General features: G+C 32.4%; 2 protein-coding genes, 2 long non-coding RNA genes and 2 pseudogenes across 8 annotated transcripts; 3 read left to right on the top strand and 3 right to left on the bottom strand.

The window, feature by feature from the left end:
* Positions 1–6168: 6168 nt before the first annotated feature.
* On the bottom strand, positions 6169–6844 carry LOC107941423 (uncharacterized). Its single transcript, XR_001695623.2, has 2 exons — positions 6482–6844; positions 6169–6389 (listed from the first exon to the last, which is right to left on the bottom strand). It is a non-coding gene; the product is annotated as an uncharacterized lncRNA (long non-coding RNA).
* A 1397-nt stretch (positions 6845–8241) lies between these two features.
* LOC107886030 (probable disease resistance protein At1g58602) lies at positions 8242–16107 on the top strand (annotated as a pseudogene).
* Positions 16108–75929: 59822 nt separating this feature from the next.
* LOC121209413 (uncharacterized) lies at positions 75930–77325 on the top strand. The gene is made up of 2 exons (XR_005904545.1): positions 75930–76565; positions 76864–77325. It is a non-coding gene; the product is annotated as an uncharacterized lncRNA (long non-coding RNA).
* An 11761-nt stretch (positions 77326–89086) lies between these two features.
* Positions 89087–97555, top strand: LOC121209412 (putative disease resistance protein At1g50180; annotated as a pseudogene).
* A 1372-nt stretch (positions 97556–98927) lies between these two features.
* On the bottom strand, positions 98928–114211 carry LOC107886037 (uncharacterized). 4 transcript variants are annotated; one of them, XM_041080039.1, is made up of 6 exons: positions 112551–112869; positions 111821–112333; positions 111436–111559; positions 111249–111328; positions 111085–111139; positions 98928–99116 (listed from the first exon to the last, which is right to left on the bottom strand). In XM_041080039.1, the coding sequence occupies exons 3-6, from the start codon at positions 111503–111505 to the stop codon at positions 99037–99039; spliced, it is 285 nt and encodes a 94-aa protein (XP_040935973.1). In that variant the 5' UTR covers positions 111506–111559; positions 111821–112333; positions 112551–112869; the 3' UTR covers positions 98928–99036. The 4 variants fall into 4 exon arrangements, 1 of the variants encoding a protein (XP_040935973.1); XR_005904542.1 differs by lacking the exons at positions 98928–99116; positions 111085–111139; positions 111249–111328; positions 111436–111559 and having other exon boundaries at positions 112248–112333; positions 112551–112657; positions 112776–114211; XR_005904543.1 differs by lacking the exon at positions 98928–99116 and having other exon boundaries at positions 111022–112333; positions 112551–114211.
* Positions 114212–114678: 467 nt separating this feature from the next.
* On the bottom strand, positions 114679–131866 carry LOC107885999 (putative callose synthase 8). Of its 2 annotated transcripts, XM_016809789.2 has the most exons (41): positions 131329–131866; positions 130886–130986; positions 129903–130024; positions 129703–129784; positions 129487–129594; positions 129125–129244; positions 128895–128987; positions 128717–128808; positions 128323–128449; positions 127310–127447; positions 127163–127239; positions 126890–127046; positions 126127–126252; positions 125936–126053; positions 125219–125547; positions 124466–124518; positions 124319–124379; positions 123425–123506; positions 123280–123329; positions 122820–122906; positions 122639–122758; positions 122458–122549; positions 122295–122376; positions 122055–122215; positions 121747–121870; positions 121549–121643; positions 121314–121461; positions 120939–121090; positions 120111–120217; positions 119711–119833; positions 119538–119606; positions 119232–119400; positions 119026–119137; positions 118018–118137; positions 117826–117941; positions 117289–117372; positions 116774–116886; positions 116452–116681; positions 115496–116344; positions 115198–115383; positions 114679–115031 (listed from the first exon to the last, which is right to left on the bottom strand). In XM_016809789.2, the coding sequence occupies exons 1-41, from the start codon at positions 131594–131596 to the stop codon at positions 114801–114803; spliced, it is 5874 nt and encodes a 1957-aa protein (XP_016665278.2). In that variant the 5' UTR covers positions 131597–131866; the 3' UTR covers positions 114679–114800. The 2 variants fall into 2 exon arrangements, with proteins under 2 accessions (XP_016665278.2, XP_040935972.1); XM_041080038.1 differs by lacking the exons at positions 129703–129784; positions 129903–130024; positions 130886–130986; positions 131329–131866 and having other exon boundaries at positions 129519–129580.
* Between the last annotated feature and the right edge of the window lie 12313 nt (positions 131867–144179).

Below are 144179 nucleotides of genomic sequence, written 5' to 3'. Positions count from 1 at the left end.
CACCATCTTGTCAGCAGCTTCTAGTGTCCCTCTACCAGATTTGCAAAGACGTCTGGATGAATTTGCTGATGTTTCTCAGGAACCAAGTGGCTTACCCCCTCCTCGCTTACAGGACAATAAGATTCCTCTAAAAGATGAGGGTCAGGTGGTGAAAATTAAACCTTATAGGTACCCTGCTGTTCAAAAAAAATGAAATGGAAAAGTTGATCTAAGAGAAGTTGCAAGCAGGGATCATCAGAGACAGTAATATCTCGTTTGCTTCACCTATATGGTTAAGAAAAAGGATGGGTTGTGTTGATTATAAACAACTTAACCAACTCACCATTAAAAACAAATTTCTCATTCCTGTTATAGATGAGTTGTTGGATAAACTTGGTCAGGCTGTTTTAGACTTAAGATCTAACTATCACCAAATTCGAATATGGAGATCCGGTATTTATAAAAAAAACCTTCACATGAAGTCCATTATGAATTCTTAATTATGCCCTTTGGTCTTACGAATGCTCCTTCAAGTTTTCAAGCATTGATGAATGTTGTGTTTAAACCACTATAGGGGAAGTCAGTCGTTGTTTGCTTTAGTGATATCTTGGTCTGACCATTTATCACTTCTTCGAGAGGTTTTGAAGTTGTAGAGGATTGCCAAGAAAAGTAAGTGTAGCTTTGGCACTTCAGGGATTAAGTACCTAGGCCATGCCATTTCTAAAGGGGCAATGGCTATAGATTGTTCTAAGGTAGAGTGTGTGGCTCAATGGCCTGTTCCCAAGTTAGTAAAAAAATTGAGAGGCCTTTTGAGGCTTTCAGAGTACCATCGAAGATTTGTCAAGAATTATGGCACCTTGGCAAAACCCTTGGTTGACTTACTTAAGAAGAATGAGTGGGGACGAAATGATCAAGTTGGTGAGGCCTTCAAACATCTGAAACAGGCAATATGCAATGCTCCTGTTCTTTCTCTCCCTGAATTTAGAATTTTATATTGATATTGATGCTTGTGGTTATCGGATAAGTGTTGTTTCGCATCAAGGTGGTAGGCCTATTGCCTTTTTCAGTAAGGCTCTTGGGGTTAAACTCTAAGCACTATCTATATATGACAAGGAAATGTTGGTTGTGCTTCTTGTAGTTAAGAAATGGAGCCCCTACCTACTTGGTAGGCACTTCAAAATCCGCACTGATCACTAAAGCCTGAGAATCTTGTCAAATAAACAAGTCATCACTCCTTTTCAACAGAAGTGGGTGGCCAAAAAGTTAGGCTATGACTATGAAGTTCACAATGTAATCGTTGATTCTCTTTCAAGGAAATCAATAAGTCAGTCAGGCCAGCTACTTTAGCTTCCTGGTTGTTCCATGATGTCTGACTTTTTGAAACAAGTTCAAGACTCTTGGCAAACTGATCCTAAGCTCAGCAAGATATGTTCTGAGGTGCAACAACAGGCTTCCTTGCATTCCAAGTATTAGTGGTCACCTATGAAGAACGAAATACCCTAAAACACCCTATTATGAAAAATAATTTTAAAAGACACCGATTATATTAATATTTAACTTTTTTTATAATATTCAAATAAAAAAACCATGTAACTTGATCATACTCTTTCATTTTTTTCCACATCAGATTTATCTTTTCCTCTTAGTTTTCTCCTCTTCTCTCTTCAGCCAATTTTTGGCTTCTTTTAGTATCTATTTTGACCCATTTTTCTTGACCAAAATGCCTTTGAGTGTCTTTTTTGTTGATGTTTCGATGGGACAAAGATTACCCCTGATGTCATTTTTTGTCCCCTTACAACATTGATATCGTAATAACTTGGGTTGGATATTGTGATATCATCGACACCCAACTGCTAAGGAAAACCCAATTTGAGATTGTCGATGATATCACAATATCCAACCCAAGATATTGCGATATCATCGACAATCTCAAATGGGGTCTTCCTTAGCAGTTGGGTGTCGTGATACCCAAGGAGGATATCATGATACAACTGTAGGTGATCTTCATTTTAGGCCTGTGGGAGGTATCGAGATGCCCATGTTGTGGTGTCATGATACCCCTTTCCTTTATGATGTTTTTGCACAATTTTGGGTCACCGTCGAGTTCTTACCGCACTTAATCAATCGTTAGGGTCCAAACGACACATTTAACCAATTTGGGTCTCAAAATGAGTACAAAACACATTAAATACTTATTAAATCAAATAATCTAAAAATTACTCTAAACTACAGAAAATACACTAATTTTCTTGAAAACAAGCTCCTTAAGTATAACAAGGAAGCGTAATTTGACATATCAAATTACGACAAATCATTTGTCCTTATGATTTGAACGCACGACCTAAGTTGTTGAGGTGATCATCCAATGTCAGTAGGCCAAGAGTTGGGGTTCTATGTGCTAATTTGAAATTGAGTCATATTGTTAACAATATTTCAATTTGACATGTTTAATTTTCTTAATTTAACTTGAATAAATTTATTTAACTCAATTTAAATTCCATTTCACTCAACTTGATTCAGGAAAATTTCAAATCAAGTTAAAGATGATAAAATAAGACTCATTAACTCGAAATTTTTTCACTAGATTTGATCAAATCCACAACTTTGGGATTTGTTTTGTAAAATCATTTTTTTATAAACCATTCCTCGTAATATAAAAAATAATAAGTTAAACTATGCCATTAGTCATTGTACTTTACAAAAGTTGTGGACTTGACCTCTATACTTTAATTTGGTCATTTTTAATACATGTACTTTTCAAATTTGAAAATTTTAATTGTTACCAAACGATAATTGTTTTTGTTTTGTTATTTCCAAAATATAACATGTCAAATATATTATTATATGTGTAATGTCATGTCAGCTTGTTATTTTCACATATTAGTCACCAAAATTCCACTTAATGGATTAACAACTTCCATTTATATCGAGGCTGAAATTTCAAAATTCGAAAAGTATAAAGATTAAAATTGATTAAATTAAAATACAAAACTTATCCTTAAATTTAACTATAATAATGTAGGCTGTTTATTAAAATGAGCGTGAAGAGATTTATAATTTTGTTATAAAATTTATTTGTAATCCTCACTTTAAAAAAGAATTCCAAATACGCTTCCTCACCTTATCATTTTTGTTAATCTTTCTTTTCCATTAATTAAAGGTTGATGACCTATATTATATATCTTCATATATAGATATTTTTTTAAAAAAAATGAATGTAATGCTGGCCTTAAATTCGTGCAATATGGTTCAATAATGGTGAATTAGTAGTTGATGAAGTATCATATACATTGTTGGGATGCTCCATTCAATGAATTTATTTCAGCTCCATATGCTTAAAACACTTCCCATTTCAACATATTTCCTCATTTTGGGTAAGTCGATTGATATTCAACGTAAATTTTTTTGGTCGTTCAATATCTTAATCCTTAATTCAGTAATCTTTGTTATGATATTGTGTTCAATAGTCGCATTTCATCTTGACACTTCCAAAGAAAAAACAGAAAATCAAATTTCATTTAACACATATAATCCACAATATCTTTATCTCGAAGATTAAATACAATAAACTAAATCACAGAAAAAATAAACAAGTGAACATAATCTAGAAATTCCAAATTACATTATCTAACAAAAGTTCAGTAAGAAATAAATGGTTGCATTCCATTCTTTAGGGACTTGCTTTTATATCTACCAACAATATCTTGATGATAATAAGCTGAAAAAGAAAAGGAGTCCAAGGGAATTGAAGATTCTAAATTCAGTTAGCTTAGTTGATTGAATATTTCAAATACACTTAACTAATACAAATGATATTTATCAATAATTCTAAAATTGGAATCCCTCATTTGCAAAACTTCGAGAACGAAATCAAATTATCTTATTTCAATTGTCTCGAAATTTTAGTTTACAACTTCTATTTTTGGGTTTCAATTTGTTTCAAATTTTAAAAAGAAAACATTGATTCAAGAAATAATTATGTTATTTGATTTATTTTATTTTCTAATTTTATGTTATTTAAATTTGATGAAAAGATTGAACATAGTATGTGTGCAAGTCAAGGTGTCCAAGTCCTGAAATGTAAGGCCGAAATGAGAGAAATATCTTAAAATATGGTGTTAAAAGATTTATAAAATTCAATATGATCATGTTGTTCTCATTATAAAACTCGACGTTAAAATGTCTATGATTTGAGTTATGGTAAGAGAGAACTAGCTAACTATTTGAAGTTCAAGGTGTGAGAAAATCTCAATAGCTAAGATTTGAATGTTGTAAAATACCACACAAACACAGCGACATTTGTTAGCATGACTATTTTGGATGGAAAGTTCTAGTCCAGGTTATATACACACAGAGATACACATGAAGTGGATTAATGGTGTGTTATTTAAGTAAAGAAAAAGGGTTCTAACTAAAAGAAAGAGTTGAAATCTTGAAACTCTAAACATTGAGTAACCATTGGTGTTAAAAAGTGCATAAAGGTCCGCGCTTATCTATAAGAAATAATGGAGGAATCACGTACGTTGTTTATATTCACTTTTCTTGCAACACTAGCAAGCCAAAACCATAAACAAAGGCATACCTTTTTCTCCCTTTTTAAATGGTTTTCTTGATTCTTTGTTGTTTTTAAAATTCTTCATTAAATTCAAGTTAAAGAAACCATACTAAATATATATGTTTATATTCGTTTTTTTTGCTACACAAGCAAGCTGAAACCATAAACAAAGGCATAAAATTTTCTCCTTTTTTAAATGGTTTTCTTATTTCTTTGTTAGTTTTTAGATCTTCATTTAATTCAAGTTCAAGAAACCATACTACATATATGTATTTATATTCACTTTTCTTGTTACACAAGCAAGCCAAAACCATAAATAAATACATACATTTTCTCATTTTCTACGGTTGCTTCTTTTTAAATTCTTCATTCAATTCAAGTTCAAGAAACCATACTCTCTCTATATATATTTATATTCACTTTTGTTGCTACAAAAGTCAACTGAAACCATAAACAAGGGCATAACTTTTTTCGTTTTTTTTAAATAATTTACTTGTTTCTTTACTTGTTTTTTAATTTTTTTATTCAATTTTAGTTTAAAAAACCCAACTATATATATATATATATTAAGAGAGAGACCTCATGATCCTCAAGGAGTAAGTGGTCAAGCATGAACTTGATGGGAAGGCCAAAAGTCGGTGGTGGTATCATGAGTTAATTATGAGCAGTATAATGTTATGGAAAAATATTGTTATTTAAAATTAGTTAGTTGACCGCCACATTTTGAGGATGAGAGTTTAACGAAACGATACGTTTTGATGTTTAATGAAAACAGTGCGTATTGAAAGTTTGATACAACTACTCGAGTAACAAGCCTGTAATAAACTTTGTAACTACCAATTCTGAAGCCTTACAGAACTGCCAACTTGTAATTTTATTTGTACTCCTCGCTTTAAAAAAAATATTCCAAATATGCTCCATCACCTTATCATTTTTGTTCTTTTTCAAGTGCCCTTACCATTATATATTTTTAATGGGTAAAAATGGTCACCAAATTATTGCTTTCATTCTATTTTAATCACTAAATTATTAATTTTTTCGATTTAGTTACTAAATTTTTCGAAATTAAATATTTTGATCACTCTCCCATTAGTTATTGTTAGTTGAGTGATAGGAAGTTGATGTGGCTTTTTTTATTGGTCTAATAAAAAATTTAATTATCCAATGTTTACACATTCTATTAATTTAATTTTAAATATAAAATGTTCAACATATTTAATTCTAAATGTTTACAAAATTTATCATTTTAGTTCGAATTTTAAAAATTTAAATAAATTTAGTTATCAAAATTTGTAATTTTAATTTTAATTCTAAAAATTTTAGAAGAAGGAAAGATATATTTATGTTACATAAAAGAAAATCTAGCTTCATCTAACATTTTAAATTCTTTTCTTTTCTCTTCACATTTTGATGACAATGAAAAAACCCAAGGCGGACCCATTAAGAGACGCAGGTTCCATCATGCCCTCTAAAATGCAGATTTTTAATTTAAGCTCTTTTATAATTTATAAAATTTTAAATTAGTAATAATAAAATTATATTTTGGCTCAATAATAAAATTTTAATTTAATATTTTAAAAATTATAAAAATATAATCTATTAAAATGATGAAATTATATTTTTGCTATCGTAAAAACATAAATTTAATTTCGATTGCTCAAAAAAGAATTTTTTAACTCCACCACCATACAGTATAAATTAAACAAATTACATCAAATCAAACAAATCGAGCAAAGAAATTAATTAAAAAGAAATTCTTCAAATGCATCAAGGAGATAAAACTGACTCATATAACTAATACATTAATGATTTTTCACAAAGGATCTCGTTTCATTTTCTCGCACTTTCTCAGGAACTGAACAATCCACTCCAAGAAACAAATTAGAAACAAAATTTACGATTGCAGTAAAAAAAAAAAAGGTTCAACTCAATAAAGGAGGAACTTACTCTGGTGGTGTCAAGGGGATTGATAGAAACAGCTCAGGCTCGAACAATAACTTCATTGGGCTTAAGATCAGGAACAGACACATCGGATCAAAGCTGCAACACCTCAGGTCCACCGAATGAGGCAGCAATACCGCACTGCAACTGTTGACATAGCACCGAATTGAACCCACTGTCAATGATAACTCCATAAAGGGTTTGGGTTTTAAGCTTTGAAGTTTCCCTTTTTCTACTCAAATTTTCTGAATTTCAGCTCCTTTCTTTTGTTAAATGAAGGAAAAACAAAGGGGAGACACGGAAGTGTTTTAATCCACATAGAAAAAAGTGATTATGTGACTTGTGAGTGGGGGCCTAGGGGGCTTGGAAGAAGAAGATGAACATTGCATAATCAATTTTTAATTGCTTATTACGTTCATAAATAAATAAATAAAAATTTCTAACCTTATCTATTAAATCAAGTTAGAATGTTTGATTTTTGTTTGTTATAAGATCCAATTTTATAAAAATTAATTATATTTTGATAATAATATTAAATTAATTATATTTTAATAATTATGTAATATTGATTGAGTTATTATTTTTAATTATATCATCTGATATCAAATTGAAGGCTAAATTTAGAATTAAAATTAAATTGATAAATTTCAAAAATTTTGAGGCTTAGATTTATTTTTATTTTTAAGAATATTTGAACTAAAATGAGAAATTTTGTAAATATTGAGGATTAAATTTATTAGAAATTTTATATTTAGAATCAAATTGATAGAATGTCTAGACATTAGGGGACTAAATTTGTTATTAAACCAATAAAAAAAAGCTCATATCAATTTCTTGTCACTCATCTAATTGCAACTAATAAGGAAGTGATGAAAATATTTAATTTCTAAAAACTTAATGACTAAATTAAAAAATTAATAATAATTTAATGACCATTTTTATACTGTACCCTATCTTAATCCATCTCACAACGAAATTGCTCTGTCTTTGCCTAATTTTTCTGTTAAATAAGACCAGTGATGATAGGTGAAAGTATCTATTCTTGGGGCCTTTTTAAATTAATTTTTCTCCTGTTAAACGTATCAGTTTAATCTTTATATTATTGAGAATTAAATAATTTAGTTAACATTTATTATTTAAAAAATATTTTTAATCGTTTAATATATTTTTAATAAATAAATATTAATTCTGTTAAGGGTCAGTTTATTTACATATAAAATATTAAAAATAAAAATATCGAGTTATATAATATAAATTTATTGAACCGATTCAATCATAAATTTTATTATTATTGGTTTATATAATGGTTTGATTTTGAAAATATTTGGTTTAACATTTAGTCATCCCTTCTCCATTCTTTGATCAATTTTAAATTTTAGAAATAATTTTGATTTTTGTTTACATTTAAATGTACAAGTTTCTAATGCATATGTGTTACATGCATTTAATTCTTAATTACTTTTTAAAATAATAGTTTTTTTTAGTTTTTAAATAATATACAAATTTAGAATTATATATAAGAAAGTAAACTACGATATTAATTTGAAAAAAATTACGTAAAACAACATGCAATAATTTTCATTCGATTATGAATATACCTTTCTTGTGAGTATTCTCATTCTATTTCGAACATACCTTTCTTGCTTGTATTCTCATTCTATTATGACTATACCTTTCTTGCTTTTATTCTTATTCTATTGATGATTAATGTTGCTTTATAAATTATTTTTAAAATTTAATTTAACTATTACTACTAAAGGCATAAAAGGGCAATGATTTGCAGTTGTTCTTATAATTAAGAACTGCTTCTTGCAATTGTTTTCCTAGCAGGATTGCGGCACTCACATCTTGTAATCCAAATTCAAGATTTTAAAGAATTTTCTGAGCTCGCTCACTATTATGGCTTTCTCTGCTGTGACATCTGCAGTGACAACAATTGGCGAGCTGCTAACTGAGGAAGCCATATACCTATGGGGCGTGGAGGAGCAAGTTGATCGTCTGCAAACGGAGCTCAAATGGATGCAAAGCTCCTTAATGGTGGCAGAGACAAAACAATCAACGGATGAGAGGATTCGTCTTTGGGTTGCTGAAATCAGAGAGCTTGCTTATGATGCTGAGGATATTGTTGAGGAATTTGCTCTCAAGATTGGATCCAAAAACAAAGGTGGCCTTCCGAGTCGTATTAAAAGATCAGCCTGCTGTTTGAAAGAGGGATGGGTGCTCCATGAAACCAGGTCAAAGATCGAGAAAATCATAGAAAGAATCAACGACTTAGTCCGACGATGATGAAGTTGGTTCAGCATGCAGCAAACTCGACAGCATGCAGGCCATGAAGACCAAGTCATGCAGGAGCTGCTGATGCAAGCTTATTTTGTTTATTTTGTAATTCCTAGTCAATGAAATGTAATCATAGTTCATTTCTAACTAAGTTAGGTTGTTGACTGATGTAATTAGCTTATGTATGAGCTGTAAACACAACTTTGTATAAGTTTACAAGCCAAAATTTCAAGTTTCCATGTCATTAGTGGAGGTAGGTGATGTTTAGGTAATTATTTGCTGTTTTTGACAAGCTTAGTGCTTGGTTTATGTATTGGCATTGTGCCATTATGCAATTTATGAATGAATTTCAGTTTGTTCATCAAATTTTCTCTTCATTTTTCTTAGCTTTTCTTTCTTTCTCTTGCTCGAATTCTCTTGTTTGCTCAGCAAGTCTCGAGACTTGCTTGACAAGTTTGCACTGAATCTGTTAGTTTCAGTTACAGCACCAACAGACGACTACAGGCCTACGGCGTAAAGGAATTAAAGGACAGAGGAGAAGAATCAAGTTCTTCAACTGAAAGACGAGAATCAAGGCGGCCTTATCCACATATTATGGATGATAATATTGTTGGACTAGTTGATGATACCGAGGGATTGGTCAAAGTTCTTACGAACGAAAGTGGATGCAAGGTTGTTATAGTATGGGGCATGGGTGGTCTGGGAAAGACCACTCTCGCCAAGAAAATATATCACCATCGTCAGGTTATTGATTATTTCGATCACTTGGCTTTTGTATATGTTTCTCAACAATTTTTGAAAAGAAAAGTTTGGGAAGACATTCTATCTGGTTTCAAAACTTTAAATGACGAGGATAGGAGGAAAATGATGAAAAATTGGCAAAGAAGTTGTGTAACATTTTGAAGGATAAAAGATGCCTGGTGATACTTGATGATATTTGGACCAGTCAAGCTTGGGATAGTCTAAAACCTGCCTTTCCAGCTACAAGGGACAGCCATAGTAAGATATTGCTCACCTCTCGAAACAAGGGGATAGTTTCATATGCTGAAGTAAGAGGTAAAATTTTCTTAATTAGGTAAAATTTAATACTTTTATTCCTTTTATAGCAAATAATTATGTATATTATTTCAGAGTTGCGGTGTCTAAACAAACAAGAAAGTTGGGAATTGTTTGAAAAGATTGTATTTCCTCAAACAGGTAAATATACATATAGCAAAATTCTTGTCAGATGCTAAATTTATTTTTCATTTTTGAATTTTTTTGACAATAATTAAAATTAAAAAATATATAAAATCTATTTTATTTAAAAATTTCAAAACCTTAATATGAAATAAATAAAAGAAATCAAGGCTTTGTAGTTTATCGGTACACGCACGTAAATATAATTAATAGGTAAATTCATTATCTTTTATATTATGATTTTTTAATAACTTCATTTGGGAATAAATTATATTAGGATCATTTTAAAAAAATATAATTTTTAGACACCAATAAAATAGTGTCACATCGTTAATATTTTAAGATAGCATTATTATACCTTCATTTATATCTAATGTTTTCTTCAACTTAATTTAATTTTAATTAAATTATTTAAAATAATTAATTTGTAAAATTATAAACAAACATTTTTTCTTATTTTACAAATTTTAATCATTTTGTTTTTTTCATAAATTAATATTTTTTATTTTTGTGCAACCAATTTTTAAAAAAATAATTTTTGTGCAATATTTTTCATGTTATTGACACATAATTTTGATAATTATTTTATCTTGAACTCAAAACCCCGAACCTTGAATCTAAACCTTGAACCCCGAATCTAGCAGTTTAAGGTTTGAATTTGAAATTTAAAGTTCAAGGATTCGGGGTTATGAATTTGGGGTTTTATGTTTTGGATCCAGGATTCAGGGTAAAAAAATTATCAAATTTATGTGTTAATGACATGGAAAAAATCGTTGAAATATTATTAAATAATTGAAAATAAACCATGAATAACGTGGTAAAAATGGTCATCCATGATGTGACAATTTTATTAATACCTAAACATTTTAGTTTTTAAGATGATCCTAATATAAATTATTATCTTACCTTAATTATTGTACTATATATTCTGTTTAGTTTCTTAAGCACTTTCATAATATTCTTTTATATGTTTTTTTCTTAAGAAATATATTAAATAAATTTTATAATTTTCATACTATTCTTTTATATGTTTTTTCTTAAGAAATATATTAAATAAATTTTATAATTTAAATTCAGTAGTCAAACATCACTTAATTAAAATAATAGTTAATCAATTCTCGGTTTTTTTTTTTTTTGCCACAAAAACATTCATTCCAGAAAGAATAAACTAACATAGGAAGTCTAAAACACAAAACCAGATAAACTAACATGAAAAAAGCACAGAATTCTCTAAGCTTATCCTGGATCCTTGCATCAGAAAGCTGGAGGCGCAGGTAAACCATTCTTATCAAGAGTAAAGCCCAAGAAAGATGGTGGTTGATTCGAACAACCAGCACATCTCCTTACGACCCTATTTAGCAAACCAATCCGCTAACCTATTCGCTTCTCGTCTAACAACATTGACTTTCAAAGAAGAAAGTTGCATGACCAGCTTATCAAAAACCTGAAGGACTAGCCTTAATCTCCATCTTCGATCTTGACTCTTCTTCTTAATATTCGAAGCAATAGTCTGGGAGTCAGTCTTGATTGTCACATTGGTCCATTTGTTCTTCATAGCTAATTCAATCCATCCAATCATAGCTTTAGCCTCGACAACCTCACATGAATCTACTTAAATCCTTTTACCAATCCCATCCAGCATCTTCCCACTTAAATTTCTGCCTATTACTCTAATACCAGCACAAGCTATTAAGGTGTCAAATGCCCCATCACAATTAACTTTAACCCGACCTTCTGGTGGTTTCTCCCAAACATCAGCACAAGTTTTTGACTTCCTAGTTCGATCAGAGTTATTGTTCGAACAGAGGATCCATTGAGCAATAAGAAATCATTCATGGAGCAATTAATCCTTCGAATAATTCTCTCCAAACCAAGTTTCGCACCTTCAATTGTAACCTCACACCTAGCTTTCCAGATGCGCTAGCAAGTGAAAACAATTCTAACTTTGAAATCCTCTCTCATACAAGGCATTTGTAACAACTTTGAGAACCATCTGTCAAATGATTGAATTTGATCATTTAGCCCTTGAAGACCAAAACAAGCCTCATACTATATTCCCCTAACCCAATTACAACTAAGAATAATATGTGCAAAGTCTCATCTTCAATACCACATAAACAACAAATTGGGTTCGAAACACACTTTCTTTTCCACGGATTAAAACGAGATGGAATAGCATTATGACACAATTTCCATAAGAAAATTTTAACTTTGTTCGGTACCTGTAAGCTCCAAATAGCTTTCCAAGTGCTCCTATCAATTAAGTGAGAGCTGGAAGGTTGTAAAGAAGACTCATTTCCATAGAACTTTCTCAACTCCTTATACCCTGACTTCATCGAATATTGACCAACAGCTGTAAACGGCCACACCAATTTATCTAGTTCTTCTAAACAAATTATCTCAGCAACTCTTGTTGGTGAGGATCCGTCAATATTTCCAGGATACTTTAATTTCCTATCTTTAACTCCCAGCAACCATTTATCTTCCCAATTGTGGATGCTTTCGCCATTTAGCACTTGCTAAATCAAAGTCTGCTTTTAAAAACTCTTTCCCTTCAAGAATGCTACTCCACACCCATGATGACCTAGCTCCCGTTTTAGCTTCAAGGAAATTAGAATTCGGGAAATAAAGTCCTTTTAAAATCCTAGCCCAAAGAGCATCAGGATCCTGGACTAACTGTCAAGATTGTTTTGCAAGTAGAGCAAGTCCTCCAAGCTTTTCAATGAATACATCTCTCATTTTCCTTCTGCTGAATTCATTTCCACGCATAATTTTTTAGGAAATTCGAAAAGATATCGTATACATTGAAGCGCATGCTACTGCTTTAATAAGAACCTCCCTTCCCCTTCAAGATAACGTTTGCTGCTTCCAGCCCTTAAGTTTGGTAAGGACCTTATCTTTTTTTCTTTTTTTTTTTTTGGTGAAAGTAAGGACCTTATCTTTGATATGCCTCAAAGTTAATGTTTTCGAAAGCCCCCACAAGGAAGGGACACCCAAGTAGGCGGCCGAATTATTTGCCACCTCTATGTTAGTCTCTTCTTGAATCAACCTTTCGTTGACCCTTCGGGAGTATTCACACTAAAAACGTTGCTTGATTTATCATAGTTGACCCTTCGTCCAGAAGCTGCACAATATTCTTGAATCAAGTTAACCATTCTCCTACAATTTAACGAACTAGCTTCCAAAAAGAAAAGAAACCGTTCGTGAATAACAAATGTGACAGTAGTGGATAATGACTACTAAGGCTAATCCCAGAAATAAAACTAGACTCGACTCTATTAATAATCACTATGATCTTCGATATGATTTAATACTTAAAATTACAAAGATTAATTGACCTAAATTATGTCATTAATTCAAGACATTTAGTCTTCAGAATTAAAATTATCTCAATCTCATTTAAACCCATCGGAAATTTTCCTTCCCTAGAAAAAACTCTTAATAGCTTCCAAAACATCCTTTTTAATAACTTCCCAATAATTATGATAAAAAAATCCCCTTAAAATCATCCACGAAAAAAGAGATTAATTGAATTGTTTTGTATGCTTAACTTGTACAATATAAGTAAATTTTTATAATTTAATCTCCCAATTCTCTCAACACAAATTTCTGACCCGTATTTATAATCTCATTTGTATCTAATAGGATATCCAATTTAAAATTAAATAGTCTTTTTTATATAATTCTTTAAACATTAAAAGTAAGTTCCTCTATTAATTTTTTTTTTGTTGGAGTATTAAATATTACTCTCAAAACCATAAGGCATGAACTATTCCAAACAACCCTTAAAAAGATATGTAAATTTTGTTTTTGTATCATTTTTACTTTTTTAATTTCAAATTGGATAGTGAATTATATATTTATTTATTTGAAACTCCTCTTAAATTAACGAGAGTGAAGTTTCTTATTTAGTATTAAAGTATTCAAAGTTTTCAAATGGATTTATTTTTTAAGTGTAGTTAATAACTGCAATAAAAACTAAATTTTATAAGTGATGAATTTATATTAAAAATTATTTAATAAATTAAAATATATAATTTTGGGTTAATCTACTTTTACATCTCTTTTACCTATTTAAATTATTTCTTAATTTTCCTTATTTTTTAAAAAATTATTCTTAATTTGTTATACAGGAAAAATAATCGGTGTGGAAATGAAAGAGTTAGGAGAAAACATGGTTAAACATTGTGCAGGGCTTCCATTAGCCATTGTTGTATTGGGAGGAATTTTGGCTACAAAGAATAATTCATTAAACGAATGGCAAAAGATATCTGACAATGTAAAATCATACTTAAAGAAAGGCAAAAATCAAAGACCAGTGGATGTATTAGCATTAAGTTATGATGATTTGCCTCCCTATCTAAGACCATGTTTCCTCTATCTAAGTCATTTTCCAGAGGATTATATGATAGATGTGGATAGATTGATTCAATTATGGGGTGCTGAAGGTATTGTGTCATCAAAGCAAGAAGAAAGAGAGGGTGGGGAAATTGTGGAAGATGTGGCAGAATCTTATTTAATGGAGCTTGTGGAAAGGTGCATGATTCAAGTACGAGAAAGAGATGTGGCAACCTCAAAGGTCAAAACAATTCAGATGCATGATCTGATGAGAGATCTTTGCTTATCAAAGGCAAAACAAGAAAATTTTATCTTCATTGTTGATCGATCAAATTCATCTTCATTATCTATGATTCAGAAGGTTCGTAGGGTTTCTGTGCATGAGTTTTTTTTCATACAATGCATTAAAAGTCCAAATACTCGGTCACTTTTGTTCTTCAATGAATTCTTTCTGAAGGAGGCATTAGAAAAATATTTGCCCTTGGAAGTGTTGAATTACGTTGAAGAACATGCTAAAGTTTGGAATCCACTATTTTTGATTCTTATGATTTCAATAGCTGGTACGGCCCTTCTTAAATCTCAGGGAATTTGGAGATACATGTTTAACAACTTCAAATTGCTAAGAGTCCTAAACTATGAAGAAAGAACAGGTGATAATCTTGCAGCGTTTAAGTTACCCAGTGACATAGGTAATCTCATCCATTTAAGATTCTTGAGTCTAAAGGATCTTGAGTTCCTATGGAAAACGTTGCCATCATCTCTAGACAACTTAAGGTGCTTGCAAACCTTGGATTTAAGAGTTGCTAATTACAAAATTCATGTACCTAATGTGATATGGAGGATGGAGCAACTAAGACATTTATATCTCCCCGACATATGTAAAAAGAAAACAAAGTTGAAGTTGGGTACTTTGAGAAAACTCCTAACACTTGTGAACTTCAACACCAAGAATTGTTATCTGAAGGATCTTATCAACATGACAAATCTTAGAGAGTTGGTGATAAATGGGCCCTTCAATATTGAAAATTTCAATGAGAAGACGTTGGGCGAGAATCCATCCATAATCGGAAGTAAATATCTTCATTCCTTGTTTATTTTATTCAGTTCAATAAATCCAAGACATTTGGTCCACCTCATTTCAAGTTCTCTAAGTATTTGCAAGTTGAGTATAACAACTGCACGGATAAGTAAGTTACCAGAGTATCACTACTTCTCTTCACATCTCGCTTACATACGATTGGAAAATTGCCAGCTTGAAGAAGATCCAATGCCAACACTAGAGAAGCTGCCTAACTTAAGGATTCTTGAATTCGAAGAAACGTTCAGAGTAAATGAAATGTTTTGCTCTGCACAGGGTTTTTCTAGACTTGAGTCTCTAAGTCTTGAGAGGCTCCACAATTTGGAGGAGTGGAAGGTGGATGAATGAGCCATGCCTTCTCTTCAGCGATTGGAGATTAGGCGTTGCCCCAGCTTGAAGATGCTTCCAAAGGGATTGAGGTTCATTACAACCCTCAAAGAACTGAAGATTGAATCAATGCCAAAGGCATTCAAAGATAAATTGGTGAAAGGAGGAGAAGATTTCTACAAAGTCAAACATGTTCCTTCCATCATATTCCAAGACTGTGACTATTTAGATAAAATAATGATAATTGAGAGGTAATTTCATAACCTCTAGTTTAGGAAATGATTCCTACTTTGTTTGTTTCTTATATATCTTTCGTTTTTGACAATGTCTCACATTCTCACTCAATTTGTCAACACACCAATTGATAATACTCTAGAACGTCATATTTTTATATGCTAATTACATATTTATTTTGAGTATGATTCCACTAATTTGGGCTATTTATAGTCTTTTATCTTTTAGGGACTAAATTGAAGGCAAAAGTAAATTTAAGGGCGAAAAGCATGAAATTAAAGTGAATTGGGCCAACATACAACATAGGGAAAAAGGTGGTGCCGAAAATGCAAACATGGAAGACCCAAGGACAAAAATGCAAAAGAAGAGATTTTATAGCATAAGACTCTATTTTAATTTCAATTATATTAGGATAATTATTAAGGATTTTTATTTGATTTAATTTTAAGATTTATTTTCATTTATCTTTAATTATCTTTATTTATTTATATTTATCTTTTAGAATTTAATTAGGAATAGCTAGGTTTTCTAGTACTATAAATAGGGGATGAAGTGGCACATATTTGACATCTCTCTTTTTTCTGCAAACACTCCCTCTCCAAAAAACTCTGCCTTTTGTTCTCTCCATATTTTCTTCAATAAAAATCTCATTTATATTATACTTATTTCTTTGTCAAAAATCATGAGCCACTAAACCAATCTAGCCGAAGGTTGTCAAAATTCCCCCCAAAAAAGGTTCATGAGGCTTAGAATCCACTCTTAGCCTTCTCAATAGGGTATTCATCGCTTCTCCACATTACGGGGCTCCGCATTACGGGGCTGACACTTTTGTCCATGTCCCTTAATAGGTGATCTTTTCAACTTGTGCAATGAACGGCTGCTTTGTATGTTTTGGGAAGGTTTCACAGTCGGTTTGTTGGCTTTCTGCGTCAGAGGTTGGCGAATCCAAGAGATAAAATGTCGTGGTGTTCACCGTTGGGAAGTGATGATCTAGCAGAAGATAGTCCCACAAAAGCGATTATTGGCTAGAGTCAGGCTCCACCAAATTTTAAGTCTAAATCCTTGAAGCTAGTGGCCGCAGGTATCCTCTGCCACTATAACTGGCTTATCCTACTCGAGAAGGGTTACTTAAAACCAAGGATTGAACCCAAGGTGGAACGAGACAACCAGAGGCTGAAATCTCGCCATATAAGAAACTTTCTCTTCCCCAAACTCTATTTATTTTTATAGTCCTCATTTTAATTTTTGCCATTTATTTAATTTCACAATTTCAATTTACTTTAAATTCTATTTTTATTTTTCCAAATTGAAATTCTTAGTTCTGTTTTTTTATTTTTCAAGAGCGCAAGTTTCTTGGCCAAGAAATTGTCTAAGATTTCAAGAAATGAGCATTCGTACAATCTGGTCCCTGGGATTTGACCCTACTTCCCCTTTACTATTATTTTTATTATTTTACAGGGAATAGGATATTTTTGGTGCTCTCAACGATGCATCAAATTTTGGCGCTGTTGCCGGGGATCAGTAACGTACTAATCTTGTTTTTTATTTCTTATGACCAGATCTGCTCTAGGAACTCTTGTGTTTGATTCAGAGATTGAAAAGACTACGAGAGCTAATCGCAAGGAAATAAAGCTAAGAAAAAAGCAGTCAACTGTTGGGACTCAAAGTAATCCACCGCCAGAAATCAGAATCGACGACAAAGCAGAGTCTAGGGTTAACGAAAACCCTATTCAAACTTTTGAAGGCAAAAAAGTAGAAGTCGATTCCCCAGAAGAAGTGTTTAACGCTAGGGTTGACGGAAACCCTAATTTAGCACCTCAACCTATGGCTCAGACAATTCGACAACTGGCCGAAGCGCCGGTAGAACAATCGTCACTCTGCATCATGTATCCTACTATGGATACTAATTTTGAATTAAAGTCAAGCTTGATCCAGCTACTGCCAACTTTTCGGGGGTTATAGAACGAAAATCCCCACAAGCATTTGAAAAAATTCCATATGGTTTACCTTAGTATGAAACCTCAAGGGGTAACTGAGGATCAAATTAAATTGCATGCTTTCCCTTTTTCCTTAGCAGATTCTACTAGGGAATGGTTATTTTATTTACCCCATGGATCCGTAACGACTTGGGCTAATTTGTCTCGTTTGTTTCTCAACAGGTTTTTTCTAGCGTCGTGTGCAGCCGAGTTAAGAAGAGAAATCGTGGGTATAAGGCAAAAAGACGCAGAGCCTTTGTATGACTATTGGAAGCGATTTAAAAAGTTATGTGCAAGTTTCCCACAACACGGTATAACGGAACAGTCTTTGCTTCAGTATTTTTATAAAGGCCTGAAATCCATGAAGACCGCTAGTGGAAGAGCGTTGGTCAACATGACTCTACAACAAGCAAGAGACTTAATCTTCAGGATGGTTGTAAATTCTCAGCAATTTCGAGCCAATCCTGAACCCCCTAAAAGGGTTCACCAGCTAAGTAATTCAACCTTAGAAGATAAAATTGATAGACTTACTAATATTATGAGCTCTCTTGTTGCAGAAAAAGCCAAACCAGCCCGAGTATTTGGAATATGTGCTACAACTGAACATACAACTGATGCATGTCCCAGTTTGTATGATGATGCTATGGCTCATTTAGATGCTGCGGGAAATTTCCCTGGGCCACCACAAAGGCGATACGACTCTTACGTTACCTACAACCCAGGATGGAGAGACCACCCTAACTTGAGTTATGGGGCCAATCCACGATATAACCAGCCATACCAAAATCGAGTTTCACAATAGCCACAAGATTTAGGTAATTCTCTAGAAACTTTGGTTAATAAATTAATAGGTAATATGCTTGATTTTCAATAGAAAATCGAGGCATCTATAAGAGAATTGACCATATCAATTGAGGAATTGAACTCTCAAGGGAAGCTGCCATCACAAACAGAACCTAATCCAAGACAACACAACACGCAAATGCAGTGACGTTGCAAAGTGGAAAGGTACTGGAACCAATTCCTGACAGAAATCTTGGCCAAGAAAACGCCTAGAAAAATCTCAAAAATGACGAACAGGTCCGAGCGAAACCTCTATTGTCGAAAATCCATCCTCTATTTCCAGGACTATTAAATGAATGATTACATTTATTAAAAGTCAAAGGAAGTCAGATATTGATATTTTTAATTTTGCTTTTCAGGTAAAGACGCCATTTTTTCACCTGCTACTGCTATTCCCGGGACCAAATCTATATTTAAAACTCCTATTATAAGTAGCGTGTGAAAGTGTGGTATATGGTGAGATTTGGAATTATCTTCTCTCTTGTATATATCTATGGTTGTTGAAATCAGACAGGTTAAGTGTTTGTTGTTTTCTTCAAATTACAAAAAAACGGTTGCAGGATATGCAATTGGAAAAAAGGGAGGTGTGTGGATTAGCAAGGTACGAAACCCCTCCTCCATTTCAATTTCCTTCAATCTAATTTAATTACACATTAATTTTTTGTCTTTTAAAACATAAAATTGAAGATAAGGAGACGTCACTGACCTTTGTTCCGACATAGCTTTGGTTTGCGGTGACCATTCCTATATTTATTTGTTAGCTTTGCTTTATCTTTCTTTTTTTTCCCTACTTAAGTCTGCTTGAGTCTTTCTCTTTTTTCTTTTCTATTTTTTTTATATGTACTTAATGTAATATTAGAAGCCAAGGCAGGACCATGCTTTTCTATTGTAAAATTATCACTTCGTTGTCTATGGTCATTTCTACTCTTCGGTTTACTTAAATATAGTTGGGGATTTTTGAAGCAGAGGAAGAAATATAGGACAGAACAAAACAATATTTTTACTTGCTCACAAATGTGCAGCAAGGGAGTTATGGCTTCAGCTCATTTAGCTCATCTTTTCAATAAGAAAAACAAAACATTTATAGTCAACTACATCACCTAAACATCCACCTAACACCACTAAGTTACATTGGAATTTATGAAAACATTACTTACACATATAGGTAAGCTGATTTATCAATCTATCAGCACCTAATTACCTTAAAAACTATACCAACTCAGTTCATTTTGGACTAAAAAACTAAACTAGTTGCTTGAAGTAACAAAATTAACAGCAACTTGAACTTTAGCCAACATAAGTATGGCTTTGCAACTTGTTTTGCTTCTTGGCTGCTTCATGTGCTGCATGCATGCCAACTTCAACACTCTTCCTTGGCTTGCATGCTGCATACTCCTAGCTTAGATCGCAAATCAGTGAACCTTGCTGTTACAACAAGCATACGTGCTGCAGCATGTTTAGAAGCTGCATGCACTTAACCAAAAATATAACAGCAGCATGGTTGGCCATTTTCAACACTATTGGTCTGCTTTTGAACTTGACAATCTCTCATACTTCATCCAGCAAAAATACATTGTCTTTAAACACATCTTGCCTTGTTTCTTTGTTCATTACAATCCTGTTTCTTCTTGCATATACAGCTTGCAAGGATAGTTTGCTTGCCTTCAGTCTGCCATTTTTGCTTGCAATCTGACAAGTTTGCACTTTGCTGCTTGCACTAGGCTAAGATTGCACCTTTGACAGGCTCGCATTTTTTTTATTACTGTCTCTTAAGGTGTCTTCAACAGGCTAGCAACTATACAGGGCTCACACCTTTTGATGAGCTCATAGCTCTCACTTCTCACCAAGCTTGCAGCTTTGACATTTTGCTAAGCTTGCAACTTGCAAATTTTGCTGAACTTGCAGCTTGCACATTGGAAAGCTCACATTCTTTCCTCGAAACTCCTCCTTAAGCTATTCAAGCTTATTTGGGAGTCTCTTAAGATTGAGCTGATGTTGTCTTCTCTTCAAGCAGTCCTTGATGACATGCTTTGACAACTTCTTTCTTTTAACAAGTAGCGGAAGCAAAAATCAATGGCCCTTAAGACTAAGGCTCATGATACCTATAAGGATTTCGACACGTTAAGCAACGAACAAGAAAATAGTGAAATAAATTAAGAAATTGAACACACAAATTTAACGTGAAAAAACTCCTCTAAAGAGGATAAAAAACCATGGGCAAAGATAATTTTACTATAATGGCAAAAGAACGAAGAGTACAAAAGATGGAGATAAAAACTAAACCCCGAAATCCTGAAAATAAAGAATCCACAAAACGTAGACACAAAATTCTCTAAATGTGTTATGAGTTCTAATCTCTAATGGGTGTATTTTCTAAGGTTGTAAAAGAGCCTATTTATAGGCTAAATTCATAGATCAAATAATAATAAAATAATCTAAACTAATCAGTGTTTGATTGAAACAAGTAAACAGAGTTTAACTGAAAGATTATTTTTCAAATTTGACTGAAAATAGGAGTCATATTTAACAAATCTCCACCTTAACTCATATTTCCACAACACCATCTTTGCCAAAGCTCGCCACGAGCCTATCTTGAACTATGCAGGGAATTAACTGAGTCGAATTTGTGCTTAGAAACTGGAAGACTTCTAGCCTTCGACTTGTACACTGCCAAATCAAAACTAACCCAGGTCTGATTTTCACGAATACATTGCCCTAACTTTTCAAAACCTGCATCCAAAAGAGAATCTCTCTTCAACGAAACAGTCATACCTTTTTCCCTCCTATGACCAAGTTGCCTTCGCTCCAAACAAGTTGACTTCAACTCCGTAACGGACGAGGGACGTCCGATTTCACCGGTCACTGTATAACCTTCCAGAATATAAAAACTGTCTGTTCTTTTACCTTTTAACAAAAGGAGAGCTCCACGAGATACTTTAATATCGCTCGACTCGATGTTGATTTTGCATCATTTCAAGTCTAAAATACTTAAGGAGATGATATTCTTTTGTAAATCAGGTACATACCTGACATCTGAGAGTGTCCTAATCGTCCCATCGTGCATCTTAATTTTAACAGTACCAATACCAATTACCTTACTAAATGAATTGTTTTTCATGCGTACAACTCCACCTTCAATCGAACTGTATGTGGAGAACCATTCTCTATTGGGACACATGTGGAAAGAACATCCTGAATCTAGGATCCACTTGGACGTGAGCTTGGTGTTATCGTTTGTTGACACCAACAAGAAATCATCACCATTTTCATCGACCAAATTAGCACCAGCTACATCTTCCTCGTTACTCTCAGCAGCTTTTTTATTTCGCAGTTTATAACAATCTGCTTTGACGTGACCTAACTTTTTACAATAGCGACACCTTTTATCTCATTTCTTTGATGCTACCAAAACGGAAGCTTGCCTATCTGTCTTGCTAGCCAAATGAAGCTCATTGTCGAGTTTGTCTCTACTCAACAAATGACCCTTTACATCTTCGAACTAAAGTTTGTCTCTTCCATAAATTAAGGTCTCCCTAAAAGACTTGTATGAAGGGGGTAAAGAGCACGATAATAGCATAGCCTGATCTTCATCATCAATATGAACCTCAACATTCTTTAAGTCATTTAAAAGAGTAATAAATTGACTGATGTGATCTCTAAGAAGCTCACCTTCGTTCATGCGAAACATAAATAGACGTTGTTTCAATACTAAACGATTAGCCAGAGACTTAGTGGCATAAATAGTTTCTAACCTTTTCCACAAGACGGATGAGGTCTTCTCCATCAATACCTCCTGCAATACCGTATTCGTGAGGCACAACTGGACTGTAGACAAAGCCTTTTCATCAAGCTCTTCCCATTCTGTTTTATTTAGATTCTTAGGCTTTTTCCCAGTAACAACCTTTTTCAAACCGGATTGAACTAGAATTGCCATCATCCGAACTTGCCACAGATTGAAATTTGTCTCACCATCGAACTTCTCAATTTCAAATCTTGTTGCTGCCATCTCTGAACGGGCTGATCTATAAAAATTGAACTAGCTCTGATACCACTTGTTAGGATTTCGACCCGTTAAGCAACGAAAAAGAAAATAGCGAAATAAATTAAGAAATTGAACACACAAATTTAATGTGGAAAAACCCCTCCAAAGAGGATAAAAAACCACGGGTAAAGATAATTTTACTATAATGGAAAAAGAACGAAGAGTACAAAAGATGGAGATAAAAACTAAATCCCGAAAATTCGAAAACAAAGAACCCACAAAACGTAAACACAAAATTCTCTAAATGTGTTATGAGTTCTAATCTATAATGGGTGTAGTTTCTAAGGTTGCAAAAGAGCCTATTTATAGGTTAAATTCATAGATGAAATAATAATAACATAATCTAAACTAATCAGTGTTTGATTGAAACAAGTAAATAGAGTTTAACTGAAAGATTATTTTTCAAATTTGACTGAAAATAGGAGTCATATTTAATAATACCAATTGTTGGGGATTTTTGAAGTAGAGGAAGAAATACAAGACAGAACAAGGCAGTATTTTTACTTGCTCACAAATATCCAGCAAGGGAGTTATGGCTTCAGCTCATTTAGCTCATCTTTTCAATAAGAAAAACAAAACATTTATAGTCAACTACATCACCTAAACATCTACCTAACACCACTAAGTTACATTGGAATTTATCAAAACATTACTTGCACACATAGGTAAGTTGATTTACCAATCTATTAGTACCTAATTACATTAAAAACTATGTCAACTTAGTTCATTTTGAACTAAAAAACTAAACTAGTGCTTAAAGTAACAAAATGAATAGCAGCTTGAACTTTAGCCAGCAAAAGTATGGCTTTGCAGCTTCTTCTACTTCTTGGCTGCTTTATGTGCTGCATGTGCTGCATGCATGCCAACTTCAACAATATATTTGAATATGGATATATGATAAGAGAATATAATCTTTTTAATATATACATATTTTAAAAAAAATTGAATATATGTACGTTGGACACATTTCCCGTTTCAACATATTTCCTCATTTTATGCAAATCGATTGGTATTCAATATAATCTTTTCTGTCACCCTTAATTCAATAATCTCTGTTACGATATCATATCAGGTTCAATGGTTGCACTTCATCCCCACACTTCCAAAGAAAAAAATAGGAAAAATTAAATCTTACCACCTAATAACACTTCCAAATTACATTGTCTTACAAAAAAAAAGAAGAAGATACAAATTGAATTTTTTATCAACATTTGATGGTTTAGCAAGCTATGCTTTAAAAAAGGCAAAGGAATCTAAGGGAATCAAAGATTCCAAAATCGATATTTAGATTCAAGATTTTGTATCCCCATGCTTTGCTTCTTGTATCTACCAACAATATCTTGATGATAATAAACAAAAAATACAATACAAAATCACAGCAACATTTGTTAGTATGACTATTTGGGGTGATCAAAGGAAAAAAAATGTTAGCTATTGAGCAAACAAGGTGAACAAATTAGATATTCCAATTATGTTCAAGCACTTGACAAATCCTTTCTGTAATGGCTTCAACACGCATTCTATGACTTTCATCTGCAAAAAACGACCATTTCTAACAACTAAACTAATATCACACATATGATAATATATGTATATAACATATATAGAAGATGATTATGTGGATTAAAAGCTATGTTAGTTTGACTCAATACATGACCATGGGACATGCACGATTCTTCAATAACAATATGAAAATACTTGGAAGAAAAATTAAATACATCAATATCTAACATTTACATCTGAGTTCGAGTAAAATAAAACATGTCCTTCTATCCAAACATGCAAAATATCCAAAACTCTTGATGAATGTTAGATACAAATATGTAGAATGTACCCAAAATACCCATCTCGAACTCACTAAAGAAATATCTAACATTCAAAAGGCACTATCTTCAACCAAGAACAAGGAAGTTTCTTCAAAGGCTTGATATACTTTCTTCACAACCATATATATGTGTGCACATACCCATATTAAGGATGATTTTTTTTTGGCAAAGAGGATGAGAAGATAGAAAGAAAACCTTTAATCCAACGAAAATATTTGATTATAATAACATGACACATATAATTGTTATTAAAATTGCGGTCACAAACATGTTTGCAATCACATCATGTTAACGAATACTATCGCAATCAATTGTAATAAATATCCACAACAAGAAGAGCCAGAATCCTAAAACAACAAAGATAATACCATTGTTATAACCCCAATTTTCCCGGCCCAATAATTAAATGAATAAGACCAAATAATAAAAACCCAAAGCAGCCCAAACACCTAAACCCAAAGCCCAAAACAACAACCCACATGACTAAACCCAATATTAACCCAAGCCCAAACTATCCCTAACAGCCCAAATAAAAAAAAGGAACAAACCCTAGCCCCTAAATTTGGCGCTGCACCTAGGTCTTTTGACCTCTGCCACCACCTACCGCCACTCCTCTGTCAGCCACCTACTCCACCGTCGTCAACTACCCTGCGAAGATGAAGCAAACACGCAACAAACAGTAGAATAGATTAAAAAAGTTTGTAAAATGGCTATAAAAAGCCATTACATTTCAAATAAAAGGGGGGATTTTTTGAAAATAAAATAAAAACAACAGAGAAAATTGATTTAAGGTTATCATCTAATTTTTATTTTTTTTTTATTTTTATTTCTTCTTCGAAACTGCATACATATACACCTATATTTTTTATATTCTCTTTTTTTTTTTAAAACTATTTTATATATATATCAGATATATATATAAAAGAAAAAAACTTACCTTGTCAGAGCTTCGACCGCCGTGCACGGTGGTCGCCGGCGACGGACAGGCGGTGGTCCGGGAATTGGAATCCCCACTGAATTCAAAGCTGAGAGAGGGGAGGGATAGCATCTTTTTTTTTTTGAAATGGGCTGAAAAGTGATTTTTTTTCTAAAAAATTTGTCATAAATAGGCCTTCAAAGCGACGTCGTTTTGGCCTAATATCCCCTGGCATAAAACGATGTCGTTTTGCCCAAGATCCACGTGTTGACCCAACCCACAAGGGAGGATCCGTGTTTTTTTTATTAATGGGCAATTTACGCGTTTGGCCCTTCCGCATTTTTCACCTTTTAAAATTCAATTTTTTTATTCTTTAATTTGCCCCTGTAATTTTCTCTCTATTTCGTTTTAGCCCCGCATAAAGCGCTGTGTTTTGGAGGGAGGGGATATTTTCCCATTTGGTCCCTCCATGTTATTCGTGTGTTCAGATAAGTCTTCCCCTTTCCATTTTATTTTAGATTTGCCCCAAAGTTCTATTTTTTGTTCAATTTTAGTTCTTTTTTGGTTATTTTGGCTACTTTATTATTAAATTAATTATTTTTAATATTATTATTACTATTTTTATTATTAAAATTATTATTATTATTAACATATTATTATTTTTACTATTATTATTATTAACATATTATTATTCTTTTTAATATATTATTATTTCCTTTTTTATATTATTATTTTTATTATTAACATGTATTATTCTTATTAATGTATTGTTATTCTCTATTATTATTGTTACCATATCATTATTATTAAGGTGTTATTTTCATTATTCTCTATTTTATTATTATTCTTATTATCATTTTTTATTTGTTTGTTTTATTTAATGTTTTTCAGTATTCTCTCATTTATTTGCTTATTTTTTTATTTATTATTCTAGCCCTTTTTTATCAAATAATTTTGTTTATTTACTTATTGTTTTTATTAACTTTTTATTTATTTTATTGATTATTTTGCACTTGTTATCATTATTTATGTTATTGCGTTTATTATGTTTTTGTTGTACATGTTAGCACTATAATTTGTTTTCTCATTTTACCATAAAATCATAATTACATTAGTCTTTTACTCGACACATACAATTGCATTTTCTAAAATAAACATTATTCTGTGTTTGGAGATTGTAAAGATCGTGCCCTAATGTGATGGGTTTCGATTTTCTTCATTTGACCCAAATAACCGAATAACCTTTTAAAATTAAAATGCATGAGTTTTGAAAATCAAAAGGCAAGCTTATTCTCGAGGTTTTAAAATGTTGTGTCCTAACGTGCTGGATGTGACATTTTATTACTTCGGGACAAGAAGGTCTTTAGCATCCGCTCCGATTTATTCAAGCATTTTTGTAAAATTAACATTAATAAAAAGGAGGATCATATTTTTAAATTCTTACAGATTTTCAACTTTCGACATTAAACATTAATTAATTGATTAGGTACCAATTTTGGGCATGACGAGGGTGTTAATCCTTCCTCGCACGTAACCGACTCCCGAACTCGTTTTCTCAATTTTCGTAGACCGAAATCATTTGTTTTAATAAATCGAAATATTTTATTAAAACGACCAAATTTCTAGGTGATCCGATCACACCTAAATAAAAAAAAGGATTGATGGCGACTCCCATATTCGTTTTCATTTTCAAAATCAAATTCAACCTCATTTTTTCAAAAAAAATGGTGTCAGCAGCTTGGCGTCTCCACTGGGGACCCAAATAAGAGAGTCAAGCCACAAGTTGATTAACTTTTGTGTTTTTGTCGAAAATTGAAAATTTGGCTTCGATATACGATCCTTTCATTGCATTTCATCCATTTTGTGCTACGATCTTCATCATTTTATTCATATTTTCTTTATTTGCTTCGAGCTTTTTTGTATTTACACCCTTTTAAGTGGGAGTGAGAAACTATTCCCTAGTGAGGTCTTCACCTTCATGTAAGATAGTGAATCGCTTTCGGGATACATCCGTACCTATGTCTTCGTGAGATTTTCATCTCCGTGCAGCCATAGAGAAATGTATTCCCCTAAACTGAACTCGATCCACATGAGCCTATAATGGGTGAAGATCGAGGAATCTGCCGGTTTGGGTACCTCTACTTTAGAACTAAGCCTCATGTAGTAAGCCCTAAGAGCCCACCCTAGGTAGAACTACGCTAAATCCTAGTGTTCACCTGGATAGGTGCTCTATTTTGTTTATTTATTCTGTGCTGATGCGTTTGATTTTGCTTCGATCACATTGCATTCTCATCGTAAGAGATCCTTTCGTTGCATTTTTATTTGTCCTTGTTACGGTCCTTATCATTACAGTTTATAATTGTTGTGTTGGTTTGAGTTTAGGCATCTTTCTGCATATTGCATTACATGATAGGTTGATCTTACCCTTTTAAGTGAGAGTGAGAAACTAGTCCTTCGTGAGGTTTTCACCTCCGCATAGGCTAGTAGACTACTTCCGAGATACATCCATACCTATGTCTTCGTGAGATTTTCATCTCCATATAGCCATAGGGAAATGTATTCCCCTGAACCGAACTAGGTCTATATGAACCTATAATTGGTGAGGATCGAGGAATCAGCTGGTTCAAGTATACTTTCCTTAGAACCGAACCACATATAGAGAGACCTAGGAGCCCCCTTAGGTAGAGCCACGCCAAACTCTAGTGGTCACCTAGATAGGTGTTTTATTTTATTGTTTATTTCTTCTACACTGACGTATTTTGTTTTGTTTTGCATTGCATTACATCATCATGGAAAGAAGGTGTTGATTCATATTCGATTGCTAAATAGAAGAGCTTGTCATAGGAAAAGGAATTTCTTAATAAAGTAGATTATAATACGATTGTCTGAATATGGTCCAAGTAGACACAACGAAAGAAGGCTGATAGTCTGCAGAGTGATACAAAACTTTGTTTTATTGCCTGAGGATTCAAGCCGACAAAGATTATTCGAGAACCGTCATGTTTTAACTTTCTTAAAGAAGCTAACGAGTATCGAGGGATAAGTGAGCAATGAGTCGCGGCCCGGATCAAGCAAAAAGGAGATAGAGGAGCCACCCCTTTTGAAAAGTTCGCGAGATTTGATCTTGACATTCGGATATGATGAAAAGGATCGGTGTCTTCGTTTGGAATATAAGAGTAAGGCCACATATGTAATCCGTTTTATGTAAAGGAATTTGTTTTCTAGAAAAGTTGTTCTAAGGGAATTGAATTCAGAATCAACGCCTCTCTTTCTTTTTGCATTCATCCCACGCATTTCATTACATGCATTAGATTTTCACAAAAGGACCCTAATTAGGTAAAATTATTTCAGAACTGATAAAGGATATGGACCAAAGATTGGAGAGAATAGAGCAAATGCAAATACAGATGCAAGAGCAATTGACTAAGATTCAACAAGATATGCGAGAACAAATGCTAGAATTCTAAAGAAATATGATGGACTAGTTAACCCAGTTACTAGCCGGAGAACTTGAGATCAGAAATGGCCCAGTGGTCAACAGTGGGTATGATAATGAAGACCTCATCTATTTCCCAGGTTTACCCCAATAAGCGTCCTGATCCAACCAGACGCGCATCCGCAAGGGGTACCCGTCATTATCAAACCCCAATATCAGACTGATACCTCGGCACTATTAAACTTATCGATGGTTTCAAGTTTTAACCCGGAGGATGATCGAGCCAAACCAGTTGTTCTTGTAGAAACAAAGGAAATGGGATAGTGGACTTTAAAAGCCCCGAAGAAGAAAGAAAAGGAAGTGAATAGTACGAGTAGGTATAACAAGGGCCATTCGGAGCCAGTTACAGTAAGCCAGCCAAAGACGACAACTACCAGCCATAAAGTCTCCCCAAGGCAAGAACTAGATCCAAGATCAAACTCAGAAAAACCTCAGTTTGCACCGATCCAGATCACGTATAGGGAGTTGTACCAAATTTTGTTTGACGCACATGTTGTATCCCCCTTTTATGTAGAACCAATACAGCCTTCATGCCCTAAATGGTACGATGCAAGCGGCCAATGTGAATACCATGCGGGAATCATGGGCCATTCCATCGAGAACTATATCGCTTTTAAAAATTTAATCGAAAGACTTATCAAATTGGGTATAGTGAAGTTCGACGATCCCTCTGGTGTAGAAAATTCGTTACCTAACTTTTCTGTTAAAGGGGTAAACATTATAAGTTCCATGATAGATAGGGGCATGAGATCTAAGGGTACATCGAGCTCAGGACTCTAATGCAAAACCTGATATTGGGGAATCTGAATATTAACAATGTATCAAAAGAGGGAACTCAGGAATAAAAAATTTTGAGCATCTGCCCTTACATACTTGGGAGTGTTTTGAACCATGAGACTGTGGAAGAGACTCTTGTATTTTTAGAGCTAATCTAGAGTAACATTCAAAACATGCTTGTTGCTTTAAGCCTAAAAGAAATAAGAATCTTTTTGTGAAATAGGCTTATGTCTAAAATCCTTATTTCAATAAAATGCATGCTTGTTATCATTTTGAGTAAATATTTTTTTATTCTTTCCATTTCATACCGTACAAATAATTATTCTTAGATTCTTTTATTTTTTGGACATTCTTTCGAATATTTTTCATTCATGATCATACCATACAAATAATCATCCTTGGAATCATTTATTCTTTGGAATCTGCCTTCATACCTACAACAGGTCTCCAGATATCAATGACGTTAGCGACGCTGTCACTGACTCCGAGTCTCTTTTTGAGCTAAATATGAAGGGATCTCAGTACTTTGAAGATGAAAGAGATGGTAACATATCTCATGATTTGTTAAGGATGGTAGAACAAGATGAAAAACATATCCTACCTTACAAAGAGTCAGTAAACAGTAGCCCTAAGAGAAGAGAAAAAGGCAAGGGTCAAAGCCTGCATCACCATAAAGACAAAGTGAAGCGTCCATATCAAGATATAACTGGGCTACTAAAACCTGTGGATGCTGTAAAAGAGGACCCCGAGTGTGTCAGGAGGACATATGCTAATGGGTTTACGATGGCCAGGCTAATCATGAGATTCAGATTCTGCTGGTCTACCATGAAAAGGGGTTGTATCAGTTATGCCATAAACGCTGAATTGATGAAGACAAGACTCATGTGCCCTTCAATTCTTCGTAGACTTTCTCTATGTGGGGCATGGAGGTTATGGGTTGATCTCGTTGAAAGCTTCTAGTAGGCATCAATTACTTCACCAAGAGGGTAAAAGTCACTTCATGTGCCAATATTACAAAGTCAACAGTTATCAGAATTCCAAAAGAAAAAAAAAGAGGGGAGGAAGATCATGTGCCGATAAGAAATGCCAAAAAAAAGAAGAAGATCTTATCTAACTGTACAATGTCAAAAGTTCGCAGTCTATTTGAAGAACAGATGCCACATCACCTCAAAAATAAACAATACAGTGGAGGTAGCCAAAATGTATAAGAATAGAAATAACTAAACAAGGATCATACTAAAAATGATCGAGGCTTGTAAAGATTGGCTTCAAGTAGTTACCATTTACCCTGCCAGGACTTTCACCAGGGCAACACATTGTTCGTTTGTTTTATGGGATAGAAACGATTTTGAAGACGAGATTTCTTTTCTCCGAGTCTTGTCAAAGCTGAAGTTGGATAAGGCAGAATAGATCAAATCTCGATATGATCAGAAAAGAGGTTGAGAGCTATCTGTCGTGGTCTAATGCACCAGAAATGAATAATGTGAGCTTACGATAAAAAGGTTCGCCTCAAAAGGGAAACCTAGTATTGAAAAAGGTCTTTCCCATACGAAAAGGACTTCAAAGGAAAGTATATGCCAAACTGGGAAGGACCTTGTAGCGACGTAAAAAAAAATTTTAGCTTAGCTTGGTCGCTAATTGTGGCGATTTATTGAAAAAAAGTTTGAAATTTGACGTTTGATTTTTGAAATCAACAGGGAGTCGCCACCGATCCTTTTTCCTAGGTGTGATCGGACACCTATTAGATCTCTTATTAAAACAAATAAAAGGCTAAGTTTAGGTCTACGTTAAAATCTAGAGAAAATTTAGGGTTCGGGAGTCGGTTACGCGCGAGGAAGGTATTAGCACCCTCGCGACGCCCAAAATTGGTATCTTATTAAACACATGTTGTCTTGATTTTCAAAAATAAAAATTCAATTTGACATTTAAGTGTGATCCGATTGAAGGAAATGAGAAGTTGCAAGTTTTTTTGTTTTTTAGAAGGACATCCCGTTTTTAACACGAGCCGATTAATTTCACCCAATATAGCAATGAAATCGATGACTTAATGTTAAAATCGGTACATTGCCTTATTCTTAAAATTAAAATGTAAAAAGTTTTTAAAATGATAGTAAAAAAATCCAAGAATATTAATGTCAAAAAATGCGAATAATGATGTGAATAATAAAATATATAAAATATAAAATATTAAAATATCAAAATATTAGAATAATAATAATTAATATTGACAAATAAAAAATAAAATAGAAATAAAAAATGTACATAATATATATATTAGAAATAATAATGATGTTTAAAAATCAATACTATTAATAATACTACATCAATATGTACATATATAAAAAAATAAATACGTGATAATATTAAAAATATGTACATAATATAGTGTTAAAAATACATACATAATATAGTTAAGATATATACATAAGATAACATGTAAAAATATATATATATATATAAATAATATAATATTAAAGATATATACATAAAATAGTATAAAATATATATATACATAATATAGAATTTAAAATATACCTAATATATTAAAAGAATATATATAATATAATATTAAGAAATATAATAATAACAAAAAAAGGAGAGAGAGGGAGAGGGTGGATGATTTTCAGCCACAAGGTCGGCCATCGTCCGGTCGCCGGACCGCCGCCGGCGCCACCGTACACGGAGCTGGACCTCAAAAAAACTTTTTGGTAAAAATGGGTAAGCTTCCTCCTTTTATTTTTTTTTTTACTTTCGTATAAAAGAAACAAAATAAGATTGAAAGGAAAACAATAAGTAAACAAAGAACTTAAAATGAGAATAGACAAAGAAACCTCTTTTGCTTTGATCTTTGATTAATCTTAAAAAAAAACTAGCTTCTCCAAAAACTAGCCTTCACAATAACTCTTCTCCTTGATTACTTTAAAAAGAAACCTCTCCAAAAATCCTTTACAATAACTTTCTCTCCCAAAAACTCTCTAAAAAAAATCCCCCCATATACAAAATATGAGAAGGCTTATATAGCCATTTACAAAATATTTTTTTTATTGTTTATGTCTTCATTTGTAGGTACAAGTGGTGGTGGAGCAAGTGTGGTTAGTGGAGTAGGTAATGGAGCAAGTGTGGTTAGTGGAGTAGGTAATGGAGCAAGTGTGGCTAGTGGATTTGGTGGTGGAGAAGGTGTGGCTAGTGGAGTTGGTGGTGGAAAAGGAGTGGCTAGTGGAGTTGGTGGTGGAAAAGGTGTGGCTAGTGGAGTTGGTGGTGGAAAAGGTGTGGCTAGTGGAGTTGGTGGTGGAAAAGGTGTGGCTAGTTGAGAAAAGTTTAAGTTGTGGGCTAGGTTTTTTTATTTTGATTTGGGCTTAGGGTTTGGGCTATTGGGGTTTTGATGTAAATTGGGCTTTGGGTAGTTAAGATTTTGGGTTTTGGGTTTAATTTTGGTGGGTTAGGTAAGGCTAAATTGGGTTTTGATGTAAATGGGCTAAAATTGGCCTACAACAGCTGCCCCTCTTTGCTTATTATCGTGTAACGAGAATAGAGCAAAGATATAAAGAAAAGGCCAATTTTGCCCGGTCTTGCTAAGTATGGACTTCTTTGGTGCTCTTCTCATCCAGGTAGTCTCTTTCCAGTCCATCGCATCTTGTAGCTTTGGTTCAATCCACTGCAAATTCGGAGATATGCCTTATAGCTTCAATCTGTTCCAATGTAATTCAATATGCTCTTCTATCGCTTCAGTGAGATAAGGTTTTGGGTCTTCTCTTCTGCCACTTTAGAAAGGCAAGATCTGATATCCTTGATCAACTCCACTGCAACTTTAGGGAGACAAAATCTGGTGTCTTCAATCAGCTCTAATATTGATTCTTTACTCGGCATGTGATCCTGAGCTGAACTCATTTCTCGCAATATGAATTGACTCTGTAAAACTAGACATTAAAAACAGAAATTGAAAATAGCTCAGCACGTGAGCCAAGGCTCAAATCACCTCTCGCAAAAGTAGATTTTGAAAATACCTCGACATGTAAACCCAAGGCTCAACTCACATCTCGCAATATGAGTTGATTTTTGAAAAGCAGAAATTGAAAACGCCTCAGCGTGTGACCCGAGGCTCAACTCACCTCTCACAATATGAGTTGATTTTTTTGAAAAGCAGAAATTGAAAATAGCTCAGCACGTGAGCAAAGGCTCAACTCACCTCTCACAATATGAGTTGATTCTTTTGAAAAGCAGAAATTGAAAATAGCTCAGCACGTGAGCAAAGGCTCAACTCACTTCTCGCAATATGAGTTGATTTTTGAAAAACAGAAATTAAAAGGCTCAACTCACCTCTCTCAATATGAGTTGATTTTTGAAAAGTAAAAATTAAAAACAGAGTTTGAAAGACAGAATTTGAAAATACCTCGGCATGTGACTCGAGGCTCAACTCACCTCTCGCAATATAAGTTGATATTTTGAAAAGCAGAAATTGGAAAAAAACAGAAATTGAAAATACCTCAGCGTGTCCTGAGGCTCAATTCACCTCTCACAATATGAGTTGATTTATTTTTTTGAAATTAAAACACAAAAATCGACAATTCCTCAGCGTGCCCCGAGGCTCAACTCACTTCTTGCAATATGAGTTGATTTTTGAAAAACAGAAATTGAAATTACCTCAGCATGTCCTGAGGCTCAACTCACCTCTCGCAATATGAGTTGATTTTGACAAACAGAAACAGAAATTTAAAATACCTCAGCACGTGAGCCGAGGCTCAACTCACTTCTTGCAATATGAATTGATTTTTTTGACAATAGAAATTGCAATTACCTCAACATGTCCTGAGGCTCAACTCACCTCTCGCAATATGAGTTGATTTTTGAAAAACATAAATTGAAACACAAAAATTGACAATACCTCAGCATGCCCCGAGGCTCAACTCACCTCTCGCAATATGAGTTCATTTTTGAAAAACAGAAATTTAAAAATACCTCAGCGTGTCCTGAGGCTTAACTCACCTCTCGCAATATGAGTTGATTTTTTTTTTACGAACAGAAATTGAAAAACAGAAATTGAAAAGACCTCAGCATGTGAGTCGAGGCTCAACTCACTTCTCGCAATATGAGTTGATTTTGACAAACAGAAATTGAAATTACCTCAGCGTGTCCCGAGGCTCAACTCACCTCTCGCAATATGAGTTGATTTTTTGAAAAATAGAAATTTAAAAATACCTCAACGTGTCCTGAGGCTCAACTCACCTCTCGCAATATGAGTTGATTTTTTTTTTACGAATAGAAATTGAAGAACAGAAATTGAAAAGACCTCAGCATGTGAGCCGAGGCTCAACTCACCTCTCGCAATATGAGTTGATTTTTGACAAACAAAAATTGAAATTACCTCAGCGTGTCCCGAGGCTCAACTCACCTCTCGCAATATGAGTTGATTTTTGAAAAACAGAAATTTAAAAATACCTCAGCGTGTCCTGAGGCTCAACTCACCTCTCGCAATATGAGTTGATTTTTTTTTACTAACAGAAATTGAAGAACAGAAATTGAAAAGACCTCAGCATGTGAGCCGAGACTCAACTCACCTCTCGCAATATGAGTTAATTTTTGACAAACAGAAATTGAAATTACCTCAGCGTGTCCCGAGGCTCAACTCACCTTTCGCAATATGAGTTGATTTTTGAAAAATAGAAATTTAAAAATACCTCAGCGTGTCCTGAGGCTCAACTCACCTCTCTCAATATGAGTTGATTTTTTTTACGAACAGAAATTGAAAAACAGAAATTGAAAAGACCTCAGCATGTGAGCCGAGGCTCAACTCACCTCTCGCAATATGAGTTAATTTTTGACAAACAGAAATTGAAATTACCTCAGCGTGTCCCGAGGCTCAACTTACCTCTCGCAATATGAGTTGATTTTTGACAAACAGAAATTGAAATTACCTCAGCGTGTCCTGAGGCTCAACTCACCTCTAGCAATATGAGTTGATTTTGAAAAACAAAAATTAAAAGTACCTCAACGTGTCTTGAGGCTCAACTCATCTCTCGCAATATGAGTTGATTTTCCTTGAAAAGCATGAATTAAAAACATCAAAATACCCAAAACCTGTCCTTTGGTAGAACTCGGGTGTCTTTTCCTTTGATTCAGTGCGACTCTCATTCAAGATTTCTTGCTCTGCTGGAGTACCTGTATATGCTATGTATGATGTTATCATGATATGCACATGTTTGTCTTAAATGCTTTTATGCCTACATGATTATGCAGTGCTCCTTAAGCATGTTTGTCGTATGTCCATTTAGCCACGATTGTTGAGGATCTGTGTTCATTGCTTTGATTCTCGACTTTCTCTTCAGGCCTTATACCTGCCTTCAAGCTTTACGAGTAATCGACGTTCCTCAGATATCACTCTTCTGCCCCCGATTGAACTTTGTTCTTACTTTGAGACTCTTGTGCTTATCAAATTTTCATCCAGGTAATGCTTAACATTTCTCTTGTTTAGAGTATGTCATTTCTCCATTTATCATGTAAATAAACACATAATGAGATGCATGAAAAAGGTCAGGTAGGGAAAAAATGATATTTCATATTCATCTATTTCAAATGTGGCAAACAAAGCAAGTTAACCAATGAGAGTAAAAAATGTCAAAAAGAAAGAAAGGATCGTATTCAACGGATACAAATACTTTAGATATTCGACACATGAACTCTTCCACGTTCCTCAATCAAGAATTTTTTCGAGTCAGGCTCTTTGCGTAGAAGATTTCGAGCTTTCAGAAATGCTTCAAATACTGTAGTCTCACTGTTTGACCCGCTGTTAAAACGCCACGCTCTTTAAGCCAGGTTTACCTCATTAGGACGCCCTCTAGGGTTTTCATCCTAATCTTTTGTGCTAATCAAGACGCCCTTTGCGGGTTTTTGCCTTGATCCCTCTTTTTTTTTTGGATGCCTTTTTCGGGTTTTCATCTCAAGCATAATATTTCTTCACAGCATCTGAGTTCACTGGATTCGGTAACTTCTTTCCATCCATCTTGGTAAGGATCAAAGCTCCTCCTGAAAATGCCTTCTTTACGACGTATGGTCCTTCCCAATTTGGTGCCCATTTTCCTCGCAGGTCCTTTTGTATTGGGAGAATCTTCCTCAGTACGAGTTCCCCTTCGTGGAATTCTCTTGGCCATACTTTCTTGTCATGGGCCGCGATCATTCTCTTCTGGTACATCTGCCCGTGACAAATTGCTCTTAGACGTTTTTCTTCGATGAGGTTCAACTGATCATATCGATCTTGAACCCATTCTGCTTCTTCTAACTTTAATTCCATTAAGACTCGCAGGGAGGGGATCTCAACCTCAATAGGTAGCACAGCTTCCATTCCGTAAGCCAGAGAGAAAGGAGTTGCTCCCGTAGATGTTCGCACAGATGTGCGATATGCAAACAAAGCAAATGGAAGCTTCTCGTGCCAATCTTTATATGTTTCAGTCATTTTCCCAATGATCCTCTTAATATTTTTATTGGCTGCTTCAACAGCCCCGTTCATCTTTGGACGATAGGGCGAGGAGTTATGATGCTTTATTTGGAACTGCTCGCACACTTCTTTCATCATCTTATTGTTCAGATTCGTGGCATTATCTGAAATGATTCTTTCAGGCAAACCATACCGGCAAATGATTTCCTTTTTCAAAAACCTGCAAACTGTAGTCCTCGTCACATTGGCAAACGAAGCGGCTTCTATCCATTTTGTGAAGTAATCGATGACCACAAAAACGAATCGATGTCCATTTGATGCTTTTGGAGAAATTGGCCCTATGACATCCATGCCCCACATAGAAAAAGGCCACGGAGAAGTCATGACATGAAGGGGTGAAGGGGCTACATGAATTTTATCGCTGTAGATTTGACATTTGTGGCATTTTCTGGCAAAATTGATGCAGTCATTTTCCATTGTCAGCTAATAATAACCGAGTCTCATGATCTTTCTGGCCATATTGAAACCATTGGCATGCATTCCGTAAATTCCCTCATAGACCTCTTCAAGTATTTTTCTGGCTTCAACATCATCCACACATCTCAAAAGCATCTGATCCTTTCCTCTTTTATACAGGATATCCCCATCAATAACAAATCCCGCTGCCATTCTTCTAATTGTTCTTTTATCGTTCTCATTCGCTTGTTCGGGATACCTTTGATTCTTGATATATTCTAAGATATCATGGAACCAAGGTCGTCCGTCTACTTCTTTATCAATGCTACAACAGTGTGCAGGGACCTCGTATATGCTCATTTTGAGGGGCATTATTTCTGCTTCTCTACTTGCTTTGAACATTGAAGCCAAAGTGGCCAGGGCATCAGCCAGTTGGTTCTCTTCTCGTGGGAAGTAATGAAAAGTTATTTCTTTGAATTCCTTGATCAATCCAGCCACTAAATTGCTGTACTTAATCAATTTTGAGTCCCTCACTTCCCACTCTCCACGGATTTGGTAAATCACTAGGGCTGAGTCCCCGTACACCTCCAAGATCTTGATGTTTCGTTCGATAGCTGCACGAAGCCCCATGATACAGGTCTCATATTCTGCGATATTATTGGTACAGAAGAAGTTCAGTCTTGCGGTGAACGGATAATGATTCCCGTCTGGTGATACCAGGATTGCTCATATTCCATGCCCTAAAGCATTTGACGCACCATCAAAGCACATCTTCCATGACTTCTCTTTTGATGACTCGGATTCTATTTCTGTGATGCACTTTAAGTCTTCATCTGGGAAATCGAATCTTAAAGGCTCATATTCCTCTGTCGTTCGAGTTGCTAAGAAGTCAGCTATTGCGCTCCCTTTTATCGACTTCTGACTTACATAGGCAATGTCATATTCCGAAAGGAGGATCTGCCATCGTGCCATTCTTCCTGATAGTACCGGCGATTCCATCATGTATTTTATTGGGTCCAGCTTTGAAATTAGCCATGTCGTGTGATACAACATATATTGTCTGAGTCTCCGAGCTACCCAAACCAGAGCGCAACAATATTTCTCAATGGACGAATATTTTGCCTCATATTCAGAGAACTTTTTGCTGAGGTAGTAGATCGCTTTTTCTTTCTTTCCTGACTCGTCGTGTTGCCCCAGTACGCAACCCATTGAACTTTCAAACACAGTCAAATACAATATCAATGGTCTTCCAGGAGTTGGCGGTACTAGCATTGGAGGACTGGACAAATATTGTTTTATCTTATCAAAGGCCACCTGGCATTCCTCGTTCCATTCTACCGGGTTATGTTTTCGAAGAAGCCGAAAGATTGGGTCGCATTGGTTGGTAAGTTGAGCGATAAATCGGGCGATGTAGTTTAATCTCCCTAAAAATCCTCTAACTTCCTTTTGCATGCGCGGAGGTGGTAATTCTTGGATGGCTTTTATTTTATCTGGATCAACTTCGATACCTCTTTCACTGACAATGAAGCCTAGCAACTTTCCCGAGGTAGCCCCAAATGTACATTTGGCTGGATTAAGCTTTAGCTGAAACTTTCTCAGCCTTTCGAACAACTTCTTGAGGTTCACTACATGCTCTTCTTCCCCTCGCGATTTAGCAATCATGTCGTCGACGTAGACCTCTATTTCTTTATGCATCATGTCATGGAATAACGTTACCATAGCCCTCTGATATGTTGCCCCAGCATTCTTTAACCCGAATGGCATCACCTTGTAGCAGAACGTTCCCCACATTGTTATGAAGGTAGTTTTCTTCATATCTTCAGGGGCCATCTTGATCTGATTATACCCCGAGAATCTATCCATGAAAGAAAACAATGAATGTTTTGCTGTGTTGTCCACCAACGTGTCAATATGTGGCAAGGGAAAATTATCTTTTGGGCTTGCTCGATTCAGGTCACGGTAATCCACGCACATTCGTATTTTGCCATCTTTCTTTGGTACCGGGACTATGTTAGCCACCCATTCTAGATATTTGGAGGCTTGTAGGAAGCCAGCATCAAATTGCTTCTTAACTTCCTCTTTTATTTTCAACAGCATTTTGGGTCTCATCCGTCTTAATTTTTGCTGGATGGGCTTGCATTCTGGCTTTAATGGGAGCTTATGGACCACTAAATCTTCATCTAGCCCTGGCATGTCCTGGTATGACCATGCGAAAACATCTTTGTATTCGCGGAGTAAAATGATCAAACTATGTCTAGTACTCTCTGAAATAGAAGTCCCAATCTTCACTTCTTGTTTCCTGTCTTTAATGCCCAAATTTATTGTTTCCACAGATTCTTCATGAGGCAAAATCTGTTTATCCTCTTGTTCCACCATTCTTAACAATTCAGGAGACGAGACATAATCTTCAGCATTTTCTTCGGCTTCAAATTCTCCTAAGCAAACAGCCTTCTCAAAATCAATTTCAAGATTCGTAACGGGCTTATTCATGTCGTCAATATCTGAGCACCTGAAAGTTGAATGGAAAAGGAAGCTATAGAGGGGCATCCAAGTATTGGAATCAACAAAGAAATGTCATGTCATGGCAATGAGGCAAATGTGAGTATAGCCTATGAAATGAGAAAATGATTATGAAATTAGCGATAATGCGAAAAAAAATCGTGACAAAATGCATCTTTATTGATATTCATTTAAATGATAAAGAGCGAATGCAAACTCTTACAAAAGAATTCTATTATATCTAAGGACATAACAGAATGTTAATGTTTAAGCATTACTCTGAAGACTTATAAACTACAAGAAGATCCTCGGCAGTCCAATTGTTCAACATGAAACCCGGGGGACAAGGGCGTATCTTTGAGACGTCTTTACTCGCGTCAGCTCCTTTATCAATGACATTTATACTGATATTCTAAAACCCTTTTCAATTAACCATAGCGTGTTTCATGGACCATCTTGTTCAGGGTACATCATTCCCGCAGATGTAAATGTTTTTGACAAAGGAGGGTACTCTATTGGTTCCATTCTGGTTCTTCGCCCAAAGTTCTTGCAATCCTTCTTTCCTGATCTTTTTTCCACTGTCTTCTTCTTTGACGCATGTCAGGCTGGAACCCCAAATCATATCAGGCCCTGTGGTGCACTGGCTTTAAAGCCCTGACTATTCCTTGCAGATATCTCTCTAAACCTCTTCTCGCTCGAGCTCCCCTTCCTACGGTTAATTTGACACCCATTCTAATATTTCTCGACAGTTTTGGCACCGGAATTCTATTTCCCTCAACAACAAAAGTGGCATTAACGAATTCAAGGGATCGGAAGGAACATTCCAATGCATCTTTGTTCACTTCCAAGTACGGTGCATCGGCAGAGACAGATGCGACAATGTCTTCTTCTCCCTCGACAGTGACCAAACAACCGTCCATGATAAATTTCACCTTTTGATGGAGGGATGATGGGACTGCTCCAGCAGAATGGATCCAGGTTCTTCCCAAAAGGCAGTTATAAGAGGGTGTAATGTCCATGACTTGGAACTCGACATCATAAATGTAAGGGCCCACTTCCAAAGGGATTTCGATCTTTCCCATGACTTCGCGCCTTGTTCCGTCGAATGCCCTTACCGTGGAATGACAGGGCCTTAAGTAGGACAAATCCATCGGTATTCTGGAAAGCGTGGCCAATGGCATAACATTTAATGCTGACCCATTATCGATGAGTACGTTCAGTATTATGTAACCCTTGCAGCGAGTCGTGATATGTAGCGCTTTCACCGAGCCCTTACCATTTGGCTGTATCTCATCATCACTAAAAGAGATGAAATTGTCCGCATTTAGATTATTTACCCACCCATCAAGCTTCTCAACGGATATGTTGTTGGCCACATAAGCTTGATTTAACACCTTCAATAAAGTATTCCAGTGTGACTCTGAATTTAACAGTAGAGATAAAACTGAGATTCGTGCTGGCTGCTTACTCAATTTTTCCACCACACTATACTCGCTATGCTTGATAAATTTCAAGAATTCCTGAGCTTCTTCCTCATTCACAGGCTTTTTGGTTTCTTGCACGGGTGGAATTTCTTGCTCGACTTCGACTTCGTGCATCACTGCTTTCCCTTTTTGCTTCCAATCGCTATTCTTTTTTACTGGTTCGACTTCTTTCGAATAACAACGCCCACTGCGGGTAAAATGACCTACTTCCCCAATGTCTTCAGTTGTGGCTTCGGGCTTTTCTCCTTCAGGTGCGATGATATTGACATTGTACTTCCACGGTACTGCTTTATTGTCCTTATAAGGGAAAAGAGATGGTACTTCGATTATCATTTTTGGTTTCACCGGCTCCTTCTTCGCGTCATAATAAATTATTAACGGTCGGTCGGTGCTATATAGGAAACCTGATTATTGATTGTCAGAAGCGCATATTTCTCCTCTATCGGCCTCCTCGCTTTTATAAAAGATCCCAATCTCTTTGTTATCCATCATACTTTGCAGTAATCCTCTGAACTCGTCGCAGGACTAAATGCCGTGCCCTTCAACGCCATAGAACTCACAAAAACTGTGACCTTTTGCATCTTTTCCTTCGAATACTCCGTCAAGATGATAGAGCAACTCTTTTTCAACTAGTACCTCCCAGATTTTCTGCAGAGGTGTTCTTATTTCAGAAACCCATCTTCTACTTTGCCGTTCATTTTCCTCTCCTACTGTGCTCACATTCCCTTCGGTGTGGTTTGGGAATGGATTCCCGGTCGTACTGCCAGTACCATCAAATCGCAAAATGCCCGCATCGATGAGCCCTTGAACTCTCCTTTTGAAAGCAAGACAATTCTCAGTAGAATACCCCTGGTTCCCCGCATGGTATGTACAACTAGCGTTTGGATCGTACCATTTCGGGTATGGAGGTTTAAGGGGTGCCATGTAATGGGGAGAAATTAGCTGTTTTTCCAACAGTTTTGGGTACAATTCCCCATACGACACAAGGATAGGAGTAAATTGTGGCCTCTCGGGGTTGGGCCTTGTTGGTCTTGGTTCATTTCTGGGTTGGCTTTGAGCGGGTATCGTGTTTTGTGGGAATGAGGTGATGGGTCTTTGGTTGTTCGTGGCGTAAACGGGATAGGAAGGAGGTGGTGCTTGGTAGTAAGGGTTTTGAGGGGGATAATAAAAATTTAGAGGTGGATAATTTTGAGGTCGGGGTTGGTCGGATATGGATTAGAGGCATAACGGCTTCCCATTCCCACCATGTGGGCTTCTGGTTCTTTCTTCTTCATAGGTGCTGCCCTTTTTGAACCTTCTGAGCCTTCCATTCTACCGCTCTTGACGGCATTCTCTATGAGCTCACCAGATATTACAATATCCGCAAACTCTTTCGTGGCACTTCCCACTAATTTGTCATAAAACGGCGCCTTTAAGGTGTTGATAAAGAGAACGGTTATCTCCGTTTTTGTTAGTGGGGGTTCCACTTGGGCCGAGACGTCTCTCCATCTCTGCGCATACTGTCTGAAGGTTTCTGATGGCTTTTTCTCCATCATTTGCAAGGTCATCCGATCTGGCACCATATCTGACACATGCTTGTACTGCTCGCAGAATGCTGACGCCAAGTCCTTCCAGGATCGAATCTTTTCTCTACTGAGTTGGTTGTACCACCAAGAGCTGACCCTGTTAGACTATCTTGAAAGCAATGTATGAGTAGTTTATCCTCGTTCACATAACTGATCATTTTTCGACAGAACATAATGAGATGTGCTTTTGGGCACCTTGTCCCATCATACTTCTCAAAATCAGGCACTTTGAACTTCGAAGGCAAAATTAGATCAGGTACCAAACTGAGTTCCTTGGCACCTAGTGCGGAGAAGACTTCAGTGCCTTCTATTGCTTTGAGTCTTTCCTCTAGACTCCTATATTTTGCGTCATGGTTATCCAATTTTAACTTGGCTACCTCTGCTGGGTCATCCAGATCTGGAACTAGTGGATCAGCAGGACTAGCCCCTGGGTTCGACTCGAATATTCCTTGCCCCAAATTAGTGGGTGAAGCAGGTGGCATAGGTCGATGTTCCAAGCCTGTGGGTTCCCCTTGAGTATACCCTCTTTGTGTTGTATATGCAGGTGGTGGAGTGAATCCTAGTGGATAGAGTGGATCCTGATCGTGGTGAATTCTTGACCGAGGTTCCATAACATCGGGGTTCTGCATGGGTCCTTTTCCTTTGACCAAAGTTGTCATCATCTCCATCATTTTAGCCATCTGATCTCTTTGCTCGAGTGATTCCTCTCGAGATCTTACCATTAGGTCTCTCGTCTCTTGTTACGATTTGGCCAGTTGCTCTTGTAATTCCTTTTGAGCCCTTTCCATCTTTTCAATTCTCTTATTGAATTCAGCTTCCATTACTCTAGCTTGTCGGCGCGTTTTATAGGAATGGCGTGGTTCCAGATTTGTGGTATTACAACTGCGAATTGTATATTTTATCTTCAGTGACCGAGTATGGGATATGCAATGTATGAATGAATGCATGAATGAATGCATGAATGTCAAATGAATGTCAGTCATGAATGAATATGCAAAAATTTGGTGTTAATTTCAAGATAGCCCCTATTTAGGCATTTCCTTAATCAAAGGAGTCTATTACACAACGTTTCGGTCACTCGTATAATTGACTCCTCCATTAGAAACCCGTTTTTGGCAACCAATCTCTAATCAACACCTTCCTAACAAGATGCTTTCGATGCATGATGAAAAATAGAAATATAGACAAACGACCTTAGTTAGCACAACACATATAAACAGAGAAAAACTGTGGAAAATCTAACAAATTAAGCTACTTGGTCCAGTGGACTCGATTCCCTTGCTTAGAAAGCACAAATGTAAAAGAAATAGAAGGTAAGATGTGCTTTTCCCGTGTACTTATTTCAGTGACTACTAAACGAGCGGAGGTTCGGCATGGCTCTAGTTGGATGGCTCGTATGGTTCACTATATGCGGTTTTGGTTCTAGATGGGTACTCGAGTCGTCTGCACTGTCATCTACTAAGATTAGTACAGAGCCTCGGTCATGGCCCATCATAGGCTTACGAGATCAATTCGAGAGATTACATTTACTTATGCCTATACGGAGGGACAAGTTAACTCACGAAAGCATAAGTCATATGTAACCCGAAAGCATTCACTAGCCTGTGCGGAGGGACGAGTTAACTCACGAAGGCGTAGCGTTTACTTTCACTTAAACGGACAGAGCCCGGGTATAGAGCTCATGTTATGTAAAGATGTATGTGCACGGTGTGTGGGGAGAAACTCATAAACCTTTACGTTTTATTTAAAAACTAAACCAAAACTAAAATCACAAAAATTTAAAGCTGAAAAACAACTGAATAAAACAAGTTAGAATATATACAACACGATGCAAATGCATGATTTTTTGAAAACAAAAAATTTGAGGATCACTACTAAATGTTAATTTGAACAAGGCACTTTGAAAAATTTGACAACGCGCGTTTAATTCAACTCGACTCTCAAAAATGGTCCCCAGCGGAGTCGCCAGCTGTAGCGACGTAAAAAAAAATTTAGCTTAGCTTGGTCGCTAATTGTGGCGATTTATTGAAAAAAAGTTTGAAATTTGACTTTTGATTTTTGAAATAAACAGGGAGTCGCCACCGATCCTTTTTCCTAGGTGTGATCGGACACCTATTAGATCTCTTATTAAAACAAATAAAAGGCTAAGTTTAGGTCTACGTTAAAATCCAGAGAAAATTTAGGGTTCGGGAGTCGGTTACGCGCGAGGAAGGTATTAGCACCCTCGCGACGCCCAAAATTGGTATCTTATTAAACACATGTTGTCTTGATTTTCAAAAATACGAATTCAGTTTGACATTTAAGTGTGATCCGATTGAAGGAAATGAGAAGTTGTAAGTTTTTTTGTTTTTTAGAAGGACGTCCCGTTTTTAACACGAGCCGATTAATTTCACCCAACATAGCGATGAAATCGATGGCTTAATGTTAAAATCGGTACATTGCCTTATTCTTAAAATTAAAATGTAAAAAGTTTTTAAAATGATAGTAAAAAAATCCAAGAATATTATTGTCAAAAAATGCGAATAATGATGTGAATAATAAAATATATAAATATAAAATATTAAAATATCAAAATATTAGAATAATAATAATTAATATTGACAAATAAAAATAAAATAGAAATAAAAAAATGTACATAATATATATATTAGAAATAATAATGATGTTTAAAAATCAATACTATTAATAATACTACATCAATATTTACATATATAAAAAATAAATATGTGATAATATTAAAAATATGTACATAATATAGTGTTAAAAATACATACATAATATAGTTAAGATATATACATAAGGTAACATGTAAAAATATATATAAATAATATAATATTAAAGATATATACATAAAATAGTATAATATATATACGTAATATAGAATTTAAAATATACCTAATATATTAAAAGAATATATATAATATAATATTAAGAAATATAATAATAACAAAAAAGGAGAGAGAGGGAGAGGGTGGATGATTTTCGGCCACAAGGTCGGCCATCGTCCGGTCGCCGGACTGCCGCCGGCGCCACCGTACACGGCAGCCGAACCTCAAAAAAACTTTTTGGTAAAAATGGGTAAGCTTCCTCCTTTTATTTTTTTTTTTACTTTCGTATAAAAGAAACAAAATAAGATTGAAAGGAAAACAATAAGTAAACAAAGAACTTAAAATGAGAATAGACAAAGAAACCTCTTTTGCTTTGATCTTTGATTAATCTTAAAAAAAACTAGCTTCTCCAAAAACTAGCCTTCACAATAACTCTTCTCCTTGATTACTGTAGAAAGAAACCTCTCCAAAAATCCTTTACAATAACTTTCTCTCCCAAAAACTCTCTAAAAAAATCCCCCCATATACAAAATATGAGAAGGCTTATATAGCCATTTACAAAATATTTTTTATTGTTTATGTCTTCATTTGTAGGTACAAGTGGTGGTGGAGCAAGTGTGGTTAGTGGAGCAGGTAATGGAGCAAGTGTGGCTAGTGGATTTGGTGGTGGAGAAGGTGTGGCTAGTGGAGTTGGTGGTGGAAAAGGAGTGGCTAGTGGAGTTGGTGGTGGAAAAGGTGTGGCTAGTGGAGTTGGTGGTGGAAAAGGTGTGGCTAGTTGAGAAAAGTTTAAGTTGTGGGCTAGGTTTTTTTATTTTGATTTGGGCTTATGGTTTGGGCCATTGGGGTTTTGATGTAAATTGGGCTTTGGGTAGTTAAGATTTTGGGTTTTGGGTTTAATTTTGATGAGTTAGGTAAGGCTAAATTGGATTTTGATGTAAATGGGCTAAAATTGGCCTACAACAGACCTTATGTGGTAAAGAAGGTCTCCTCTGGAAGAGCTTCGATACTGACCAAGGTGATGGCAAGAACCTGCCTAATCTTATAAATTCGGATTCAATCAAAAATACTTCACCAAAAAAAAATTATGAAGCCAATGTGAAAACCTGCAAATGGCGCTTTAAGACCAAAGGAGTTTTTGAATTGAAAACCTGTAAAGGGCAATTCAAATAAAAGTGGGCATATAGTAGTCTTGCTATGCCTGAATTAACAATGAGGAAATATGCTACATCTTAGGGCATGGACAAAGTACTCAGAATCCCCCAAACACATATTGAGCTCAAAATGGTCCTCAAGAAATTGGTACAGAGAAGCTCAACCTGCGATATTTGGGGCACCTAGTTTTCTATTTTACCCATTTTGAATTTGCTATCTTTGATTACCTTATTCTTTTCAAGATGATTACCTTATTCTTTTCAAGATATGTCCCAATAAATTTCCTTTTTAATTACATTTGCGATCCTTGATTAACTTACTTGCTTCAAGCTATGCTCCTAATTAATTTCCTTCTGGTCTATTGTTGTGATCTTTTCAAGCATTTTGTATTAAAATAATGATTAGTGGACTAATAACAATTTCATAAAAGGAGTTTTGAATATTACTTTGGAAGCTTCTAAATGATATGAGAACCTGAAACAGGACTACTGTTTAGAACATACCAAGCCTAAGGGTTGGAAATATTGGAGAAAGATGATTATCTCTTTGGGCTTTTTAGTGGTTGAACAAAAATACAAGACATTTCGTCAGTGAAACAACCTCGACAAATAACGAGTGATGTCAACCCAAGTATAAAAGGGGATCATTCTCGAAAAAAAAAGAAAAATGATACTCTGCATTTATGCAAATATCAGGCATATACATCTGGTCATTACACCCAGGGAATGGTGTAACAGATCAAATTGATTGAAGATGACACAAATCCTATACCTCTGAGTTGCAGCAAGATGGATGGAAGAAACCAAATGTTATTCCCCTGAAGTTGCAGTAGGAGGTACAAACTTTATGTCCCAGAAGGTACAGTGGAAGGGACTCTAAAATTACAGCGGGGCAAGCTTGCTGAGCTGAATATGATTGTTTCTTTAGGTTTTCTGTCATGAATACCAATCGAACAAGATGACAGTATAATATGTCAGTGATAATGCCTTAAGGAACAACGAGCGATGATACGTTAAGCATTTAAAAAAGGATCATTCTCATTTCTGCATTCATATATCATTCATAACACATCTAGTTAAGAGTATTTGATTCATTTCGATCATAACATCCTAGTCATTTGACATAAGCATAGATACATGAAACCGATTCTACAAATCATGTCTCTAGAGGATGGTGTAGCAACATTGGTGAATTCATAGCCTTATCTTTCTGAGGTAGCAAGAGAGCAGGTTGAAGATTGTAATCTTATCTTCCTGAGGTAGCAAGGAAGCAGACTAAGGATTAAAGATCTTATCTCCCTAAGCAATAGTGGAGCAGATCGAAGATGGTGAATCTCATCTTCCTGAGGTAGGAGGGGAGAAGATTTTAGCCACCAACCTTATCTCTCTTAGGTAGCAAGTGAGTAGGTTGAAGATTGAAATCTTATCTTTCTAAGGTAGCAAGGAAGCAAACTGAGGATTGAAGATCTTATCTCCCTAAGCAGTAGTGGAGCAGATCGAAGATGGCGAATCTTATCTTCCCGAGGTAGCAGGGGAGTAGATTTTAGCCACCAGCCTTATCTCTCTGAGGTAGAAAGAGAGCAGGTTAAAGATTGAAGTCTTATCTTCCTGAGGTAGCAAGGAAGCAGATTGAAGATAGATCTTGTCTCCCTAAGTAGTAGTGGAGCAGATCGAAGATGGCGAATCTTGTCTCCCTAAGCAGTAGTGGAGCAGATTTAAGCCACCATCCTATCTCCCTAAGAAATAGTGGAGTAGGCTGAAGATTACAGATCTTATCTCCCTAAGCAGTAGTGAAGCAGATCAAAGATGGCAAATCTTATCTTCCCGAGGTAGAAGGGGAGCAGATTTTAGCCACCAACCTTATCTCTTTGAGGTAACAAGAGAGCAGGTTGAAGATCGAAGTCCTATCTTTCTGAGGTAGCAAGGAAGCAGACTGAAAATTACAGATCTTGTCTCCCTAAGCAGTAGTGGAGCAGATCGAAGACGGTGAGCCTTAACCCCCTAAGCAGTAGGGTAACAGGCTAAAAATTATAGATCTTATCTCCCTAAGTAGTAGCGCAGCAAATCGAAGACGGTGAGCCTTAACCCCCCTAAGTAGTAGGGTAACGGGCTGGAAATTACAGATCTTATCTCCCTAAGCAGTAGCAGAGCAGATCGAAGACGGTGAGCCTTAACTCCCTAAGCAGTAGGGTAACAGGCTAAAAATTATAGATCTTGTCTCCCTAAGCAGTAGTGGAGCAGATCAAAGATGATAAGTCTTAACCCCATAAGTAGTAGGGAAACAGGCTAGAAATTACAGACCTTATCTCCCTAAGCAGTACTGGAGCAGGCTAAAAATTACGAGTCTTATCTCATTGAAGTTGCAGTGGAGCAGACTAAAGATAGCAAATCTTTTCTCTCTGAAGTTGCAGTAGAGCAGATTAAAGCTATAGATCATATACCTCTGAAGTTGCAGTAGGTCGGATCAAACCTACCAACAGTGAATCTTATCTCCCTAAAGTTGTAGTGGAGTAGATTGAAGCCACAAATCTTATCCCCTAAAGTTGCAGTGGAGCAGGTTGAAGTTACCAGTCTTATCTCCCTGAAGTTGTAGCGGAGCAGACTGAAGACAGCAAATCTCATACCTCTAAAATTGCAAAGGAACGGATTACCACAAATCTTATCTCCTTGAAGATGCAGTGGAGTAGATTGAAGTTACAAACCTTATCTCCCTGAAGTTGCAGTGGAGCAATGGATCGGATTAAAGCAACAAGATGTGGTGGGCTGAACGAGGCGACCTGAAGAAGAAAAGCACCGAAGAAGTCAAGACTCGGCGAGATTGGGCAAATTTGGCCCTTTTATAGTCTTTGCTCTATTCTCGTTACACGACAATGAGTAAAGAGGGGCAGCTGTTATAACCCCAATTTGCTTGGCCCAATAATTAAATGACCAAATAATAAAAACCCAAAGCAGCCCAAACACCTAAACCCAAAGCCCAAAACAACAACCCACATGACTAAACCCAATATTAACCCAAGCCCAAACTAACCCTAACAGCCCAAATCAAAAAAAAAAGAACAAACCCTAGCTCCTAAATTTGGCACCGCACCTAGGTCTTTTGACCTCTGCCACCACCTACCGCCACTCCTCTGTCAGCCACTTGCTCCACCGTCGTCAACTACCCTGGAAAGATGAAGCAAACACGCAACAAACAGTAAAGTAGATTTAAAAAGTTTGTAAAATGGCTATAAAAGCCATTACATTTCGAATAAAAGAGGGGATTTTTTGAAAAAAAATAAAAACAACAGAGGAAATTGATTCAAGGTTATCATCTTTTTATTTTTTTATTTTTATTTCTTCTTCGAAATTACATATATATACACCTATATTTTTTATATTCTTTTTAAAAAAAACTATTTTATATATATCAGATATATTAAAAAAATGTAAAAAAAACTTACCTTGTAGGAGTTCCGACCGCCGTGCACGGTGGTCGCCGACGACGGACAGGCAGTGGTCCGGCAACCGGAATCCCAACTAAATTCGGAGCTGAGAGAGGGGAGGGATAGCATCTTTTTTTTTTTTTTTTGAAATGGGCTGAAAAGTGATTTTTTTTTCTAAAAAAATTACCATAAATAGGCCTTCAAAACAACGTCGTTTTTGGCCTAATACCCCCAGGCATAAAACGATCGTTTTGCCCAAGATCCACGTGTTGACCTGACCTGCATAGGAGGATCCGCGTTTTTTTATTAATGGGCAATTTGCGCGTTTGGCCCTTTCGCATTTTTCACCTTTTAAAATTCAGTTTTTTTATTCTTTAGTTCGCCCCTATAATTTTCTCTCTATTTCATTTTAGCCTCGTATAAAGCGTTGCGTTTTGGAGGGAGGGGATATTTTCCCATTTGGTCCCTCCATGTTATTCGCGTGTTCGGATAAGTCCTCCCCTTTCCATTTTATTTTAGATTTGCCCCAAATTTTTGTTTTTAGTTCAATTTTAGTCTTTTTTTTGGTTATTTTGGCTACTTTATTATTAAATTAATTATTATTATTATATTATTATTATTATTTCCTATTTTTTATATTATTATTATTGTTATTAACATGTATTATTATTAATGTATTGTTGTTCTCTATTATTATTATTGTTACCATATAATTATTATTAAGGTATTATTTTCATTATTTTCTATTTTATTATTATTATTCTTATTATCATTTTTTATTTGTTTGTTTTATTTAATATTTTTCATTATTCTCTCATTTATTTGCTTAGTTTTTTTATTTATTATTCGAGCCCTTTTTTATCAAATAATTTTGTTTATTTACTTATTGTTTTTATTAAATTTTTATTTATTTTATTGATTATTTTGCACTTGTTATTGTTATTTATGTTATTGCGTTTATTATGTTTTTGTTGTACATGTTAGCACTATAATTTGTTTTCTCATTTTACCATAAAATCGTAATTACATTAGTCTTTTATTCGACACATACAATTGCGTTTTCTAAAATAAACATTATTCCGTGTTTGTAGATTCTAAAGATCATGCCTAACGTGCTGGGTTTCAATTTTCTTCGTTTGACCCAAATAACCGAATAACCTTTTAAAATTAAAATGCATGAGTTTTGAAAATCAAAAGGCAAGCTTATTCTCGAGGTTTTAAAATGTTGTGTCCTAACGTGCTGGATGTGACATTTTATTGCTTCGGGACAAGAAGGTCTTTAGCATCCGCTTCGATTTATTCAAGCATTTTTGTAAAATTAACATTAATAAAATGGAGGATCGTATTTTTAAATTCTTACAGATTTTCAACTTTCAACATTAAGATATTAATTAATTGATTAGGTACCAATTTTGAGCGTGACGAGGGTGTTAATCCTTCCTCGCACGTAACCGACTCCCGAACTCGTTTTCTCAATTTTCATAAACCGAAATCATTTGTTTTAATAAATCGAAATATTTTATTAAAACGACCAAATTTCTAGGTGATCCGATCACACCTAAATAAAAAAATGATTGGTGGCGACTCCCATATTCGATTTCATGTTCAAAATCAAAATCGACCTCGTTTTTTTAAAAAAAATGGTTTTGACAACCACATTACAGCTGTTAAGGAATTTTCAATAACGTATATACCTGCAAGATTTTCAGTGATGACACAACAAAGTTCACGACCAGACAACTTCGCGATCTAATGAAATTTTCAAACATATCATGTCATAAGTTTCAAGATCAACTGAAACAGGCGGATATCAAGTATGATAAGAAATTAAATTAAGGATTTTCTACTGCAAACCTACCACGAAAACATAATTTTTATTAGGATCAAAGGCATAGCCCATCATGGCAGCATTATTGAGTCCATTTTCAGAGGAAAATCCTGAAACATGTTACAGGCAAATATTAAGAAAAACAATGCACAAGCATAAGTACGAAAATATAGCATGCAAGAAATCAATACTTGAAAGTATTAAAATCACCGCAAACCTAAGACATTGAATCTAGCATCACTAGGAAACATCCGAAATGATCCTTGTCTTTCAATGTTGAGATACATAGGCCCAAGTCTGCCATGTTGCACCAAACGGGAATTCATCAACCTTTTGAGAACCTAAAGGATGAAAAGTTCCAGTCCAAGTTATATATATACAGACACACACACAGATAGACATGAAGAAAGTGGGCTAATGGTGTATTATTTAAGTAAAGAAAAAGTTGAAATCTTGAACCTCTTAAATATTGGGTAACAGCTAGTGTTAAAAGTGCATAAAGTTCTGCTATTATCTACAAGAAACAATGGAGGAATCACATACATTGTTTATATTCACTTTTCTTGCTACACAAGCAAGCTGAGTCCATAAACAAAGGCATACCTTTTCCTCCGTTTTTAAATGGTTTTCTTGTTTTTTGGCTGCTTTTTATATTAAGAGAGAGAGATTGTGAGACCTCATCATCCTCAAGGAGTAAGTGGTCAAGCATGAAGATGACGGGAAGACCACGAGTTGATGGTGGTCGATCCATGAGTTGATTATGAGTAGCTTCATGTTATGAAATAAAAATGCTAGCTAAAGTTAGTTGACGCTGTGTTTTAGGGCTGAGGGTTTAATGAAACTTTAAGTTTTGATGTTGAATGAAAACGGTGCGTATTGACCGTTCGTTACAACTGCTCGAGGAACAGCCCTATAACAGACTTTGTAACTGCCAGTTCTCAGCCATAATAGAAACTGGCATGGGAAATGAGCAGATATGCCATTTTGTGAAGGGAATCAATTATTTCTTCTTCCTCGATTCTCTTTCTCTTCTCTCTTTTTCTTGCTTCCTCTATTCTGTTGAAATTATGCATCACTTCACCAGCATTCATCATTGTGGACGAATCTGATCTTCAGTCTCTGGTTTACTGCCCATGTAAAGTTATGGAAAGAAATGCAAATTTAAAAGGTTTTCTTGCTATAGTCTATGCAATTTCATGTGTGCGTTAAAGGAGATGAAGATTAATAGAGTAATAATGATATACCAACAATTCATTAATTGAAGTACTATCAACATTATCAACAAGTAACAGAATTAAGTGAGTATACTAATATAGTCTAGAAAAACAATTTAATTAATAATACCATAGGGATGGCAACAGGGTGAGGTTGCTATTGCTATCTATATCTCTGCTGCTAGCTTTTGACGACTTCACCAAGTAAACCGCAATCACAAGTGTTGTTCTTATTACCTGCAAAAACACAGCCAACAATCTGAATCCATATCCCCATTTTAGGAACAAATGCATGGTGTACCATTTGTTTCGAAGCCAAATCAATTTTCTTAATTTTTCTTGAAGTAAAACCGTATCCGACACTTATATTCAACACATATTCATGTATTGGTATGAAGATATGACATTCTTATCCTATACTCATATCCGTGCTCAAGTAACATAGGCTGAACCCGCAAGATAACTGATTTAACATCGCATTGCTGCTAGCTATTGATGATTTCACCAAGTAAACTGCAATCACAAGTGTTGTTCTTATTCCTTGCAAAAACACAGTCAACAATCTTAAATCATCGATTCATGATATAATAGGTTTAACTATCGGGTCGGCAGTAATAAAAGTTTTCATCTCAATTTTTATTTTTTACCCGTTCACAATAATTTGCATTATTTTCAGTTATACATCATCAGTTAACTGGTTAGACCATCTAATTTTAATTTAGTTGGTTAATCTAAATTCCGCAACACATCCCATCAAGGTATATATTGTCTTAAACATGGGAAAGAATTGGGAGAGAGAGATTAAATTGGACAAAACATTTTAAAATTTAGATAATAAAATTAAATAATAAAAAATATTTTTTAAAATATAATTATAAAATATATTAATATTACTATATTTGGCAATATTTTATCATTATTGGTGAAGTTTAAACATGAAATTGTTTTAGAAATTAATCCCAATTTGATGTATAATTACACTTATTTTTTTATGGGTTACAATGAACACTTCTGTCTAAAGTATAACCATTTAAGAATAAATATCTAAGTTGTTTTCACCTATGAATATTCCTAACCTTTCCATGTCATGAAATATTTTAAGAAATAAATATCTAAGTTGTTTTCACCTATGAATATTTCCAAACTTTCCATGTCAAAGATAAATTTGCTTTGAAAGGCACAAACTTTCTATTTTTCTACTACAATTTTCATCTTTTAAAAAAGAATTTACTTATTTTGGTAAAAATAATGAAAAACACCAATTTGTAAAAAATTTCAAAATATGATTTGAGTAACTCAAAATTTTTATTCTACCCCCATCTAATATGAAATTTTTTTTTCTTTCAAAAAACCTAATTTCATTTTAGTACACATTATCCTACTAAAAAAAACCTTAAATTTCAAATTTACTTATATCCATATTCCATATTTTTATTATTTAATTTTAATATCATTAGTCTTTTTTGTAATAATTTTTTAACTCATTAAATTTCGAGATTTTTCTATAAAACTATATTTACCCAAACAAAGTAATTACAAATACTAAAATTTTGAAATACTTATGCTAACATTTTAAAACCGATTCAAAAGAATTAATTAGTTCTTAAAATTTAAAATAGATTTGTCAGTACATTGGCAAATCAATTTTAATTTTAAAATTAGGGTAATTGACACCAACAATCATTCAACTTTGAGGTAGCTGACAAAACAGTCACTCTGGTTTCAATTCAGTCACTCAACTTTTGGAAAATATCAAAACAGTCTTTTTAACCATTTTCCGTTATAGTCGTAACGGAAAAGTGACATGGTAGTTAACCGACCACCACGTTATTTCCAACCCAAAAATATATAAGGGTAAATGACAAAACAGTCACTCAACTTTCAAAAAATAACAAATCGATCCTACTAAATTTAAAAAATCAGACACCCAAAAAGAAGAACAAATAAAACCCTTGAATGAATTCTTCCTGTTCAGGAAGAAAGCAGAGAACCATGGCTTCCTCATTGTCATTAACCCAAAATATCATTTTCAATATCCTTTCTAGATTACCCTTTAGGTTCATGACTTGATTCAAATTCCTTTCCAATGACCGCGCTTACCTCACCTCAACCCCAACTTTCGTTGCCAACCATCTCCGCCGCTCTTCTTCTGATCCATCTCTCATCCTCCTTTGCTACAATACCTAGTCCGATTTTGACTTTGGGATCTTGCTAATCACTAACCCGACCCAGAATTTCACTTGTCGACATTTGGTTGTCCCTTTGGAGGAACTGCTTCCTTTGTTCCCAAAAATCATGGGTTCAATTGATTGTTTGGTTTGTCTGGATGTTCCCCTTGTTTTGTTTTTGATTTTGTTTTATGCAACTTGATAATGTTGGCAATGGAGTTAGTGTTGTTTAGCTTAATCAATGACCCTTTTGTTTATATCATCATATCCCATGAAGATCTCGACAAATCCGAGTCATTTTGGTTCTTGAATCGCTTGAATGTTGCTTTAAAGGATTTTCTCCTCACCGGTTTGGTTGTGGGTACTAATAGTTTGACCCAAATTTATCTTCAACCCCATTTCGATCTAGTTTTTTCAGAGTTAATGGCTTTGGGCAATAGAAAAAGACAGTCGGATTCCAACCGTGTGGCTCCTCTATTGAGGGGTTGAAAAAGAAAAAAGATAGGGTAGTGGTTTGGAGGTCAACGATGGTGATGCTAAAGATGGTTGTGGTGGAGATAGTAACGACAAGATTATTGGAATGTAGAAGAAGAAGTATAAACATATTGGGTTAGTTACACAAAAAGTAAAAATATTGGACCATTTATGAAAAAAAAAAGAAAAAGGAAGGACAAAAAAATAGTCACTCAACTTTGCCTAGTTTAACGTGGCAAGTTAATTAACCACATTAGCTAATTATTACTTACCACGTCACCTGTCTCGTTAGGCTTGTAACAAAAAATGTTAATGGGTGACTTATTTGTCACTTTTTGATAACGTTAGTGACTGATTTATTATTTTTTTAAAGTTGAGTGATTGAATTGAAACTTTACCTCGTCCAACGTGGCAAGTTAACTGGCCACGTCAGCTAATTAACTGGCCACGTCACCTATCTCGTTAGGCCTATAATAGAAAATGTGAATAGGCGACTGATTTGTCGCTTTTTGATAACGTTAGTGACTGTTTTGTTATTTTTCAAAAGTTGAGTGACTGAATTGAAACTAGAGTGACTATTTTATCAGCTACCTCAAAATTGAGTGATTGTTAATGTATTTTCCCTTAAAATTACTGCACACCTTAAAAAGTAGTTTAGGCATGAAAAGGAGTATTCTTTTCGCTCCTAGACGTGTATGGGGATTTTAGCAAATTGCAAACAGCTTGACTTAGAGTTGACCTTGGTCTTTAATAAAAGTCTGTGTTCTCCCTTCTAAATTTGAATCATGCCCTAATAAACTAATAAAAAATTCAATTTAAATATAAATTCATGAATAATTATAAATTTATTTAAACAATGTGAAATAATATTATTTTAATAGGCGTGTAATATATACGTGGAAAAAAAAGAATTTATCACATAATAAACTTTTTTTAAAAATATTTATAATAATTATCAACTTGAATATAATTTATAAGACTTAGAATTTAACCTTTGATGATAATTTGTTGGGCACTTTTGGTAGATTAAATAAATGTTTTTTTCCCTAAAAAGACAATTTTAGAAGACTACAAAAAATTAGCTGTCTTGCTAGTGACGTGTGAGCACAAAACCAATGGGTTTCCCCACGGCACTTCCTACTTAATTGGCGCATGATTTGCATATATTGCTACGATTATATTTTTGTACTCAAAAGATTTATTGTCTAGGGCATCTTCAAATTATCATCTCATATTTAAATAATAATAATGATAATAAAGTGATAAAATTATATGATTGATAATTCAACTTTTGACATTAAAAAATTAATTTAGGGGTGAATTGGTGAAATTAATGTTATACTTATGTTCGAGTGAGAAAGGATTATATAAAACTGTGATTCCGCGTCATCTATATTCCTTTCCAATAGGAGAATGACAAATCATATTTTTCCTTCTGTATTTTATAATTTTCAATTGGATTTGAATTTTTTCAGGAGGAAAAAGCTAAAAATCAAGAGGAAAAATCTGATTTGTCATTCTCCTGTTGGAAAGAGATGTGGATAACATGAAATCATAGTTTCATATAATCTCTTCTCATGTCCGAGTTATGTCCAAAATAAATGTTAGAATACAAATAATTTTGAAAACAAAAAAAAGGGAGAGAGAAATTTGGATTAGCAAGATAAACTCGACAAAAATATCTAAATAAGAACTGTAGACACTCAATTTTGCCTGGCCCATTTCAGTATTTAAAATAATAAACCCCAAAAAAAACGAAGTCCAAGTTCAGTCCAGAATTACAAATATAATTTGGCCCGATCGGAATGGCCCATTACTTGAAAAGATTTAAGGTCCATCTACAAGCTTGACTCATATGGAAATATAATCTTCAATGATATGTAATCTTAGATATGATACAATCTTAAATATGATTGCAATCTTAGATATGATACAATCTTAGATATGATTGCAATCTTAAATATGATACAATCATAGATATGATTGCAATCTTAGATATGATATACAATCTTAGAAGATATGATTTTGTAATCTTGGAGATTTAATTTGTAGATATCCTTTGATCTTAACCGTTGATGTAATTGATCTGTACCGTTGGATTTGGGGAGGCTCAACTATAAATAGAGGCCTCTCCCTTCATTGTAAAACACTTGAGTTTTGGGAAGCAATAAGAATTCTTGAAGAGCATTCACTCAAATTTCTCTCCATCTTGCGTTCTTACTCTCTGTGGTTTGTTCTTATTTTATTCTTCGTCTATCTTAATTTTTCAACTCTTTTTATTTTTAATTTCTTCAATTTTCAAATATGTATATTTTTTCCTATCTTTTATACATTTGATTATGTATTTTATATATCATAATATTGAACCTTTTTATATAGTTTATTTTCAAATATATATTTTCTATGCATGTATATATATTATATAATCATTTCATTATAAATATAAATTATTTTACATATTTAATATTTTATACATTATTTTTCTAAACCAATATATTTTATATTTTTTATATAATTATTATTCTTATAAATATATTTTTTATTATATATTATATTTTAAATTTATTATTAAATATCACATTTTTTTATATGCTCATTCTATTTATCAATTGTTTATATTATACATATATTTTTAAAACTTATTTTTTTTATTATACAATATTTGTTTTTACTTTAGCATTAATGTATTATTGTTATGTTATGTATTTCATATGTTATGTAATATCTTAGACTTTTATAATTTACTTTCAAATGCATATTTCTATATATGTACATTGATATATTGTATTATATGCATCATTTTATTTATTAATCCATTCATGTGTACATTAAATTATTGGATTTTATATTTTATGTAGATTCTATTTATCCATTTCCTATGCATGTCATCTATTTTTACTCATACATATTTTACACATTAATATTTACCATGTTTTTTATATTATTTAATGTTTTATTTATGATATATTGTATATAATTAGTGCATTTATTATGTTTTCTTTTTGGTATATTCCTATTTGCTTAGCATGATTATTTTTATTATTCTATTTTACCCTCTATATAGTGATTGCATTTATATAAAGTGTTATAATACTTTATAATAAACGCTATTTGAATATCTATGTTTCATAATATAGAATTGTCACTCTAAAAGGTCATTTAAAACAATATTTAAAAGTTTTATAAAAATAAAAAAGGCAATGCTTAGTATTTGAAAGCTTCGAGAAAAGTAGTGCCCTAACTTATTGGGTTGCAACTTTTCTCGTTGAGTTCGAATAGTCAAGTACCCTTCTAAGTTTTTTAAGATTTTCAAAATACGAGCAACTGTCTTGGAATTTCAAAGCGTTGTGTCCTAACTTATTGGATGTGGCGATTTGTCGTTTCGAGATAGGGATTTCCAAAAGGTTAACTTAGTGACAATGTTTTGATACGAGTGAACCCAAATTTTCAAAATCAAAGTATTTTAAAGAGGATTATATCTTAAATTTTTTTAAATTTCCGACATTAAAGACATTTGATAATCAATTAGGTACCAATTTTTGGGCGTTACGAGGGTGCTAATCCTTCCTCGTACGTAACCGACTCCCGAACCCATTCTTTTATTTCGTGGACCAAAACTAATGATTTTAAAACAAAATGTTTTAAAGGTGATCCAATCACACCTAAAAAGATTGGTGGCGACTCCCGTTTGCGTTTTTTAAAATCGATTCCCATTTTCCAAAACTCGATTTGAAAATGGTTTCGACAAGAACGATACCATCCAATAAAGTACAAGAATTGAAATATTTTTCTTTTCTTTCCATATGAAAAAGGCATTATGTTTTCTTTTTACTTTCCGGTTTTACAAAAAAAAATTCATTTTAGTCCACCATTTAATTTTTCTCTTCTTTTAGTCATTGAAGTTACATTTTTTGTCAAATCACCCTAAAATTGATGAAAATGTTAACTTTTGTTAACTTCGTTGATGTAGCATACACGTAGACTGTCACGTGGATGACCTGTCAACATTTAACTAATTTTTTAAAATTTAAAAATATGTTTTTTAAAATAGTTTTTATACTTCTTTTAATAATTTGAATGATTTTTAATTTTTAAAAATATTTTTTATAATTTTTAACATTTTTGGTTTTATTTTATAAATAATAATTTATTTATTATATGTTATGCCCTTTTCCTTAGTCCTTGCCAAATCTGCGGAGTCCTGGGCATTGCTTTTGCCCACAACCACTGACACAAAACCCTTACTTTGAACTCCTCGATTTCCACATCCTTAGTCATCATGCCATCAAGTTAGGAATTGATTGTGGAGCTACCGGCATGGCCTTCCACCTACTAAGTCACTGAGACATCACCCTCACCTATATCCCTAATCATGCTCACCCTCAAGCACAACCTCAAACTTGACAAATTCATTTTGGGCAACAACCTAAAGACATCGATTTTTACCATTTTCGACCTTAGGCTATAGTTTTTAACCTAGCATGAAATGGTTGTTGTTAATATTGAAAAAAAGAAAAAGAGGGAAAAGTTGAATTTGTTTAAATCTTCTTCATGGTTTTTCCCCTTAAATTGTTTTATAATTATAAATATCTTATAATTTTGTATTTGTAAAAAAACCTTAACATATTTTCATCGAAAATAAATTTTTAAAATTTTTATTTTCTAAAAATTTTTAAATTTGATTTTTTTAAGAGTCAAGACTAAATTGACATAATTGTAAAGTTGAAGGTTAAATTTGTTAAAATTTTCAGAATTGGTACAAAATTGATAGAATCTGTAAATATTAGAAGGCTAAATTTGTTATTTTTCCAATAAAAAAGGTCACCCCAACATCCTGTTAGTGATTTAACAGAAGAGCGGTCAAAATATTAAATTTCAATAATGTTAGTTACTAAAATAGAAATTTTTTAAACTTAAGTGATCAAAACAAAAAAAAACACTAATAATTGAGTGTCTGTTTATATAGTTTACCCATAAAATAATTATTTAAAAAAATACTGAAAATACCGTATCAAGATTTGAACATTGACCCTCAAGGCATCAACAAAAAAGCCTCAACCAATGCTCAAAAGAAAAACTAAGCTTTATAATTTTAAAGATAAATATATCTTTGTTTTTAAATATTTTTTACTCACATAATGAATATCACAAAAGGACTCAAATATTACAAAATTTTGGGATGTTGATACTAGATTTTATAAGAAGTTGGAAATTTGAAATATTCTTTGTTTTCGCTATTTTCTTACTTTCAAATTAATTAAGTGATCTTCTAACAAGTTATCTCTTCAATGGGATGAAATAGAGTACTAGGAGATATACACACTTCCATGAATACAAATTAAATGTCAATATTTGGGTGTGGAACATGATTTCAGGGAAACCATTTTCACATTGATATTAATTAGTACTCAAGTAACTAGCTATATTCCTGATTACTTTATTATCTTTAATTCATGCTTAATCATAGTGCATATGCTTATCAAGCTATACTCATTTAGAAAAAATCAGAGATTAAAGAATTGTAAGAACCTTAATTTGTCCAGGCCCAAAATAAGCAGACCTAAACCAACTAAGCCTAAACAACAAAGATCTAGCCCACCTAGCCCAAAAAAAAAATAAAACAACAAAACAAGAAAACCCTAGCCGCCGCTCCTCGCCTTTGCCACCACCAACTTCACTAGCCACGCCTGCAGCACTCCACCGCCCTTGTCACTGTCCAACTTGTACCTGCAAACACATAGAAGACATCAAATAATATAAAAATCATGTAAATGGCTATAAAAAGCCAAATCTAAAACCATTATGGAGGATTTTTTTTTCGGCAATTTTTTTTTAAAAATACGAAGCATTCGATTTTAATACAAGTGAAATAGTGACTTTAGCAACACCAAAACAAGGGGATAGTCTCAAATCAGAAAAAAAAAATACTGAAAATCAAACCAAAAACCTAAGGTGATTTTATTTTTTTATTTATTTTTTTTTATTTTCGAATTTATTCATTTGCATGAATACATATATTACAAATACATAAAAAATATAATACAAAAAAATAAAAATAAAAACAAAAACGTACCTTTTGGGATTCCGGCCACCGCGTGCGGTGGCTGACGGCGACAACTAGTCGAACTTCCCACCGGAGCGTTGGCCTTTGCAGAGAACAGAGAGGAAGAAGGAAATTTTTTTTTTTTTGAAACAGAGAAGAAATGAATTTTTTTTAAAAAATTGGGTTTATATAGGCCACTAAAACGACGTCGTTTTACCCCTTGGTCCAACCCGATTCGACCCGACCCACCTCAGGATCCGCGTCTTTTTTTAAAAGGGGCTAATTTCACTTTTAGCCCCTCCGATTTTTATCCTTTTAAAATCAAATTTTTCATTATTTTTAATTTGGCCCCAAAATTTGTTATGCTCTGCAATTTGGTCCCCCGTGTTGCGCTGCATTTTGAGGGGAAGGAATAATATCCGTTTTGGTCCTTGCAGGTTGCGTGCGTGTTCATTTTGGTTCTTTTCCCTTTATTTCTTTTTAAATTTACCCCAAAACTCTGTTTTAATTCAATTTTAGTCCTTTTTTTGTTTATTTTCGTTTTTTATTAAATATTATTATTATCATTTCTAATATTATTAATATTATTATTTATATTTGTTATTGTTACTATTATTAATATTCTTGTTATTAACATTGTTTTTATTCCTTTTATTATTATTATTTTATTAATATAGTATTATTATTGTAATTATATTTTATTTTTGTTTATTTACTTACTGTTTTGTTATTAATTCATTAATTCATTATTATTAACATATTATTATTCTTAATGTATTATTATTACTAGTTATTATTATTTCTAGTATTATTATTGTGTATGTTTTATTATATATGTATATATATATTTATATATAGTATTATTTTTACTTACTTTATTTTAATATTATGGTTATGTTATATTTACTTTTTTTTGCATTTTAATATTATTACTATTATTGCTATCATTATTAATATTAGTGAATGTTTTTATCATATATGTATATATATATTTATATTTATATAGTATTATTTTTTTATTACTTTATTTTAATATTTTTATTGTATTTGCTTTTTTTTGTATTTCAATATTATTATTATTATTATTATATATTTTTTATTATATATGTATATGTATATATATATATTTATATATAGTATTATTTTTTTATTACTTTATTTTAATACTTTTATTATATTATATTTGCTTTTTGTATTTCAATATTATTATCATCATTATTATTAATATTAGTGTATATTTTTATTATATATGTATGTATATGTATATTTATTTATATATAGTATTATTTTTAATTACTTTATTTTAATATTATTATATTATATTTACTTTTTTGTATTTCATTATTATTGTTAATATTATTATCATTATTAATATTAGTGTATGTTTTTATTATATGTGTATATATATATCTTTATATATAGTATTATTTTTAATTACTTTATTTTAATATTATTATATTATATGTCTTCCTTTTTGTGTTTATTTATTTATTGTTTTATTATTAACTAATTTAGCATTATTAATTATTATTTATTATTGTCCTTGTTAACATGTCATTAGTGTATTAATCTATGATTGTTACTATTGATAATATTTTATTATTTTCTACTTTGACTTGTCGTGTCATTATTATTATTTCTGTTATTATTCATGTATATATTAATATTATTGTTATTTTTCTATTCTAATATTGTATTTTAATATTTTTCATTAATTGTATCATCGTGTGCATAATTTACAAATTCCTGTTGCGAATAATATTATTTTTTATGCTTTTAATTAATTTTAATAAATAAGGCAACGTACCGTTTTCAACACTAAGTCACTGATTTCATCGCTATGTTGGGTGAATATTATTGGCTCGTTTTAAAAACGAGACGTCCTTCTAAAAAACGAAAATTTCAAATTCTCGTGGTTCAATCGGATCACGATTAAATATTAAATTAAACTTGTATTTTTGAGAATTAAGACAACGCGTGTTTAACAAGATACCAATTTTGGGTGTCGCGAGGGTGCTAATACCTTTCTTGCGCGTAACCGACTCCCGAACCCTATTTTTCTCTGGATTTTCGCATAGACCCAAATTCGGCCTTCATTTTTGTTCAAGAATAAAATTTTTTTCTGAAAAGAAGATTTATTAGGTGTCTCATCACACCTAGAAAAAAGATCGGTGGCGACTCCTTTTCTTTTTAAAATCGAAATCCCATTTTTAAATATTCAAATAATCACCTCAACTAGCGATCAAAGCGAAATAAATACGTCGCTACAAGAAAGAGATTAACAACTTAAAATATTTCGGTTCAAACGTGTCCTATTTTCTACCTATAATAAGAGTACGCTTTCTAACTTGACTTTTTCTATAGTTTCGTAGGATGAAATCATAGTAAAAGATTATGCACGATTTCCTAGAATTTTTTTCTAAAAAAGAAAATTCTATAATTTATTAATGGAAAAATTAGGCATATATGTCAATTTTAATAAATATATATTTAGGATTTTAGGTTATTTTATTTGAAATTTAGGGAAATAAATCAATTTTGGGATAGGAGGCAAAAACGCTTCCTGCAGGAAGGGTTTTCGAGTGACGTGGCGAGGGGAGAGGATGAAAACGAGCCCGGTAGGACGCGCTTTCAGTGAAAATGCGCCCGACATGGCACGCTTTCACCCTCTCTCCTTGCCACATCACCCAACACTTTATGCAAAAAATAATAAAAAAATTAATGGCTAGATTGAATTCTGAATAGCTAAGAATCTCGGGATAAAATTTCTAAAAACCTAAGAATCCTAAGATAAAATTTATGTCCCATCCTTTCTACGGCAAAACAGAATTATTATCTTCAAAAACTTTAAAAAAATGTTTCTTGTTAGAAGCCTTTTTTTAACTTGTCATGTCTGATCTTTTACAACATTTTGAATTATGTTTTATATTCAGTGGTAGAGTTTCCTACAAATGAATATTGATATGAAGAAGTTTTCATACTTAAATTTTGAGTAGAAGATTTGCATGTTAAGGAGAAGATTGTTTATGTGAAAAATCTGAAGTTCAAAAATGGACCCATCAAAGTAAATTAGTTCAAGTGTCATTGCTTGAATTTGGTTAATAAGTATTTATTTTTCTATATAATGTTTTTATTTTAATTTTATATTCAACATGTGAAGCAGGTTTTTTTTTGCCGAAAATGAGTAGAAAAATTAGCATTGCTATTTATTATGACAGTCAAATTTGTGACATTGAAATTGGGGTCGTTTTAGTATCAGCCTAATCTACAGAATTGGCTTTCAACCAGAGCATCAAATTGAACAAGCTTTTGTCAAGAATTAGAAGGAAAGTCTTAGCTTCAAGCCAAAGGAGAATTTTTTGCTTGAAATATAGATATCTAATGTCAATTAATCCTGTTAGATATGATACATTTGAGCTCAATTGCGACATGGATGTTGAGTTAATGCTCGATACACATTTCTCTACTAAAAATGTTGAGCTCAATTTGCCAATTTCAAGGAAGGTCTTTTAAGTTTGACAACAATTCTAGTTAATTTGTTTTGGGAACAGGAAGCAGAAAGACCAACCACACAGTTGTGTGGTGGTTTCCCAACGTTGTTACAAAACTCGTATCAAGGAATGTTAGAATCATCAATGAGAAGGCATTCCTCGATTTTAGCCCTCATTTTCAACTTTACTATACAATTAAGGTTAGTTGGTAACTCAAATGTGGAGACCCTGTCATGGAATTCTATGAGTGCTTTTGATTTCAACTTCAAAATGTTGATGTTCTATGCTAGAAACACTTATGAGGGTATGTCGTCAAGTTACAGCAATTTGTAAGTAATATTAGTTTTAACATATGGTTGATGAGAAAAGATGATGTCTTCCCTACAACGTGGACCGACGAAGGGACATCCAACCCTGGACATGAAACCACAGTTGGGGTTGATAACGAAGAGAAAGTTGAGAACAAAGAGGAAGTTGAAACCAATGATGATCCAATCCGTGAGTCTGGGCCGGATGGTTCAGAAATTGCATTATTTTTTGAATAAGAGGTCATTCCTACTGAACTAGAAGGGAGTGATTTTGACAGTGAAGGTCCAAACAGTGCTAGAGGAACCCAACCAGATTTTATGGCATGTGAACCTCCACCCCACATTTTTAATGTCGACATTAGAAGAGTTGTCAAGCTAATTGTTATCTTTCAACCACACTAGAAGAATTTCCAAGATGTGAGAAATTATCTTCTAACCATTTCATATCCATTTGGTTAACACTAAACTTGTCCGGCACCTTGCCAAATAGTTGGTAGCAAATTGTGCTCTAATCACCAATGCACACTACCCCCATAACTACTAACCCATCAATTGATAAATTGAGTTGTAATGTCATATCCTCGAGTGTAATTGTACACTCCTCGCACAGAAGATAGAATGTGTGTGTCTCAGGTCTCAATCTTTCCAACAAAATACTAATAAGTGTGGGCTCCAATTTAGTCCTACCAAGCATACAGGACACGTGCAAGAATCCCGCCTCTTCCAAGTGTTGTTAATAACACGTAATGCTCTCGCACTTAAATTGTGAATATATGTTTCGATAATCCGATCTTTGTCCTGATTATATAAACATAAAAATTTAAAAAATATATTAACAACTTAATTATGATATTAATTAAAAAAAATTTTACCATTTGTGATTAGACGCCAAAAATGTGTTTGAGATCTAAAAAATTACAGGCATTGACATTTTAAATTTTTTTTTTAAAATGATGAAAATCAAATAAAATCTAAGAAATTATAAACGGTTAGGATAGAAAATTGAGAGAAAATAATTTGAGAGATTAGGATAGAAAATGAAAGTGTAGAGGGTATATATGGAAAAAAATTACCATTGGGATTTAACCGCTGGGTTCTTATTTTTATTTTAAATAGTCAGTGGTCCCTACGGTTAGAAAATCAACAATTGACCTTGATTTTCTATCCATTGGCGACTCAACTGTTAATATATATTTTTAAATAAACCAATTGTAGGGTGTTGGGTGCCATGTGAAAAAAGCGCACCCTGCTGGACACCCCGACTCCCAAAACTAACTTATTTATCTAAATTTGAAAAAAAATGGCCTAAATCCCTAAATATATTTAAAAAACTAACATATTTCCCTAATAACCCCTATTTAAACGATAAATTATACCTAAAAATTTACAATATTTAGAAGGACTAAATAAACAAGGTTCTTTGGTTTGTTATACTCAAATGACATGTCCCCCTTTAAAAAAGACGAAAAGATAAATTAAATAAACCCTACAGTGCTCCACTAAGATATTAAGGTCTGTTAAAAAATATTATATGTTTTAGGTGAAATTTCATCAATTATTGAGAATTTTACTTCTCTTGATAATAACGTATAATATCATCTTTATTCTCCTTTTAACAATCATTTAGACTGTTTTTACATATGTTTACAATTGATTTGGTGTCACGTATAGATCCAAACAGCACAACTTCTAATGCGTTAAATATGAATCTCACAAGCAACGTACCATCTCAAGTGGAAATCTTCTTCCCTTGCCAAGCTCAGCATTTGTAACAATAGATTCCATATTTGTTTACCCATTGAGTAAATTAATTTGCATGGATTAGAATATTCCAACTTTGGTAACAATAGCTTCTAAAATCTAAAAAGCTTGTATTTGTATGGTAACAACTTTACTAGTAGTTTGTCAAAACTAGAAATGTTGATCTTGAATAGTTGGAAATTTTCCAAATTTTATTTGAATATATTTAGATAATAAATCTCTTTCAGTTTCATACATTTTTTAATATTAAATATATTTCATTGGAAAAAAATTGGTTTTACAACTAACAATATTACTATTGCAGGCCATCTACCATCTGGATTATTCGATAACCTATCTAAATTGCAACTGTTAAACTTGGAAGACAATAAGATTTCGGTTGAAATTCCAAATAGTTTAATCGCTGATATATGTATCATTCTATAACAACCTACCCGCACTGATAACACCAGCCACTTCCATTGCCTCTTTATCTTCTTCATACAACTCCCATAGCCTGACAAAATACAACCCTGAATCAGCTTTGATTTTTGAAGCCACGGGCCATCAACTTTTCTTATGCATTTCTCCATTGCAAATAACGACTTCTCGAATAACTCTAATGACATGTCCCACTTTAAAAAAAAAAACACGAAAAGATAAATAAAATAAACCCTATAGTGCTCCACAAAGATATTAAGGTCTGTTAGAAAATATATATATAGTAAATTTTGACAAATTTGATTATGTGTTTTAGGTGAAATTTTATTGGTTATTAGAAATCTGACTTCTCTGGTGGGTATGGATCTTAGTAATAACAACTTAACAGGTATAATATCTTTTTTTTTCTCCTTTTTACCATTATAGTTATGCAATTCCTTTTTACTGTGTCTTATGTTTAAATATCATTATATTATTTTTTAATAAAAATATAAAAAAATAGAAACATCCTCAAATAAATATTTGTTACTTTATATAAATTAAAACTTAATCCGTAAATTAGTACTTAAATTATATCATTTTTTAATGTTGGTACCTAATTTTTTTTAATAGTGATACTTAAACTATACTCCATGACACAAATATCTCAAAATATTAGATCGGTTATTTTTTTTTGTCAATTATAACCTATCACACCATATAAACTTAAAAATTACATTTTAAATTCTTTCATTTTTATTTTTATTTGTCTTTTTCATTTTTCTTTTACGCCATTTTTTTTAATCCTTTTTCATTAGTTACATATAGATATTTTAACTACTATGATTTGATTTTTCACCTTAAATTTATAAACTTAACAAATTATTATTCTCAACTTTTGCAGCATTCCCAACTCAACCAAATTATTTTTGATAGTTTAATTTAAGTAATTTGTAAGTCAAATTATTGATTATTTTCTTATATTAATATTTCCTACAATTTTTCTAATGTCAAAGTATTTAAAGTATCAAATGTGTAACCAATTCTTTCTTAAGCTTGAAGTAATATGTTAAGAAACTAAAAAAATTGTAGAGCTAATTAATAATATGTAACAACACCTAAAGGAATTACATAAATATAACAACTAAGAGTTAATTACATATTATTTATTATATACTGCAATACTTCGATTTGTTTTACTTGTACCAATATTTCTTACAATTTCTAACGTCAATTTAGTTGAAGTATTAATAACATTAGAAAATAATTTATTTATCAAATATGTTCTAAAACAGTTAGATATAAAATAAAAAAAATAGTACAAATTTAAACATATAATTAGAAAAATAAGTAAAATTATTGTAAAATATAATATCTCTTCAAAATAAGTGAAAAGCTTTTCTTCTCTTTACCTCAAACAAGTCATGTGAGTGACTAAAAATTGCTAGCTCGGATTAGTTTATAGCTAACAAATTACTAAAACATGTGGAAAAATAATATTCCAACCATACGTAGTGTCAACCTAAATTATTATTTTTCTAATCTAAAAGGATTATTTTAGAAAACTAAAAGATTGTAAAGCTACTTAAAAATAGGGAGGGATCCATTTACGTCGATATTCAACTAAAGTAATTTTACACCCTTTCATATAATTTTCTACTATTAATAATTTAATAATTTAATAATTATATTTCATATTCCATTCATATAGTTAATACATGTCAAATTTAACTTAAATTAAACTTTTGTAACTATTTTTATGTAAAAAAAATCTTTCAATCGTTTAATAAATATTAGTATATACAGTATTTTAGATTAATACGATAATAATATCGAATCGATTAAAAAATTTACATGCTTGACAAGTACAATTATATTGACAAATTTAACGATTTAATTGTTAAAATATATATTAATTGTACAAAAATATACAAAAAGATACCACTGTAAGTAAATCCCTCTCTATTAATTATATATAACAAAACTCTAATGCAACTAATAAGAATCACATAAATTTAACAAAAAAAAGAAACAAAGATAATATTATACCTGTAAAGTTATTATTACAAAAAATTGATGTAATTGAAAGAAGTACCTGTGAAGTTTCACCTAAAATAATAATCAAATCTGTCTATTTTATTTATCATTTCCATTTTTAACATATGACTTCAATACAGCTCCAAATAATTTTAATTATTACAAAGGAACTCAAATTTATACCACAAATGATAAATCTAATTAGTTGAAGTAGTGTTGATAAGTAAAGTTTTAATTACTTGTTACGAAATTGTTACTTTAAAACTGAAATTTAAGATTTAAAATTTAAAATTGTCAACACACATTTAGTTATATGTGTATAAATATAACTTTATAATTAATAGCATGAATGAAGTTTATAAAAATCATAAATTTACTAAATTTTTAAAGGTTTTGAGTTTTTGGGTTTATCAAAATCTCAAAATTATATATAAATTTATCAACATTTAGTTATATGTGTTTAAATATAATTATATTTATACTTAATTATATGTGTTTGAGGATAAAATTGATAGAATTTGTAAATATGGAGGGTTAAATTTATTGAATTATGTAAAATTAGGATCAAATTGACAGAATGTGTAAGTATTGAGGATTAAATGTGTTATTATATCAGTTTAAAAAAGACAACATCATCGCTTTGGTTAACTATTTAACAAAAAGTAACCAAAATAGAAACAATTTAAAACGTGAGTGACCAAAATAGAATGATCTAAAACGTTAGTGACTAAATTAAAATTTTTTATAGTTGGGTGGCCAAAACAGAAACAAGCTAGTTGGGTGACTAATTCTAGAGTTTACCAAAGATAGTAGAAGAACTTAGGATTAATTCTACCAAACATCTCAAACTATTACTTAGATTTTAAATTAGACCCTAATCTTGTACACATTCTAATTGAATCTTCAAAGTATCAATTTTTTATCAACCAGGTCCTTCTATCAAATTAGCTATCAATTAGAACATTAAATTTTAGTTTGGATATGATGTATAATATATCTAAAGCACGTGGATTAAATTGTAAATATGTGTGTAACTATCGCGTGGATAACTTGGATATCACATATTAAAAAACAATGCCAATAAAATTTAGAAAATTTGTTCCTTTCTTTAATATATTTTAACACATTAGATTCAAGTAGTTTATGTAATAGATGCAGATATATTTACAATTTGATCTACATCTATTCTTTTAAATATGCTATATGTAAGATTTAGAGGTTTCCATGGGTTAAACTTGGACTTAAGTTTTTAACTTAAGATCGGCCCGATCCATTTATTATTTAAAAAATAAAAATATATAAAAATAAATTTATACTTTTATAATTTCATAAATAAATTTAAATACTTTCATTATTTTTTTAAATATTGGATCATATCTTTCCCTTGCATTTATTTTTATATTTCTCTTTTGATTAATAACACATTTTGAAAAAAAAAATATTTGATGTGTGATTGATACACGATGCATGAATAATAATATGACTAGGGGTGTGCAAAATTCGGGTAAAATCAAAAAAGTTCAGTTAACCGACCGAATTCGGTTAATCGGTTGGTTAATCGAATTAATTCGGTCGGGAGTCGGTTAATAATTTTTTGAGTTTTCGGTTAACGGTTAATTCGGTTCGAAACCGGTCGGTTAACCGAATATTTTCGGTTAGCTAAAAATATTAATAAATAAATTTATAATATATAAATAATCTACTATTTATTCAAACCCAATTCAACATAAACCCAAATACCCAATCTAATATATATTAACCCAAGTTCCCAACCCAACCTAATCATAAAAATTACAAATAATTTAATAAATAAAAATAAAAATCTAAAAATAAAAAAATATAATTTTATACAAATAATTTGGTTAATTTGGTTAATTTGGGTAATTCGTTTAATTTGGTTAATTCGATTAATTCGGTTAATTTTATACTTATTTTAACCAAAAATTTAAAATATATATTTTTCGGTTAATTCGGTTAACTGACCGAATTAACCGAAAAAATTTCGGTTCGGTTAATTTTTTTGAAAAAATTTTGGTTCGGTTAACGGTTAAAAATTTTGAAAGGTCGGTTAATTCGGTTAATGTTATTTCGGGTCGGTTAACCGATTGAACACCCTTAAATATGACTATAATCATATCTATAATTTCACAAAAATAATTACATTAATCTAAACCAAGTCATATTTTTTTTGTAGATTCAATTCCAAATCTCATCGGTAATAAATCGAACTCACAAAATATATAGCTGACAAATAAATTCAATTCAAAAGTAATGAAAATATAATTTTGCATTATTTTACCTCCCTTGATTCTTCACAAACTCTTTGGATTAATTAACCATTCTTGAAGTATCTACTCATTGTAATTTTTGGGTTTTCTTTTTAAAAAGATAGGGGCCGATAAAGACAGTCTTTACAAACCAGTGCACCTACCGAAAACACATCAGGAACATTGCCATGAGAAAGGACCAAAGAAAATATAATACAAACTGCATAACATACAATAAAGCACCCACACAAAATATATATATTAAACAGCTACAGAAAAAGGGTTGCATACCACCAAGCAATGAAGTTTTCTATTATGTTTACAACTTGTTGAACTCACCGAAGAGTTGACTTCTCTACCTTTTTGCAAATCTTTGTCGATCTAGCTCGACGATCCTAATCAACCACCATGGTTTTCCAGTCGTGAATACAGTGTATGCCATGCTCATTCCCAGCACCAACCCACATCCATACCCCATCAATATTGAAAATTTCCAATTCAATTCATCACCACCATCATCATCATCTCTATCAAATTTGGCTGGAGTTTCCTCATCAGTATCGTAGCTTTTTGATAATGGCAAACCACATAAATCCAGAATTCCCATGTAGGAATCATTAGTGAAAGTATCAACTTGTTTGCCTTGAGGAATGGGTCCCTTGAGATTATTTTGAGAAAGGTTTAACACCTTTAAGAATCCAAGATTTTTTAACTCAGTTGGAATTCTTCCTTCGAGCTTGTTTGATGAGAGATCTAATTATTCAAGCTCTGACAAATCACCTAAAGATGACGGGATAGGACCTCTTTAACAATAATGGGAGAGGTTTAGGACAATAAGTAAATGAAGCTCACCAAGTATTTTTGGAATTTCTCCCAAGAATTTATTACTAGAAAGGTCAATAACCATCCAAATGGATAAGAGTAATTGAAACTCTGTTCCCAACCCTTTTGCTGTAAAAGATAAAAAGAAAGCATAATTCACTATAACTGTACCAATTGCATCTTCCATGTACTCTGGTTCAACTTTCTTTTCATACCCTTCTCTAATGGCATGCAAATGTTCAAAAAAGAGAGTAGGTAAATAGCCACCGAAGTTATTGTGAGAAAGATCAATGACACGTAAATGAGTAAAGGAAACTGAAACATCAAAGCTATCCACTTTACCGTAAAATCCATTCGACCTCAAGATAAGAACTTCCCGCTGATCCAGATTTCCTAACCAATTTGGGAAAGTGTCATTCAAATTATTGTTTCCAACATCTAGAAGGTTTAAATCTTTGCAATTACCCAATAATGGTGGTAGTGACCCTTCTAATTTATTGTTGTTGGTGTGAAAACTTTTTAACATGCAACGTTTTGCAAAATTTTTTGGTATTTGACTGTGAAAATTATTATTCTGTAGACCAATATCTAAGAGAGAACAACTCAAGTTTCTAATGCACTCTGGAATTGTTTCATTCAAATTATTCTTATATAGACTGAGACCCATAATAGAAGTCAAATTGCATATTGAGAAAGGGATTTCTCTAATTAAGTTATTGTTCGAAACTCCTTACCATTGCAATGAAGGTCGCAGTGATAGAATTCGCCCTTGAAGATAAAATTGGAATAGAGTTAGATTTAGGGGTTTGCGTATTCATTGAAATAGAAAACGTAAAAATAACTATATTTTTTATGTAATATATGAATGATGTGTATAGCCAACAAAAACAAATTATTAATTTATTACACTATTTCTAACCATTTTTAGATGCATGAGAACAACTTTTAAGTTGTAATCTGTTAGTAGATAACTTACTCGAAGAAATCCTTGATGCATCTAGAAATGGTTAGAATTTTCAATAATTAAATTATAAATATCGAAACCATTTTTAAAGTTTTGGAAAAAATAAGGATCGACTTTAAAAAATGAATTATGGAGTCGCCACCGACCTTTTTTTGAGGTGTAATCGGATCACCTTAAGGTTAATCATTTTAATAAAACATTTGATTTATTAAAATAATAATTTTAAGTCTACGAAAATTGAGAAAAAGGGTTCAAGAATCGGTTACGCACGAGAAAGGGTTAGCACCCTCGTAACGCCCAAAATTGGTACCAATTGATTATTAAATGTCCTATCCTTGAAAATTTAGAAAAAAATTTAAAATACGATTCCTTTAAAAATGTATGAACAATTCGAATTGGATTTTAAGGTTCACTTGCTCCAAAGAAATAAAATACCACATCTAGCACGTTAGGACACGATACCTTAAGCTTCTAAAGACTAAGATCACCTCATAATTTCCAAAACACGCAACGAACTCTTAAAAATGTACTTCGTTATTTGGCAAAACGGAAAAACGAAACCCAACACGTTAGGGCACGATTTCTCAAATTTTCAAACACGAAACATTGCCTTATTTTGAAGAGTTTGCGAATAAATAATTGTGAAACCGGCTCAAAATATATTCGCTTGGTTTACTTGAAGGTATAAATAATTGATATTGGGAGATAAGTTAAAATTTTAAATCATGATGCCATAACAAGAAATAAAGAAAACATAATTATAAACATGAAACGGTAATATGTGAATAAGAATTAAAAACCAAAAAAACACGTGATACACAAAACAACATGAAAACTAGGAACCAATATAACGCAAAACAATTTAAAAACCATATGAAAAATATATAAAGGAATAACATATATTAGAATTCAAAATAGCTCATACGTATTAAAATACAAATAATATATAAGTGATTATTGAAGTATGTATTGAAATGAATAATATGTAACACAATTTAAAATGAACAAATGACACACGAATTTATATGAAAATAATAAATGAAAATAATATATATACAAAGATACCAAAGTAACTAAAATAAATAATATAAAATAGGATCCATAAAAGAACCAAATTATACAAATAATTTTAAAGAATATATATATAAAAATAAATTAGAAGAAAATATTTACATAACAAATTTGGAAAGAAAAATATACATTAAAGATTTTAAAGAAACTATACAAATAAAATACCATAGAATTAAAAATATAAAACATTTGAAATAAACACAAACACATCATAAAATAACCTTAAGTGACATTGATAATATATAGATTTAAAAGGAAACATGCAATCATAAACAGATTCAAAAGAAAAAACATAAAATAATAATAATAAAAATAATATATACAAAAACATAATATACAACAATTCAAAACTAATGATAAAAAAAATTTACATATATATTAGTGTAAAAAAACAAAACAATATAGATAATATACCAAACCATATATATATACGCATAGATAAATAATATTGTAAAATACAAATAACTTAATAAAAATAATATATGCATAAAGGAAGGAGATTAAGCAAAAATAATAATAATAATTGAAATGAACAGTATATAGAAAGATTTGAAATAAACAATAATAAAACAGAAAAGTAATAAAGAAATCAAAGCAGGGACAAATTTGAGATTAAAGTAAAATCTGAGATCTAAAAACTAAACATCACATTAACAAGGGGAACCAAATTGAATGTGCATGAGCAAGAGAGGGACCAACTGAGAAGTTATCCCCAAGCCCTCAAGCGTGTCACCTTAATACGGGCTCAAAAGAATCTCAGGTCAAACCGTGTGGTGAAATTGAAACAAAAAATAAATGAATTTGAAAGAATAAGGAAGGAAGAAGGACCAAACGCGCCAATAAACCATTTTAAAAAAAGTTATGCGTATAGACCAGGTCAAAAGTTGTCTGTCCCTTCCCCCAATGCTATCTTTTCCATTACTTCAATTTAAAACCTGTTTCAACAATTTTACTTTCTAAAAAACCATTTTTTATTCTTGTTTGTGTAAAAGCTAAAAGCTTTTGAAAACTCTCTCAACCCACACCTTCCCCTTTCGCCGGTCGCCACCTCTGTCAAAGACCCAAGCGTTATGGCCGCCGGCGACGCGAGCACAACCCCGGTAAGGTCCTTCCTCTTCCTTTTATTCCTCGTATTTGCGTTGAATTCGAATAAAAATAAAACAAAAGGGAGAAAGAGAATGGAAACAGCAATGAACCTTTGGAATGCACTCTTCTACTTTTTGATTCTTGTATATTCTTGTTAAATATATATTCTCTGGTAATTTTTGAATCTGTGTTCTATTGCTCTTCTATTTGTCTCTGGAAAAAAAAACAAACCCTCCCTTTACAATGAAAAATTGAAGGCTTTTATAGCCAAAAACCATACATTTTCTTCCTATTTCTTTGCTCTAATTGCAGGTGTTGTGATGTCCTGGAGGAGTGCACGATCGTGGGACATGGATGCGCGAGATAGGGGTCGTGTGTGGGCATGCCGACGTGCGTGGGAAGCTGATCATGGGGGCTACAGCGCCAACTGCTTTCAGAACTCTTAGTGTTGCTGGAATTTTATGTTATTGGCTTAGGCCATTTGGGCCAGTTAGGGAGTTGGGCCACTATAATTTGGGCTTTGGGATTAGTTTCTTTTTAATTTTAATTATTTTTGCTTTTATGTGTGTATGGGCTATAATTGATAATTGTGTATTTGGGCCGGGCAAAAATTGGGTTTTATAATAAATATTCAAGGATCCTAACTTGACTACTAAATTTAAATGAATCGACCTCGAAACTGGAAATATTGAAGCGATCTAAAACCCAACTTTGACTCGTGCTGCACAATCTGGAAATATATTGATTAAGGTGAAGCTGTGGTTTTATTTATTACTTTATGGCTTTTGAAATTTGGAAATTTTAGAGACTGGGAAAGTTGTGATTAGATTTGTTTCTGTCTGGTAAGTGCTGTAGCTATTTGTATAGAGGTAGCCAATGTAAATTTGTTGTTTATGCTAAAGGTTGAACATTGCAAAGTTTTTGAATCAACAACAACCAAGTAGAAGGGCCACCGCCACAATCTTTATATATATTTTTTATTTTGAGATGGAATAGATTTTATGGTCAAGTGGATATCTTTGAAGTTTTCTTCACTCATTTGAGTGTTATTGATCTTTCTCACAATAACTTTAGTGCTTACTGATATAATTCTGAGCTTTTTTCCCTCAAATATTTACAAATAACATACATTAATCTCACAATGTTCATATCTCATGTAATTTCCTATAAGGCCAAAACCGAGGGTCGGTAAGGCCCAAGTACTCCAAGTTTCCAACATCCAAATGCAAATCCGAAAAGAATGGTGGAAAGAAATTAAGATAAAAATAAAAGAATGAGAAAGATAATAGTAAGTTTAAACTAAAGTGGAGAATGCATGGGCCAAATCACAAAATATACATTTGACTTCATAACCCGAATACATGGTTTTGATTGGCATACTTCAATGTCCTGCAAGCCTCTCTAAACTTGTTTTTACATTCTTGTCAAAAGATTTAATCAATTAAATCAAAATTAGATGTCTACATTTATTAAATTCAAAGTTAATTTGAGTGGGAAAAGAGAACATTTTCAAGTACCCCACAACGCTTACGTCAAAACCTTGTTTAATTGACACATAAACAAGCAAGATATTAAAGAGCAATAAATACTTTTTTTCATGTAAATTACAAAGACCTTGATTTCAAAAACAACCAACAAAGAGAGGATTGGAAAAAGAAATTTTTAAATTTTTATAATTTATTTGCTTTTCGGGGCCTTAGAATTTTATCAGTAGCTGATGTTGTAATTAACGACAATGGTGATAGAATGACAGGTGACGTAAGGGAGAAAAATTAAAAATATTTTTTATCTTTTTAAAAACATTATTAAAATTTATTAAAATATTAAATAAAGCTCAAAAAATTTAAAATTAATAAAAAAATAATTAAAAAGTTGAGTCTAGAATGAATTTAGACAAATGGTTATCCATATTTATATTTAATCTGGTAACCATATCTCTAAATTCATTCAAGATGATTTTTTTCAAAATTATATAAAGTTTTGAAATATTAAAAATTAATTTTCTTTAAAAAAGTTGATGTGTTTATCAATATTTTAATTCTATTGGTACCTTTGGGTGTATAAAAAATATATATTTTATAAAAATAATAATAACAATAATAATTTTAATTTTATTAACAGTATGTGTAAAGTTTTTTTTGTAATGTATGAATATCTCCGATTAGAAAAGGGTATCAATTCTTTTATTACATGTGTGGCCTAAAAGGTCTATCAATTATTTTGAAGCCTAAAAGGTTTAAATAATTGGATATATTCATACATTAAAAAAAAAACTTTATACATACTATTAATAAAATTAAAATTACTTATATTTATTTTACAAAAAAATATTTTATATACATCGTTCCAATAGAATTAAAACATTGATACACATATCAATTTTTTAAATAAAATAAAATTATAACATTTTTAAACTTCATATAATTTTGAAAAATTCATAATTGCTTGAATATTCATATTAATTTATTATATTTTAAACAATATTTTAAATATTATAGGTTATTTATTAATTTAATTCATTGTTAGAATTTTGGCTTATTGGTAAAATAATGCCTCTAGTTTTTTTTAAAAAAATCAATTAAGCTCCTCCAAATTTTACACACCCAATTGAGTCCCTAAACTAACAAAACTAGCCAAATAGGCCCTTTAACTAATGTTGTTAGTTTGTATTTAACGATAATGTTAATGTGGCCATTAACAAATGCCACGTCAGAAAAAAAATTCAAAACATAATAATTATTTAAAAAATATTTTATATTTAAGTACAAAATGAATCTGGACAAATTATTGTCCTGGTTTATTTAAATATGGACCTCCATTTGTCAAGATTTATTTTACAATCATAAAAAATTATAAAATTATATTAATGAATAGAATTTAATTAAAAGCCATAAAATTGAAAAATGAGAAGCAATAATATAACAAATAAATTGTTAATCTTGATTTTATGATATAGGTTGTTTATGCTTGTTTTCTTATTTTAAATATAAAAATAATAAATTATTTTTTATAAATTTTATAAAATTTTATGAATTTTAATTAATTTCTATTACTTTTTATAAATTTTTAAAACAAATCTAATTTTTACAATTTTTTTATGTTTTTATAATTTTGGAATGTATCTAGACAAATGGTTGTCCAGAGTCAAATGAACTTGGACAGCCATTTATTCAGATTTATTGTGTATTTATTTTAAAATAATGATTTAATAAATGGAAGATGAATTATTGTCCAGATATGAAAAGGTTTTGCACTTCAATCTAAGCTTTACCAACACTAAATTACAAATTACTGCAACATTTTTCTGCTAAATCCCAACCTTGAAAACAATCATCTGCGTTTTTTCATGATGTTTTGTTTTTGCTTAAATACCAATAACAATGAAAAGTAAAACAAAATCCGAAAGAAGAAACCCGAAGCCACTGTAATCAACAACCAATTCCATTTGCTTAAATCTGTAATCCCTTCCTGCTTCTGAATATCCAATCCCCTTCCCATACACGTTGCACTTTCATGGCTCCAAGTGGTGAATTATCAATTATTTTAATCCCTCTCACGAACCACTTTGTTGGGTTTTCAATTTAATATAAAATTACAAATAACATAATATTTATGTTTATTTTTTTCCAAAGAGATCATTTTATAAAATTTCAAATTAATATACCAATTTGCTTGTTAAATTGAGAATTTTTGTTTCCAAATAGATAATTTTATAAGACAACAAACATTTTCATCCCTTCGTTACAATTGTTCCATTAAAAGTTTATTTTAACATTCTATATATAAGGTACAATAAAAAAAACTACAATATTTAAAATTTAAATTTTTATTCAATTTAGTCCTAACTACCAGGAGTGGAAAAGGATTTAACCCATCACTTAAAGGAAAATGAGAGAAAGAGATAAAAAGAGAGAGTCGAAGATTCCTTGTTGATATTTAATTCATGCATTAATAGAAAATTACAAAGACCTTGACTTACATCATTAATTATTGGACACTCATTTAACTTAACATTTAAGTTTAACAAAGGTAATGTAATACTAATTTGCTTATAAAATTTAAGACTTCGTTAAATTGAGAATTTTCTTTTTCTAAAGAGATAATTTTGTAAGACAACAAATATATCATTATCTTGCTATGCACGTATCAAATAGTTAGTGTTGAAAAATGGGGTCTGTGATAGAATAGGCCAAAATACTACAGTAGTTCATGTACTATACCTTTAGTTACATTTTTGTCTTTTTATTAAAAATATAATAAATTATGTATTAGATAAAAGTGTAAAATAATCCATAAGAAGAATACTCTTATCTGTTCAAATTTTTTCTAACTCATACCTTTATATCTACTCAACAATTGAATTGGAAATTTAAGATGAAAACGATAGAGGTGAAAGTTGCTCTAACCAGTGGAGAGCTGCAAAATCATCTCATCTTTAGTTGAATCCTGCATATTGGTCCACACATGCAGTCTTAAAAGAAGTCTTATCTTGTGGAAAGTTAAACTTGATTTGTCTCGATGTGACGAAATTTCAAATTAGATATTGGAAAAAGTGGTGATTCTTTGAATTCATGTTCCCAATGTGTGTTACTAGAAAGAAATTGGGAGCAACCGCGAAGAAAATAAATTGAGGATCTCAATCAAACACGTTTCACATTACTTGTCTTTTCATTTCATGTTTTTCTAGTGCATGCAATGACTTTTGAGTTGGACTTTCAGTGCCAGTTCCAACAGCAACTTCATTTATTTCTTTACTTATAAAAACATTTTTATTGAGAGACATATAGCTGAAAATTTATATATTGGGTTCTCAATATATTAAATAAAATTACGTTACACATAAAATGATATTTAAGAAAAGGAATATGCAATGAATGTATTGTTTGGTTTTGAATATTGGGATAATAAATGTAAAAAGTTAATAAAGATGTGGTTGTGTAATGGTAGATTACAGATAGCATCAGCTCATGTGTAGGCTGGAAATTAAACAGAGAAGCAAAATGGTGTGCAGATGGTTGGGCTTAACAAGGATAATAATATCTGAAATTTATAAAAGAAGAATTCGGGAAATCCATAATAATCAGGGCAAAACAGGGAAAATATTCTAATATTTAATTTCAATCACGAATGGTCCACAAAACTTGATTTGTCTAAATATGACAAAATTTCTATTACTTGTCTTTTCAATTGATGTTTTCAATGTAGATCCATCCAACCAATAGCGACTCAGCCATGCATAATAAGAGATGAGAACCAAAGACACATAATAAAAAAACTAGAGATTAAAATTATATAGCTAAGGAAAAGAAAAAAAAATTAAGTCAGACATTACAAAATTGTTTCAATCAAAGTTGACGATCACAATCAAACATGTTGTAATCATAATACTTGTCCTTTTTTGATGTCTTGTAATTGATATATGGACTTTTAAATTAAAGAGAGAGTTTTCCCTTTCGTTAATTTCGCCTTTATTATATTTAAAAATGAAAAAAAAAAAAACATAAACATAGTATCTATTTTCCAACTGGCAATTGGAATTTGTGATAATCTTGCACTTGGATTGCAACAAAAACTGTAAATAATAAACAGCACTTGGATTGCAAAATAAACTGTAAATAATAAACAGCACTTGGAATTTGTGACAAAATTTGTTAACAAAAACCAACAGGAATATGAGGTGATTTTTTTTTGTGTGTGTGTGTGCTTTAATATAACGTAGATTAAAAAATTAATTTAATATTTTCTGTTTAAAATTCTTTCTCTCTTCTCCATCGTGTTATCTTCCCCACTCTTTTCTGTCTCTTTTTTCCCCCACAAAGCTGTAAAGCTCCATCGTTTCATACCAACTAAACCCAAAGCTCCATCAATATATTTTACAAAACCCATTGATTAATTTCACAAAGCTTTTAAAACCCATCAATTTTGTTCATTGCTTTCGGTTTTGGTGATAACGGTTCGGTTCATATTGATTTGAAAAAAAACTACTACTAAAGGAAAGGTTTTCTTTAAGAGCTAATATAAATTTTAGTCTTTAAATTTGACAAATTAAATCTACTTTGATAATCAGAATTTTTTTGTCTACTTTTATATTTAAACTTGACAATTATATTTATTTTAGTCACTCTAATACTATGATATTGTATTATGTCATCATCACTTAAAAGATCTATTTTCGGGTGATGATATAACACAATTTTAGGTAAAAGTACCATCGAGGCCTTTATAATAAGAGTTAGATTGCATTTTGTCCATTTTACTCATAAAGGAAAAATTAATCCTTTTTATTAAATCAAAGAGAAAAATGATTTTTTTGTTAAAATTTTAATTCATTTTTATTGTTAAAAATTGATTCATGTATGTCAACATGATGTACACATGGCATGACATGTATCACTGTCTGGTTATTACGTTAACTATGCAGTTTTTTAATAATATAAATGGATATAAAATTTCATAGAAAAGAACACTATGCTCTTTGAACTAACAAATAGTGACTAATTTACCCATTTTTTATGCAGATGAGACAAAATGCAATTTGAGTACTAGCACAAGGGCCTCCATTGATACTTTTACCCATAATTTTAAAGTATTACATTACCAAACTTTTATATTTTATCAAGTGTAATGATCAAAATAGACTTAATTATCAAGTTCAATTACCAAAGTGAACCAAAAAGATAATAAAAGGGGCCTAATTGTGAAGTTAGTATATTATAATAATATAACAACAATTATGAGTATATATGTAAATTGATATAATAATTAATTAAATAATAATAAAACTTAATTAAATTAATTAATTAAAGTTAATTATCATATAATCTAAAAATAGTATTCTATTTTTAACAATTAAAAATGTTGAACTATATTTTTAAAAAAATATTTTTTATATTAAAATTATTACAATAAATTCTTGTAATTTATAAAATGAAACTTACAAATTACTATAAACTTACAAAATAATTTTAATTTAAAATTTGAGTTGAGATATTTTGTATTAATTAAAAATAATAAAAATTAAAAATTAAACTCCCTAATTATTCGATTATCATGCAATACTGGAAAATAAAATAGGATCACATTATTTGAATCCATCTCACATGAGTTCCTTTCTCAAACCAACAAATGAACTCTCTAAAGTCGTAACAATTATAAGGGAATTAGCCTTCTGGATTTCTCTACTGTCATCGTAGAACCACCAATTATGGATGCTGAATTTCTTACAGAAAATTTCAGGGCAGGAAGTAGGCTACTATATATAACATGTAATTGTTGCCATTGTTGTTTTTAATGCAATGCTAAAGCGAGATTGTGTTGTTGGATTTTATAAAAATATTATTATTGATGAGTTAGGTTTCTTGCTAAATCTTAAGGTCTGTCCAAAATTTAAGAAGGTTTGAACAAAATATTAGACTCAAAAATGGGCTTAGACAAAAAAAACTTAAACTCGTTTAAAATATAGGCTGAACTTGGGCTTAAGCATTTTAAAGGCTCGAGCCTAGCCCGATCCAACCCATTTTTAAGTTTGTATTGCTTTTATATTATGTTGTGTTTATATATTATGTAATTTATAAAATAAAAATTAAATCTATAGTATAATATAATACTACTATAAAATAAACATTACAAAATTTAAGATGAATATATATAAAAATATAATAAATAAAATTTATGTAAAATTATTAAACATTAAATTGAAATAAATATAAATATATTTTTTAAATTTAACAAAAATATAATATGGACGAACCTGAAATAAGATTGGGTTAACCATTTACAAATATGGATGGACTTGGGCAAAATTATTTATATGTTATTTATATATTGCTAAATTAATTTAGTTAATTGTTAAAATTTTGGTTTATTGATAAAATAATGCCTCGAACATTTTCAAAAAATCATTTGAGCCCCTCCAAATTTTTTGCACTTAATTGAGTCCTTGAACTAACAAAACTAGTCAAATATACCCTTTTACTAATGTTGTCCATTTGTATTTAACAACAATGCTGATGTAGCCATTAACAGATGCCATGTCAGCAAAAAATAAAAAAATAAAAATTATTTTAAAAATATTTTAGATTTAAGTACACATTGAATTTGGACAAATAATTGTGTCCAAGTTCATTTGATGGACACTCACTTGTCTAGATTCATTCTACAATTATAAAAACATTAAAAATATAATAATGATTAGAAATTAATTAAAGGCCATAAAATGAAAAAATGAGAAGCGATAATATAATAAATAAATTGTTAATCTTAATTTTATGATATAAGTTATTAATGCTTGTTTTCTTATTTAAAATATAAAAATAATAATTATTTGTAAATGGATATATTTGGTTACCTACATTTTTCAGCTAAATCCCAACCTTAAAAACAATCATCTGGGTGTTTTCATGATCTTTTGTTTTTGCTTAAATCCTAATAACAATGAGAAGTAAAACAAAATCCAAAAGAAGAAACCCGAAGCCACTGTAATCAACAACCAATTCTATTTGCTTAAATCTGTAATCCCTTCTTGCTTATGAATATCCAATCCCTCTCACGAACCACTTTGCTGGGTTTTCAATTTAATATAAAATTACAAATAACATACTATTTAAGTTTTTTTTTCCAAAGAGACCATTTTATAAAATTTCAAATTAATATACCAATTTGCTTATAAAATTTAAGATTGTTAAATTGAGAATTATATTTCCAAATAGATAATTTTATAAGACAACAAACATTTTAATCCCTTCCTTACAATTGTTCCATTAAAAGTTTATTTTGACATTCTATATATAAGGTAAAATAAAAAAAAATTACAACATTTAAATTTTAAATTTTTATTCAATTTAGTCCTAACTATCATGAGAGGAAAAGGATTTAACCCATCACCTTAAAGGAAAATCAGAGAAAGAGATAAAAGGAGAGGGCCGAAGATTCCTTGTTGATATTTAATTCATGCATTAATACAAATTACAAAGACCTTGACTTACATTATTTATCATTGGACACTCATTTAACTTAACATTTAAGTTTAACCAAGGTAATGTAATACTAATTTGCTTATAAAATTTAAGACTTTGTTAAATTGAGAATTTTCTTTTTTCTAAAGAGATAATTTTATAAGAAAACAAATATATCATTATCTTGCTATCCACGCATCAAATAGTAGTGTTGAAAAATAAGGTCTGTGGTAGAATAGGTCAAAGTACTATAGTAGTTCATGTACTATACCTTTGGTTACATTTTTATCTTTTTATTAAAAATAAATAAATTATGTATTAGATAAAAGTGTAAAATAATTCATATGAAAAATATTCTTATCGGTTCAATTTTTTTCTAAACTCATACCTTTATATACAGTGTATGTAAAGTCCTTATACAAGAGATCATCAAAGTATAAAGATTAGTATGTATCAGATAAATGGAAGTGAGTTGATTAAGGTTTTGTTTAGTATTGCTTAAAAAAACACGCTTGGCTTGAAAAATAATTTTGGAATAAAAATTATGTTGAACAAATTGTTTTGGGTTGAAATTTTTACCAAAATTACTTTTGGTGTTTAATTACTTTTTCACATCTCCAACAACATGGTACTTTCATTTTCTTTTCTTGGTGCTTAATTACAAATGTGTTAAAATTATTAATTAAAAATAAAAAAGTATTTTTTAAAATAATAAAAATGTATTACAATCTAATTACAAATATTTAATGGTTATATTTAATTATTTAAAATATAGTTTATATATTCTAATTAAAATTTATAAATTTATAAATTTTTAATATTTATTGCTTAAAAATATTTAAAATCTATATTTCATATATTAAAATATTAACAATAAGTTATAATAAATTATTTTTTATAGTCTTACTAAAATATAATAATATTAACTAATTTAAACGTTGTTTAAATACATATTTGTTACTTGATAATATCATGTCTAAAATAAACATTTTCTCTCCAAAAAATATTTATCAAAAATACTTTTCTACTGCACTCTTCAAAAGCAATATACTTTTTTTAAAAACACTTATTTTCCAAGTCTTTCTTTTTCCAAATAAATAAGATAGGCTACATACTTTTAAATAAATAAATAAAAAGGTTTAACCTCAAACTTTTTCAAAAAAAAAACAATTAAGCTCCTTCTTCTTTTTTTGTACTCAATTGAGTACTTGAGTTTTCAAAATTCATCAAAAAGACCCTCAAACAAAAAAAAAGGCAATTAAACAATTACTTTTTTTTTCCACTTAATTGGGTACTTGAATTTTTAAAATGCATTAAAAAGACCCTAAAAATTTTTCAAATAAGCAATTAAGCCCATGCTCTTATTAAAAATTATAAAAATAATAAATAATAAATTTTAGAAAATTTATTAAATTTTAATAAAAATATAAAAATATAAAATTTATTAAAAATTAGAATTTTTTATAAAAATAGTAAAAAATAAAAAAAAATTGTAATATTTTTATAAAAATCATAAAAAATTTATAAAATGCATCAAAAAGTCCTTTTAACAATTAAATTTAACCGTTAGTTGTTAAAGTTAACGACCCCTAGTTTTTTTCAATTAAAGTCATCATATATCGCAGCACAACGTGACATGTGCTGAAAAATGATAAAATAATAAAAATCAATAAAAGTTACAAAAAAATTATAAAATATTTCTTTTGGTACGATAATTTTAATAATTATTTTTTGCAAAATTTATATTTCTTTACATTTTGTATAATTTTCTTAAGACTTTATAAAATTATATAATTTTTTTGTATTTCTATATGTTTTATACTTTTTTATGATTTTTATAATTTTTTCTGATTTTTAATAAAATTTAAAATTTTTATATTTTTTCTAAAATTTAATAATTTTTATAGCTTTTACTTATTTTAATTGTTTATATTTATTTCTAATTTTTAATAAAATATGGGACTTAATTGCTATTTTTGAAAAAGTTTGAGGATATTTTTTTATGTATTTTTAAAATTCAAATACCCAAATAAGTAAAAAAAAAATTGAAAGCTTTTTGCATCCTTAAGCCTAAATTTTTTTAAAAATTCTTTTGTACGACCCAGCTTTATTGTTTGTATTCTCATTCTATTAATGATTCAAACCCCCGACATGGGTTGTTATAAGCCAATAGTTGAGGTTGTATGTGGTTTTAACCGTAATATTATCAACAAGATTTCAATTTAAAATATTTAATTTTCTTTATTTAATTTAAATAAATTTATTTGACTTGATTTAAATTTCATTTCACTCAACTAAATTCAAAAAAAAAATCAAGTTAAGATGATAAAGTAAGACTCATTAACTTAACTAACTTAAAATTTTTTCACTAGATTTGATCAAACTCTCAACTCATTAGGTAAGATGATGTTTAGGACTTGTTTTTTTAAAATCTTTATTTCTCAATCATTCTTAGAAAATAACATGTTAAATTATTTCATTAGTCCTTGTACTTCACAAAAGTTGTGGATTTGATCTCTGTACTTTAATTTGGTCATTTTTAATACATGTACTTTTTTAATTTGAAAAATTCAATCATCACCAAATGATAGCTGTTAAATTCATTAAGTTAAGTTTTGTTATTTTCGAAATCTAATATGACAAACATATTATTATATGTGTAATGCTATGCTAGTTTTTTATTTTTGTATAATACTCACCGAAAATCCATTAAATGGATCAACGACTTCCATTTGCTTCAAGATAGAAATTTCAAAATTCAAAAAGTATAGGGATTTAGAATGATTTAATTAGAGAATATAGACTAAATTTACTGTACGTATAATATAGAACTAGTAATTGAATTTAACCTAACAAATTTAACTGTTACAGTTTAAGTGAAGACTAAAATTTTAAAATTAAAAAAGAAAAAAAATATAAATATTAAATTTGACCAATTCAAAAAATATAAAACTAAAATTGATTAAATTAAAGTATTGAGACTAACCTCAAATTAAATGAAAACGGATAAGGTTCCGATTAAAGTTACTTTTAAAAAGTAAATATATTTTAAATTCAAATTTATAATTTTATTATATATCTTAACAGGTAAATAAAAAAATTTCACTAAATTATTATCTTTGTTCTATTTTAGTCATTCAACTATTTATTTTTTGATTTAATTATTAAATTTTTTGAAATCAATTATTTTGATCACTTTCCCATTATCATTAAATGAGTAAGAAAAAGCTGATATAAGTTTATTTTATTTTTCAAATTAATCCTTAATATCAAATCAAAGTTCAATTTAGTCCTTGAATTAAACTAAAAATTCAAATAAACTTATAATATCACAACTTTTTTTATTATAATATATTTCTTTTTTCCAAATAATAAATTTAAATTTATTATGATTATCAAAACTTTTATTATAATATAACTATTATCATTTTTTTTACTTTTTAAAATTGATTATAATTATTTTTTAAATATCAATTTAGTAATACGATGAAAAATAAATAGTGTTTTTGTTAGTTCAATTTTTTTTAATTCATGCTTTTATAGATATTATAGATAGATTATAGATATTATACAAGGGATCATCAAAGTATAAAGATTAGTTATGAAGTGAAAGTGAGTTGATAAAATCGTCCACTCATTTTACTTTTAAAGAAAAAAACTTTATTTTTGTTCTACCTACCTTTCTTGTTTGTATTCTCATTCTATTGATGATTCGTCTTTGGGTTGCTGAAATCAGAGAACTTGCTTATGATGCTGAGGATGTTGTCGAGGAATTTGCTCTCAAGATTGGGTTCAAAAGCAAAGGTGGTCTTCCGGGTTGTATTAAAAAATCCACCTGCATTGTGAAGAAGGGATGTGCGCTTCACGAAACCAAGTCAAAGATCGAGAAAATTATAGCAAGAATCATCGACTTGGTCCGACGACTACAAGCCTACGGCGTGAGGGAATTAAAAGATGGAAGAGAAGGATCAAGTTCTTCAATTGAAATGCGAGAATCAAGGCGGCCTTATCCTCATATTATGGATGATAATATTGTTGGATTGGTTGATGATACCAAGGAATTGGTCTCAGTTCTTACGTAAGAGACAAATGAATGCAGTAGGGTTATTTCAATATGTGGCATGGGTGGTCTGGGAAAGACCACTCTCGCCAAGAAAATATTTCACCATGGTCAGGTTATTGATTATTTCGATCACTTGGCTTTTGTATATGTTTCTCAACAATTTCTGAAAAGAAAAGTTTGGGAAGACATTCTATCTGGTCTTAAACCTTTAAATGATAAGGATAGGAAGAAAAGTGATAAAGAATTAGCAGAGGATAGGAAGAAACGTGATGAAGAATTAGCAGAGGATAGGAAGAAAAGTGATGAAGAAATAGCAAAGAAGTTGTGTAACATTTTGAAGGATAAAAAATGTCTGGTGATACTTGATGATATTTGGAACAGTGAGGCTTGGATTCGTCTAAAACCTGCCTTTCCAGCTGCAAGTGATAGTCATAGCAAGATATTGCTCACCTCTCGAAACAAGGAGATAGTTTCAGATGCTGACATAAGAGGTAAAATTTTCTTAATTAGGTAAATTTTAATACTCTTATTCCTTTTATAGAAAATAATTATGTATATTATTTCAGAGTTGCGGTGCCTAAACAATGAACAAAGTTGGGAATTATTTCAAAAGATTGCATTTCCTCCAACTGAGTTTACAGGTAACAATATTTAAATTGTAGAATTATTTTCCATGCTAAATGTGCATATAGTAAATTTCTTGTTTATATTCTAAATTTACTTTTCATTTTTAATTTTTTTATAATAACTAAAATTAAAAATATATAAAAATATATTTTATTTAACAATTTCAAAGCCTTCATTATGAATAAATAAAAGAAATCAAAGCTTTGTAATTTCTCAATTAATAGTGCGTGCACGTAAATATATTTAAGCTGTGTAGTTTCTTTAAGCACTTTCGTGCTATTCTTTTATATATATATATATATATATACTAGATTTTATAATTTAATTTTTTTATAATTAATTTCTCAATTTATCAAACATCATTTCAGTAAAATAATAATTAATCAATCTTTTTATTTCGCAAAAATTTTTATTCTAAAAAGAACAAATAAACATATAAAATCTAAAAAAACACCAAACAAATAACACTAACATGATAAAACCACAATATCTCCTACATCCTTCCATCAGAAAGATAAATGTGCAAATAAACCATCCTTATCAAGAATAAAGACTAAGGAAGATGATAGTTGATTCGAACAACCAAAAATGCCCATCTCATTACGGCAGATTTAGCAAACCAATCCGTTGTCATATTTGCTTCTCGTCTAATAACATTAACTTTCACAGAAGAAAGTTGCATGACCAGCTTATCAATCCCAAATGAATCCACTATCATCCTTTTACCAATCCCATCCAGCATCTTGCCACTTGAATTCTTGCCTGTTACTCCAATACCAGCACAAGCTGTTGCGGTGTCAAGTGCCCCATCACAATTAACTTCAACCCAACTTTCTAGTGGTTTCTCCCAAACATCAGCACAAGTTGTCGACTTCTCAGTTGGATCAAAGTTATTGTTTGAACAAAGGATCCCTTAGAAGATAAGAATTCATTCACCTAGCAATGAATCCTTCAAATAATTTTCTCCAAATCAAGTAAAACAACTCTGAGAACCATCTGTCAAATGATTGAATTCGATCTCTAACCCTTAAAAAGATATGTAAATTTTGTTTTTTGTATCATTTTTACCTTTTTATATTTCAAATTGGACAGTGAATTATATATTTATTTATTTGAAACTCCTCTTAAATTAATTAGAGTGGAGTTTCTTATTTAGTATTGACTGTTCCATAAAGTATTCAAAGTTTTCAAACAGATTTATTTTTTTAAGTGTAGTTAATAACCGCAATAAAAACTAAACTTTATAAATGATGAATTTATATTAAAAATTATTTGATAAATTAATAAAATATAAGTTCGGGTTCATCTACTTTTACATTTCTTTTACCTATTTAAATTATTTCTTAATTTTCCTTATTTTTTAAAAATTTATTTTTAATTTTTTATACAGGAAATATAATCGATGTGGAATGAAAGAGTTAGGAGAGAACATGGTTAAACATTGTGCAGGCCTTCCATTAGCCATTGTTGTATTGGGAGGAATTTTGGCTACAAAGAATAATTCATTAATTGAATGGCGAAAGATATCTAACAATGTAAAATTATACTTGAAGAAAGGCAAAAATCAAGAACTTGAGGATGTGTTAGCATTAAGTTATGATGATTTGCCTCCCTATCTAAGACCATGTTTCCTCTATCTAAGCCATTTTCCGGAGGATTATACGATAGAGGTGGATAGATTGATTCAATTATGGGTTGCTGAAGGTATTGTGTCATTAAAGCAAGAAGAAAGAGTCGGTGGGGAAATTGCGGAAGATGTGGCGGAATCTTATTTAATGGAGCTTGTGGAAAGGTGCATGATTCAAGTTCGAGAAAGAGATGTGGTAACCTTAAAGGTCAAAACGATTCAGCTGCATGATCTGATGAGAGATCTTTGCTTATCAAAGGCGAAACAAGAAAATTTTGTCTTCATTGTTGATCGATCAAATGCATCTTCATTATCTATGATTCGGAAGGTTCGTAGGGTTTCTGTGCATGAGTTTTTTTCATACAATGCATTAAAAGTCCAAATATTCGGTCACTTTTATTCTTCAATTACTTCTTTCCGTGTGAGGCATTACAAAATTCTACACCCTTGGGAGTGTGGAATTACATTGAAGAACATGGAGATGAAGTTTGGAATCCACTGTACTGGATTCTTGCGACTCCGGTAGGTTGTAGCAGACTTCTTAAAGCTTGGGGAATCTGGAGATACCTGTTCAACAACTTCAAATTGCTAAGAGTCCTAAACTATGAGGTAGGAATAAGATATGATGATTTTGCAGGGTGGAAGTTATGTTGAAGTTAGTTCCCATGTAAGACATGCAGCTCATGCAGATTAATGCACATACTTTACCCGGGTAAAGTATGTGCAAAAATTCATACACATAAGTTACCCGGGTAAAATACATCCAACAGGAGATGTTAATACCACTGTTTGTTCTCTGTTACATTTTGTTACTTTCTAACTATGTTTTTTTTTAATTAGTTCATTTTGAATTATGTTTAAATGACAAGTTGATGTAACTTGATAGTTAAAGAGCTAGTTACCAGCTTTGTTCAAGTGTACAAGTTTAGTTTTGTAAGTTCCAATGTAATAAGTGGAGTTAGGTAATGTTTAGGTAAAGGATTTGTTAATCTTTTGACCAGCCAAATAACTGGTATATGTAATGGCTTTAAGCCAATGTTTCAAATGAATGAAATCATCAGATTTTCTTCCATATGCTCCATTCTTCCTTTGCCTTCTAAAAACTTCTAAGTTCTGTTCTTCATTCTTGACAGTAGCTAAAAGCTTGGACTTCAAGCATTTTTCCTTCATATTTTATCCGGGTATAATACGTTGTTGCTGGTGCTCTGTTTGAAATTCTTACTTTACCCGGTTAAAGTGTGTTGAAACTCCAACAATTAGTATCTAGAGCTGCATTCTTAAGGGACCTGTTCTAGCAAACTTTCAAAACGATGGCTTCATCAGGCTTCTCACCAGCTACACCTTCAGTTTTCAATGGAGAAAGATATCACATTTGGGTAGTCAAGATGAGAACCTACCTCCAGGCATTTGATCTATGGGAGGTAGTTAACTCAGATGTTGAACCAGAACCATTGAGAGCAAATCCAACAGTGGCTCAAATGAAGCAGTACTCTGAAGAAAAAAGCAAAAAGCACAAGGCCATGTCATGCATTCAGAACTGTGTTTCTGATGTTATTTTCACCAGAATCATGGCTTGTGAAACACCAAAACAAGCCTGGGACAAACTCAAGGAGGAGTTCCAAGGTACTGAGAGGACAAGACAACAGCAGTTGTTGAACCTGAGAAGGGAGTTCGAGAACTTAAAGATGAAGGAAGAGGAAACTGTCAAGAAGTATTCAGACAGAATTATGGCTGTAGTAAACAGCATAAGGATCTTTGGTGAGCATTTTAGTGAAGCAAGGATTGTGGAGAAAGTGCTCTCTACCTTACCAGAAAGGTATGAGGCAAAAATATCCTCTTTAGAGGACTTAAGAGACTTAACCAGCATCTCTTTAATAGAGCTGATCAATGCTCTGTATGCTCAGGAACAAATAAGAGCCAGTAGATCGGAGGAGCACCAGGAGGGTGCTTTCCAAGCTAAGGCCAAAGCAGCCTCGAGCACCTCAGCCTATAAAGGCAAAAAGAACTTGAGAAACAGGCCTAAGCTTGATGCTGCAAGAGGAGAAGATCGACTCTGCAGATTTTGTATAAAACTTGGTCATTTAGAGGCCAGATGCTGGTTCAGGCCAGATGCTGTGTGCCAACACTGCAAGAAGAAGGGCCATGTTGAAAAAGTTTGCAAAGAGAAAGGAAGACCAAGGCAGAATCAACAGCAGCCAAGGGCTGAAGCTCAGATAGCTGAAGATGGCAGTGACAATGAAGAGCAGGTCTTTGCAGTCTCCTGCTCAGCTGCTCAGAAGAAAGTCTCAAATGGTTGGCTCCTTGACAGTGGCTGCACCAATCATATGTCACCAGATGCAGCTATTTTCAAGTCATTAGACAGAAGCTGCAAAACAAAAGTTAAAGTCGGCAATGGCCACTTTATCAAGGCAGAAGGAAAGGGAGATGTGGTTATTCGCATTCCAATAGGTAACAAAATCATTTCAAATGTTTTCTTAGTTCCTGAAATTGACAGAGACCTATTAAGTATAGCTCAGTTAGTTGAAAAAGGCTATACAGTGGTGTTCAAAGGAAATGAATGTCAGATTAGTGATCCAAGTGGATCCATGCTCATGTCAGTAGCCATGACAGAAAGGAGCTTTGTTGTGGACTGGAATAAAGGCTTTGATAATGCCTATGTTGTTTCTTCTGAAGACTCCAAGCTTTGGCACCAAAGGCTTGGGCATGCCAACTTCAGATCGACGACTCAGATGATCAGTGAAGACTTGGTTGAAAACTTCACCAACTCTGTTGAAGAAGAAGAGGTATGTGAAGTCTGTCAATTGGGAAAACAAGCAAGATTGTCATTTCCTACAAATCAAGCATGGAGAGCCTCTGAGAAGCTGCAGCTTGTACACACAGATGTGTGTGGTCCTATGAAGACTGAATCTTTAAATGGAAGCAGATACTTTATTTTATTTATTGATGATTACTCCAGGTATTGTTGGGCATACTTTCACCGGAGTAAGTATGAAGTACTCTCAATATTCCAGAAATTTAAAGCTGCAGTAGAAACTGAAACAGGCTGTAAACTCAAGACCCTTAGGTCTGATAATAGAACAGAGTATACTTCATCCAGGTTTAATATCTTCTGTGATGAAGCTGGCATTAGACACCAGCTCACCAACACTTATACACCTCAACAAAATGGTGTAAGTGAAAGGAAGAACAGGAGCTTGATGAATATGGCCAGATGCTTATTGTTTGAGAAAAATTTGCCTAAGACCATGTGGGCTGAAGCTGTCAACACTGCTGTCTACATTCAGAATAGGCTTCCAACCAAAGCACTTGCTCACAAGACACCTTTTGAAGCCTGGTTCGGGTTCAAGCAATCATTGGTTCATATGAAAGTCTTTGGTTGCCTATGTTACAGCCAAATACCAACTGTAAAGAGGGATAAGTTGTCCAAAAGAGCTATTCCTGGTATTTTAGCCGGGTATAGTATGGTTAAGAAGGGCTACAGGATTTTGGACCCTTTAACAAACAAAATTCATGTAAGCAGAGATGTGATCTTCGATGAAAAAGGATGCTGGAATTGGGAAAAGAATGAGCCAGAGGTTGTTTCTGAAGAGCTGATGGCTGATCATGCTAAATCTAATCAAGTTAGTCCTGAAATGGACATTACTGACATGCCAGTCAGAGGCACTAGACCTTTGGCTGAAATTTATGAAAGAGCACAAGTTGCCATAGTGGAGCCATGCAGTTTTGAAGAAGCTGAAGCTGATAAAGGCTGGAAACAGGCAATGGTTGATGAAATTGCCATGATTGAGAAGAACCAGACATGGGAATTGGTTCCTAGACCAGCCAAGAGAAAGGTTATTGGAGTAAAATGGGTCTATCGAGCCAAGCAAAATGCTGATGGAAGCTTAAACAAACTGAAGGCCAGGCTTGTAGTCAAAGGATTCAGCCAAAAATATGGCCTGGACTATCTGGAAACATTTGCACCAGTGGCCAGGCTAGACACCATAAGGTTGCTGACATTTTCACAAAGGCCCTTGGTGTGTCAAGGTTTATAAAACTGAGAAAGCAGCTAGGTGTTACAAGCATGGAAACTAAGGAGGAGTGTTGAAGTTAGTTTCCATGCAAGACATGCAGCTCATGCAGATTAATGCACATACTTTACCCGGGTAAAGTATGTGCAAAAATTCATACACATAAGTTACCCGGGTAAAATACATGCAACAGGAGATGTTAATACCACTGTTTGTTCTCTGTTACATTTTGTTACTTTCTAACTATGTTTTTTTTAATTAGTTCATTTTGAATTATGTTTAAATGACAAGTTGATGTAACTTGATAGTTAAAGAGCTGGTTACCAGCTTTGTTCAAGTGTACAAGTTTAGTTTTGTAAGTTCCAATGTAATAAGTGGAGTTAGGTAGTGTTTAAGTAAAGGATTTGTTAATCTTTTGACCAGCCAAATGACTGGTATATGTAATGGCTTTAAGCTAATGTTTCAAATGAATGAAATCATCAGATTTTCTTCCATATGCTCCATTCTTCCTTTGCCTTCTAAAAACTTCTAAGTTCTGTTCTTCATTCTTGACAGAAGCTAAAAGCTTGAACTTCAAGCATTTTTCCTTCATATTTTATCCGGGTATAATACGTTGTTGCTGGTGCTCTGTTTGAAATTCTTACTTTACCCGGTTAAAGTGTGTCAAAAACCCAACAAGTTACCTAGTGATATAGGTAATCTCATCCATTTAAGATTCTTGAGTCTAAGGAATTTTGACTTCAAATGGTCAAAGTCGCCATCATCTCTAGGCAAGTTAAGGTGCTTGCAAACCTTAGATTTAAGAGTTGATATTTACAAAATTCATGTACCTAATGTGTTATGGAGGATGGAGCAACTAAGACATTTATATCTCCCCGACACATGTAAAAAGAAAACAAAGTTGAAGTTAGGTACTTTGAGAAAACTCCTAACACTTGTGAACTTCAACACCAAGACTTGTTATCTGAAGGATCTTATCAACATGACAAATCTTAGAGAGTTGGTGATAAATTTGACCTTCAATATTGAAAATTTCAATGAGAAGGAGTTCGGCGAGAATCCACCCATAATCGGAAGTAAATATCTTCATTTCTTGTCTATTGTTAGCAATTGGGAATACAGTTCAAAAATAGATCCAAGACTTTTGGCCCACCTCCTTTCAAGTTGTACAAGTGTTTGCAAGTTGAGTATAATAACTGCAGAGATAAGTAAGTTACCAGAGTATCACTTCTACTCTTCACATCTCGCTTACATACGGTTGGAACAGTGCGAGTTTGAGGAAGGTCCAGTGCTAACACTAGAGAAGCTACCTAACTTAAGGATTCTTGAATTCGAAGAAACTTCCATAGGAAAGGAAATGTTTTGCTCTGCACAGAGTTTTCCTCGACTTGAGTCTCTAAGTCTTGGGAGGCTATACGAATTGGAGGAGTGGAAGGTGGATGAAGGAGCCATGCCTTCTCTTCAGCGGTTGGAGATTTGGAGATGCCACAACTTGAAGATGCTTCCAGAGGGATTGAGGTTCATTACAACCCTCAAAGAAGTGAAGATTGAATCAATGGCAAAGGCATTCAAAGATAAATTGGAAGAAGGAGGAGAAGATTTCTACAACGTCAAACATGTTCCTTCTATCATATTCCAAAACTGTGACTTGGAGATTGAATGATAATTGAGAGGTAATTTCATAACCTCTAGTTTAGGAAATGATTCCTACTTTGTTTGCTTCTTATATATATTTCTTTCGTTTTTGACAATGTCTCACATTCTCACTCAATTTGTCAACACACCAATGAATAATTACATTTATTAAAAGTCAAAGGAAGTCAGACATTGATATTTTTAGTTTAATTGCTTTTCAGGTAAAGACGCCATTTTTTCTCTTGCTACGTACTGCTATTCAAGGAATCAAATCTATATCTAAAACTCCTATTATAAGTAGCGTGTGAAAGTGTGTTTAATGGTGAGAGATTTGGAATAATCTTCTCTCTTGTATATATCTATGGTTGTTGAAATCAGACTGGTTGACTGTTTGTTGTTTTCTTCAGATTACAATAAAACGGTTGCAAGATATGGAATTGGAAGGATGGGAGGTGTCTGGATTACTCATTCATTTTTGTCTTTTAAAACATAAAATTGCAGATAAGGAGACGTCACTGACCTTTGTTCCCACATAGCTTTGGTTTGCGGTGACCATTCCTATATTTATTTGTTAGCTTTGCTTTCTCTTTCTTTTTTCCCCCTACTTAAGTCTGCTTGAATCTTTCTCTTTTTTCTTTTTTCTTTTTTTTTTTATATGTACTTAATGTAATATTAGAAGCTAAGGCAGGACCATGATTTTCTATTGTAAAATTCATCACTTCGTTGACTGTGTTCATTTCTACTCTTCAGTTTACTTAAAATATAATCTTTTTAATATGTACATATTTTAGAAAAGATTGAATATATGTATGTTGGACACATTTCTCGTTTCAACATATTTCCTTATTTTATGCAAGTCAAGTGGTATTCAACATAATTTTTTCCATCATCCTTAACTCAATAATCGTTGTTAACGATATCAAGTTCAATGATTGCACTTCATCCCCACACTTTATAAAAGGCAAAGGAATCTAAGGGAATCAAAGATTCCAAAATCGATATTTAGATTCAAGATTTAGTATCCCCATGCTTTGCTTCTTATACCTACCAACAATATTTTGATGATAATAAACTAAATATATATATTCAAGGGAATCAAAGATTCCAAATCCAACTTAATCGATTGAAAATTTCAAATCCACTTAATTAATTCAAATGATATTTGTTCAATAAGTTTAAATTAAAAACTGCAAGAATCTTCATTTATCTTTTATTCGAAATGTTCGGATTCAATGAAAATATTGAACATATAATGTGTGCACATAGAAATGTCCAAATCTTTAAATATAGGGTCGTCAGGGGAGAAATCTCCTAATACCCAACGTTAGATTTATAAAATTCAATATATGATCCTATTATTTTCGTTATAAAACTCAATATCTTATTCGGATTAGGATACGAGCGAATAACAGCTATCTATTTGTAGTTCAAGGGGTGATAAAATCTTAGTAGCTAAGATATGAATGTTGCAAAATACAATACAAAATCACAGCCACATTTTGTTAGTATGACTATTTTGGGTAATCAAAGGAAAAAAATGTTAGCTGTTGAGCAAACAAGGTGAACAAATTAGATATTCCAATTACGTTCAAGCACTTGACAAATCCTTACTGCAATGGCTTCAGCACGCATCCTAGGACCTTCATCATCTGCTAAAACCGACCATTTCTAACAACTAAGATAACATCACACATGATAATATATGTTACAGGCCATTTTGCCCGAGGCCCAATTAAACACAAAATAAAAGTCCAAATTACAGTCCATAAAGTCCAAAACAACAAGCTCAGAACCAGGACCCAATTACCATTAACCTCAGCTACCCAACTACCCAATTACAACACCCAAAGCCCAACAAATACAAGCCCAACTACCAACACACTAACCCAATTAGCCAAAATCAGAAACAAAACAATAAACCTAACCCTATGTGCGCCGCACCTAGGGTCGGCCACTTGACCTGCCGCCACCACCGCACGTCCCATCGGCGCCTGCACCGTTCAGCCACCTGCTCCACCTGCAAAAGAAAAGAAACACGCAACAGCCAAGACAAAATAATAAAAAAAAATGCAAATGAAAAATAGAAAGGGAGAATCGGCTATATAAGCCGAATATGAACTGTAACAAAGGCGGGTTTTTTTTCTGAATCTTTTTTTCTTTTCGACCTTTGTAACGCATATTAGCAGAGAAATATAGCAACAAAAAATTTGAAGGTGAATCCTTTTATTTTTCTTTCTTTTCTTTTCGTTTTATTTCGATTTTCATCTTCTTCTTTTTTTTGTTTTACATACATAAATAAAAATAAAGGGAAACTAAAAAGAAAAAGAAGAAGAAAACCTTACCTGTGCCACGCCGGAGGAGGAGGAGACGGACGGATACTCCTCGTTTGGCGGGGTTGGGCTCACCTTTCACAAGATTCGACCTTGGATCCGTGTTTAAGAGGCCTTTGGCTTCAAAAAGGAATCGGAGAGGTTCCATTTTGAACCTCCGGCCGCCACATGCGGTGGCGCCTCGGCGGAGGTTCGCCGGAGCCCTAGACCGGCCCCTGGGCCGGAGAGAATGAGGGAGAGAGAGCTTCTTTCTGTTTTTTTTTTAAGAAAAATGGTTTCTAAACTTTGTTTTTAGGTTTTTTAGTATTTATATTAATTTCAAAACGGCGTCGTTTTGGGTAAGGGGATCCGCGCGTCGACCCGATCCGACCCGAAGGATCCGCGTGTTTTTAATCTTTGGGCTATTTACGCGCGCAGTCCCTCCGATTTGTGGCGTGCTTCAATTTGGTCCTATTTTGCTATTTCCTTTTATTTTTAATTTGGTCACAAAATTTTATTTTTGCTTCAATTTAGTCTATTGCTACGCTACGTTTTGATGGCTTCGGTTTATTTATTATTTTGGTCCCCCCTCTTTCAGTGCACATCACAATTTGGTCCTTTTAGTTTTTTATTTTTGCAATTTCGCCCAGTATTTTGTTTTCATTTCGACTTAGTCCTTTTTATTATTATTATTATTTAGTTCATTGTTTTATTGCTATTATTATTAATGTTATTATTATTATTGTTTCTATATTTCCTATTATATTATCATTATTATTATATAGGTGCATATATATCTTATATAATTTATTTAATACATATAAATACTCATATTTTATCTATTTTATAATTGATAAAAGTATCTATATATCTATATATACACTAATTTTATATACATATACGTGCATATGTGTACTTACATAAAATTTTTTATTAGATAATTCAAAATATATATATGTATATACATACATATTCATACGTACCTTTTAACATATATATATACTTACATATATTTTCATGTACATAGATTTTTGATATTTTCATGATTTTATACTTTACAATTCTAACATATGTATATATATTATATTTTTATTCATTACCATTGTTTTATTTTGTATTTACTATTTATTTATTTCATTTTTATTATTATTCTAATTGAATATATTAATTTTATTCGTTTTTATATTTTATTGTTTGTATGTTGTAAGGTCAACTTTTATTTATTTTATGTTGATATCGCATTTCATATCATTTTTATACTTTCATATTCATCATGGTTTTACCATGCATAAAAATGTAATTTGCTTTCACTATGATTTTGTGTTTAATTTTACTTGATATAATAACATCTTTTTTTTAAAGTGGCATTTCGTGTTTGGATTCGAGAAAATCGTGCCCTAACTTACTGGGTTTCGATTTTCTCGATAAATCTAAATACACGAATCTTTTCAAAATCAAGCTTTGAATGATCTCGAAATTAAAAGAGGGTCGCATCCTAACTTACTGGTTGTGATCTCATTTTTAAATTCGAGATGGCTAAAATGTCTTAAATAAACTTTTTCATTCGCGTATCGGGAATTCGAGATATTGTATTCTAACTTACTGAATATGATTCTTTTTCTCGAATAGCGTGAAATATGCCCCTTTTCCTGAAAATTTTCAACGTTTTAATACAAGGATCGTATTTTTAAAAATTCTTCAAAGTCCTCAAGTTTCGACATTAAGACATTAAGTAGTCAACTAGGTACCAATTTTGGGCGTATCGAGGGTGCTAATCCTTCCTCGTGCGTAACCGACTCCCGAACCCGTTTTTCTGAATTTCGTGGACCAAACTTGTTGTTTTAATAAAATCAAACCGTTTATTAAAAACGACCAATTTTAAAGTGATCCAATCACACCTCATAAAAAAGATTGGTGGCGACTCCCGTTTCTTTTTTTCAAAACCCAAGTCGACCCCGTTTTCCATCAAAAATGGTGTCAACAGCTTGGCGACTCCACTGGGGACGATTTTTCCAAAATAAGAGAGTCGAGCCATGTGTTGATTACTTTGTCTTTTTGTCAAAGATTGAAAACTTGACACGATCCTTGTGTTGCATTTCATTCGTCTTTATTTCAGTCTTTATCATTTTGTTTATAATTACTGCATTTAGATGTATATTTTTGCACATTGCATTGCATGACCGTTGGTCACACCCTTTTTAAGTGGGAGTGAGAAGCTACGCCTTCGTGAGGTTTTCACCTCCGCATGGGATAGTGAATCGCTTTCGGGATACATCCGTACCTATGTCTTCGTGAGATTTTCATCTCCGCATGGCCATAGGGAAATGTATTCCCCTGAACTGAACTCAGTCCGTATGAGCCTATAATGGGTGAGGATCGAGGAATCTGCTGGTTCGGGTACCCTTACTTTAGAACCAACCCTCATATAGTAGACTTAGGGACTTAACCTAGGTAGAGCCACTCCAAACCCCTAGTATCTACCCGATTAGGTACTTTTTGTTTTCCTTGTTTGCTTATGTTTTGTACTAACCCTTATTGTTGTGTTTTGATTATGATTGCATTACATTGCATTTGCATCTTAGGAAAGAGATATGGATTCAAATCCAATTACTAAATTAGAAAGCTTGTCATGGAATACGAATTCCTTGATAAAGTGGAAAACAATACGACTTCCCAAACATATTCTGAGAAACACAAGAATGGCGATGGAAGAGTTCGTGACCTTGCTTAGTGGCCTGGGGATTCGAGACGATTGTCCAAAAGCCTTCAACAAGCTGACGAGCCTTATGAAGATGGGCAGATGATGGATCACGACCAAGAAAATGAGCTAGCAATGGCATCTATTGGTGAGATTACCTCAAACATGCGGATGAAGAAAAAAATCGATGTTGTTTCTTGGAATATGAGGGTGAGGTCGTACATGTATCCGTTTTATGTAAGGGAATTTGCTTTCTAGAAAAGTTTCCTAAATGTAATTGAATCAGAATCAACGTCTCTTTAGGCATTCATTTCATGCATTTGCATTACATTGCATCATATGCATTAGATTTTCACGAAGTGACCCTAATTATGTAAAATTATTTCAGCTAATCTGGAAAACCAATCAACCAAACATCCTTATGGTACTCGTCGCAAAGCCAAAGAAATGGATCAAAGATTAGAGAAACTGGAGCAAACGCAAAAAGAGATGCAAGACCAGTTACAGGTGCAAATGAAAGAACATATGGAAAAGATCCAGAAAGACATGGCACAAAAGATGAAGGAGTCTCAGGATGAACTAATGACTAAATTGACGCAATTAATAACCAAGGGAGTGGATAAAAGGAAAAATCCTGTGGTTTGCGATGAAGAAGGAAACAATGATGAGCCACTTTTTCTCTAGGATACACGCCTCAGCAAGCGCAAATTCAGATTGAACCACATCCACGAAGATCTTCTGTTTCGATTAGGCCTCAGCACTTTCAAGGTGACGCTTCAATACCGAAGAACCTTCAAGGCAGATCTGGTTCTAGTCCTGACGATAATCTGGTTGTCCCGGACTTCGATGAAGTAGCGGAGAAAGACAAGATGAAGGAGGAGTTACCAAAGCAGTTTGAGGAGAAATGGAAATGGGTTGAAGAGAAGTTTAGGGCGATAGAAAGTATCGACGGCTATCGTGGAATAGATGCGAAAGATCTGAGTTTAGTTCCGGATTTGGTACTTCCTTACAAATTTAAGATGCCGGAATTCGAGAAATATAATGGGACCAGCTGCCCAGAAGCTCATATTACTATGTTCTGTAGGCGTATGGCCGGATACGTCAACAACGACCAACTGCTCATACACTGCTTTCAAGATAGCCTCACAGGGGCAGCGTCTAAGTGGTACAATCAATTGACGCGTATCCAGATTAGCTCTTGGAGGGATTTAGCACAAGCCTTTATGAAACAATACAGTCATGTAGCTGATATGGTCCCTGACAGAATAACCCTGCAAAATATGGAGAAAAAACCTAATGAAAGTTTTAGGCAATACGCACAAAGGTGGAGGGAGGTCGCTATCCAAGTTCAGCCGCCACTCCTAGAGAAAGAAATGACGACGCTCTTCATCAACATGTTGAAGGCCCCGTTCATCACCCACATGTTAGGAAGTGCTTCGAAGAGTTTTTCAGACATAGTCATGAGCGGTGAAATGATTGAAAGTGCCGTGAGAAGTGGAAAGATTGATGCTGGGGAGAATAATAGAAGGTCAGACTTAAAGAAGAAGGAAAATGATGTGAGCAATGTAAACACCTACAACAAATCGATTACACAGCCAAGAAAGGTGATTACTAGTCAGCAAGGTTCATCTAGACAAGAATCGTATGTGAAGCAAGGCACTGAGAACCTTCAATTCACGCCAATTCCGATGGCATATAAGGAGTTGTATCAAAGCTTATTCAACGCACGTATTGTCGCCCCTCTCTACACGAAACCTCCACAGCCACCGTACCCCAAATGGCACGATGCGAATGCACATTGCGAATATCATGCGGGAAATACGGGGCATTCCATAGAGAACTGTATAGCCTTCAAGAAACTGGTTGAAAAGCTCATCAACATGGGTGTCGTCAAGTTTGGTGACTCATCCAGTGCAGAAAATTTGCCACCCAATCATGATTAACAAATGGGGTGAACGCAATATATGAGAAAGTGTTGGGAAGTTTTCACATCCATACCATATATGAAGGCATAATTGAAAAGGGATCTTATTAGGTGTTCGCCCTTATAAACCTGGGAGTGTTCTAAAGAAACCTTTGTAGTATTTAGAGCTTACTCAGAGTAATATTCAAAACACACTTGTTGCTTTCAGCCTAGAGCAACAAGAAGTCTTTTGTGAAAAAGGCTTATGTCTGAACGTCATTATTTTAATGGAATGCATCTTTGCGATCTTTTGAACTAATATTTTTTATCGATCATTCTTTTATTCTTCCATCCAAATCATTCTTTCGTTCATTCATAATCATACTGTGCAGATAATTATTCTTAAATTCACACATTCTTTATATATTATTTTGTACCTACAATAGGTCCCTGGATATCAACAACATGAATAACACTGCTACAGACTTAGAATCTCCTTTTGAGCGAGACATGTGTTTAGAGGGATCTCACGACTTTGAAGATGACACAGATCGTAGCTTATCTCCAAACTTATTGAGGATGGTAGAACAAAAGGATAAACAGATCCTACCTCTCAGTGAATCATTAGAAATTGTGAGCTTGATGAAGACTAGAATTGACCTGCCTACAGAGACGAAAAATTCAAAGATGTCTTTGTATGATCATACCAGGGTATGCCTCGATTCTTATAATAAAACCTGCACAACAGCACGATGTCAGAAATTTACAGTGCGAATGATGCAATTCTTTACCGGGGCAATACCGTTCTCGTCAATTCAGCATAGCTTTGCCCGTTTGAAGTCGAGTTTCTATTCCTTCAAGATGTTGCTGGATTTTATCCCGATGGAAGAAGAAGATCAAAAGTTTCCAGTTGTAGTTTTGCCCTAAAAGGCTCTATAAAGGAAATTCGATATCAGAGAAGATCCTTTGAAGGGGATAACAAGGACTTGCCTAATCCCAAGAGTTTAGATCCGATTCAAAAAACAAGGGAAAAGGAAAAGAAAAAAACAAAATCAAAATCAAAATAAAAAATAAAAAGAAAAAGAGAAATCAATCAAAGTCAAAATAAAAATATGAAAAGCAAAGAAAAGAAAAGAAGAGGCCAAGGCGAAAAACCAAAAAGGGCGCTTTGTGACCAAAAGTGGTTTTGAGTTGAAAACCCAAAAAGGGTGACCCAAATTTTGAGCAAAATGGGGCATGGACATCACCATGGGCATTGCTTCACTATTGAGATCATTAATTACTTCATCAAATGGATAAAGGCTACAGCATGCGTCAATGTCATCATATGCCAATATAGAATTCCAGAGACGATGGTATGGGAAAATGTATTGAACTGGAATGGCAACATGATAGTTGAGGGCTGTAATCGGTTCAAAATCAGACATCACAGTTTGTCACTGTATTGTAAGACAATGAAGTTCAAAAAAAGGAAAAAGATGAAGAATGAAAATGGAAAATGAAAAGAGTAAAAATGGAGAGGCTAAGGGGAAAACCCGCAAAGGGCGCCTTAGGCCAAAGGGGATCTGAGCTGAAAACCCGAAAAGGGCGGCTCAAATACTGATCAAAATGGGGCATGAGGTGATATAAGCTGCTCAAGTTTTGTTCATATTGAGGCATGTGTTGATCTTGCCATGCCTGAATCAACAGGAAAGGATAGGCGACATCTTGGGGGCATCGACAGAGCATTGTAGATCTCCTAAACACATGTCCAACTCAAAAGGGTCTTCAGAAAGTTTGTATAGAGAAGTTCAAGCTGTGATATCTGGGGCACCCAATTCTCATGTTATTTGTTGTTCTTGGAATACTTTTTCTTTCTTTCCAAGATATACATTCCCAATTAATTCTTTTGTTGTCCTTCTTCACTATTTTCGATAATTTGTTCTTTCGAGCTATGCTCAGAACCAACTTTATTCTTATCCATTGTTATGACCTTTTTTGCAAGAATTGGAATAATGATTAATGGACTAATAAAACTTTCACGAAGGAAGTTTTGCATATTACTCTGAAAAGTTTCTAAATAATACAGGAACCTGAAACAGGACTATTGTTTAGAACATGCCAAATTTGAAGGTTGGAAATTTGAGAAGGAAGAGTCTAAGTTTGGACTTTCTCTTTGGATTTTGTTGACAAATGCATTGATTGAACAAAATGACAAGATGTCGTGTCAATGAAAAAGCTTAAATGAACAAACAAGCAATGATCACCAAATGATAAGAAAAGGTTTTCTCGGAGAGGAAAATTTTGCAATTGTGCATGAGCATTTGGTATGACACCTTGGGAATGAGGTAAAGGACCAAAGAGCTTCACATTCTGTATCCTTGAATTGCGATAGGAGAAGATTGAAAAAGCCATATCTTTCTACCCTTGGATTGTAGTGGGAGAATGATGGTACAAATTTTGTGCCCTAATAGATTAAACTTTAAGGTTTACAGTGGGGGGCAACCAGATTAAGTGTTTCTTTGGATATACCAGACGAGCAAAAAGGCGTTGTAGTACGTCAGTGATAAAACCTTAATAAGTTTTTACGTGATGTTAACCTAAGCATTAAGGAATCATCTTCATGACATTTTGCATTCATTCAAATGTCATTCATACATATCTAGTTAGGAGCATTTGATTCATGCTGATTATGTCATCCTAATCGCTAGGCACAATTAGGTTCATAAAATAGAACATACAGGTCATGTTCCCCAAGGGACAGATCAATGAAGTTACAGATCTTGCCTTCCTGCATTGATAGTGAAGCAGGTCGAAGACACAAACCTTGCCTCTTTCGGTTGTGGTGGAGCTGGTTGAAGACAACAGATCTTGCCTTCCTGTATTGACAGCGAAACAGGTCGAAGACACAAACCTTGCCTCTCTCGGTTGTGGTGGAGCTAGTTGAAGACAACAGATCTTGCCTTCCTGTATTGACAGCGAAGCAGGTCGAAGACACAAACCTTGCCTCTCTCGGTTGTAGTGGAGCTAGTTGAAGATAGTGGATCTTGCCTTCCTGTACTGACGGTGAAGCAGATCGAAGAAACCAGATCTTATCTCCCTAAGCAGTAGTGGAGCAGATTGAAGCCAGAGGTCTTATCTCCCTAAGATTACAGCGGAGCAGGTCGAAGACACAGCGGAGCGGATCAAAGACACTATCCTATCTCCCTGAAGTTACAGTGGAGCGGATTAAAATAAAGGATCTTATCTCTCTGAGGTTACAGCAGAGTAGATCGCATCAGGTCTTATCTCCCTGATATTACAGTGGAGTAGACTTAAACCTAAAACCTTGTCCTTCTGAAGTTGTGGCAGAGTAGATTGAAGCTACAAGTCGGACATCCCTGAAGTGCAATGGATTGAAGCGACAAGACAGTGGATTGGAATAAAGCTATTTGAAGAAAAGAAGCACTAGAAGAAGTCAAGATTCGGCAAGACCGGGCAAAATTGGCCTTTCTTGGTCTTTGCTCTGTTCTCGTTACACGACAACGAGCAAAGAGGGGCAGCTGTTACAGGCCATTTTGCCCGAGGCCCAATTAAACACAAAATAAAAGTCCAAATTACAGTCCATAAAGTCCAAAACAACAAGCTCAGAACCAGGACCCAATTACCATTAACCTCAGCTACCCAACTACCCAATTACAACACCCAAAGCCCAACAAATACAAGCCCAACTACCAACACACTAACCCAATTAGCCAAAATCAGAAACAAAACAATAAACCTAACCCTATGTGCGCCGCACCTAGGGTCGGCCACTTGACCTGCCGCCACCACCGCACGTCCCATCGGCGCCTGCACCGTTCAGCCACCTGCTCCACCTGCAAAAGAAAAGAAACACGCAACAGCCAAGACAAAATAATAATAAAAAATGCAAATGAAAAATAGAAAGGGAGAATCGGCTATATAAGCCGAATATGAACTGTAACAAAGGCGGGTTTTTTTTTCTGAATCTTTTTTTCTTTTCGACCTTTGTAACGCATATTAGCAGAGAAATATAGCAACAAAAAATTTGAAGGTGAATCCTTTTATTTTTCTTTCTTTTCTTTTCGTTTTATTTCGATTTTCATCTTCTTCTTTTTTTTGTTTTACATACATAAATAAAAATAAAGGGAAACTAAAAAGAAAAAGAAGAAGAAAACCTTACCTGTGCCGCGCCGGAGGAGGAGGAGACGGACGGATACTCCTCGTTTGGCGGGGTTGGGCTCACCTTTCACAAGATTCGACCTTGGATCCGTGTTTAAGAGGCCTTTGGCTTCAAAAAGGAATCGGAGAGGTTCCATTTTGAACCTCCGGCCGCCACATGCGGTGGCGCCTCGGCGGAGGTTCGCCGGAGCCCTAGACCGGCCCCTGGGCCGGAGAGAATGAGGGAGAGAGAGCTTCTTTCTGTTTTTTTTTTAAGAAAAATGGTTTCTAAACTTTGTTTTTAGGTTTTTTAGTATTTATATTAATTTCAAAACGGCGTCGTTTTGGGTAAGGGGATCCGCGCGTCGACCCGATCCGACCCGAAGGATCCGCGTGTTTTTAATCTTTGGGCTATTTACGCGCGCAGTCCCTCCGATTTGTGGCGTGCTTCAATTTGGTCCTATTTTGCTATTTCCTTTTATTTTTAATTTGGTCACAAAATTTTATTTTTGCTTCAATTTAGTCTATTGCTACGCTACGTTTTGATGGCTTCGGTTTATTTATTATTTTGGTCCCCCCTCTTTCAGTGCACGTCACAATTTGGTCCTTTTAGTTTTTTATTTTTGCAATTTCGCCCAGTATTTTGTTTTCATTTCGACTTAGTCCTTTTTATTATTATTATTTAGTTCATTGTTTTATTGCTATTATTATTAATGTTATTATTATTATTGTTTCTATATTTCCTATTATATTATCATTATTATTATATAGGTGCATATATATCTTATATAATTTATTTAATACATATAAATACTCATATTTTATCTATTTTATAATTGATAAAAGTATCTATATATCTATATATACACTAATTTTATATACATATACGTGCATATGTGTACTTACATAAAATTTTTTATTAGATAATTCAAAATATATATATGTATATACATACATATTCATACGTACCTTTTAACATATATATATATATACTTACATATATTTTCATGTACATAGATTTTTGATATTTTCATGATTTTATACTTTACAATTCTAACATATGTATATATATATTATATTTTTATTCATTACCATTGTTTTATTTTGTATTTACTATTTATTTATTTCATTTTTATTATTATTCTAATTGAATATATTAATTTTATTCGTTTTTATATTTTATTGTTTGTATGTTGTAAGGTCAACTTTTATTTATTTTATGTTGATATCGCATTTCATATCATTTTTATACTTTCATATTCATCATGGTTTTACCATGCATAAAAATGTAATTTGCTTTCACTATGATTTTGTGTTTAATTTTACTTGATATAATAACATCTTTTTTTTAAAGTGGCATTTCGTGTTTGGATTCGAGAAAATCGTGCCCTAACTTACTGGGTTTCGATTTTCTCGATAAATCTAAATACACGAATCTTTTCAAAATCAAGCTTTGAATGATCTCGAAATTAAAAGAGGGTCGCATCCTAACTTACTGGTTGTGATCTCATTTTTAAATTCGAGATGGCTAAAATGTCTTAAATAAACTTTTTCATTCGCGTATCGGGAATTCGAGATATTGTATTCTAACTTACTGAATATGATTCTTTTTCTCGAATAGCGTGAAATATGCCCCTTTTCCTGAAAATTTTCAACGTTTTAATACAAGGATCGTATTTTTAAAAATTCTTCAAAGTCCTCAAGTTTCGACATTAAGACATTAAGTAGTCAACTAGGTACCAATTTTGGGCGTATCGAGGGTGCTAATCCTTCCTCGTGCGTAACCGACTCCCGAACCCGTTTTTCTGAATTTCGTGGACCAAACTTGTTGTTTTAATAAAATCAAACCGTTTATTAAAAATGACCAATTTTAAAGTGATCCAATCACACCTCATAAAAAAGATTGGTGGCGACTCCCGTTTCTTTTTTTCAAAACCCAAGTCGACCCCGTTTTCCATCAAAAATGGTGTCAACAATATATGTATATAACATATATAGAAGATGATTATGTGGATTAAAAGCTATGTTAGTTTGACTCAATACATGACCATGGACATGCCATACGATTAATACGAAGAAAATATGTAGATCTAAACATGTCATTCTATCTAAACATGCAAAATATCCAAAACTCTTGATGAATGTTAGATACAAATACGTAGAATGTACCCAAAATACCAATCTCGAACTCAGTAGAGAAATATCTAGCATTCAAAAGGCACTACCTTCAACCAAGAACAAGGAAGTTTCTTCAAAGGCTTGATATACTTTCTTCACAACCATATATATGTGTGCATATAACCACATTAAGGATGATTGTTTTGGCAAAGAGGATGAGAAGATAGAAAGAAAACCTTTAATCCAATAACAATATTTGATTATAACAACATGACACATATAATTGTGATTAAAATTGCGGTCACAAACATGTTTGCAATCACATCATGTTAATGAATACTATCGCAATCAATTGCAATAAATATCCACAACAACAAGAGCCAGAATCCTAAAACAACAAAGATAATACCACATTACAGCTGTTAAGGAATTTTCAATAACGTATATACCTGCAAGATTTTCAGTGATGACACAACAAAGTTCACCACCAGACAACTTCCCGATCTAATGAAATTTTCAAACATATCATGTCATAAGTTTCAAGATCAACTGAAACATGCGGATACCAAGTATGATAAGAAATTAAATTAAGGATTTTCTACTGCAAACCTACCACAAAAACATAATTTTTATTAGGATCAAAGGCATAGCCCATCATGGCAGCATTATTAAGTCCATTTTCAGAGGAAAATCCTGAAACATGTTACAGGTAAATATTAAGAAAAACAATACACAAGCATATGTACAAAAACATAGCATGCAAGAAATCAATACTTGAAAGGATTAAAATCACTGCTAACCTAAGACATTGAATCTAGCACCACTAGGAAACATCCGAAATGATCCTTGTCTTTCAATGTTGAGATACATAGGCCCAAGTCAGCCATGTTGCGCCAAACTGGAATTCATCAACCTTTTGAGAACCTAAAGGATGAAAAGTTCCAGTCCAAGTTATATATATACAGACACACACACAGATAGAAATGAAGAAAGTGGGTTAACGGTGTACTATTTAAGTAAAGAAAAAGTTGAAATCTTGAATCTCTAAATATTGGGTAACAGCTAGTGTTAAAAGTGCATAAAGTTTTGCCATTATCTACAAGAAACAATGGAGGAATCACATACATTGTTTATATTCACTTTTCTTGCTACACAAGCAAGCTGAGTCCATAAACAAAGGCATACCTTTTTCTCCGTTTTTAAATGGTTTTCTTGTTTTTTGGCTGCTTCTTATATTAAGAGAGAGAGATTGTGAGACCTCGTCATCCTCAAGGAGTAAATGGTCAAGCATGAAGATGATAGGAAGACCACGAGTCGATGGCCGTCAATCATGAGTTGATTATGAGTAGTTTCATGTTATGAAATAAAAATGTTAGCTAACCCTGTGTTTTAGGGCTGAGGGTTTAATGAAACTATAAGTTTTGATGTTGAATGAAAACGGTGCGTATTGACGGTTTGTTACAACTGCTCGAGGAACAGCCCTATAACAGACTTTGTAACTGCCAATTCTCAGCCATAATAGAAACTGGCATGGGAAATGAGCAGATATGCCATTTTGTGAAGGAAATCAATTCTTTCTTCTTCCTCGATTCTCTTTCTCTTCTCTTTTTTCCTTTCTTCCTCTATTCTGTTGAAATTATGCATCACTTCACCAGCATTCATCATTGTGGACGTATCTGATCTTCAGTCTCTGGTTTACTGCCCATGTAAAGTTATGGAAAGAAATGCAAATTTAAAAGGTTTTCTTGTCATAGTCTATGCAATTTCATGTGTGCGTGAAAGGGGATGAAGATTAATAGAGTAAAACTGATATACCAACAATTCATTAATTGAAGTACTATCAATATTATCAACAAGTAACAGAATTAAGTGAGTATACTAATATAGTCTAGAAAAACAATTAAATTAATAATACCATAGGGATGGCAACAGGGTAAAGTTGCTATTGCTATTTATATCTCTGCTGCTAGCTTTTGACAACTTCACCAAGTAAACTGCAATCACAAGTGTTGTTCTTATTACCTGCAAATACACAGCCAACAATCTGAATCCATATCCCCATTTAGGAACAAATGCATGGTGTACCATTTGTTTCGAAGCCAAATCAATTTTCTTAATTTTTCTTGAAGTAAAACCGTACCCGACACTTATATTCAACACATATTCATGTATTGGTATGAAGATATGACATTCTTATCCTATACTCATATCCGTGCTCAAGTAACATAAGCTGAACCCGCAAGATAACTGATTTAACATCGCATTGCTGCTAGCTATTGATGATTTCACCAAGTAAAATGCAATCACAAGTGTTGTTCTTATTCCTTGCAAAAACACAGTCAACAATCCGAATCCACATTCCCATTTTCGGAACAAAACCATGGCGTACCATTTGTTTCAAAGCCCAATCAACTTCCTTTACCATCTTCCCCTTACAAAAACCATGAATCAACTTCTTGTATGAATCAAAACTAGGATTAACCCTCTCGAAAACCATTCTCCCCATAATCTCCTTTGCTTCCATAAACCTCGCAGCATCAAGCAAACCATACAACACCTCTTGATAAGACCCAGCATTGGGATAACACCCTTTCTTTTTCATAAATTCCAACAGCTTCACACCTTCATCAATCCTACCTTGTTTCCTAAGACCTGAAATCAAGATATTAAAGCTAACAGCATCAGCATCGATTCCTTCCGTTTCCATCCTCCCCATCAACTCAAAAGCTTCTTCAACCTTCCCCTTATCGCACAACCTGTGCATTAAAGTAGAATAAGTTCTAACATTAGGCTTACACCTTTGTTTAGGAAATTCATCGAGCAGTTGGAATGCAAACTCTAATTTCCCATTTTCACACAACCCTTTAATGAGAATATTCAGAGTACAAGCTTCGATTTCAACACCCAAATTGGGAGCTTTCCCATAAACGTCGTGAACAACATCAAATAGTTTGTTCGACACGAGTAAGCTCAATACGATATTGAAGGTTTTAACACTAGGCCAAGTCCCATATTCTGGCATGCTAAAAAGGATCTCGATTGCCCTTTTGATTCGACCTCCGACATGCCCATACTTTTTAATCACATTCTGGAAGAATTCATCGGATAAACGACAGGCTTTTTCACGTTTGAGCTTTTCCATTATATTTTCAATGGAATCAAAATCCTGGGCATATGCGAGCTTGTTGATGAGCAAAGTGAAGAGAGGTTCAGTTGGCTTATAATCCTTGCGAGCTGAGTATTGGGCTAGGACTGAAATGAGAGTGTTTGGATCTTTGAGATTGTCAAAGATTTTGAAGATTTCGGTCGGGGAGAGCCAGTCTTTGTGGGTTAGTTTGAAAAGGGGAGGGGAAGTGGTGTGGGTTGGTTGATGGTAGCTGGAAAATGAGGAGAAAAACGAAAGGGGTTTAAGAGATGAGATTTTAGTGGTGATTGAATGGTGAAAAAGTGAGGGAAGATTTTGGGGGTAAGAGCTTTTGACAGAAGAAAGAAGGGAACGTGAAATCATGCGTTTGGCCATTGCAGAATGTAGAAACTGGAGAGCTAAAAGCTTTCTGCTATTCGCACTATAAAAGTATATAGGGTAGGGAAAGGCTTAATGTTTTGTCCCCTGTGATATAGTAAAATCTCATTTTGACCCCTGTAATATAGTAAAAATATCATTTTGACCCTTTTCCTTCACTTTGTCTGTTTACTTTCATTTCGTCCATCATGTTAGTCAATTGATCATTTCCGTAAATCCCATGTGTTAGGGTTCCTATATTATAGTATTCATCCATATATTTTAACCCTCCACGTAGTCGCAATCAATTGGCTTAAATGATCACACACGAGGATCACTATAGTATAAGGACCAAAGTGAGAATTTTATTATTAATTAAGTGACGAACACGTAAGCATGCACTAATTTTTTTTATATAGAAATGGTCAATGGATTAAAGTGATAGATGAAATGAAAGTAAAGGGCGCAAGGTGATTGGAAAAGTAGTAAAAGGTTGGAAAATATTAAGAGATTGTATGATGCAAAGCTTAAATAATTTATCTACTGAAATTTTGAGGTGTATTATTTTAAAGTAATGAATCATTGTTATTTACAACTATATATTATATCTCTTTGAAATGTACAAATAAAGTAATGGGCAGAATGTTTATGAATGTCAAAACTTTATTTTTGCTTCTTCTTCCCTTCAAGAATTGGTTGGATTTGGAGATGCCTATTGAAAGCCTGGTTGAAAAGGAATCGAGTTTGGAATGCCGAAATGATCGGAAGCCATGCCAATATAGCAATCGGAGAGAAAAGGATTGATCCCATTCCGTAATCATATGCCTTAGCTAGTACCTCAGTGAACTGCCAGAGTCCGGTGTTCTCAATAATCGGCCTCACAGCTTGAGCAACCTGAAGGGAACTAAAATGTCAGAGGGAATAAGGCGAAAGATGCAAACTCTAGACAAAAACTATATGCCGATCCTCTAAATATATGAACAAATTTAAAAAAAAACTTGGGCATGCCCGTATTTGATACTTATTCTTGAATTCGAGTAACATAGTCAACTAGACATACCAAAATCAGACCCCATCCAGTCGGCAGAAATGCAAGACAGCAGACAAGTAAATCCTTGGACGACAGTTCACAGATGACTGAGAGAGTGATAACAATGGTGAAAACACTTAGGAAGAGGAATGCTTTAAAGAACCTAAACATCAGATGGTAACGAGCACTGAAGAGTTGCCTTCCAATGTTCACTGCCTGTATGTCATGTAGAGATCGAGTTATCCATGCAGAAAATTCAAGGCTAATTCGGAATTTTCAAAATAAAACTCAATATACTTGAGCATTATGATACTTGAATGAATTTTACCTTGACCGTCAGGAAAACTGCAAGAATCACAACCCAGGAAAGCACATAAACCAGGAAATTTTTGCTCTGTTGGGAGATGTCAAGATGATACACCAAGCCATACTGATACAAGAAGAACCGAATCGAAAGAAGAATTTCGAACAATCTAGCACCATATCCTGAACGACGAAGGTGAGCTTGTTCATCATTCCACCAAGATTGCCAACTCTTGTTTTGTTGAATCCCAATACCACCTTTCTCCTTGATCCACTTATTCCAGCCTTTCCAATCATCTACAATCTTGTCCCAGTCGAATCCGGAAGGATTAAAGAAAAATGGTGCAAACAACCAAGTCATGGTCATGAACCAAACAGAGTACGTGATTAATACATATGCCATGCTACTCTGGTAGGACCTCCGGAACAAATCGTAAACCACTAACAGGAGCAACAGTTCAAATCCTTTAACAAAGTGGCTTCGTGAATACAATCTGTAGTTCTCAGTAAAGCTGGCATGAAACACCACAACCTTACGTCCGGTAGGTATATACTTAGCTCCGCCATACATAATTGTCCGACCAAAATGATGGGTTTTTGTCCCAAGGGAAAAAGTGAAGAAAACAGCAGCCAACTGCAGTTGCATAAGAACAAAATCTTTAAGGGCCGTAAGAAATCCCTTCTCAAGTCCGATCTCCATTACCATCGGTAAGCCAGTTAAAAGACCAAGCTGAATAAACGATTGAGAAGCAAGAGCAGTTTCCAATGATTCAATGTTTTTCATTCTAGCCTCAATGAGGAGTGCCTTTTCTAGTCCACTAAGAACAAGGTATAGTTGTCCATAGAGGAACACATAAATTCCGAGTACAGAAATCTGGTTTTTTACAGATCATAAGACGGGAAAGGCAAAAATCAGAAAAGCATCATACAGAGAGAAATAGGAATCGGATCAGGTAACCTTGTTTAGTGTGAGAGAATTACCAGACTACTGAAGTAAAATCCAATGGTTGTGAAGTAGCAAGATAGCATCCTAAAAAAATCAAATCGACGACCAAGACGGTGTATGTCACGGCTTAAAGTTTGTTCACTATTCCCATTAGCAACTTTGGCCTCAAACTTAGAGATTTGATTAAGGCCTACATCACGACCTTTGCCAACTTGCAGGTACTCGTGATATGTAATACATCCCCGTCGCAGGGTCGAGTTGAATCCTACACAAGGTATCAAATATATTTCACTGCAAGGAAACCACAAGTCTAGGACTAAATGGTTGGTATACAATATCGGAATTCACAAAACCTACCGGCAAAAACATCCTCACTCAAGTTTATTGTTTTTGATGCTTTGCTTATTCCACCTCTTGTCATGTGAAACAGCCTATCAAATACATCTGGATGCCCATAGTGGAAGCGAACCCTGTATATTAATCGAAAGTGAAGAATAAAGCAATAAACACATTGGTTGATATCAAGTAATTATAGAATAGAACAATCTAGGCCTTAGGCTAACAAGAAGTAGTGAAGAAACACTGACAAAATGGCATCACAAAGACACCCAATTCGGTAACTTTACCAAGAACATGAAACTAACTCCTACTTCCACCAGGGGTGGCTAGGTGTTAAGGGTAGATAAGGGTCGACTCCTGTTTGTATATTTGATAAAAAAAAATATTGTAGATATTGCAAAACCAAGATAAGATTGCTCGAAATAATAATTCTGTCGATGTTAATTTGTCGAGTACTGACATGTAGATGATAGCAGATACAAGAAAGACACATGCAGTTGATTATAAGTAGCATGAAATACAGCATCAATTACCTGAGAGGATTGGCAAGAAGCCTTTGACCAATGGTGACAAAGCTGGTTTCCTGATACGACATAAACCATGCTAAAGAAGAAACACTGCAGTTTGAAAGAATGTAATTCAGTCATTAAGGAGACAAAAAACTTCCGGTTTCACATAAATGAATGATGGATTCCTCCACAAAAAATGAAATATGACAATATAAAAACTAAAGCCACTTTTGCTTGAAATAATATCTTATATCTATAGTCTAATTCCTCTGTGATTCCTTATGTTTGTGTCGAAGCATCTACCCTAAAACTAAGGGATAACTGTAATATAAGACCACTGAAAACCAAATACTTAACAGCTCTGGGATAATACCACTTTAACAGTTTGTGAAGTTGGTTTAATAGAGATTATATTTGTCCTGTGTTCGAGTTCTCAGATATTGCTAGGTTGTTTCTCATTCTTGCTCGGTCCTTACTAAATATTCATGCATTAGCTAATACATGAAAACATGTCCACTGACAGATTCTTATTATCATTTTTATGAGTTCAAAGGATTAAACCTTCCAGTGAATATGTGTTCCCTCAGACCAAGTATTGTAGGAGGGCGCCGCCCACGGTTATGATGAAACTCTTGCAGAAGATTTCTCACTTTAAGAGCTTCTTCCAAATAATTGTCCTGAAAATTTGGACCAGCATGAGACTAGAAATGTATGCAAAGCAACAAATTTTCAGTTTTTGGAGCAAGAACCTACTTGGTTCATGTCAATCGTTTGGAGAGCTTCTCCACGTGTGAAGATTATGGCATGGTTTTGATTTTCTGGCTTCCCTTCACCAATGATTGGTGGACCAGGAAGCTTTATGCGATAGATTACCTGTAGAAGGATACTAATGAGATATGCTATAAGACTGCATTTTAGTATAGAATCACAAACAGGGCATGTTAACAGGAATTATGACATTACTAATATCCATATGATCACTTAATTTAAGAATAGATATAAATAAGCTACTCGGACTTAGAGGTGAGGTTCAGATACAGGCATGTGTTTGACACAGGTATGCTCATTTTTTTTTCTAAGTTCTTCCATGTATTTGGAGGATTCAACCCACATACGCATGTTCAAATATTTGTTAAAAAATGGTACCTCAAGAAAAATAAAGAGTCAGAGTAACATGGCATACTCCATGTGGACAAGTATGCTTTTTGACGTTATACTGTGAATGTTATTGAACCCAATCTTGCTAGAGAATAAACTGACACGGCATTTATATTTCTACTTCCTTAGCAACTTTATTTTTAATTCCTTAATCTCAAAAGGAGGAATTGTGTACTAATCCTGTGTTGGCATGCATTTTAGGTATTGGTACACAATTCCTCTAACTGTGACATCTTACTTGGAGCAAAGACCAAACATATCTTTCCATAGTAATCCCTGAACTTTTTCACTTTTCTTAAGTAATCCATTGTATTTTTTATGATAACTAAACAAATCCATATCCTTTTGACTTATAACAAAATAATCCTTTATTTCATATGCAAGATTAATTTATGTTAATGGCTTATTTATGTACAAATTAAAGGTTATAGACTTATTCGGGTAAAAATTAAAGGTTGAGGTATTATTTAGGGGCAATTAAAGTATAAGGGCTTAATTGGTATAAGGGCTTAATTGGTCCTTGGTAAGTGATAAAGTTTAGGAGCTTTTTTCTTAATTTAACATCAACCTAATAATGTTTAAACAACTTGATTGACTTAATACCTGATCAAAAGTACCAACAGCTTTTGCCAGAATAGAAGAATAAACCTTTTGAGGCTTATCTGCTATTATTTCTTCTTTCTCTTCAATATATGCAACACGTAGAGCTGGATACCTACAGAGAAGAAATTGCATTTCGTTATTTAGATTTCTAACATACATCTTATGTTTCAATATTTATGCAGTTTTATCATATTTAGATAAGTTACCTTATCATCAAATCCTTTACGTCTTCTGCACGAGGGTCCCCAGAAGATTTATGTGATCCGAACATTTGACAAGAGACAACATACGTGAATTTCATGTCTACTAAGGCATCTAGTTCCGCAGATGACTTGGGATTATTTCGTTCAAAAACATTAACATCCTGGACAACGTCTGGATAAGCACAAGTAGCCACGAGGAAGAAAATAAAAGCAATAAAAGCTGATTAGTTTAATCATTCTCATTAATTTATAACCGTATGCTGATAGAATACCTATTAAACATCAGATTACGAGCAGAGGATCATTAACCTTTATACTCAGGCATTTCAAGAAGTGCTTGTAATTTTAAGGCTTGTCTATAGTACATAATTCCTCTAACTGCCACATCGAAAGGAAAAGAAATAAATTAGTAATATATTTACAAACAATTCAAGCTTCACTGGCAAGCTCGTTAATATATTTTACTAAGAAATTTCAAGCACCTGTTCTGCTTAGCGTTTGGCCACGAAAAGAAGCCCACTTTCTAATCTCTTCCTCCTTTTCATCATCTATTAGTTCATTAAAGTTTTGATATCCCATACGCTCCAAAAAGTTCTTCCACTCATCTAAGAAAAATGAAGGAATGTTATGCACGTGGAGATGTATACAAATGGATTTTCAATCTTTGTTACTCAGACACAGTTACAAGTATCAGACACAGATATGTGGCTCACACAAGTATGCTCAATTTTGTTTAAGATTTTCCATCTATTTGGAGGGTCCTATGTACTTATGTCTGGATAAGTATCAGACCTGGGTGTCGGATGTGGGTACTTTCAGAAAAATAAAGTCGAAGTAACACAGTTTTCAATATGATTTTCTACAAAGATAATATTTTATTACCTGGGAAGATTTTTTGCATATAGAAGATGATAGAAACTTGTCCTTTGCTTGATTGTAGCTCCTTCATTGAAAAATTGACATCCTCCATATAATGGGGGGTCATAACACTGTATTAAACAGAATATGTTGGTTCAGAGTCTAAAAGGCTTGTTACTCTGATGAAGCAAGGTTGTAAAGGATACATTATAGTACTTCTTAGTTATTACAACAAAAATTCCCATCATAGCACTAATGCAAGTAACTGACATTGGCAAAAGTGACAAATACAATACATGGACAAAACACAAAGAACAACTTGACATCTTTATCTTTTCATGCAGCACCACAAAGAATGCAATTATGAACCAAAATTCACGTTGAAAGATCGCTAACTTTATAACAGAGAGTAATACAATATGAGTACTGTTAATGGGAAAATATTATTGAAAGAGTCAAATGAAGAGGATATGGGAAACTGTTTACATATACGTAGCCTACTTAAACTGTTATATACTTACAATTTTGTTAGCATAATCACAAAGCACAGAGAAATTAACTATATGCTTTATACACATATAATAATATGATGTTCTACCAATAGTGAAGGCTCATGGAGAATTGAAAATCCTGTCGCAGAAGCACATTAATTTATATCCAACACAAGAAACAAAATTCGAGAATTCCATGTAACTTCTATCTAAATAGATAATACTTCAATTAGTTTTGCATGATAAGTAGCATGGTAACCAAGGTTAGGTTCAACCTGTGCCTCAGTCCTAAAATTTTGAAGACTATCATCAATCAGAGTCAAGTAACCAAGAGACTAACAACAAGAGAAGACAATTCAACCTGAAAGACATCATACTGCACACTTCAGGAGCACTAGGCATATCCATAAAGAGTGAAGTAGCAAAGAACGAAATACGCCTTCGGGCTTCTAAGTTTGCAGGCATGTCCATTGCCTTATCTTTGACAGTAAGCAATAAATGCAACCGCTGAATCTGTCATATAAAGATTCAAATTCAAATTGTAAGTATATATTTCTCTATCAGAAGCCTGTAAGGCTGTATATGCTAAATATATGCATAAATTGTATGCAGGCTTACTATGGCATAAATACATAACATGAGTGCTCATCTTTCTACAAGTCATTTCAATGCTTATCATACTGAAAAATTAGCAAAAAACCCTATTGTGAAAGAACAGATGAGAGGAAACCATCACCTGTTCAGTAAGAGGGCCATCATCAGGCAAAGGAAAACATATAGAGGTCTTGCTAGCAGCAGATTCAAATAATTGTGGTTCTCTCTTTCTAGAGAAAAAAGTAAAATCATCCACAGCTTCTTGGGAGCATTCTATCAAATCCACTACTCTGCATGCATTTAAAAGATGGATTTCAAAAAGTAGAATACAATTTATCTCTCAGAAATGGTACGAGAGAAGAGTCCAAGCATGAAACCTGTGACCGTTTGCCATCATATCATTTGTTACGAGCTCAAAGATATCTTGGAGTACTTGCACAACTTTACCATTTTGATTTTTATCTCCCTCAACCTATATTATACCATGTAACAAGTTTTGAGATTCCATTTACCGGTTTTGGTAGGGAAAATGGGGGCAATTATTTGTAGCTTAGCTTTAGTACTATAACACTTACTATTAATTCAAGCAACTCCACAAATTTGTTTTGTAGAGCCGGAAGTGCACTCATCTTGAAATCTTGAAGAAAAGTTGATTCTTCAATGCTTCGCTCAATTTCATTCACGATGTTTGATACAACCCTGAAAAAGGAATACAGGTTAACAAATTAGGAAGGCTAGAGAGCACTCATAATTTCAAATTTATCTGCCTAACAAGAAAAACAAGACTGAAACATTTTATTAAAGAAAAAAAAATTGCCACAACAAGAATGCCATACAAAGGAATAAAACATGCATACATGATGTTGCTTATGTTGATTCTTACCTCTTTTCAAGGTCACCAACAATAAGAACTTCAAGGATGTACTTCACCGACTCATAGCACTCCTTTACAGAAAAGTACATGTACTCATCTTTTCTAATCCTTTTAAAAAGTTTCTCATCCTTCCCCACAAAATCTCTTGCAATGCTTAGTGCTGTTGAAAACTGAAAAACAGAGCAACATCAAGGAGGAAGACCAATGGTGAAACAAAAACAAAAAATATTTTCATATGAAAAACCATACCTTATTTGCAAGAAGGAAAATAGGCCAGCGAATAAATTCAGGAAACAGCCCAGATGTAGGTATCGTCATCAAATCCATTTCCCTGTTGTCAAAAGAAATGTTTCAGAGTTAATTAGTATGATATTTCCTTGAAGAAGCATTCATGCAATGGAAAAAAATGAACCTGTTGCTTATCAAGTCTTCCGATCTAAAATTACTGATAATTTGGTTCCAGACTAGAACAAACTTCTGATCTAATACCTCACTTTTGGACACCTGCGCTAACATCAGTTCAATAATCAGAAAGGGAGAAAACAATATCCCCTAAGAATTTATCACTGATATTCCAAGTTTTGGATCTCAACCTTGCAAAATATATTCTGGAGTAAACTTTTTGTTCTCTTTTTTGATGGTGGTGGGATGAGGCGGTTGAATGCAGAAGGCAAGGAATGAAATCTACTTCTCAGCATTCCCAATGTCCGGATCTATATAACACGTGGAGTTAGTCTACTGGTATGCTGCTTATGAAAGAAAATAAAGCCATACCTCACCAAGATGATGCAAAATGCCATAAAGTCCTCCACATACTGTACAATAAACAGAATACCATATTTGTGTGTCCATGAAATACACCTGAGATAATTTCCAAAGAGTGTACGAATGATAAGGATTAAAAAGCAATATTGAACAAAGTAACTATGACTGATTTACTTGTTAAAATCTATAATTTCAGATTTCCTTTTTCCTTTCAAAATTTGCCATCAAACAAGGTAATTAAGATCCAAGAACTAACTTTGCCTTTTCTTTTCAAGCAGAAAACTGCAGTTTCATTTCCTGCCAGAAAATATGCTCATTATTAAGTTAAGTTCTTCATTTTCAATGGTGAGATCAGGCAGATGCTGTTTTCATCATGTAGATAAGCAATACATTTATTGATTGGAAATGAGTTTTAGTCCAGCTAACTTCCTAGGTTAAATAGAAGTTGTCAATCTTTGGGAGAACTTACAACTATTATGGGAGCCCACACTGCCACAATAGCACCAACATTGCTCCTGACTGGAAGAGAATACAAATGTTCTTTAATAAAAATACAGCTCAAATTTAGCTCTTAAAAACACACACACACACACACACACAAAGTTGAAGAGTACCTTTGGGGAAAAGCTCATGCCAGTCATATGTTTGCACACCAATTTTCATAATTTCTCTTGTTGGTGCTATTAGGGGTTTTATCTGCATTGTTTAATTAGTAGTAAGAAATAAAAGATTGGAAATACATAAGCACATTTCTAACCATAACCAAACTCAGAAAGAACAAGTTTTTTATGTATACAAAACCAAAATGCTTAGCACTAGCTTTATATCCATACATCAAATAAAAAGATCATATTGTCAGATTTCTCCAATAAATTTTGTTTATTATTTCTAGTTTCATCTCATAAAGTAGATTCTGAAATGAAAACTGTAAAGAACATTTGGCATTTTACAACAATCACTAATGAATCAAATGGCTTAGGCCACCACAAAAGAGAAAGGTGAAAATAGTACTGAAGATGAACCATAGCAACATGGTGCTGGTTAACAGGGCAACAGGATTGAGCTTTTAATTTTAGCTACTGATTTGTAGCAACCAGTAGCATCAGTTCCAAAAAATCATGATGAGCATATGTAATGACATAAGAAATTCCTAACTATTAGATTCTCGGTGTTATGTCACATGAAACATGAGTCTAAATAAGTTTTGTATAATAAAGTAGTATCTATGTGAGTCTAAATAAGTCTTGTATGATATAAAAGTATCTCATGAATAATTTTATGATTATGTAATCAGAAAAACAAATGCTGCATTTTAGCAGCACCGTAGCTTTCCCTTCTGTTTTTAATGCTATATATTAGCTTCTCACCATAGAATTACAAGCAACAGTTTGAGAGATGCTGGATCTTCCTATGTTAACTGAATTCGTCTACTTAATCAGTAAAAGCATTCACTGTTCATGGTATTGTGATCTCTTAACACAGCATGAAGCAGTTATATTGTTCCTCACCTCAAAACTGTAGCTGAACACTAACTTGGTTGACAGCACTAGCATCCAGAAAAAGGTATACCTACATTGTAATAAAAAGACAAATATTAGGGGTGATTTTTTTTAAATGATGCTTACTGAACTTCGCAACGAGAGCATAGATCATACTTGAAAAGAGAAATTTGAGTCTCTTGCATTCCCCGCCCAACATATAGTCTAGGCTACAAAATGAAAAGAAATTTAAGCAATATTTGCCAAGTTTAATACCAATAAGCAATAAGGTTAAAGATGAGAAAATGGACCAAAAAAGAAATAGTATGGCATAAGCTGAAAATCATATGCTAAAAAAACTTTTCAAGTAATTAATGAAAATGAAGCTATCAACAGTCAGGATGAAAGTTTACGATAAATTCACAAATATGGATGGGAAAAATGGTAAATAATAAATCAAGAGAAAGCAAGGGATCATTCTACAAAAATGTTCTTAGCAAAGGAACAGCCATTTTTTTTAAGAGCTAATTCTAGCTTCCAAGAAAACAAAATTTATCTCGAATAATTCGTTAGAATAGTTTTACAACACAAACAAAACAAGAGCTTTTTACTTTGTGTTACCAAATTTTATCTGTGTTGACTATGAATATTAGAAAGGAAATTAAGGTGTTTAAGAAATATTTGAGAACAGTTGTTTACTTAACTTTAGCACTTTACAGGGAATTTCAAGTAACAATTTTGGTATGGCTTAAGCAGCTAATAATTCATGTTTTACTTACATATTAGAAAAGAACAATCAATTATAGTAAGTATTATTATAGTTGGAACTTGTTGATCGTGTTACTATCTTACAACAGCATATTGAATGATTCAATATAAAAATACAAATTTTAACCAGAAAGAGGATTTAAAAAAAAGAATGATCTCTACCTGTGTCCACCTAGATATAGTTCTGCAGATGCTCCAGTTTGAGATTTCAATGTACTTGCTAACAGCCGGAACAAAAAATAAGACTAGATCAACTGCATTAGTTATTAGGTATACTACCACAACAACCATAAATGGAGAATAGCACCATTCTCCAATCCAGCTTTCATTTTGTGTGGAATAACAAGTATATTTCCTCCTAGATTGAGCATAAACAACAGGAAGAACAATGGTCCATATCACCGCATAAGCAAGCCTTAGCAATTGTATCCGTTTTTGAGATAACTCCATGGTGTTTCTTGCTTTCCATGTGAAGGTAATATCAAGAATTGCTGCAGGTCCAATGATGTATAAGATTCACATTCTTTGTGTACATATTCATGCATATGCATACATCTGATGGATGTATTTGAAAGAGGCATACAAACATACAGATAAACGTATATATGTGTCCATGCATATATGTGTTCACGTATGTATTAGCTGATACCTTAAAATTCTCCAATGAAATTATATCCTTAATCTATTTTTCAGAAAATTAAATCATTTGCTCTACTAGATTATGCTCCTTAAGTTGCATCTATTCCTCAGGGAAAATTGTTTGAATGTGATGTAAAAGGAGGGGGGAGCGGGGAGAACATTTTTATTGCATTCCTCTTCAGAACTGGTAATTTCCATGTTCATTACTAAATGTATATGGTAAGCTATTTTAGCTCATACCTTGTATGAGCTTAAGAATCGCAGATGTTATGAAGATGCTCATAACATCCTCCAATATTACGGCATCAAACACTTCAAGTGGAGATCCAACATCATGGCAAGCCATAATTATCATTGCCTGAAAAGGAAACCAATCTGATGATCCTAACCTAGTATATATATCACAAGTAGCAGTCATCCAGTAAACTAACCTGAAGGGATAGTATAAAAAAGCTCCACATCCTATCAAAGCTCCTAAAAACTTGCCAAAAGGAACGGATCTCTACAAAATTTGTCTTCCCCAACCATTTTGGTTCACGATTCTCCTCCGAAGTTACCTGTTGGAGAAAAAGCAGCACAACAGAGACAGAAATGCTGGTCATATGTCAATTATGTAGTTAGAAGGGAGACAGTCAGACAGAGATACAAGAAACAAGAAGAGATATGAAAGTCTTGTAAGTCAAGAACAATGAAGCACAACTAATGTGAAGCCATCTTCAGGATATTTTACCAGAGCCAAATTCAAAACACGTACTGATACACACTTAAATGCTTGAATGGAATGTGCTCGTATCAAGACAATCTTGAACACCAAGATAGACGACAGAATTTCTAGTCCTTGTCCTGCATAGTATGATATCCTGAAGATGGCTCATTCTCAAGTCTAATGACTCATTCTCAATTTACTTGGCAAACTTTTCAATCTAAAAGAGTTAGATATTGGCTCTTTGTGAAGTTCTTCAAAGCATATCAAAGCAATGTTCTTCACCCCATCCCCTCCTCCCACTTCTTTTTCCAATCACTTATCATTGAAAATAATTTAGTCCTAACATCGAGAAAACAAGGATTACAATGATCAGCTAAGTACAGCTGAATATGTTCCCTGGAATCGTCCAAGGCCAAACACAGCAGATGGCTGTTACACAAATTTTAGATAGTAGAGTAATTTAGTCATTCATGGAGAGGGTCTCTTACATCGTTTAACCCCTGTTCTTCATCTTCAGCTTCTTTTTCCTTCCTCTGTTCTCTAGCACTCCTAGAAGTCTTAACTTTGCTCTTCTTAGGAGAACTTGTGCAGAAAAAATCATGTTCCAGACGCATAGGCCAACCTATTTGGAAACAATCAGGAGACCTGAAGAAATTTTGAGAGTTATAGTTACCCCTATGTCTTAACTTCTTGAAATAATGATTTCTGGACAAGGCAAAGGAGAAAGTCAATGTAAAAAGTAAAGGAAATGAAAACCTAACCAGAAAAACTCATTCAGGTCATCATAGTTCCTCCATGTAGTATGGTCTGCTGTTCCACATTTGTTTTTCTCAGCTTCCTTCAGTTTCAACAAGAAAATTAGATACTTCAAGGGAACTGGAAGGATGAGACTAAACACTAAGCAATACCTTACGTATGACTTCATATATGGGGGTAACCACATTGCTAAGGAAAGACTCATGGCTTCCACCATACGCTGGCTCGACTGTGTCACCAGTTGTCATACTAACAGCACCAGTTAACATACCGTGCAATTCATACGCCATCTGATTTAAAGCCGCAAAAGGATATCACAGAATTGTCAATAATTGCAATTACATGCAGTACACTTATATCTTAAACGGAGTTCGCTTAGTGAATAAATCCTCATGCAAATCACCAAATTATTTCAAACCTAAAGTGAAGTTTACAGGTTAATTACTGCACCTATTGATGATTGATATCAATCTATTCCATAACAGTCTAAGGTTCAGATAATTAAATCTTTAATAAAAGAAAAATAGAATAGATTTGTGATTATACAATAGTCAATTTCCAGTACAATAACTATTCTAATGCTTTCAGTTTTAAATTTCCTATTAAAGCATCCAACCTAAAAACCAATTGGCTATAGGTGGAGTGGAGGGGCCCAACTTTAATATAAGATCACAAGAAACCCAATACTTAATCAATGTGGGATAACGCCACTTAATACTCTTCATCACAAGTAGCTTATTGAGCCTACTCATGTACAACCTTACCAGGGATCATTAACCTCAGTTTTGGTTAGACAGGAAGAACACCTAATAGAACTTGGGCTCCAATACCATGTTAAAACATCCAACCAAAAATCAATTGGTTATAGGTGGTGGGGGCCAACTTCAATATAAGAACACAGGAAGCACCAAAATTTAATACTTAGCATGTCCTAAAGAAGAGAAGATATGTGATAGACATATTATGAAGTAACTAAAGTGATATCATTGATTGTTATAGCTCTTCCAACATCCAAACGAGACATAATCATTGTCAAACTCTTGCTGTTTCAGTCATCTGCAATTATCTGAGTCTTTCACTAACATGGTTTATGCTCTCTATACTAGAACCATGACTGAATTCTACAATAAGGAATTAATCAACAGAACTAGATTTTTCATCTCACATGGTGAAAGATATAACAAAGACATTCTGGCATAAATCGCAGGTTCGCAGCCTCTCCCCAAATAAGAAGATAAAGACCTATATATAGAATTTTATATTGCTGAGCATCTTGTTTGACACAAGGCAACCTGCAAGGAGAAATAATACAGTTGTTTCATGAAAGTTGAAAATCTAAAAGGAAATCACTGAGAATCTTCAGATTAAAGGGATTAATGAAACTTAGGCCTGGCCTAGAATTTAACCCTCTTGAGAGGGTTGAGGTCTAACGTTCATACCCTCTTTGATTCCTTAGACTTCTTTGTTATGTAACAATAAAGATACAGAAGAAATTAACGGCAAAGAAATGAACAGAAACTGATTAAATAGAAAATTAGAAATTCCATTCACTCTCTTACCTGATATTGCTTTTTCTGACCAAAAATTTGCACCAGTTTGTATAATTTTTGAAAAACTTTCTCATTAGCTCATCAATAGACGCATCAATTGTCTGACATCATAATATGCAAGTCAAATGCAAAGAAATTTTAAGCCAAAAACAGTTTAAAATTTAAAACAGGAAAGAAGCTAAATCACCTTCAAGGCCAACGCTTGCTTCCGAGAGTGCTGAGAAAGCACATTAGCAAGAAGTAGAACAAGATGTTCCCTCTGGTTGGCTACATTTTCTTTCTGAAAAACAATGCACAATATGAATTTCACTTTCTTCAATGCATTAGGAACACAAAGAACACCATTTCATAACTGTTAAATCATGTGTCCTCCCATGGAAAAGAAACAGAGTAATAAAAAAAGATATTTCAGAATACCTGGAACCCAAAAGAATACTGAAGAAATTCAAAACAATCTATGAAAGTCCCACGTTTTGGAAGGTTCTGGGTTGAGGGTAAACCACGGACATTACGAATAACTTGAATAGCAACTTTAATCTGCAAAAGTTCATTAGTTTGTGAACAATCTATTCCTTGCAACCACATGTCAACATGAATATAAATCGATATATTGAAATTCACTGCAAAATTGACCAGTTTCTCCAACTGCAACAACGCAAAGGTTCAACAGCAGAGGAAACAGGTGCTGAAGTTTTTTGCAAAATCATGTGACAACTACCTCTTAGAGACAAAAGTGGAAAGAAAAAAGAAAACCAGAGTGTATTCGTGTAGTGTCAGACCTCAGGAAATTTCATAATTGCTTGCTGAATACCTCCATGATCAAGTGGCAGAATATTGTAGGCAAACAACTCAGTTCTAGCTTGAATGCTCTCTCTGTCAGCAAGGGCCTTCAAAGGAAAAAAGAGATATAACATAAGATGACAAGTATAGTAACAAAATCCAGATATTACACAATACTATGGTAAGAAGGCTAAATCATAGGGGGGAAATAGAACCTGAGGACCAGCTATAACTGCCTTTAGTACGTCATACAACACAGAAGCAATTCTACATGCATCTAGCAACTTCTCTCCATGACTAATCCAGAAAGAATAAGGAAACAGAACAAAAGTGAATAACACGTTAGTTTCATGTAGAGGACATATATATTGCTATATAAACAAGAGCAAAGCATCAGCAGAATTTTGCATTTTACCTATTTTCCAAGTCAAATGCTTCGGCATGTTGGCTGATATATCTCCTATTTTCATCATAAACACGTTTAAGTTCTCGTGAGTCACTCTGTTCCTTCCTCTTTGTTTTTGAAGTTTCTTCATCCTAACAATCATATAAAGCAAGCAAGGGATAATAAATTAAATAAAGAAATAAACATAGGGTTAAAATCCCGAATGGCCATATACTAGGAAAAAAATGAATAGACGTGAGAAATACATGCAGTTTAACTGCTAAAATGAATTTTCTGGAAAAAGCATTTTATGGGGAATAACAGAAAACTGATTGTGGAGCAAAGGTAGATAAACATGACTCTAATTATTAGCAATTAGTCATTTTCAACAACTTCAATTTTCTTCTAATTAAATTTATCATATCTCATCACCACTATTACAAATCAATTTCTTTGCATCTAGCGATGCTTCACATGCAGGTTTGTGCCCTTAATTAGCCTCAAGATATTCCGTACAATCTAAAATTTGTGGTATAGGATTAGCTTGGGGGTCAGTAGCAGCATCCTGAATTAACCCCATTTGATGGGATGCTTTAAAGAGATTTGGATAGGTGGGTCTGGAGTAGCTCTACTGAGGGACTGATCCATTAACAGTTTTCTACAAAGCTCAAATAGACACAAAGCCTCATCCTTGGAACCATGATGCTGCTCTAAGTTTACAAATTTCTCGTTGGTTACTTACATTGTTACCTTCCTATTGGAGAACTATGTTACTTGGACTTCCCATTTTATTCAAATTATGTATAGAAAATAGCATGCGGATGCTTTATGCACAAATGAGGAAAGTAATGAACATGAGATCAAGGCACCTCATTGATAGCGTAATGACCAAATATAAAATTGACTAACAATCATCTTAGCCTATGTCCTCTCAATCAATGCGAAAAAAGCTACCTAAATAACCGACATTATAAATTTAAGCGTGGAAGATGAGCTTCAATCTTAGCTCTTACACGTTCAAGCCTTTGAAGAAGCATGGTTTTAAACTGTCTAACTTTCCTTCCTGTTGAATTACGGTCCAAGTTATGTGCTATTTCAAAAGCATGAAAACGACCTGCCACAAAAAGCAACATAATTAGAGCTGAACGCATTATATACCTTCACTCTAAACTTCATAACAAATATATTGAATGAATAATGTAAAATATATATAAATTATCAAATGAGATAACCATCTTGAAGCAGTTAATAACATAGCATATGAGACCTGATAACAGATTTCAACCCAAAAATACTCAAAAGCCATAACTTCATAACCCCATAAAATCAACAGAATTTCCGGTCTTCAAAACACAAACATCTCATTAGACAAACTATATGGTCAGTATATAAACTAGAAACAGCCAAAAGAGCAACCATAATACTGCTATTTTGATCTCTAAATATCTATACTTACAAAGATAAGCAACACGAGCGGCTTTCCATTCCAACATATTAGCAACTCTAAGAAATCTTTGGATTTCAGAAGCCAAAGTAGAAGGCAAACTTTCACTGTTAAACACTTCAGGAACATACCCACCACTTCCACTACTACTACTTTCACCATAATAAGTTAGTGAATTTACAACACCCTTACTCCCTTCATCTTCATCGTAAACGACTGGTTTCTTGTTGGGTTTTGGTTCTTCAATGGGATCATCAACAGGGACAATCTCATTCGACATGTTTTCAGCAGTGGTAAAAAGGGAAAGACTAATGAGCGTAAAGGGTATATAAGGAGTGGGATTGTGATGGTTTTGCTTTGGTTTTGGTTTTGGCTTTGGCTTTGCATTTTGCTTTAAAGTTTGCTTAATGGGTGTGTTTTCTGCTTTTTTGGGGTGGGTAAATGGAAAGATGATTTGTGAAATTTTGATTGTGTGATTTGGTGTTCAAGCTTTTTCCTCCGTCTCTGCTTTTGCTTTTTTGAATCTTTTGTGTTTTTTATACAAAGAAAACAGAGAAGGGAGAAGAAGGGGAGGCTTTTAAAAGTGTGATGCATGGCTGGTTTTTTCTTAGTTCTATTAAATAAAGAAAAGTAAACTGTAGAAGAAAACAGAGAAAGGGACTAAATGATTAAACTTTTTCTCAAGCTAATTTCAGATTAACCTCCCTAATTTTACACTATTTGAACTACCCCAGCGAATCGGTTCAGTCCGGTTATATAATTTTTTAATTTTTAATTATTTATTTAATTATTATTTCACTACTAATGAACTCAATTGAACTAAAAATGAGTGAATTAACATTTTCAATCATACGAAATTGAATTATAATTTTTTTTAAAGGGATTAACATAACATTTTTCATTTTAGAAGAGAAGTGCAATTTAATTATATATTAAAAAGATTAAATTGTACAGTTTTCAATTTTGAGCCAAGTCCCCTCACTGCCCCTTAAAATCATTCCTAGATTCAATTATTAAAACACGGGATATAAATACAATAAAAATATATAATATTTTTTGTCAAAAACATATTCGATAAATGAATATTTATTTCACACAAGTTTTTTAAACTCTATAAATGAATTGAAAGTGTAAAAAATATCACATTTATTTGTATATTTAAATTTTTTATTTTTTACTGACACTAATCATATTCTAAACTCTATAAATAATGTTTAAGATAATTTTCCTTAATATATTTAATCATTTATATTGTATGAAGTCTTAAGTTTATTAGGATTGAAATTTAGGTTCTAGCTTTATTGGGTTCTGTTTAAATTTATTTTGATGTAGGCATAAATATATTTTAATTATTAATTTAATTACATTTTGTAATAATTATTTTTAATTATAATTATTTAAATATATATAATTTATATAAAATACAAATCATCGAAATACATACACAAACCTCTGAATTAAGATTAAATAGTTCAAGCGAGTCAAATTTTAGTAATTTAATACTTGATTCAAATAAATCACAAAGTTAACGAAATTTATTTTATTTTATTTTATTTGTTATTAAAATTTTCAATTCACAAATTACCAAAAATCTAAAATAAAATCGAGTATGAAAATTGAGTTCACCATTTATTACGTAAACGAAAAATCTTAATTAATTTAATAGTTATCTAGTATACAACTCAAACTTTTAAAAATATAATTTCATTGATTTTGATATAAGCTTCAAGGCTCAAAATTTTCAAATCTAAATTCAACTCAAATTTATTACAACTTGAATCTGTTTTAACTCGATAATAAAATTAATATATATATGATTTACAATAAAACTAAAAAGTTAGTAAACAAAAGTTTTGATTATACTTGAGGCCAAAAAAAAGGTGTTGATTATACATTAAGAAAAAGGAAATAAAAGAGAAAAAAAGCATCAAACCAAGAGAACCATATGTGAGTTCTCCATAGTTTTGTTTGTTTTTTTTTCTCTTTTATAGAGGGACCCTTTTCTTTTATGGTGCCCATTCTTTTCTTTTTCCATTAATTATTAAATTAATTAATTTACTTGCAATCTGCCCAAACAACTTTTACAAATTGGGAAAAAAAGGAAAAATTTTGGGTAGATTTTATAATTTGTGTATTTATGGTGTCTGCGGTGGTTTTTTTTTTAATTATGTAAATGTAAATATGATATAAATTATTTATATGATATTAAAATTCTAAGTAAAAATATGATGTTTATAATAAACACCATATATTAATCATATTTAAAACATTTCATATGAATATGATTGTTATATTATTTTTATATTTAATAAAATTATTATATTCGTATGACATTTTTGTGTTATATCAAGTTCATGTGGAGATTAGGTATGGTACGATGTGTTTAGATTACTTTTTGTCTCAAGCTACAATATTGTTGTAGTATCTAATATTAACTCCACTATTATTTTTACACTAACCACAAGTAAACGCATCGCTCATCCAAAGTCACCTTGAGTCTTAGCTCGATTGGCATGGGCATTATTGTCAATACAAGAGGACGCGAGTTCGAGTGCGCTGAAGCGCATTATCCTCCTATTTGTGAGTTAGTGAGAGACTATCAAAAAAAAAGTTTATTTAACTAATCATATGAAAAAAATTCTCTCAGTCTTGCCCCTCACAGTTTGCAATTAAGGTTGGCGACGTTGATATTTACCTTGTGGGTAAGTTTTCGGGAGAAATGGTTGTTAAATTTAATGTCACGAAACATACTCTCATTGCACTATGGAGCCTATTGAAAGGGATCACTATTAAACCGGTGAGGGAGAGTGACTTGCACCTGATTCAATTCTACCATATGATGAATTTTAGAGGGTCTTGGTCATTTAATAATTAGACATATGCTAATTGCAAGAACTTTGAACCTATATACTCAAAATTTAGAGTTTTAATTTTTATCAATAATTCCAAACCTTCATTAATATATATATAATATTTTGTTATTATCATATTCATAAATTTTCAAATTAAGAGTAATTTTTTAAATTGAATCGCGACTCAATTTTACTCATTAGCAAATCTAATATCATAAATTGAGCATTAACTCAGTTAGTATCATTACTATAGCGACAATAATGAGGATATGGATTTGATCAAGCTTAATTTTTTTTTAATTTAAGGATTTTATAAATTATTAATAAAAATAAGCATTATATAAAAAAATAAATCTAATGTCAACTTCTATGAAAATATAATTGAGACAAATATTTTATACTACAATAAGTATTTGGCCAAATACAAATTTTATATAAATTCAAGTATAATTACTAATAAAATCACAAAAGGAACTATAAACAATAAATCTAAATAATTATAATTAAAATCCATTATTCAAATATACTAACAAATTTATTCTTGAATATATATCCAAATCTATATAAGAATAATCCTACAAAAAATTATACATAAATTACATGGTGTTAAACTCTATTATTTGGATTTGAAAAATATAAAGCTATTATCAATTATCAATATATTTTAAAATTTATTAAGATTAAAATTTGAATTAATGAAAATAAAAATTCAATACTTTCTCATAAAGTAGGAATTTCATGATTATTGATCCGATTAGAATCTTTAATTATAGTGGGTGTATTTTTCAGTGAGTCCATAAAGGTTGGCCGATGACTCCATTTAAGTATATACTGATATTATCTCGTGGAGCAAAGTAGGTTCTCTGTGGGTCACCTTCTAAAGTAAAGTGTGTGTGTATATATATATATATATGTCCACCGACTTTTTTTGTTGTGTATAGATGTATCTTTTCTACTATTAATTTTTGTATCATGCATGTGTTACGGATTTACGATAATTGTTAAATTTATTAAGTTTTATTATTTTCATAGTTTTCTTTAACAAACATATTATCATATGTGTAATGTCATGTCAGTTATATTGTTTTCACGTTATTAAAAAAATGAAAGTTTGTGGATTTGGCTGCTGCTGTTTATGTCAACGATGAAATTTCAAAAGCATAGAGACTAAGAATAATCAATTGAATAACATTGACTAAATCTACAATTTTATGCAAAGTATAAGATAAATAGCAAATTTTAACCAAATGTATTTAATTGTTGTCGTTTAGGTCAAGTTATAATTTTTAAAATTCGAAAAGTATAGGGACTAAATTTGACATGCATGAGTGCTTAGGGTGGTTATGACAAAAATTTTATTATATTATAAAAATAATTTTTGTATTTTATAAATTTATAACAAAAAATTATATTATTTAAATCCTAAAAAAATTAAAGTTATGTTCAAAAAGTTTATTTTTACATGTTATAAAAGTGTTTAAATTATGATATGTTTATTTGTAAAAATTTATGGTTAAGAAGTATGAACATAATTTATTTATTTATCCATATTATATATTATAAAAATAATATGCTTATTCATAAAAAAATTATTTATAAAAAATAACTTTTATGGCAAAATTCATGTTATTTGTAAGAAGTATTATGAAAGTTATGGGACAATTTATGAAACATTATTTATAAAGTTGATATATTATAAATTTTATATTAGCTTTTACTTAATTTGCATATTATAAAAATAGATATAAACTATAGTATAATTAATTTTCCTAATTAAATTTATATAAGTTTTTTTATAATTAAAGCTACAAGCTATTTGGATAGTGAACTCAAATACTATAAGGTTGATGCTATATAATTATGCAAATATAAAATATTTTCTTGCACCATATTGTGGGGTACGATACCATTTGAGAGAATAATGCTAGACACAAACATTATAAGACAACTCACAAACTCTTCAATTTGAGACATTCAAGGCTCCAAAATGTGGTTAAGAAGACATTTGTTGTTCTAAAAAAATATTTCTCATATTAACCACATCACTTTAGTATAGCATAAAAAAAAAAGGTTGGATCGTTCTATTATGTTACATATTTCATAACTTCAATTGTAGGCGGAATTGAGATGATTCATACTACGAAGAGTAAATGGAAGAAGGGGTCATTATAATCTTAATGATGTAGATTCAGATTCAAATGATGATAAACTCGGTTAAGGACCAAGAGGCGATAATAAAGAGTATACGTTAAATATTATAGAGAGAATAACCCAACAAATATGCACTAGAACAATTAGATAAAATGCATATGATATTTATTTTTCTTATTCTTTTTACTATAAATCTTATTGTCAACTACTTTTTTAAACTAACATAATACTTGTGATGATTTGATTTTAATTTTTGATACTTGTTTAGAAACTATTTTTATCATACTAATTATTTTTATAGTAATTAATCTTTTAAAAAATATAAATTATGCAACCGTATAATTATAATTTATACTACCAAACATGACATAGATATTTACGATGTAATTGCATTTATCAACCAAACATGTATAGAAAATTACAATTTTTTATAACAACAAGAGATCATAATTACTACCCTAATAATTACACTTTTCTTCAATTACTTTGTTTTATCCAAATAAAACCTAAATTACTTTCTAAATGCATCATTTCTGATTTAGATATAGTAAACTAGAAGCCTGTTCTTAATACATAAAAGAATATAAAAGAACGAGAAGGTACAAATGGTACCAATTTGTCAACAAGTAAACAATCACATTGAATTTGAAAAGAAATATTTTTTATTCTTTGGGAATTTTTATATTTTTATAATTTCAAAAGATTTTTTTTGAAAAATTTAAATTATTGTTAAAAAAATACTGATATTTTTAACTATAACTCAAAACTTAGCTAAATTAAGTATTAAATGTAACTTTTTTTTTGTGCAAGTCACACTCCACTTCCAAGAACAAATCATTGTCACACATACACTATTAACAAGCAATTCTTGCGTTTACCTCTAGTACAGTGTGTTTAGCTTCCTTTTTTGTCTCACATTACAGTATTTAATCTCACTATCACATTTATTTTTACATTAACCGCAAGTAAATACACCACTCATCTAAATGGATCCGTAACCAATAAATCAAATACCGAAATCAAATGTAAATTTCTGATAATATAAGTCACCGTATTATATTTAAAAATTGGTGGAAAAAGGGAAAAAGAACTTGTACCCTAAAATTTAGTACATTTTAAAAAGTTTACGTGGTTTTCATACAGTACATTATTATAATATCAACAACTTGGTGAAAGGTATTCCATTCAGTTATGGCATTTGACTTCATTGCTCTCAAAGATGACGATTTTTGCTTCAATCTACTGTCAATCTCTTTTGTCTCCATCTCTACCTTCCGATCTCTCTGTCAGAATGGGCCTTGAAAGGGAGAAAAAAAAATGAGATGCATGGTAACAAAATCCAGATATAATTACAAATTACTATGGTAAAGAAGGCTAAATCATAGAATTAATCTGAGGACCAGCCATAACCCTTTAGTACTTCCTACAACACTGAAGCAATTCTGCATGCATCTACCAATTTCTCCCCATCACTACTAATCCAAGAAACAACAAAAATTAACATAACACTAATTTCATATAAAACAAGAGCAATGCATCAACTAGATTTATGCATTTTTTAGGTAAAAGTATTTTAGAGATTTTTTATTAGGATTCAGATTGCATATTGCTTTCTTTTTTTAGAAAAAATAGGCAAATTAGTCCATCTACTAGATTAAAGAGCGAATTGATCCTTCTGTTAAAAATTTCTTCCATTTCTACCGTTAAAAATTAAATGGTCCTTGTATGTCAGTATAAGGTACACGTGGCATGCTATGTGCACTATTTAGTTACTCTGTCAGTCATGTTAGTTTTTAATAGTTGAAATAGATGAAATTTTAAACAAAAAAAGTACAAGTTTGATCTTTCATCTAATGTAAAGGGACTAATTTGTCCATTTTTTAGTAGAAGTGACAAAATACAATCTGACACCTAGTATAAGAGCCTCCACAGTATGTTTACCACATTTTTACCTATTTTCCAAATCAAATGCTTTTGCATGTTGGTTGATAGATCTCCTATTTTCATCATAGACACATTTAAGTTCTCAAGTGTCACTATGGGTAAGTTTTCATTTTGGCCACTTAATTAAAAAATGTTATAATTTGGAAATTGAACTATTCAAAAGGTTTTTATTTAAGTCATTATGTTGTTAAGATTTTTTTTAAAGTTTTGCCAGCGAGTTCCTAGCAATGATTCGAGATCGGTACAAAGGATTAGTACCTATCAACGAATAGAAGAACATATCTTAGTTCCAAATTGTTCTTATGGTCAGTGTTGAAGACCGGAGAAATTTTTTTTTTGAATTTTAATTCGCAAATTCTTGACATCCAAAGTTATTTCATGTAAAAAATTTGAATTGTAGAAGAGAAGGGGAAAGAGAGCTTTCAATTGGTGCAGTAGTGCGAACAGAGAAAGTCATATAACATCGATTTTTATAACCCAATGATTTAAATGAAAACTTTTAAATAGTTTAGTGACTAATGGTGTAGTTTACCCGTGCAATTATACACAAGAAACTTCTATTTTGATTCAATTATATATAGTTAAAGAAATGAATACATCATATTGGATTAATATAATTGTTTGTTAATGATCTGTGAAAATTGAATTTATGTATAAAATCGCATAAAATCAAAGTTTATATATGACATTGCACATTAAATTAAATTTTATGTATAATTTTAATATTTATCCAAAAAAAAGTAAACGGTTAAAGAAAACAAAGAAATGGACTAAATTATTGAACTTTCTCTCTATATAAATTGAGATTAAACTTGGTAATTTTACACCTGATATATATAGTCTTATTTTAATCAAGTCGAATCAGTTGATCAGACCGATTGAAGCGAAAACCGGTTGATATATTGATTTGGATATAAAAATTGAAACAATCTCTAAATTAACCATTCAAAATCAATAAAAAAATAGAAATCGAAAAAAATAAAAATTGACGATTGACTATTTTATAAAAATTTAAAATTTCTTTTAATTTCTATAAAATTTTAATTACAATTGGAATGCACCCTATTCTTTGTTTCGTTGTTTCTTTCCCTTTTCATTTATGATGCCCATTCTTTTCACTTTCTTTTTGGATCAATTAATTAAGTAATTTACTTGCAATCTGCCCAAACAACTTTTACAAATTGGAAAAAAATATTAAAAGGACTTCGGGTATATTTTTATAATTTGTGTACATATAGTGTTTTTATTATTAAATTATGTAGATATAAATATAATATAAATTATTAAACTATTAAAATTCTAAGTAAAAATATGATATTTATAATTAACATGATATATTAATCTTTTGATAAACCGAAAATTAAAATTGAAAATTTTTAACATTTAAAAATTTAAATGTGTTTGATAATCATTTTAACAAAAAAATTTAAATTTTATTTATTAAAAATTTGAAATAAATTAACTTTTAAAAAAGTATAAAAATTACATTTTCATCCAAAATTATTTGAAATAATATAAAATATTATATTAATAAGATTAAAATTAAAAACAAATAATCTTTTAAAAAACCAATATTTGCTTTTATCAAACATTTTTTAATATAAATTCAACACTTAAAAAGATTTAACAGCGAAAATTCAGTATATAATTTTTTATAAGCAGTTAAATTTTTAATTTATCAAACACACATTTATTTAAAACAAATTATAATATGATGATAACTATAACTTTTTTCTATCATATTTATTTTTATATTTAATAAAATTAGGCATAATGATTTTTTTAACCTTCTAACTTTATAAAAAAAAAGCATTTTAGTCATACCTCTTTTAGCCCTTGAACTTGCTTTTTTTTTTGTCAAATCTCCCCCAAAACAGATGGAAAAATTAACGTTCGTTAACGTGGCATGCACGTGGATTGCCATGTGCATGCAATGTCAGCCGTTAATAATTTTTTTAGATTAAAAAATATTTTAAAAATATTTCTTATATTTTTGTACTTTTTTACTAATTTTAATAATTTTAAAATAATATATATTTTAAATTTTTAAAAATTAAAAATTTTGATTAATTACTGACATGATATTCACATAAATGTCACATCATTAAATTTAACGTTTTTTTTCATCTATTTTACAGTATTTTGATAAATAACATAAGTTTAAAGGTTAAAAAAAGTGAAAAATTAAATAGAGAGCTAAAATAATTTCTTTATAAAGTTAGAGGATTAAATAAATTATTACGACATAAAATTATTATATTCGTAGGATATTTTTGTGCTATATAAAGTAATTTATTAAGTATAACAACGGGGCTATGGAATATGCAGAATAATTAATGACGAAAAATAAAAAGTGATTTTTAAAGGTGAAACAGCTTTATAAGATAAGCAAAAGCTTTTGATTACTTTTTTTTTTGTCGAATGCAAATTAAGAATGAGAAAAAGAAGCCAAATAAGGCACGTTCATGGGGCTCCTGTTGCCTAATTTTTAATTATGTGATTTTCATAGTGTTAATTAGACATAGATCTTACAAAAGGAGAATTATTTGATTGGGATTCAAATTAAATAATAAAATAAAATTTATTAAATGATATTTGCGAGTAAATTTGAGCAATGTCAAAAGTTGTGCTTAAGATAAGTGTCAAGTAGTTCGTATGAACAAGACAAAGTAAAAAACACACCATATTTTTATGTAATTCGATTTTCCTATATCTGCAGGGTTTATCCACTGTATTAGTAACTTATACAACAAGTGATTACAATATTTAACACTCGTCAGGATACACTTGATTTTACGCTTAATGCACTCACAGCTTAATGCACTCACAGAAAACGTTTCACAATGAACAAAAATAAGTGCTTTCAGATCGGTATATTACCTATAAAAGTCTCCTCATTTTATAATGAATTGAGACTTGCTAACATACTATATCATTTGCAATCAATCTTCTCCTTAAAACAACGTATAGATTATCTTCAAAGAGCTCGGAATAAATTTTGAATCTCTAATATATGCTTCCAAGTTTTACCTAGTTTGATATTTAATCTACCAAACTTGAGAAGTCGATTGCCATGATTTAATCCAAACTAATCTCTAGTGTCGAAACCATTCTTTTGAAAACGGGGATCAACTTTGTTTGAAAGTGAAAATTAAAACGGGATTCGCCACCGACCTTTTATCAGGTGTGATCGGATCACCTTTATTTTAATAAATCAATTTTAGTTTACTAAAACAGGGTCTTTGGTCTACGAAACTTGAGAGAATGAGTTCGGGAGTCGGTTACGTGCGAGGAAGGATTAGCACCCTCGACACGCCCAAAAAATTGGTACCGAATTGATTAGTTAGTATCTTAATGTCGAAAATTAAAAATCAGGAAGGGACTTGAAATACAATTGTAACGACCCGAATTTTACCGTTACCGAAAAAGTGTATTTTCGAGTCTCCGTTTCTGAAAAACGGATTCGTAAATATTTATTAAAAATATTTACGAAGTAAAATGAGTGGTTAATTAGAGTTTAATTAAGTGAATTTAATTTAATTAAGAGTAATTAAGAAAAAGGACTAAATTGAATAAGGGGTAAAAGTTAAATTATAGATTAAAAGAAAATAAAAAAGACTAAAAAGAAAATTATACAAAAAGTATAAATTGAGGCGGTTTACCGTGAAGAAAATCTAAGATTTTTTTATGTTTAGTATATTATTATATTATTATATTATTATATAATAAAGATATTTTATGTTTTAATTATATTATATTATATTATATTATATTATATTATATAAACTAAAGAAACAAAAGAAAGGAAATAGAAACAGAATGAAACGAAACAGAGAGCAGGGGAGAAAAAGAAAGAAAGAAAGGGAGAAAAGAGAAAATTTAAGGTTTGAAGCTTTAAGCTTTAATAGGTAAGTTAATCAAACCCTTTTTATTTAATTTTGATGTTTTAGAAGTTTTAGAACAAAGTTTTGATGAAATTATGTTGATATTTTGAAAGTTATTAGATTTCTAGATATTGTCCATGTTAAATAAAATGATGAATTAAGGGCTAAATTGATAGAAATTCAAGTTAGAAATGATATAAGGATTGAATTGTAAAGTGATTCATAAGTTTTATGCTTTAAGGACTAAATTGAAAGAATTTCGAAATTATGGTTTTATGATAAAAAAAATAGATAATTATGTCTAAGTTTGGTTAAAAATTGAGTAGAAATAAAGTATGAATTAAGGCTCCGTTTGTTTGCAGGTAAAATGTTTTCCGTAAAATGATTTCTGAAAAATAATTTCTTGGAAAATGATTTCTGGAAAATGATTTACTTTTCTGGTGTTTGGATGAATTTGTGTAAAATATTTTCTGTTGTTTGGCAGATTTCCTGAAAATATTTTCCTGAAAAGCTGTTTTAATAAAAATTTATATATTTGAGAATTTTGTTTGATTGAGTTTACTTTATATATATATTAATAAATTTATATTTTAAATTGTTTTTACATGTATTGCAATGATTTATTTATAAATCATTTTAAATATATAATAATACTCAATTATTATAAAACAGTTGTTGGAGTTTCAACACACTTTAACCGGGTAAAGTAAGAATTTCAAACAGAGCACCAGCAGCAACGTATTATACCCGTGTAAAATATGAAGGAAAAATGCTTGAAGTTCAAGCTTTTAGCTACTGTCAAGAATGAAGAACAGAACTTAGAATTTTTAGAAGGCAAAGGAAGAATGGAGCATAAGATTGAATGAAATCTGATAATTTTCATTAACATAAACAATGGCATATTGCCAATCGCAGAGATGGGGTAAGTGGGTAAAAGTGAAAAGAAATAATAAATTCGATTCTTTGTATTGAAATGTTCGAGAGAGTGAGAGCTTAGGGAGAATAGAAGAAGAAGAAGGAGAAAAGTTACCTGGATGAGAAGAAGAAGGAAGATGAACGGTGCACTGAGTTTGGAAAATGTCTTACAGGAAAAAAATCTGTAAGACATTTTACATAAAAAGCAAGCAATTTTACCCGTGTTCCTGAAAATATTTTCCATAGGTAAAATGTTTTCAGGTTACCAAACAACGTAAAACCAGGAAAACATTTTCCGGAAAATGTTTTCCTGGTTGCCAAACGGAGCTTAAGATAGAAAAGTAAGTGACTTTAGTTAGGATTAAATTGAAATTAAAGTAAATCAACATTTTGTACTAAGACTATTTTGGACAGCAGCAGTAGTCTAAGTTTGAAAAATCGCAAAAAATTGTAGAAATTGAATTAGAGAATGAATAAAATATGGAATTAAAGCTTATTGAGTCTAGTTTCTTATAGAGAAACGGTATAAGCAATTGAATTGTAAATTATGAGATATAATGAATTTTGTGAGACAAGGTCAGAATGAATTCGGTTTCCCTGTTCTGACTTTGGAAAATCACCAAAAATTGAAGAAAAATAATTATAGGTTTAAAGTTATATGTTTAGAATTCCTAATGAGTCTATTTTCAGGAGAAATCAACGAGAATATTATCTGAGTTCTGCACTGTGAGATAATTAATTTTTAGTGAAGAAGGGACGAAACTGTCAGACAGCAGAATAGGGGTAAATTTAAAGAATAAACTGTACTTAATGGCTAAACCAAAAATTCTGGAAATTTTATTGTAAGAAGATTTGTGAGTCTAGTTTCAGGAAAAATTAGCGGATCTTGATTTAGAATTCTGTAACTCAAGATATGAATTAGTAATGTATTAATGATTATGAATTGTATTAATTTCGTAGTCAATGTGGTACCGGAAATCTCGGCTAAGAAAGGACAAGACAAAGTCAACGGGAGTTAGCTCGAAAATTACGGTTTGTATTTCTATAATCCAAACTTAGTCATTATTTATTTATTTATATACATATGGCAATTGTTAGTGATTGAATTATGATATTT

Source organism: Gossypium hirsutum, chromosome A11 (genome assembly GCF_007990345.1).
Source record: "Gossypium hirsutum isolate 1008001.06 chromosome A11, Gossypium_hirsutum_v2.1, whole genome shotgun sequence".
NCBI lineage: Eukaryota > Viridiplantae > Streptophyta > Magnoliopsida > Malvales > Malvaceae > Gossypium > Gossypium hirsutum.
Note: the sequence above shows the minus strand (reverse complement) of the source record. Positions and strands in the feature narration are given on the sequence as shown.

Excerpts from the sequence above, each read along its gene's own strand:
- LOC107886037 (XM_041080039.1), bottom strand. The coding sequence starts at position 111,505 with ATGTATCTCAACATTGAAAGACAAGGATCATTTCGGATGTTTCCTAGT. Across the intron at positions 111,329-111,435 it reads TGCTAGATTCAATGTCTTAG|GATTTTCCTCTGAAAATGGA; the intron begins GTTAGCAGTGAT and ends AACATGTTTCAG. Across the intron at positions 99,117-111,084 it reads CATCACTGAAAATCTTGCAG|ATGATGAAGGTCCTAGGATG; the intron begins GTATATACGTTA and ends CGGTTTTAGCAG.
- LOC107885999 (XM_016809789.2), bottom strand. The coding sequence starts at position 131,596 with ATGTCGAATGAGATTGTCCCTGTTGATGATCCCATTGAAGAACCAAAA. Across the intron at positions 127,240-127,309 it reads TATATGAAGTCATACGTAAG|GAAGCTGAGAAAAACAAATG; the intron begins GTATTGCTTAGT and ends TTGAAACTGAAG. Across the intron at positions 121,462-121,548 it reads ATGATGGCAAACGGTCACAG|AGTAGTGGATTTGATAGAAT; the intron begins GTTTCATGCTTG and ends AAATGCATGCAG.